The sequence below is a fragment of the Maniola hyperantus genome, chromosome 12, assembly GCF_902806685.2.
Source record: "Maniola hyperantus chromosome 12, iAphHyp1.2, whole genome shotgun sequence".
NCBI classification, from domain to species: domain Eukaryota; kingdom Metazoa; phylum Arthropoda; class Insecta; order Lepidoptera; family Nymphalidae; genus Maniola; species Maniola hyperantus.
The window spans coordinates 3,912,524-4,055,886 of NC_048547.1; the positions used below are offsets into that span (position 1 = coordinate 3,912,524).

Sequence of the window (143,363 nt, forward strand, 5' to 3'; positions counted from 1 at the left end):
CGGCACGCTATGATGGCCGGTTTGACGTTTGTCCGCTCATGAAGTTCCGTATTAATTGATAACGACTTTGAAGGAAATAATTGTATTACTTTATTGACGATAGTGATGTGCAGAGATTCATAAATTTTATCGAATGTAGTTTTAGGTTTAGGACTCAAAATTTATTTATTAAATTGATTTCTTAAATGTATACAAGTGTAGAAAAATCAGTTTGCACCATTTAAGGGGTGAATGTACTTGTGAATATGAACAATTTTCACTATGTGGACAAACCTCTGAAATCGCAAAAAAATATCAATAAATTTTTAAAAATGGAATCTAATACGATCGTCACATAGGATCGCTGGCTAGCACAACTACTACCTCCGGCAAACTCGCGTCAATGCTCAATGCAAAACAAAGCAGTTTCGAATTGACGTTGCTTCGAAAAGTATAAACTGTCAGTGCAATGCGATTGTGATATAGTTTTGACCTGGCTTTGGATTTCAAATATTGATACTGCATTACTGTTGACCCTTGCTCGTTAATTTGGACTCTGTTCAAGCCCTTTGTTGTGGATTTCGTCGATATGACCGAACGTACGCAGAGAACTGTTCTAAATAGTCAGACACGTGAGTTCCTAATACGCCTTCGTAACTATTTCGATCGTGAAGCTCAAAATGGAGGGCCAATTTTACCTATAACGTCAGTGGTTGAACGCGTAGCTGATGCGCTTAATATTGGACAACGAACTGTTAGACGGATAACTAAAAAAAAATATGGCGAGACTGGCACAGAAGAAAATAAACTTCACACACCAAAAAAGAGAAAACGAGCAAAACCAGTCGTAGGCATCGATAGCTTTGATGCCGATGCTATCCGAAGACATGTTTACGGCTACTATTTACAGAAGGAGTATCCAACAAGAAAAAAGTTGGTGCATTCACTGAAGGAAGCTGGATTATTCTTCGGTGGGGAAAGTTCTTTAACGAAGATTTTGAAGACCATTGGATTTCGATACAAAAAATGTAACAAACGCAAAATATTGATGGAAAGATTTGATATAGCGATGGCAAGGTATACTTTTTTACGGCAAGTGAAAGAAATCAAAAATTGGCAAAATGTTGTGTTCTTGGATGAAACATGGCTTAATGCTAACCATACTGTAGGCCGTTCTTGGAACGATGACACAGCAGCATCTACTTCCAAAGTTCCTGTAGGAAAAGGATCGCGACTTATAATTTGTCACGCCGGAACCATCAACGGGTTTGTCGAAGGTTCTCTCATGGCTTTTGCGTCAAAAACCACTGGAGACTATCATGAAGACATGAATGGAGAAAAGTTTACTGAATGGTTTACCTCAATGTTGTGTAGCCTCCCTGAACCATCTATTATAATTATGGACAACGCCCCATACCACTCGATGCAAATTGACAAGCCACCTGCCCAATCCCAAAAGAAAGCTGATATCGTCGCATGGCTTCGTAAAAATGGCGTAGATGCAAACATGAATATGTTAAAAGCGGAATTAGTACGTCTTTTAAAAGAAAACAAACCAACCAAGATCCGATACGTCATTGACGAAATAGCATTAGAACATGGGCACAGAGTTATACGGTTACCGCCTTACCATTGTGAGTATAATGCGATTGAGTTGGTGTGGGCTCAAATTAAGGGATATGCTGCAAGACACAATACAGAACCCCCATTTACCACAAAAAAAATGCTAAAATTATTAGAAGAAGCTTGTGAACATGTGACTAAAGGAGACTGGGAAAAGGTTGTGAATAGAACTGTTAAATTAATAAGGGAAGATTATGAAAGAGATGTGAAAATAGATAATATTATAGAAAACGAACATATAATTATTAATGTATGTGATGATAGCAGTGACGACAGTGAAAATAGTAGTATGGACGAATCTGATTAATTATGGCCTTTTGTGGCACCTTTTTCGGTATCTTTTGTATTCATATGTTTCTTGTGTGCATATAAAGTATGTATATTCATTTTCGTTCAAATATTCAGTTCGTTCAAATAAATTAAATAAACATATACATTTTTGTTTTATTAAACCTATTTAATCAGGTACAAAAACAAAACTTAATTGTTTTTTGTTCGAGAATAAATTGACATTCCACATCACTATTGTAATGTGTCAAACCGGCCATCATAGCGTGCCGCTAGTGTAGTTCACTCTGACATAAGCAATAGGTTGCTCTTAATCTTGTAAGCCACACTCACAAACTTAAAGAAAAATTTATTCCGCTACTATACTAATTCTTATCTACACCTTATGATGATCATTTAAATTATTACGTACATTTGCGTCGCACAGTCAGCTTAAAATTCGTTTTTTGTGGAGCTTTTGTAACGCGGCGTTGGTGAGGCTTGGCCTGCGTAATGTGCTATCAGTATTGTATAGGCACTGCCCTCTAATACAACTACGCTGGACTTGCGATTGCCGACGTGTTTTGGAAGCAACTTGATTTTCGCCATTTTGACGTTGATACTATAGCAGTACAGTGAGCGCACAGATCATTACGATCTGTGAGTTAGCGTCATGTGATTTACCTATAGAAGTGTGAGGGTTCAGTTTTGTTGTCTGTCGTTTTCTGAACTTCCCGCCTTCACTTCCTTGGGTAGAGCTGACTGAAAATAATAATAAAAAACTAACTTAAGTAATTTTAAATCTCCATTACCTTTCACGATTCCATCTTAAGAAAAGAAATGGTCATTTACAAGTAGGTCACCACACGGCCAGTGGCGTGCAGCTCATAGAGGCATAAAAGCACTGCTTACCCAAAAAATAGTTACCCTAGTTGAAATAGCATTAACGCTCATTATCCTTTATGACTTGCCAGTAAGTAGTTAGGCACCTACCTAACCACTGCTTACCCTGGTTTTAAACCCTGTGCACGTCACATGATGTGAGCATAGGTGGTAGGTACTCGATGAGACATCTGTCAACACAGTGCTAACACGCAGACCAATTGATCCAAAGTATCAATTTCCCGGTGGGGTGCTTCCAGTCGCGAGGCACAAAAAATAACTGTCATTTTGTATGGCATACCTTTTGCAGCGTACCTACTTGTACATAAGTCTATTTCAATAATTGAACGGCAGTTAATCAACGCGAGTGTGCGCGGCAGTTACTCTAATTAATTCCCTTAAATCAAAACAACATCGCTCGAAGCATCTACAAAAGTGGTCCTCTTTAAATTTAATTACTAAGGGACGGGCGGTAAGGGAATTGCAGACAGGATGGGAGTTAAAGGAATTTTTGGGTAAAGGAGAATCACAGTTCATTTGCAATCTGGGAATTTTTTTGACGGGGCGTCGCATCCCTCCGCCTCATATCCCGGTTGCCATCTCGACCTGTCGCGGACTATATACCTACCAAGTTTAGGTACCTACCTACTTAAATAAATAAATCTGAGGATTTTTATAACTTTGTTTTCGGTACCTACACTGTTCGTTCATTTTATTGGCTTTCATAATAGAATTTCTCAATATTTTTATAGCTCGATAAAAAAATACGTAGGTAGGTAAACCTACTTTGGTAAGTAGGACTTATCTACAGTAAATACTATGAGCATTTCAAAATGGCTGTTTGTTGTAACGAAGGTGTTGCTTCTACTGTGTTACTGTGTGTGTCAGAATCAAGATGAAAGGTTAGCAGGGTAACGCTGGGGTAACGTTAAGAAAGTAGAGAAAGAAATTGTTGTACTACTTAGATGATGCCCGCGACTACGTCCGCGTGGATTTAGGTTTTTAAAAAATCCCGTGGGAACTCTTTAATTTTCCTAGATAAAAAGTAGTATGTCCTTCCCCGGGATGTAAGCTAACTTTGTACCAGATTTCATCAAAATCGGTTAAACTGTTGGGCCGTGAAAAGCTATCAGACAGACAGACAAACAGACAGACAGACACATTTTTGCATTTATGATATTAGTATGGATATTCCCAATAATTCCCTCTTTTTGTTTAACTATGGTCATATCGAAGCTGTGATAGCCTAGTGGTTAGGACGTCCGCCTTCTAATCGGAGGTCGGGGGTTCGATCCCCGGCACGCACCTCTAACTTAATTAAATATCACTTGCTTTAACGGTGAAGGAAAACATCGTGAGGAAACCTGCATGCCTGAGAGTTCTCTATAATGTTCTCAAAGGTGTGTGAAGTCTACCAATCCGCACATGGCCAGCATGGTAGACTATGGCCAAACCCTTCTCACTCTGAGAGGAGACCCGTGCTCTGAAGTGAGCCGGTGATGGGTTGATCATGATCATGATGATTCCCAATCAGTAGGTAGGTAGGTATATTATGCCTACTGTCTGTGGTTTTCCCAATTTACTATGTACTTTAATTAATTAAGGTAGGTAGGGTATCTCGTAACGGACGTAATTATATCAACTATCATAGTTACCTTTACTATAACCAATGATATTAGAAGAAAAATAGGTAGATAGGTTACTTATATCAAATTCGATGTTTATTAATGGCACGCTGCGTCAGCGCCGAAAGACTCAACACACATAAACGCATAGATAGTATTTTAACCTCACACAACAGAGAGTAAAGGACGGTGAACTGATAACCTCAGCTTCAGTTGCGCACGAAAAAGAGACGGTTATATTTTGCACTACCTCGTCCTGCACAGAAGAGTGGAAGAAGGACGGATATATGCCTAATAATGCGAGCGTAAAAGAGACGGGACGAGACGGTAAACTAGAAACTCCAAAGAAAAAAAACAGTAAAGTCTTTTCGGCTAATGCCGATTTATGCCTACACTGTAGTTGTATAGTAAAATAAAAACCTTATACTGTGGTATTTAATATATTACGAACTAGCTTTTTCCCGCGGTTCCGCTCGTTTTTAGGGTTCCGTGCCCAAGGGGTGCCAACGGGACCCTATTACTAAGCCTCCGCTGTCTGTACGTCCATCTGTCAGCGGGCTGTATCTCGTAAGCCGTAATAGGTAGACAGTTGAAATTTTCACAGAATGTATTTCTATTGCCGCTATAATAAAAATAATAAAAATTAAATTAAATTAAATAAAGGGGGCTCCCATACATGGAAAAGAAGTCGAAATAAAATTACTAAATTTTACGCGGACGAAGCCGCGGGAAGGTAGGTAAAGGAATAAAATGTGAAATGAAAATATTTTTTATTTTTGAAAATATTTACTATTACACAATCTACATACCCATAGCCAAAATTCCCTCATTGTATGAAGAGACCCAGCAGTGGACCGTAAAAAGATGTTAGACCATAGTTAATTTATCCTTCCCTAAAACAGGAAATATGCACACTATTTGAATTGTCAATACTCAGAAGAGACCTATCTGTTTATTTTATATTCTTTGATCGGAAACTTTAAAATACGTACAACGATAACTTGATACGTACTTATGGCATGTGACATAAGGTACAAATTGCAATGAGTTGCATTTTACACGAACGTGCACGAGTTTGTTATTGTTAAATAAGTGAAAAATACGAATTATATAAAAGAAATAGTTTTACTTACGAATGAAATGTGATTCCTTGACTTTTGGAAACCTTGCTTGTGTAGTTTGTGCGGAATCTCATCACACACGACGGCATTTTCGGTTGTTTTGGGAGACGAAAACAAAATACACATTACTATCAACGACGTCATCGATAGCGCGACGCCAGCGGGCGACTGAGCTCAGGTTTGCTAATTAGCTTAGTTTTAACGTGCCACTTGCGGTCCGCGTATAACGTATCTACCTATTTTCTTCTAATATCATTGACTATAACTTGTATAACTTTTACCATCAGCAACTTGATTAAATTTATAAAGTACTGTTTTATTTTTAAGAAAACCAACATAAATGTGAATAGTCAAATAAATTTAAAATCTTTAAAAAAATACCACCGTAAAAATATGCAGTTTAAAGAGTTATCGAATTTAGTTAAGTAGGTACAATACAAGCATGCAATGGTGTCATTCTTGGTCACACAAATTACAATTAATTAATTACTTAGGTTGGTATACCACCAACCTAAGTAATTAATTAATTGTGATTAATTAATTGTTACCTAATAATGTTTACTTTACAATAGAATCACCGCTGCACTGAAAATAGCTACGGATGTGTATGGAAACTATAAACAGATGTTCACATCATGCCTAAAGACATCAATGTCTAATCAAAGGTGAAAAATATTAAGATAATATTATTACTTATTCGTCCAAAGATATTAACAATAATTTTTTACAGTTATAGAAATGCAGAAGTTTAGATAAAAATTGCAGTAAATAATTATCAGGCCCATCCGTTCAAAGCTTTTTTAAGGTTGCATCTATTTAGTATAATAGATTAGTCAATTTGGTGAATATCTTCAGTGATAGAAGAAGCAGTTCTCCTCATAAAATCACTTGCGACCAGTGCAATAGTTCTATATTACCCACAGGCCACAGTAAACTTTTCCACCATTAGTACGAAGTCTCTCTTTCTCTCCTTCCTTCTCTGCATCGTATTTGTCATTGCTGAAGGCTATGAACCCTTTACGTTAATAATAACGGAAACTCAGGTCCTCCTGCATCCGCAAAATATTGAATTGAATTGAATTTATTTCACGTACGACATCCTATGCCACCGATAAATGTGAAGACTTTACCACAGGTTTGGAAAACAGATTCTACTGAGAAAAGTCGGCAAGAAACCCAGCAGTTGCTCTTTTTTAAAATCAAAATATTACCCTATGAAAACAGCAATACATTAGAAATGGCTACTACCTACACTATCTTGTGGGTTGCTGAATGCAAAGCTGTTTCCATGCAACCTAATTGTATACCTAATAACCGCTAATAACTTAAGTTGTTTATAGGTAGTTGTGGTTTGTTGTTGTTAATAGCCTTTTGACCATGAAAATTTTGTTTTTAATATGATATTCTCATATTTGACCATCAGTAAGCGTAACATGTTACCTAGATTCTGGATAAATAATTTGACTTTATTCCAGATTCCTGGTAGACAACCTGCACAGTTATATCAATGCTTTTTCAAAGACGACAGTGGGTTACGCACCCCAGTTTACCGGCAATCGAAAATTCTTTGCGAACATGATCAACACGGCTACCTTCAAGAACGTGCTGGAAAAGGACGTTGCGACGTTACAAACAAATTTCGTAGAGAAAATGAAATTCTGTGACTCTTCCGTTATGGATACAGAGAGTTTAAGGCAGTATTACGATCGGGAAGTGGACCAGACTAAATTATAAACATTTTATTATGTATTTAATGCTTAGGTACTTATAAATTAAATTAAATAATGAACCTCCTCTGATAAACTACTGTGGCTGAAATTCTAAAGTTCCAGTTAAGCTTTTTTTTTCCATTAGCTACCTAGGTACCTTAATAGGTAGATACCTACTTAGATACTACTTAGCTTAGGTAACTAATATAATAATAATAATAATAAGTTACATTTTTGGTTCTGAAAAAAAGCGGGTAGGCACCTAGATAAGCTAGATACTAAACCAAAACAAGTTCTGGATACAATCGGTGATCTTTTGATGCGAACCAGACATTTCTTTATATTAGAATAGAAAAAAGAAAAAAATCAAATAAACTTGGACTAGGAAAGCTCTTCCGGCGTCAGTTTTCTCCTCCAAATTTATATAGGTCAAGTCAGGAGTGAATAGACATCCCCTAGGCAAGCGCGCTCCATTTTAGGCTGCATCATCATTTGCCAGCAAATCCGATTGCAGCTAAGCGTTAGCTCCATTCTTCACTTGCACCGGTTCAGTTCGGAATGCCCTTGTCTCTTTGAACTTTGAAGCGAGCCGATCGAGACATTTGAGTGATGCCAACATAGAGATGATGCCAGTACGAGAACGAGTTTCTTTCTACTTTGTCCCGATCGATCGGGCGGTTGTTCTTTTCATTTAAAATTCAAAAACAATAGAAATTCAAGTGTAAGTAGTACCATACCTACGCAATAACTGATTTGTACCTACTTAGATCAATAAGACATGACACATGAGGCACATTTAGGTATATCGCTGTATTTAATATAATATCTGGCTTAGTACCTCGTACGTTAACCAATATTACTTACCATAAAATTAACATACTTACCTAGTTTAAATACAAGTTAAGTACCTACCGCGAAAAAAAATACCTATAGGCATAAAGTAAAACACATCGTTTTTACGTGGTTTGTACCATGTTTGTACAGTACCTTTCTATACTTTTAGTTTTATTTAGGTAGTTTATAATATATGAAAAATCTTTAAAACCCGAATAAATTAAATCACAGTAGGTAGGTACGGGTTTGAGTATACAAGGTTAAACAATTCGCCCAGATTACCTTCATAACTGGGCATATGTGGTAAATAGGGATGAGTGCGTCATTTGTTACCTTTATACAAAGGCTCCAGAGTCCCGACGACCAACGTAGCGTTAAATGGAATGCAGGTCGACAATACAGTTTAGGCATAGTGGCCGTAATTTTCTCTAAATGTTTGTTTTATATGAACTTGAAACGAGTCGACTTTGCAATCTGAACTTTATAAACACGAAATACGCTCACTATCGTTACCATTATTTTAAACTAATATGTTGGTATGTAATTACTAATTAGTTAAATGGGGAGGGGACCTATACCTATGGCTAAGTTGCAATGTTGTCGGACTATGTTAATAACCTTATAGCTAGAACCCAGAGCCGTTAGGCGAGTAAAAAATGTTATTCTAATGTAAAAGTTTTTTTTGCTTATGTCAAATCAAATGATTGTGTTTTTTACCTATTATGTATATTAAGTTTAAAATAACCCACATGTAGCTTAATGTTGTTAGTTTATATTAAGTAATTGTTAGTTAGCTGTTAAGTATTAAGTATAACAATAAATTAATGTTACGTGTAGGTACCTATCGACTGTCGACGGCACTGGTGTACGGAAAAACTTATTTAAAGTTTATGAATGCACCAAACTTGTTGTCACCTGCAAATATTCTTCTTTAATAAATAAATAAATACAAAAAAAAAATATCATGTGTGGGTACGGTAAAGGAACTTTGTGAACTTTGTAAATTAATTAAATAAAACGAATAGAACCATCTCAATTGTGTATTTAATAACAGTATAGCAATATAAAAGCAATATAGTGTTTCGCGAAACGTTCAAATGTACAGTCATTCACGTTGGATAAGCAACGTTGACCGAAATCGATAACTGGATGGGTGACCGTTTTCGGAGGTGTTATTTGACCTTTGCGGTTCCTCCGTCCTTCCTCGGACATCATACTAAGCTGATCGATATTCCGTTTAGTGATAGTTGGAAAGAGCGACTTTTAAAGATTTCAGGTCGGCAGTCGGCACCCCGGTGTAATAAAATAAGAACTGTCGACCAAGGGCGTGTCACCACACTGTGGTCCAACGGTACTAATTCTTGATGGCATCCAAAACCCCGCTAGATCTCTCGCACTCGCTCGGCATTCGAAGTGGGATAGCGATAAGTAAATATTTGCTTCAAGTGAGTATTGGAATGGAACAGGAAAGTGAACTAACTCTCCATTATAAACAGTGATGTGGTTATATAAAATAAACTTCTACTGCATATCATTGCATCCTAAAAACCACCGCTACCACACCGCTACCGGCTACTATACCAATGTTATACCCGTTTACTGTATGCCATAAGTGTCAAAAGTCTGTCAAAGTTCTTACTCTATGGTCAAACCCAAAGCCGTGCAGAAAAAAAAGTACCTACCTAATTGGCGAATTTATTTTTATTTTTATTTTATACTTAATTATAAAATAGATTTAAGTTTATTAATAGTTTATTTGTAAATAAAAATTGATTAAAAGTTGAACTATTCCATTGGCGAATATCATGTTATAATAAATTATTCATCCAAGATCATGCGACATGCGACTACATGTTATTGGTCTGTGATGCGAACGCCCAAAACATATGTGAAAAAATGTGGCGAATAAGGACTAAAACAATCGTTTTGTCACGTTCTAATAAGAGCTTAAATGCATTTAGCTTTTAACTTACATGCATAAGGACTGGAATGTAAGATGGAATACTACCCAATTAAACATAGCTAAACACTATAGATATATCCAGCCCAATATTCCCCGCAAACCCTGGTTTTTCAAATCCAAAAAACTAAATAAAAGGACAATATCCGTTCTATGTAGGCTACGATTAGGCCACATATGCTCCCCAGTGTTTTTAAATAAAATCAGGGTGAGAGATAGCTCGCTTTGTGAATGTGGTCTGGACGAGGGAACAGTCGAGCACATATTTTTCAACTGTACTAACCACCCCATATCTTTGTACGAGTTTCTACCCCATAATATCCCTCGCCCAATTCATTTCCCTTATCTCCTCTCTTTTCCTAATCCTTCGATCCTAAGATGTCTATGCAATTATATTAATTTGTATGATATTAAATTATAATGTATCTCTAACATCAATGTTTAATGTTTTAACGGTCATGATATTATTAATTGTTATATTTCCTTTATGTTAAACTAAAATCATACTAATTGTCCAATGTATAAACTAACAACTTGTGTTGTCCTTGTGTTGTCTAGGTCTAACAAAGGTTTATATACACTGCAGTCTGTGGGATAGAAAGAAAAGTCTCTCATGAAAGGAATTCAAGAACCAAATTACAACGATGTTCTCTCCACTGAATTGACATTGGCGGAATTATTGCGGACAACAAAACCGCAGTACATAGAGCCATAGACAAGAAAAGAAGAAAGAAGAAACCCAAAGCCGTGCAGAAAAAAAAGTACCTACCTAATTGGCGAATTTATTTTTATTTTTATTTTATACTTAATTATAAAATAGATTTAAGTTTATTAATAGTTTATTTGTAAATAAAAATTGATTAAAAGTTGAACTATTCCATTGGCGAATATCATGTTATAATAAATTATTCATCCAAGATCATGCGACATGCGACTACATGTTATTGGTCTGTGATGCGAACGCCCAAAACATATGTGAAAAAATGTGGCGAATAAGGACTAAAACAATCGTTTTGTCACGTTCTAATAAGAGCTTAAATGCATTTAGCTATCTCTTTTTAACAGTGTCACATCCTTTAAAGGTATTTATACTGAGGCCCAAAAACGTCCCTTCAGGCTCAAAGGGGCTAGAATAGAACCCAGAGCCGTAAACCCAATTAAAAAATAACATCCCAAAAATGACCGCAACTTTCGAGCTTTAATTTTTATTTACTTTGTTCAGTGCAACATAAAAGAGTGCAACCAGGGTCTTTTCACTCAGTACATTTTACCCACAGTACAAAATCGCACAGGGTACATTGACTCAGACTTAGCTCGACAGGTGGCACTAGTAGTAAGTTTGTTGCCAACCACGCGCAACAGGTGGCACTACTTGTAAATTTTGTGGCCGGTCAGCAGTGTGACCGTTTGTGGCAGATTTCTGCCATTTGGGCAGATTTGGCTCCTAAATTTTAACTCTGGCAGAAAAAGCTGACGATTTAACAAAGTGGTAGATTGTGGCAGATTTCAAGGAAATCCTTATTATTTTTCTAATCTATCGCCCCACTTATCTAATCTTATTATTTTTCTAATCTATCGCCACACTCACACACACACAGTTAAAGTATCAATTATTAATCTTGGCAATCTATTTTCGTCCTTATTCAAGCAATTAGCAAGAAGTGAAATGTAAAAATTCTTAAATGTGATGGATTAATGCAATAAAAAAAATATATGAAAAGACATTGCTATGCTAGGAGGGTCAGACTCAGAATAATATTAATAATTAATTAAAAAGCAAATTCGTAACGTTTTTTTTCTTTTTAAAAATTACACGGTATTCTTTTAGCTCATCCACCGTAATTTAATCAAGAAACACCGTATTTTTAACCTTACAACACGGTAGTTCTTGATTTACATATGGAAACATTGGCACAGTCACAAATTGTCAAGTCTGTGGTCTGTGTTTATTAAAAATTATTTATTTTCAACCACTTTTTTCCGAGGTTTTCCATTATATCAAGGTGTTTATGTGATATTTTCCAACGACTTGACTTTGTTAGTTGGATTTTGGTGATTCTGTTATAGTGAAGTGACTTGTGCTTTATTTTGAACTCTGACAACTCTACCGAGCAACTTTCTTTATTTCTTTGTACCTCTTTAGCTATTCGAAACTGCAAAGTATGGATTTACAGTGCATTGTGCTGATCTGGATGTGATGGAAAAAGCCATAAAACAAGAAAAAAGAAGAGCTCTATAAGTACCTAACTAATATAACCCCGACTACGTTTCTCGGACTACGATTTGCTGTAATAACAGAAAAAAAGTGTGTGTCCAGTTATAAAAATAAATAAAAGATTATTACCTTATTTATGTGTTTTATTGAAATTAACCATAGAAAAATAGAAATAAAAGAAAATTTAAAACCTATATATAGGTACCTATCTAGGTAGCGTATATACTGTACCTATAGGGATTAGTATATATAGCAGATCCTGTAGTTGCAACTCAGCTCAATAGATGGCGTTACCAAAAAATAGGGACTGATGACTCTATACCCGTATATTCAATGTACTCTGTGAGTGCAACGGTGTGTAACGCGATAAAATAAGTGTAAATCATCGATGTATCTACCTATCAAACAAAATAAGTCTGCAGAGCAAATATTTTCCAACACTACTGTTTTTGTTGTTTTAAGGTTATGCAGCTGTTGCTTCCTTTACCATTTCTTGGTTTATAATAATCTACACAACACACCACACTATTCCGCTTGATAACTACCTAACTGATAATGAAACGACCTTGATTAGTAGCATTCGTCTTTACCCATGTATTCAGTGTTTACACTCCAGTATCAAGTGTGATAATAACTCATTTAGATCAAGAATCTAGACCAGACTTGGAAGGTAGAAAATTGTGCCCTATAGGTAGGTACGTACTTACCTAATGTTTTTATTTATTAAGTGCTATTTTGTTATCTCTAAAACTGTCATTTCTTTTAACAAGAAATCAAACGGTTTAAAGATTTATATTGATCAAGTTTCATATTATTAATTGTTGTGAAATTAAAAAACAAAATGACATTATCATTATGGGTCAGCTCTTCTCGTTTTAAAGAATAGATAATGGTTTTGGTTGAACACTTTCAGATAAATATCTGTAATCTAGGTTTTTATTTATTCAATTCTCTACATTCAGTATATTTGTATAGATTTTATTACATCAGTTTGTCGATAAGATACCTATTGTACCTATAGTATACTTGGGGATATGGATCCAGTGAAATGATAACACTGATAACATGCATGCATTATATTGATTTTAGCGTACCTCCTGTAATTATAATAAAAGAATGTGTAATTTTTAAATGCATTAAGCCAGTAGGTTTTTTTCGATTGCATATTGTGTCTACTTTATTCAAATGCTACATCAGCTACTAGATGCTTACAATATGACATTTTTTGCATAGGGTAATTAATATAAAATAATGTTTGTGATTATTATTTCTCAAGGTTCTCATGAGGTTAAGTAGAAGATTGAAGTCAAAATATTTAACACCAGATCCACCAATGAACTTGAATGTGCTATGGAGTCCAATTGACCTGTGATACCTCATGTGAGTAACAAAAATTGTTTTCTATCTACAGTTGACTATGATTTATTTGATTTTACTATTATGAGATACTTATATTTCTCTGTAATATTAATAATATCCTCCTGCCTGAATTTCTGCCATCATCTAGTACACATCACTACCCATATTATAAATGCAAAAGTGTGTTTGTTTGTTGGTTTATTGGTTTGTTGATTTGTCCTTCAATCACGTCGCAACGGTTCGACGTGATTTTATTCATGGGTATAGTTAAAGACCTGGAGAGTGACATAGGCTACTAAATCCATGTGGATGAAGTTGCGGGTATCAGCTAGTTTGTACATGAAGATATGCAGTCTCACACAAAATCTAATAAATATTGCCAATGGGTTTATACTTATAGTTTTACTACTTTAAACCTTCTACACTAGTGTATTTGTATTTTTACAAATAAAAGCCACTGAAAATCTACAGCATATCAATATATAAAATTACTGACTCACTGACTGACTCATCAACATCATCTTGTTTGGGCTCTAACAGAATAACAGTGTTGTGGTCACATCTTGTATCCACAACATATTATAGCTAAGTTGGGGCCTTTTCATTGGCACAACACATTTTAGACTCAAGGTATACTATATATTTAAGTTAAATTGACAAGCCCAAACTTGTATAAAATGTATAATATTGTGTTTAATATGTTGTGTCTGATCAATGAATAAAACATATTCTATTCTATTCGCCGGCCTTAGGCCTAGAAAGCGAAAATTTTGTACAGAGGTTACAAAGCCAGATTTTTCGAAATACACGAGAAGAATAAAGATTTATATTTTTGCCGAATAAAACCTCCGCCTATCACTAGGCCTTACATTAATTGAGGTAGTAATATATAATAAGTAACATTTAGTTGATCATTAAAAAATTATTCAGTAGATCCGTATGTAAACCACCAAGCTGGTGATTGGTATTTATTAGCTTTTTAATTTAAAATAGGTACCTGAAGTTATGCTGAAACCAACCAACCATACATGAAGCTATGCTAAAACCAACCAACCATACTAGTAGGTATAATATTTTTTTATCTTTTCATTTTAGCACAGAACATGCGCTTAGGGATAAAATGGATGACTTACCTGATGATTCCAAATCCATTGTAGAAATAAGCGAAGGACCCATATGTGGATACATAGACAGACATAATGAGGGTACCTTTTATAAATTTAAGAATATCCCTTATGCAAAGCCCCCACTCGGAAACCTTCGATTTATGGTAAGCAAGTTCTACTAAAATAATATAAGAACGTTCAGAATATTTTTAATAAATCACTACCCATATTATAGATCCGAAAGTGTGTTTCTTGGTTTATTGGTTTATCTTTCAATCACAGCAATGGATTGGCCTGATTTTTTCATGGTATAGTTAGAGACCTGGAGAGCCAGAATGAAAGAGTTCCCACAGGATTTTTGAAAATCTAAATCCATGCAGATGTTGCGGGCATCAGCTAGTACCAACCTAATTAATAAAATATTATATTAATAAGTGAAATCAAAATCATATTATATTATAATCATATATAAAAAGATATAATAAATATCAAAACAAAGGTATTTAGGAATCATAATATTATCTAGAAATAATGAGTTATACAAATAGGTATTGTAATAAAATAAATAAAATAAAAATAAATAGGTCCTTCAATTGCACCTTCACAATAACAAAACAGTTCCAAATATACAATACTTAAAAAAATTACTACTAGAATAATATTTTAATAGTTATGAAATTTATTTAGCCTCCAATTCCTGCAAAACCATGGACAAATGTATTCGATTGCACAATAAATGCACCCCCTCCTCTATGTATGAATGTGGGGAATACAATCATTGGATCTGAAGACTGCCTCTACATTGAAGTACACACACCAAATCTAAAGCCTGATAAATTAATGCCTGTCATGTTTTGGATCGGGAGTTACAATTATTTGTTTTATATTGATCATCTCTGTGATCCAACTCTCATTATTAACCAAGACATTGTATTTGTGCGATGTGGCTCCAGATTGGGACCATTTGGCTTTTTATCGATCAACGACATCACAGCACCCGGAAACGTTGGTTTAAAAGATATAGTTATGGCTCTCAAATGGGTTCAGAGGAATATAACAATATTTGGAGGAGATCCTGCGAATGTTACGCTTTTCGGGAGCGGTACAGGCGGTTCCACGGTGCATTTCATGATGCTGTCGCCCATGGCCACTGGGCTATTTCACAAGGCTATTATGCAAAGTTCCTCTGCACTCAACAGGTGGGCCCTGGCGAAAAATCCATCGCAAGCAGTTTTGGAATTGGCTAAGGAACTAGGTATAAATAAAACTAATAAGTACGATATAGTCGAGGAATTAAGATTAATACCAGCGATCGAGATAATGAAAGCGTACGTGCGATTATCTCTATGCGCATACGAATGCGACGAAGGCGACACGTTCGATGCGATGTTCAAGCCCTGTGTCGAGGAAGAGTTCGAGGGGCAGCCGGTATTTCTCAACAAAAGTCCCGCTGTGCTCATTAAAGCGGGAAATTTTAATAAAGTGCCAATTATAATCGGTAGCAATAATATCGAAGCTTCCGTACTGCAATACATGAGGGAAGATTTTTATGCCGATTTCGAAAAGTTCAACAAAGACGTATCGCTCCTCGTCCCGAAGTCACTCGCGTTGGACGATTGTTTTTCGAAAAAAATTGGGCAGCAACTGTTGAATTTTTATTTTAGAGGTACAGAAACCCTTAACGAGCACACGCGAACCCAATATTTGCAGTTGTTGAGCGACTATTACTTCCTATACTACGTAAACAAGACTGTTACATTCCATAGTCAATATGCTCCAGACCACCCTGTCTATTACTACATCGTGAACTACGCCGGCGAATGGTGTGTTCCCAAAGAACTAGACTTCTTCAATTCGATTGGACACTCTGCCGAAGTGTCGTTCCTGTTCCGTATAAAGCCGCCAGATTTGCCACACTGCAAAGGAAGTCGAGATTCTGTAACCACCAGAAACCGCGTCATCAAAATGTGGACCAACTTTGCTAGATATGGGTAAAACATTGTTTAATATTTATAGGTACATTAGAATACAACCGCTTACCTTTATTTTGCGATTAACTGACTCACGAGACAAAGCTGTATTATAGTAAACTAGATGATGCCCACGAGTTCGTCCGTGTGGATTTATTTAGGTTTACAACAATCCCGTGGAAACTGTTTGATTTCCCGGGATAAAAGTAGCCTATGTTTTTCCCTGGGATTAAAATTTCATGAACCCCGGCCTATTGGACAAGGCGCTCCGGGCGCGATGCGCGATACCCAGGAGAGAAGCGGGTTCGAATCCTGGCAGCTCCGAAATTTTTGATATAGATTAATTAAAATTATTTAAAGACAGTTGATAAAAAGTGTTAACTTCTTTGGATTATGAAGAGTTATCCTTCTCAAGTCATTGAGTTTTTAACTTTCTTTCAGAAACCCGACGCCAGACGAAAATGATCCATTACTACAAATAACATGGGACCCGATACACGATGAAAAAACATTGAATTACCTTAGTATAGGTTCAGAACTTACTAAAGGAAGAAATCCCTTCTATGAGAGAATGATGTTTTGGGAAAAATTACACGAAGAGCATTTATTCCTTAGAACTTTAGTGTATTTCAACGACATAGGAGTGCAATGGTAGAATAATCTAGACAAATAAAATCAAATATAATGAATTTACATCAAACTTTTGACAATCTGCTTAATACGGGTAAAAATATCACTATAATTTAAACGTGCTGTATACGCTAATAAGTAATTCTTTTTGACACAATGTTTTTATACCTAACAATTACTTCTGGATAAAGTAGCTTTCTAATGATGTAAGAATTATAAAAATCAGTTTAGTAGTTTCAGAGTTTATGTATTACAAACAAATTTTTCCTCTTTATAATATTAAGTAGTTGTATAGATTTTATATTTCTGTGCCATTTTATAATTATTCATCTGAGATTTATACTATGTCTATGTTTAAGTGTGTAAGTTTTAAAGCTATATTTAGATTTTGATACACAATATTTATTAAGTGTTCGACGCATATTATACCAACCACCACCAAGTATAGAGTAATGACCGCCTTCATTTCAAAGAGGGCGCGCGATGTTGATTATAAGAAAGAGGAGGCTGTTGTGGAAATAACTCAGGCTGAGATCTATAGAGCGCACTTTGACTTGGCTCAGACTTAAGATTGAGTTAAAATGAGACAAATTTATGAGAGAGATATAGCTCTGTCTTAAGTCTAAGCTAAGTCAGAGTGCGCTCTAATACTTACGCAATTTTCAGCGTTTCTCTTGCCTAGAGATGTGTCAACTCGGCTTACTAACCCGTGCTTGAGTTGTCCTAAGTTCGAGTTAACTCGAGTTGAATTCTCTAAAGGTACGCTTAAAAGAAATTCCGCGGTTTCAGGGAATTTAATCGTCGTTAAAAAAATGACGTCACAACCACTTGAAGCACTTTACTGTAATACCGAGAAATACCTGAAATTTCACATAATTGCTCCATATCGATCCATACGTGGTCGTGACGTCGTAATTGACCAACTTTCTTGGAATCGCGGAATTTTAATTGCCCGTGTAAGCGTACATATACTCCCCGGCCACACACTGCCTGTGTGGCATGGGAAGTATCAAGTAAGCAGAGGAATGCGAGGAAAGGAGGCAGAGACGTAGTGTAGCTGCGTTACTCGCATGCCGCACGCCATGCTCCTCGTTCAAGTATGAACGCGAGTAACGCAGCCACACTACGTCTGTGCCTCCTTTCCTCGCTACTTCCCATGCCACACGGGCAGTGTGTGGCCGGGGGGTACCAGATCGCCGCTAACTCGACATTGAGTTAGATCGACTGATACGCGTGTCAGAGTCAACCAGCGGACAATAAGCCGCACACTGGATTCTCTTGTACACAATCTCTAAACTAAACTAAATTAACAGGTCTAAATCTAGTGCTATCCTTTTCCACAAGCAACATTATGAAAGTTATAGCAATAGATTTAGACGTGCCATTTTAGTTTAGTTTAGAGATTGTGTACAACAAAATTAGCCACACTGTTCGCCTAATGGGGACACAGCAGGAACGGGACCAAATAACTTTGCCAGTAGGTACACTTGCCAAAGTCAAATTTTTAGTACACGTTTTAATTAAGTTTTAATTAGTATAATTCAATTGTTACCATTTTACTATGTTAAGATTTTGTATATTGAATCAATAAAGAAGTTTAAAGTAAGGATATTTCATTTTAAAACCTAAAGTGGCGAATTCACAAATAAACCTTGTAAGATTTACGGTAATTTGTTACTTGACCGATGTGGTATAAGTCCCGCAAATTGCTAATGCGCGTGACCGCCATTTTAGTGACGTCAGCACTAGACTGAAGTTTCGAATTGATGGTATATTTTTATTTCGGCCGACGTCATTTCGACATGATTCCCGCGCAATAGCAATTTGCGGGACTTATAGCGGCGATAGGCAACAGTAATCAAGAGAACACACAGATCAAAAATGATTCGCAGGGAACATTGTGAAAAGGTTAGCACTAATTTTATACCTATCAATTTGTTAGTAGGTTGTGTGTTACAGAATTAGCGCCATTCCTTATTATTTTAAAAAGTGAAAGAGTAGAGGCGTAGTAAGGGCATCTCGCGATCCCCCTCGCACGTCATTTTACAACAGGTACATTTTTCAGCTGGTCGATTCCGAAAAACCTGCGTCAGTCATTATTGCAATCGCAGTTGTGATTGGCTGAATTATTTGCTGTATTCTTGTTGCAACAATGCATTGTAGCCAATAGTGAGCGAGCGTGACATTGTAGCTGCATTCTACCGCAATCTAGCTCCAGATTTCAAAAGCTTCGTGGCTTGGCTTATGAATTCATTTAAATTTATTCTAGACTAGGTTATTCCTGCGACTTCATCCGCGTGGACTACACAAATTGCAAACCCCGGTTTTACCCTTTCGGGGTCGCATTTTCAAAAATCCTTTCTTAGCGGATGTCCAAGTCATAATAGCTATCTGCATGTAATCGAATGAAACAGAATTATTGACTTTTAATTCATTTATTTTTGTTGAATATATGTGACCCTTGATAAAGTGCAACCCTGAAAGGTGGTGAACAACAAGATATATCAACAAAAATTTTTTTTTCAATAATTTTAGTTTTTTTTTGAAGAATTAAGTTAATTCTGAGCGGATTCTACATACAATTGAATAAGACGAATCTAAAATTCGTTTAATGGGTTTCAAAGCGAAAGAAACGCAAAAATGTGTCTGTAGCAATATTTAATTCGAATATAATATAAAACGAATTAAAACTATTTATCACAAAAACATGAATTGTTTGTTTTAAACAAAGACATGAATGCCAAAAATATTTAAACAAAGTTAATGCCGATCATTATCTACAGTAGCGAGCGAAAAAAATAAGGCAAGGTTTCGTGTATAATTTGCGATATAAATTAATATAATCATCTAAACTACATAATAAGTGAAAATATATTTACTCTTGGAGTTCGTAGTTCACCTTGTGAAACACTGATGCTACTGTCGAGACCCAAATCTAGAACAATTTTTTTTTAAATTATCATCATTATAAAGTTTTTTTCAACTAAATACAAATAATAAAAATGCAGGATATACAGTTTATAAACAAAGGCCGGCCTTATCACTACAGTGATCTCTTCCAGGCAACCCGTACTTAAGGACTTATAGAACTGTAAGACTACATGGGACTTAATTACATTTAATCAGGTCAATTCAGCTTTGGTCCATAGAAAACACTAGTTCTGTTTGGAGATGTTTACGTATTCGTTCAGCTTTCGCGGCAAACAGGCATAAAATAAGGACAAGTGTGTTTTATCATGCGCATTCTAACGTCAGTGTTTAGCGCGGTTCCGCCACGTACAGCGCTAATCCGCCGCGTACAACACTGTTCCGTCGCGTACATCGCTAATCCGCCGCGTACAGCGCTGTACCGCCGCGTACAGCGCGGTTCCGCCACGTACAGCGCTAATCCGCCGCGTACAACACTGTTCCGTCGCGTACATCGCTAATCCGCCGCGTACAGCGCTGTTCCGCCGCGTACTACACTGTTCCGTCGCGTACAGCGCTAATCCGTCGCGTACAGCGCTAATCCGCCGCGTACAGCGCTGTACCGCCGCGTACAGCGCGGTTCCGCCACGTACAGCGCTAATCCGCCGCGTACAACACTGTTCCGTCGCGTACATCGCTAATCCGCCGCGTACAGCGCTGTTCCGCCGCGTACTACACTGTTCCGTCGCGTACAGCGCTAATCCGCCGCGTACAGCGCTGTACCGCCGCGTACAGCGCGGTTCCGCCACGTACAGCGCTAATCCGCTGCGTACAACATTGTTCCGTCGCGTACAGCGCTGTTCCGCCACGTACAACACTGTTCCGTCGCATGTTAGCCGTTAGCATGCTAGCAGCCGTAAAGTCCCGATTTTTTTAAGTCTCGCGGGGGACTCATTGATTTTCTCGTGCTCGTGGAACTCTGTCTATGTCTCTGCCTGTGCGATACTCACTGCACAGCGCGGCGGTCGCTCGTCGCTCAGAAGTTGTACCCTGTGGGCTCGGAGCTGGGCCCGAAGGTGAACTCTGTGGTGGAAGACACGTCGGGCAACACGCGCCCGTCCTCGCTCTCCGACCCGAAGTAGTTCTCGATGATCTCGAACGACTTCTGGTAGATGTCGAGGTTTTCGTGCGACTGGAGGAACTCTATTTTGTCTACGCCTGAAAAATCATTAAGTAATGTAAATTCCGCACTAGCCAGAGGACAATGTGGTAGAGTGGTAAACTATCAAACCCGTCATCCATAGAACCCAGAGTACCGACAAAATTGTGGCAGTCTCTACCAGGGGTATTACGGATATTCGCATCCGCATCAATTAATGCGGAGCTTTTGCGGATACGGATTCATATTTGCCACAAGTAACGACCAGAAAAGAAAGTGGGCGGCGCCAGAGTGGTGCGTGCCTCGCGCGTGTTAGCAAGTTGATATCTCCGTTCGCTAACTGACCAATCAAAAAGTATACAATGGTACCCAATAGGGTGTTACGGATATTCGCATCCGCTGATGTTAAATATTGGCATCCGCAACAACCCTGGTCTTTACATGCGGACACTAGATACTAAGTCTTGAACCCATATTAAAAATTCCACAGCCATGGTACTCTGCGAGCAAGTAATAAACGCAATAACTAGATGTCGCCACAATAATGGTCCTCAATCTCTCGCCATACATACTCAATCGCGCTAACGAAGTTTTCCCTACAAAGCACCATATATACAAATTCCAAGATACAGCAATTGCACCAGCTAGATCCCCAGATATAACAACAGTCTGAAGGGAGATCTTGCTATTGTAAGACCGCAGATACACCTGTATGTTTTACTCACTTAACGTAAGTAGCTTACGTGATTAACTTACGACAAATTTACTAATGTAAACACTCTTTAGTGTTGTCAATCAATTATGTAAGTTATTTACGTTAGTAAAACTTACGCCCTTACGGTTAAGCGCACATCACCTGATTCCATACAAAATGTTAACGGTCCTAAGGCAGTTACTTGAATGGCGACCTCTCGCCAGGAAGCAGTGTTGGCAGACCCTCCACTTACACTTGCTTGATCAGAGTGAGCAGGTCGCAAAGAAAAGGTATGCAGCCCTGTTAGAGGTGACTTACCAAAGCACTCTTCCAGTAGCACAGCATACGGATTGTCGCGCTGGTCGGCGTGCTGTCCCGCTTTCAGTATGTTGTCCAGTCCGTTGAGCGCCACTTGCACTGTCTTCGTGTCGGTCAGAGTGAGCAGGTCGCAGAGTGGCGGTATGCAGCCCTGTTGCACGAGGTAACTGGAAACAAACAACAGAATACAGTGTTCGTACAGGCATCAGGACATATTATGTCTCTTGTGGGAACACCAAACTACACGGCCTCGCGCCGCTTGAATCCAGTTTCTTCCTACGACTAGTTTGATGTCGTCTGTCCACCTTTTCGCCATACCAGTAGCTTGGGACTCCAAGCTATCACTTTTTCGAACTATGTGCCCTGCCCTTTGCCACTTCAGCTTCGCAACCCGCTGAGCTATGTCAGTTGCTCTGGTTCTCCTATGGATCTCTTCATTTCTGATTATATCCTACATTGGCTCCCCAGCAACACTCCCAGTAGTCCTAGCCGACATGGGTGCCTGCTTGGATTTTGGAGTGAGCTCGGCTGGCTGGAGTGATCCGGCGGAGACGCACCAGGGGTCTCACGTACAATGGACGGCTACATCTAAGAGCGGAAATGAAACCCAGGAAGAAAGTACAAGAATGATATATTTACCTAATTTGTTGATGTGTTCCTCCACTCGTCGCATTTGTTATCGCCCAGGCGGCCTCTTTCCTAGTTTTAAACTCTGCGTTTCTTAAAATGTCTATCAGCGTCGGGAATATGTTCGCGTCTATGACTGTCTGCAAATAAAATAAATAAAAATCTGTTTTAGAATGTACAGGTGACCTTTCATATGATGCCCCACTTGATATAGTCACTCACTTCGAAAGTTGAAAATACTAATTATTAGTTCATGACCACAATTTAATTTTTTTTTTGTGTGATCTAACCTTAAATTCGCGGTTTTCAGATTTTTCCCCAAATGTCAGCTATAAGATATACCTGCCTCCCAAATTTCATGATTCTAGGTCAACGGGAAGTACCCTGTAGGCTTCTTGATAGACAGACGGACAGACAGACAGACAACAAAGTGATCCTATAAGGGTTCCTTTTTTCCTTTTGAGGTACGGAACCCTAAAAAGATACTAATCTATTACATATTAGTCGAAACTGTCGAACTTAGTGCTGCAACAGCTGTTTTTGTGATCCCCGTATGTCTATTATAATAGTGTAGATATAGCGCATAACGGAGGCTCCTGCGGTAGTGGAGTGGTGCGGGAGGGTGACATTTGTTACCAGTTGACGAATCACTGAGCTCTCGCGTCACGTCATCACACCCCTCCCTACGTCATAATAGCTATCTGCATGCCAAATTTCAGCCCGATCCGTCCAATAGTTTGAGCTGTGCGTTGATAGATCAGTCAGTCAGCCAGTCACCTCTTCCTTTTATATATTATTTAAATCTAAACTAGATGATTCCTGCTACTTTGATGTAGATTTTATAGAAATCCCGTGGGAAGTATTTGATTTTCCGGGATATAATCGTGATCGTGCCGCACCTGTATCTGCGCCGCATTGCCGGCGGTGATGTTGGACAGCGTCCAGCACGCCTCCTTGCGCAGCGCCTCGGTGGCGGAGCGCAGCAGCGCGTGCAGGCTGGGCAGCGGGTTGCAGTTGAGCACGGCCTGCGTCTGCGCGTCGTTGCCCGTCACGATGTTGCCCACCGCGCGCAGCGCCGCCGACACCACTGTGTACTTGTTGTGCCTGCACACATTCATTATACTAAACTAATGAAGATACTTGACTATATTATAACTAATGATATCAACATGTGCTGCAATCTATGAGGGCCTATCAATATACCAGGGGTAGTTACGGATATTCGTATCCGCGTCCGCAAATGTGGAACATCCGCATTAGTTCAGACCTCCACATATTGATGTGGAATGCGGAGCTTTTACGAACTGCAAAGAAAGTGGATGGGACCAGAGTGGCACGTTTTGCTAGTTGAGATCTTCGTTCACTAACTGACTAATCAAAAAGTGGTACCCAACAGGGGTGTTACGGATATTGGCATCCGCATCCACAAATGCGGAACATTTACATAAATTCAGACATCCGCGTACGCGGATGTGAACTTCAGATAATCCGCATCCGCAACAACCCTGTATACGTCGATGATACTCACATAAGCAGCTCGACCAGACGCCTGCAGACGCCCGCGTCGATGACTGCTTGGATCTTCTCGTTGGGCCCGTCGGACAGGTAGGACAGCGCCCAGCACGCGTCGCTCAGTACGTCGGCGTCCATGTGGTGCAGCAGCCGCGCCAGCACCGGGATGCCTGCCACATCGGGCGGTAAAGTAGGGGTTTGCAATTTGTGTACTCCACACTGACGAAGTCGTGGGCATAAGCTAGTATAGATAAATCAGTCAGTCAGTTTTTCCTTTTATATATTTAGATTAAAAGATTAAATACCTGGTGCAACAGCTTCAAAGTTTGTGGGGGGATTTTTTCCTCTACAGAGATTTGACAGTGTCCATACTGCATTTTTCGTCATAGATAATCTTGAATACTTATTTAGGATACTGAAACAATGAAAGCTTATTAATTAGAATACTAAAACACGACGTCTATTAAAATACGTAAGCAAAAACATAATCGAGAAAAATTTACTGCGTGCCTAATTAATGCCGTATATAAATGTAATAATTAAAGCCATATGTCACTAGAAGAATGTTAAATATGCATGTGGAAAGGACGACGAAGAAAAAAATAGGAGAGGACGACCCAAGAAAAGGTGGATAGATCGCGTGAAAGAGGATATGCGTGTAAAAGAGGTGGATAATGCGTTGACGGATGACAAAAGTGAGTGGAAGAAAAAGACATGTTGTGCCGACCCCACGTAGCGTGGGATAAGGTACGGAAGAAGAAGAAGAAGCCTAAATAATGCCGTGCCAATTAGTTTTTCACTCAGTTACTGACACAGATACTGTGGTGCGCTGTACATACCGATATTCGATGGCGCTACAGAACATATCTTTAATCGCGCACTATATAGCCCATATACTAGCGGTGTGCAACGTCGCCGATGCGACGTTGCACACCGCTAGTATATGGGCTATAAGAACGACGTCGCACCTCAATGCGATTCCCAGAATTCCCACGAAGCGATATGAATCGTTGAATTTATGTCGTACCGCTAGTATGGAGTTTGAATCGCGGAAACAAAGTTTACAATATGGAGTATTATTCTTATACATAATAGTTTTCCATACTGAAAACTTTGTTCCAAGACAACAGTCAACCTCCCCCTCGTGGTCGCCTCGGTAGCTCGAAGGGAGATCTTCTTATTGTCCCGTCGTGCCTACATTACGTGCTTCCTTACAATACGACGTGCAAATTCACCCAGGTTGACTCGAAGAGGCTCTCTCCATCTCTGGAATAAGGATCAGCACTCACTCCAGCAGGGGCGGCAGCAGCCCCGCAGCTAGCACCGCGTCTCTGCAGCGCGGCGAGTCCCCGGCCACGTTGCCGAGCGCCCACACCGCCTGCTCGCGCACGTCGTCGCCCGCGCCCGCGCCCGCCAGCGCCACCAGCACGGGCACCGCTCCGCACTCCACTACAACGCGCGTTTGCTCCGACGACCCTGAGGCTATGTTAGTTAGCGCCCATGCCGCTTCGAACTGCAATGAAGACCACTAATGTATAAAATAATATGTTAACCTGAAAGGAAAAATAATTCAAGTTTCTAGGTCATAAAATAGAAGCTGTATGTAGATAGATAGAAAACTTTATTGCATACAAAACATGAAATAACCAAGACAAAACAAAGAAACTAAAAACTGAAAACAATTGTATGCAATGGCGGCCTTATTGCTCAGAGCAATCTCCACCAGGCAACCTTTGGTCAAAGGTGAAACTTGTAGGTGTGTTGGATAGTACTTGCAATGCACGGAATCTTATTCAGGTAGATATTAAGCAATATACAATGTAGAACTTTTTAAAATCGTACCTGTAATGTGGGATTCGAACTATTTGTTAGAAATTCAACAAATTTAGGAACAATTCCCGTCCTTATCACTTCGTCGATGGGAGGGTTGGGCTCCCGACTGAGCAGCTTGCGGAACTTCTGCGTGGCCGTCACCTGCTCCTGCACGTCGGCGCCATACAGCGCCGCCACCATGGCGGGCGAGATGTCGTCCGACGACGACACTGTCAAGTCTTCCTGCAAACAAATAATAACTAGCAGATTCCCGGCGTGTGCTATATGCTAAAAAAAATATCTAAAACTATCTTCGCATTATTGCCTTTCTATGAAACCGCTTTGGTGCACATCAACTGGATGGTTTCAAGTAGAAACATGTTTTGTGTTTTATACTTAAGATAAAAAAAATATCCTCCCCAATGAATTTCGGCCACGGCTGCCAATCTCCATGGAGATTAGTAGACTGCGCGCGAGATATTATAGAATAGAATAGAATGTTTTTTATTCATGTAAACTTTTTACAAGTGCTTATGAATAGTCAGGTAGTTTTAATTTACCACTGGTTCGGAATGCCATTCCTACCGAGCAACGTTCCTATAGTGCACAAGTGGCAGCAAATACAGGTGCATGCTCTATTCCTTCACTGACATAGCCCGCTATAACAGGAATCTGACCCGACCGGAGAGAGAGATCAGGCGCAGGACCAACTGCTTAACGTGCTCTCTGACCGATACCGACATCCGAACCGATATGCGTTCGTCCCGTCTTCCTCTTCTTCTTCTTCTTTGCTCTGGGCTGGTTTCCGCACTTAAACGTTTCCGTCTGTTGTTCGTCCCGTCACGACACGCTGTTATATTTCCGGCTTAACACTAATTCAACCTGTCAAACTTAACTGAATGTTATGTTTAACATGCAATTCCTCACCTGAACAGCAAGATCAGGTGTGTCCGGTGTTGGCAAGTTAACATTTCTCCGTTTGAACAGTTGCTGTTCCCGTTTCTGTTTCCGCAGCTGAACGCCCTCCTCTTCGCGCCGACGCCGCAACTCGTCGGCGCTGAGCCCCACGTTCTTGTAACGATGCTTGTGACCACCAGACATCTGTTGATAACAACACCTATGTTTGTAGAATTGTTTCTTTCTATATTCAGCAACTAGTGGTTACCCCAAGTGTAATTGTTTCATTCTATATTCAGCAACTAGTGGATACCCTGAGTGTAATTGTTTCATCCTATATTCAGCAACTAGTGGATACCCTGAGTGTAATTGTTTCATTCTATATTCAGCAACTAGTGGATACCCTGAGTGTAATTGTTTCATTCTATATTCAGCAACTAGTGGATACCCTGAGTGTAATTGTTTCATTCTTTATTCAGCAACTAGTGGATACCCTGAATGTAATTGTTTCATTCTATATTCAGCAACTAGTGGATACCCTGGGTGTACTACTACGCTAAAAAATAATGTGCCTAAACCATTGTTTTAGTGGTCTAAACCCCAGACCGGACATCTGTTGATAACAAGACCCATGCTGTAAGATTTTTCATTCTTTATTAAGCAACTGGCGGATACTGTGAGTGTTCTACTACGCTAAAGAAGAATGTGCCTAATGCATTGTTTTAGTGGTCCAAAACCAACTTTGCATTATTGCCTTTCTTATGAGCCCCAGTTTGGGGTACATTGGTTGGATTGTTTCAGTCTATAATGGACATAGGTAAAAACATTATTGTGTTTTATATATTAAAGATTTATTGTTATAGATATCCAACCACAGTACAACAATGTTTATGGAAATGATTTGATTTTGCAGATAATTTTGTATGCAACAGCAAACAATAAAAAACAATGCTCTTTTTGAACACAAAATCCACTGTCCACCATGCTGGTCAAGTGTACACTGACAGACTTTACACACCTTTGAGAATGAAGGCACTCTCAGTTATGCAGATTCTTACATTCTTATTTCACCGTTAAATCAAGTAATATCTAATTGCTTAAAAGTACACACATAACTGTGCGTGCCCAAAATCAAACTCTGCACCCCCAAATAGGCTATAAGGCTGAAATCTTATTGAATAGAATATCACCGCTTCATTCTAACTTAACATTACTATAATAGTTCTATGAAGATTTTCAGATGGAAGAATTGTTACTCAATTGCATAAACAGATGAAAGGTATGCAATGTATATGTGACAGATTGATATAAGGATACTGCAGGGGTTAATGCATCCCGATTTGTAATATTGCATTATTTTCTTATAATAACATTATTTGCTATAAGGTATTGTAATTTGCAAATCCACCTTTCATTTCACAATTTCAAGGTTACTGTTAACTCTAAAGAGCCTTCTTTCAGTACATAAGTAATAAGCAGTTTAAAATCTACATGATATACTTCAGAAAAAAATTGAACCAATGTAAAATGATATTATAGTCATATAGTCTGAAAGAAATGTTTCATATCTTGCATTAAATGTAGCCAATACATAGTAAATCTTGAAATTACAAAAGATAATTAGCCAAACAATACCACAAATGAAAATATAATCAAATAGGTAGGTACGTACGTACGTACGATTTAACATCACATAAGTGATTGATTACTTGCAATCTTATCAAGATAATAAACTGAATTAGAATATTTTACTTAATATTTAAAAAATTGAGATGTGGTCAACCAGAAGGTACACTCCAATGCCATATTGTTTTTTAAATAAAATTTTAAATACATACATAATTAGGTTGATAATATAGTCCAATAAATCTGTCTCAAAATGATTTTAAACCAAATATAGTCTGAATCATTACGTTGCTGAAACCTTATGAAAAATAAAACAAACAGTCTTGCTAGTGTCAACCTTAGACTATTCTGTAAAAAGACCAATACACAAGGAAAATGAGGTACAACGTTGTTTTCTGGTATCCGTATTTAGTAAAGAAAAGCTTCAAAAACGCTCGATAAAACCGATTCGCGAGAATAATATAAATTAAACTGTAGGTAAATCACACCGTTTGAAAGAACTAGTTTTATTTTTCGGCTATCTGGCTATTAGGTCTGTTTTATCTTATTTATTCGAGTAACAACTTTATACTTATTACTTACTGTGCTTAATAATAATATCAGAAAATTGAATGCACAATCGATCCACCATTTATTTTCTGCTCAAATTTTCTAAATTCTAATACCAATTATTCAAGTACTTGATTTTAATGACGTTTAATCGTTGACCACAAATGACTAATCTTGAAGACTGGACTGGCCACTGGGACTTGGGAGTTGGGACATATGTTATTGGTCTGTGGTACTTCTGTGGTTGTACTGCAGCCAGCACAAATATATATCTACAGATATGCAACTAGCGTGGCCCCTGTAGCCCCTCTCTCTCAAACAGAGGTACAAAGGTACTTACTTGTAAAATGTTATTCCTTCTATTTTACGTTCGCTTAGGCTATTGTAGCCTAGTTAGTATACTGCAACCCACCATTACACAGTAACTTAAAAAAGAAAATTAAAACTGTATTCAATTTTGAAAGCTTCGATGGGAGCTTCATACTCGTGCCTTTTGGTGTGGAGACTTTGGAGCCGTGGGGCCCGGGGGCTTGAGCTCTTTTTGAGGATATTTCAAAAAGGGTTATTGAGTCAACCGGGGACCCGAGAGCTAACTAGGCGAGGCCAAACTAATTCATCTACCTTGGTCGAAGAATTAGTTTGGCCATCCAAAAGGGTAGGTAATGCTGCCAGCATCTTGGGTACAATGCCTCGCTGCAGTGGTCTTCATGAGGTTTTAGATTTAGTTTAAATTATTTTAGTCTTATTTATTTTATTTTATACTTTTTATTTAGATTTAAGATTATTTTCAAAACAAATCCATTATTTCCTTAAAATACTTGAGTCAACATAACCTCAACTCACATCGTTGGTCAAGATCTCACGTTCAAAATACATCTTGACAAACAAAAAAAGTGGCTACGGTGATAAAGGACAAAAAATATCATTTGTCACGTTCTAATAAGAGCTTAAATGGATTTGACTATCTCGCTCTAACAGTAAGAGTTACAATGCTACTTCTTACTTCTACAGGTATTTAGTATTAGGCACATAGAGCAGAAACAAAGAGGAGATGTTGTATTAAGATTTCCCTATGAAATATCGAGTGACATTTTGCGGGGTGAGGGGTTGTGGAACGCCGCCCACTTCTCAATTTTCCATCTGCGGGTTAGTAGCAAAACTACTCGCTTAGCGACCTAACATCGATATATTGATGTCACTACATAGTTCAGCTATCTCACACTAGATGTCAATAAGTGTAGAAACAATTTAATAATTACGTATAAAATTACTTACAAATGAAATGTGATACCATTCATAGCATCAGAACGTCTGTCTGAATAACTTTGACACGATAAAACACAACACTTCATCCTTTTGTTCTTAAAAACGCGAAAACACGCCGATAATACGAGTCTCAATATATGTGAACCTGACGAACGCAGACAGCATACTAACTAAGGCCCCGCCCACAGTGATGACGTCAGGACCTAGTTGAAAATCACAGTGCACAGTTGCTTAGGCCAACTCCTCTTTGTTTCTGCTCTATGATTAGGCAGCTGGACTAAAGTTTGTGATAAACAGTGTTGCCAGTTGTAGTATATTGCTCTAGACTAGTATATAGTATATAATGATCTGTGATAAGCTGTGGGTCTGTCCGTGTGCAAAATTATACCAAGACCAAGGTTGTTTCAAGATCTTTTTTTTGCTACCCAATTGAAATTGTATCATTTTGAAACACGGGAATATTGGATGGTATCGTCGTAATTAGTGCAATGAATAACTTTTTAATTCGATCTTCACTATGTACACTGAGAAGACGGCATATGTGTACTCCTGGAGCACCCCAGTCCGCTAACCGTGCTTCAGCGGGCCCGAGATATAAACCTAGCGAGTTTCAGAAGTTTATTTTGGTGTGGACTAAGAAATTTAAGAGCAAAGCTGAAATACCCCAATTTGTGTCGTACGTACCTAGTTTTTTATGATATGTTATGCAATATTTAGATTTAGTAACATCATATTAAGTAGATTAGCTAATAATAAGCAAATTGTATTGTAAGTAGGCCCTACCTAATGAAAAAAAAAATATATTTTAGGCCTGAGTTAATAGAGAGGTCCAGGAGTCAAGCAAGGATTAAGATAGCAAACATTTTGATAATCCTCACTGGTCTCGCCAGCTTCGGAGCAGTTTTGTCTGGTAGAGCCGCAGCTAAGAGAGGTGAATCTGTCCATCAAATGAATTTAGACTGGCACAAAAAATATGAAGAAGACTATAAGAAAAAACAAGATGCTGATCAAGGCTAAATATTATTATTAAATATTTATGAAAATATTTTATGTAGAATGCTTTAACATTAATGTACCCTATGTACATATGTATGTAATATTTTAAGTACCCTAACTATTGAGATCAATGCTAAATATTTCTAATGTGTTATGTAGAATGATTTAACAATAAATGTACAAAACTTAATATTTTTAACTATTGAGAATAAAATATTTTAATTTATATAGCAATTTTCATTTACTTGATATCATAAATTTATTTTGCAATATTTTAATCATGAACGCCGCAAAATAGCAAATATTTTATTTTTAGATTATCATTTTGGTAAAAACCTTGTTTGTCACTTTGCTAAGTTGAAAAGTTTGAAGATAATCTTGATAACATATTGAGTAGTGATAAGAAGTGTGCATTAAAAAATTATGTCCACAATATATGTACTAGATCATGATGATAGAGGATAGTTAACTTCCCTTTAAATAAACAGAAAAGTTGAAAAGTCTATTGTTTGTAGTGATAATTAATTTTTGGACCATAAACAAGTCTGAATGACCATTAATAATATTGAGATTTTTTAGATGGAAATTAAAAGAAAACTGCAACTAACTATTCATATATTTATATACACAAACCCTACCACATTCAAATGCATGCTTATCAGTCTTCATAAGTTATTTGGTTTATAATATGTTCTACATTTTTCTTTAAACAGTTTTGTGGTCTTTTCTTTTATTACTTCTTCCACACTGAGCTCAGTTTGCAGGAGGCGTAACTGAAAAATATAAAATAATTAATTTTAAATAAAATTATTGTACATCAACTTTAAGAAAGCAGTTTCGTAAGCGATGTCTCTGTCGCTATTGAGACGACAAAACGTCACATAGGCATGAGTGATAGTGACAATGCTCTACAAAGCCGAAATCTCTTTCTAAAGGTTGATATAAAATATTTCCTGCCGGTTACTATACTAGTTTAATTATCATTCATATTGCCTCAGAAACAATACCAACACATTATCAAGTATGCTGAGTAGGTATTGGTGTCTTCTTATGATCCTACCAATAATAATAATAATAATCAATAAACTGGGTATTTTCAAATTTTTACACAAAAAGTTATTGATATATTGGCACCGATTCTCTAGTCTCTCTCTAAACTAAATTTAGAGTATCTGCATCCTTTTCTTTTTACTAATGCTAAAAAAGGAACGGAACATGACTTTCGCATTTAAAGACTAAATTTTAGTGCACAATACAAATTTAAAGAGTAGGTTCGCGAGTGTGTGCTAAAATCACGGGTTTTACCATCTAAAAATTAAATTTAGAAATGTCAAACTGCTTCTGTCCTTTTCATATTACAATAGTAAGAAGAGGGTGCGAATACTCTAAAATTAGGTTGTGCTTAGAATCGGTGCCATTATCTGGTTTTAGATTTTGAAATTGACTTCAAAATCCATTTCTATATATCAATTTTAGGAGTGCTCGTAACAAACTAAAAACTTTAATATTTACTTCCCAGCTCAGTTCTATGGTTCTGTGTTTCAATTGCAATTTTTTTCAAGTTTATTAATATGTTGCTGTTGTTGCAATGAAGCTTTATGCTACCACCCACTAGATGGGTTGTTCTGAATAAAAATGTTTGCAGGCAGCAGCCTGCTACTCACTTTTGCTTATAACTTAGAAGACTCCTGCCACTGTCATATTAATTTAAACAGCTTCACAGAATAATATTATCGACTCATCCAATGCATAGTGCACAGATCCTTTTGGATCACTGCAAGACCAAGATAGCTCAAGTGTGTACACTAAATCAAGGTACAGGAGGAATGTTGGACAGCATTTCTATTTATCATCATTATCACCTGAATTCAGCTGCTACCTGCGACTTGTTTCATGTTGTCTGCATCAGCATTTATTATTATTGTTGCATAATATGTGGGATAAGTTTGTCTATGTGAGATAAGATAAATATGTATTAATTACCTTCCTTTGTTCAGATTTAAGATTCCTCATCACATCGATGTCATCAGGTGTACTCTCCTTTGCCGCCTTTAATTTCTTTACAGATTCAGCAGTTGACACTATGCAGTTTTTTATAACATTTTCCCTCTCGCTGTGTCCTTTTTCTATCTGTTGGAATAGGTCTTGACAAACCAATGTTGGGTATATTTTACTTTTAAACGACTCTGTTGGTAAAGATGTATTTAAAGTGTAAACTATTTTGTCATCAAGTACGCGCATCTTTTTCAGGACATCCTAAACCAAAGAGAAATAAAAGTTGAAACAATGATGATACATGAAGATCCACATTAATGCTTCTATTATAGCGGATTCAACACATTTTGACACCACAGTGATTTATTTTGTTTTTATTTGATAAATTAAGTCCACTATACTTTATAGGTTATAATTGAACTACCGTATATTAAATATTTTAACATTTATGAAATACTGACTTCAAGTTGTGACGCTATGATCAAAACTTTAAACTATGCTATTAAATACATAATAAATTAATAAAAACAAACCTGAAATTCTAAAAAATCCGGACAAATCATTGAGCGTTTTTAAAGTTTTCACTTTTCTGTAAATAAAAAAAATTATAAGTGATTTTGGTCTGTGCCTCTGTGGTGATTATAATCTAATCATCTAGTCTTTATGATAATCCTACTCTATGTTCATGGCACAGAGTACATTGAATATCGTAGATAGAGTAATGAAGGTAGATTAAAGTACTATGTAACCGCGTATGAGATAGCGATAGCACGACGTAACGATGAATTAACACGACAATTATTATCATTGTTTAGTAGTCAATATTTGTATTAACCGATCAACAATATTTGTATTAAACGTTTTTCATGTGAAAACAAGTAAATAACTGATGAGAAATACAATTACGCCACGAATTGTTAGTTTGTTTTGCAACTTCTTGTATGTATTCTTGAAAAAACCAGTTACACGATAAGGGACAAAAAATAGATTAGCTGCGTCTCTGTTTATCACATTAGAAACTTTATCTGTGCTCTCTTTTTAGTGCGAATGAGAAAGCAAACGTTCCTGCATCTACCTTTATTACTCTATCTACGCCTCTAGGTTATACATCTGTGCACTAAGTTCTATCTTTTTTTGTCTATGAAAATCTTTCTTTCCTGACAAAAGTCAAAATGAAGTAGGTTTGTTTTGTATTTCAGTAAATCTTAATAATCTTACCATATTCTGTTGTGTTATTGCGTAAATATTGAAGTGGAGTGAGTTATATTTATCATGAGTGTTTTATTTGCAGGATTGGACTTTGTGCCTACAGTGGATTTAAAATATATCCTGGCCATGGAAAAACCATGGTTAAGGTTGATGGCAAGGTAATGTAGCAATTTTTTAAGTAAAATAAACTATAGTTTATATTCAGTCAACATTAAATTAAAGAACTGAAAGAATTAGGAACCGAATTACCTACTCCATTTAAATATTTGACGAATAGGTTATAAATTTATTGAGACACAATTTTGTTGCATAAAATCATCGATGTATAAAATAATTGCACAACTATTTATATTTAATGGTAATTCAATTGTACAAATGTACAGGATACGTAGTTCGTACAACAGTAGCTCTGTTATTCCCAGGCACATTTTAACAGTATTTCCTAATGCCCGATTTTATATTGTAATACATTGATGATTGTATTTGTGTTAATAACATTGTTTCATCAAATACTTATTAGGATTCAAGACTAACCATTAACTAACATGATTAAAAATTGTCTTTCTATTTCAGTCATTCACATTCTTAAATTCAAAATGTGAAGCCGCTCATTTGATGAGGAGGAATCCTCGCAAAGTGACATGGACTGTGCTCTACAGGTAAGTGTTATTTTTTATATTTTATTTTTTTATTAAACTTATAGTATGCGACAAGTCTAGATCGCAATCGGGGAGGGAACGCCCCGCGCTAACCCGGTGCGGGCGAGCGCGGGTGTCGTGCGGGGCGCCCCCCGCCTCTTACCCTGTTTGCCATCTCAACCTGTCTCTGACTATACTTTTGAGATAATCCTAACGGCAACTGTCTACTGGCCCGCTACTAAGCATGGGTCTCCTCTCAGTCTTGGCTTCACCAAACTTGCAAAGTGTGGTGAAGACCCAGACCACTGAAAACTTTATGGAGAACTTTCAGGCATAAGGTGTTTTTCTTCTCCGTTAAAGCAAACAAACATATCAAGCTTTTATTGATTTAAATTTTGATTTGCTGATTTTTCTATTTAATATTACAGACGCAAGTTCAAGAAGGGTCAAGAAGAAGAACAGGCAAAGAAACGTACCAGAAGGACCCAGAAATTCCAGAGAGCCATAGTTGGCGCTTCCCTCAGTGATATCATGGCCAAGCGTAACATGAAGCCAGAGGTCAGGAAAGCTCAGAGGGATCAAGCTATCAAGTAAGCACAGATTATTAAAAACCTCACATCTGGTGGGAGGCTTTAGCTGTGGCCGTTGAATATATTGAAAAAAATGCTTTGATTTGATAAAATGATTTACACTAAACATGAGCACATCAGTCAGTTCAGTGTGGTTGTAGCTTTAATACTAAATTAGAACTTTATATCGGAAGTATTCAAGCAACCAAACAAAACTTAGATTTAGGCTCTATCCGCACACCTCAGTGCCAGCATGTGACAGTCTGTGATCCGCTAGTGCACTATGGGTCTGTGTTATCTGCACTTCAGTGCCACCAGTGCTATGTGGTCAGTGATTTTGAGTACATTCGAGAGGTAAATCACGGTTACACATATCTGATGTGTGCGGTTAGGTCTTTCGCATCAAATAGTCTGAGTTTAGTGTGGGCTCTTCTTAGACATGGGCGCGTTTGGAACCCTCGTAGCTTTAGTTTTAAGTTCGCGTAATAATTATCACCACTATATCTTACAAATACAACAACAGACTTACAAAAAGAGTAATTTATTACCTATTTTGAATAAATTATTTGAATTTTTTGAATAAGTACTAAAGTGGTAATTCTTTGTTTCAAGGGCTGCAAAGGAACAGAAGAAATCAACTAAAGCTGCAAAGAAGACCACAGCACCTCCAACAAAAGCGAAGGCACCACCCAAAGCTAAAGCTGCTAAAGTGAGTCAGAAGGCAGCGCCGCGCGTTGGTGGAAAACGATGAGACCATTCTAATAAATAATCTTTAACAACCCAATGGTTTTATTTTAAAACTGAACTAGAGAAACAATTTGTGATAGTGATGGGCAAACATCTTGACCAAAGTATTGATTTATAGGTCTCATTGGCAAACTACAGGCCCAAGAGGATTTTGCCGCGCAGGAGCATGACTTGGTGTATAAGTTACCCCTTAGGTGATGCATCAAAATTCCCATTAAACCTTTGAAAATGATCATTCACTATAGTACAAACTTGTGAGGTTCAATGGTGTATCTCACCTCTACAATGGACGGGGAAAAGATTGCTGCAGCTGTCTTTTGCCCCTCCTACTGCTGAACATTCAGGAAAAGCAAGCTAAATGCATCACTACTACCAGCACACAACTCCAATGTGCATTGTAAGATCTGTATCACCTGAGGATGCTTTAGTGTTAATAGTATAGTTATATAGGTATATAGTATAGTATAGTTATATAGTTAATTTTTTTTTATTACCAACATAGAGAATGTTTAACAAATCCAATTTAGACAGCAAAAAACCACGAAGGTTTAAAAAGTGTGTCATTCCGTCTACTTAATATATAATAATAATATAGTGTTTCTATAAACAATATAAATTGTTTATAGAAACTTATTACATTACATTTCATACAAAAATGGGGATCATTACAATTTGTTAATATAATAGGATTTTAGCTTATATTTTAAATTAAATCTAGTTAGTTCATTTCTAAATTTATTTTCTAAAGTATTTATTAGACGAGGGATCATGTATGCACTGGTGCGCTCACCGTATTTGTTTTTTGAAGGTACGGTTATTAATTTGTTTTGCGTAACTGCGCGTCTGCATTTTGTTTTGGACTGCATTTTGGATGTCTAAATTAAAAAATTGTTCCTTCAGAAGTGTAAATTGGACCTTGTCATGAATATTAATAACCTTGCAAAATTTAAATATAAGATTTTCATTTGTTTTTGCTTTAAGTTTGATATTTAAAGGTACAATAGCTTTTAAAATCCTTAGTTGCTTATGTTATTATGTTAGTGTGTATGGTGGTGACGTGTCTTGATTGCTTTTCCTACTTGTTTAGCAGTGGGAGAGCAGCACTGCATATCGCTGCACGTAGCAGGTACCATATTGTGATACTATTTTTGAATAAATCTCGATTTTGACAATTCATTCTTCTCTAAAAAGACTAGATACTGTCCAATAGGTTCTGTAACATGTACATATCACTGGTTCCATGAAAATTTGATGGTTTCGGAGATGGAGGACAGAACTCTTCAACAGGTAAAAGCTAATTGCACATCAATGGCGACCAGTGTAATAATTTATTCATAGATTTTATTCACTTCCATTTCACTTCTGATTTGCATATTGCTAATTTTGGGTATACAGGATCCCAGAAAATATAAGGCATACTGCATTATTAGGTTATTAAAGGTGAAGCAGCACTCTGCAGTATTGATGGAATGATTGATGGTTATAAAATTAGCAGTAGTTATATAACATTACATAAGAAATTAAGAATAAATGGTCATGATGCATTGCCCATATTCTTATTTAGGCTGCCTGTCCACTGGTTGACGAGCTAGGTACGACGACGACAATTTCCCGCCGCCAGTAGCTCAAATTAATATCTACTGGCAGTGGGCAATTCGTTTAGTTCTACGCGAAATATTCGCTTATCTGCTCGCATTCTTTCAACTAGTTTGCAAATCCTTGTCCACTGAAGCAGAACGAGAGTTTTATGCAATTCATTCTATTGCTTAGCACAGCTCTGCTCCGCTCCAGTGGACAGACAGCTTTAGATCCTGTAGCTAAGTTTTAAGTTCAATAAATAAGTACTACTTACTCTATTATATCATTGATGTTACAAGAGGGTTCCATTATTTGAAATAATATCAGAAAAAAGATTTACATTCACTTTATTGGTATTGCACTGAAAATTATTATGTTGTTTTACATAATACTTCTTTCACTACAGATTGTTAATCCTACATTACAATAGTATAAATAACTGTTTTAGGTTACATGACTTTTGAGCTAATATCAGTTCACGTTTTTACATTTACGTACTCTTGGCTAGAGTTTCAGCCTTAGCTACCACTTCTTCAATGGGTCCAACCATGTAGAATGCAATTTCTGGTAAGTGATCGTATTCACCCTGCAGGATTTTAGAGAAGCCCTTGATGGTTTCCTCCAGTGGAACAAGTTTTCCAGCATGGCCAGTGAATACCTCAGCGACCTGGAAGGGCTGGGAGAGGAACCTCTGGATCTTGCGCGCGCGTGCCACGGTCAGCTTGTCCTCCTCTGACAACTCATCCATACCTAGGATGGCAATGATGTCCTGCAGGGACTTGTAGTCCTGCAGAATCTTCTGCACGCCGCGGGCCACGTTGTAGTGCTCGGCGCCGATGATGTTGGGGTCCATGATACGCGAGGTTGAGTCGAGCGGGTCTACCGCAGGGTAGATGCCCAGCTCGGCGATGGCTCGGGACAGCACCGTTGTGGCATCCAAGTGAGCAAAAGTGGTGGCGGGCGCAGGGTCGGTCAAGTCGTCGGCCGGCACGTAGATGGCCTGCACGGAAGTGATGGAGCCCTTCTTGGTGGTGGTGATGCGCTCCTGCATGGTACCCATGTCTGTGGCCAGTGTGGGCTGGTAGCCCACGGCGGAGGGGATGCGCCCCAGCAAGGCAGACACCTCCGAGCCTGCCTGTGTGAAGCGGAAGATGTTGTCGATGAACAGTAGCACGTCCTGGCCCTCCTGGTCGCGGAAGTACTCCGCCACGGTCAAGCCGGTGAGCGCGACGCGGGCGCGCGCGCCGGGCGGCTCATTCATCTGCCCATACACCAGAGCCACCTTGGAGGTCTTGTCCTTCAGGGAGATGACGCCGGACTCGATCATCTCGTGGTACAAGTCATTGCCCTCGCGCGTGCGCTCGCCGACGCCGGCGAACACGGAGTAACCGCCGTGAGCCTTGGCGACGTTGTTGATGAGCTCCATGATGAGCACGGTCTTGCCGACGCCAGCGCCACCGAACAGACCGATCTTACCGCCCTTGGCGTAGGGGGCGAGGAGGTCGACGACCTTGATGCCCGTGACCAGAATCTCTTGCTGCACAGACATGTCCACGAACTCTGGCGCTTCGGCGTGGATCGCGGCAGTTTTGTCTGTGGGGATAGGGCCGCGCTCGTCGATGGGCTCTCCGATCACGTTGATGATGCGGCCGAGAGTTTCAGCGCCGACGGGAATCCGGATAGGGGAGCCAGAGTCGAGAACCGGTTGGCCACGGACGAGACCTTCGGTACCGTCCATGGCAATGGTACGTACGGTGTTTTCACCCAAGTGCTGCGCAACCTCGAGGACGAGCCTAGGGGACCGGTTTTGAACTTCCAGGGCATTTAGGATAGGTGGAAGATTATCGTCAAATTGAACATCCACGACAGCACCGATGACTGCCACTACCTTACCAGATCCCTTTCCTGCTGCGGCTTTAGCTGCATAATCACGTTTGTTCACTAGGGCTCCAGCAACTAACGGTGTCTTCTCAGCCAAGGAGTTATTAACTACCGTTCTCGTGACCAATAAACTAGCTCTACCAACGGTAGAAAACATCTTCGTTCCTCAAGTATTCGTAGGAATGTACAGTAATGAATAAATTCTTCTTTTAAAAAATTCAATACTTGTCGGAAGTTTACGTAATGAAAGAAATGAAGTTGGAGTTGCTGTCGGTCGGTGATCGGAAATTCGTACCACATTTGTACTACTCTACTACTCTATGGAATTTGGAATATCCACAGAGTCTTTGGTAGCTGGCATCTCTTGATTCAAGCCATTCAAGCTTGATTCTCTAAAACGTAGTGATTACCTATACACCATAGGGGTGCAACCTTTGTGATTCTTTTCAAGATTTCTCTTCTCTTGTGACTTGACTCTTTGGCTGGCATAAAAAACGTGTAAAAAAAGATAGTGACACAGAGTACTTTTTACATGATAGTGAATAGCAGTGAACACAGACTACAGAGTGAATAGCAAATAGCAATTTGTCCCAATTTTTCACATGTTGAATTCAATAATTAAATAAGATTTCGAAATATCTGTACTTATCTGAACTTCTATTTAAAACAGGTCTATACCTAGTTTATAAACATGGAATATATGCCACCTGAAACTGATATGACACCCAACAGCGCACGAATGTAAGTAAACCATAGTTTTAGGTTAGCCAGCTCCTCAATAGTAACAACTGTTTTTAGGGTACCGTAGGTACCCGAAGGGCCTCAACTGGACCCTATTACTATGACTCCGTCCGTTTGTCTGTCAGGGGGCTGTATCTCGTGGACCGTAACAGTTAGAGAGTTGTAAATTTCACAGAATGCATATTGAATAAATCAATGAATTAACAATATTTGCTAAATACTACTACTTTTTTCTATTTTTCAGACTGTGCTGCCAATGTGCTGTTCCTATTGAGCCAAATCCATCTAATATGTGTGTTGCATGCTTGAGGGCCAATGTGGATATTACGGATGGTATTCCAAAACAAGCCACTTTATTTTTCTGCAGAGGATGTGAAAGGTATATATTTCAAATTCTTTCTGTGCAATATTTTCTTCTCTTCATATTTTATCTCTACATAGTATAAAATGAAGTTGCTCCCCGCTATGTCTGTATATATGAACGCGTAAATCTTTTAAACTATGCAACGGATTTTAATGCGGTTTTCACCAATAGATAAAGTGATTCAAGAGGAAGGTTTATAGGTAGAGTTTAATATTGTTTTGTGCTTTGTATTGTTGTATTTGTTGAAAAATGACAATAATTGTTCAAGATTTCAGAAGAAATCAAGCTGACTGAGAGCTTTTATCGAAAATGCTGTCTTATTGTTTTGAAATAATATAACAAAATAACCACAGTGACAACATTAGTAATCTACATTCCACCCCGTGCAAAGCTGGGGCGGGTCGCTAGTTCTATAATAAATTAAGGCTAGGGATGAATCTTGCTGCCAACAGAAAATCTCTCACTAAATAGAATTTTTTTTTTTTTTTTTTTTTTTTTTTTTTTTTTTTTTTTTTTTTTTTTTTTTTTTTTTTTTTTTTTTAAAAAGATTATTAGCCATTTTTTAAATGACTAATATTCCCCTTTCCTCTCCAATTAAGCGTCAAGCTTGTGCTAGGAGTAGGTACGACAATAGTGCAACGGGCGGGGTTTGAACCGTCGACCTTTCGGTTTTCAGTCCACTCCTATACCGGTTGAGCTATTGAGGCTCGAATTGAACAGTATTTTTTATTAAAATAAACTTTTACAAGTACCTAGTTACTTTTGAATCATCAAATGCATCTACCATTGCTTCAGAATGCCTTTCTTATTGAAAAGAACCAGCAAGAAACTTGGTGTTTGCTCTTTTCAATGATTCAATTTACATAATATTGTGCCATGTATAAAAGGGTTGCACGTATAAAAAATTGCAGTCCTGCGTATTCTGGAGCGAGTCATATCCATGCTATCTAAAAAAGTATGTAAAATTTTTAGGGTGTCACATCTATATATTTCATACAAGCTCCCATAATAAGCAAGCATTGTGACGTTTGATGAAACATTGCTGATTTGACTAGTAGGCACTATACCTATTCAACTTCATGTACTTTAAATAGATATAGTATTACCATCATTACACAGTTCTCAATGAAGTTAGCCAGGTGTATAATTAATAAATAAAATAAATAAATAAAATAAAATAAAATAGCCTTTATTCTCTAATACAATAGTTATACATCTTATATTACTAACTAACCATATTATTAATTTCTTATTTCCTATTATTTAATTATCCTATCCTACATAATTTATTCTAAAAAATTGGTAACACCAGCAATTTACAGATCAGGTTGTCCTCTTTGGAGAGGCATATGTCCAAAGAGGACAACCTGATCTGTAAATTGCTGGTGTATAATTAAAGGGTTATTGTTTTTATTAGTTGCAGAAGGAAATACAAACTCGATGACCATTAAACTTATTTCAGGTACTTGCAGCCTCCAGCAGAGTGGTTGGTATGTGCTTTAGAATCACGAGAGCTGCTAGCGCTTTGCCTCAAAAGGCTCAAAGGCTTGAATAGAGTGAAGTTAGTAGACGCTGGGTTTGCCTGGACTGAGCCACATTCTAAGAGAATTAAAGTAAGAATTTTATTGTTTAACTGTATAGTCATGCTAATTCCATTGTACACAATCACTAAACTAAACTAAAATGACATGTCTAAATCTATTGCTATCCCTTTCATAGTGTTGCTTGTGGAAAAGGATAGCACTAGATTTGGACCTGTTAATTTAGTTTAATTTAGAAATTGTGTACAAGAAAATCAGCCTCCATAAATGAAAATGAAAACAAATTACCAAAAGTGCAATTTTGTCAATTATAACATTGTCTGATGGTACCCAGACTAGGTAGTCCTGTGTCGTGGGTACCTTATTAGAATTAATAATTAACAGTGTAAAATGGCTGTGATAGCCTAGTGGTTAGGAAGTCCGTCTTCTAATCGGAGGTCGGAGGTTCGATCCCGGGCACGCACCTCTAACTTTTCGGAGTTATGTGCATTTTAAGTAATTAAATATCACTTGCTTTAACGGTGAAGGAAAACATCGTGAGGAAACCTGCCTGAGAGTTATCCATAATGTTCTCGAAGGTATGTGAAGTCTGCCAATCCGCACATGGCCAGCATGGTAAACTAAGGCCAAAACCCTTCTCATTCTGAGAGGAGACCCGTGCTCTATAGTGAGCCGGCGATGGGTTGATCATGATGATGATGATGATGACGAATGTAAAATTGACGCTTGGTTCACAAGACTAATAACTATGTTTTTTGTCGCCAGGTGAAACTGACAGTGCAAGGCGAGGTGATGGGCGGAGCGGTGCTGCAGCAGACCTTCATCGTGGAGTACGTGGTCCAGCACCAGATGTGCGACGCGTGCCACCGCTCCGAGGCGCAGGACTACTGGCGCGCGCTGGTGCAGGTGCGGCAGAGGGCCAAGAACAGGAAGACCTTCTACTATTTGGAGCAACTGATCCTGAAGCACAAGGCGCACGCCAATACACTCGGCATTAAACCTAACCATGGTAAGTGGTTTATACAGTGCGACAAGGCTCTCTTGGCACTTGAATGACATTGACAGGGGGGCGCTGTTGAAGAACAAAGGCTTAGAATATTCAAACAAGAACAAAGGGGACACTTGACGGCATCGTTAGTTCCGATTTTCGCCACGCACCAAGATAGCCTTGTCGCACTGTACTTTGACGTAATGTTTTTACACCTTTATTATCTGTTGTCTCCCAAAGCCACCATGATCCAGACTTCATAGTCGCTGATCGTTCCTCCCTGTATTGGGGACAATATGCAGAGAAACTTTCAGTTTTTATAAAATGACGAAGGTCTGGCATGCACTGGCTCTCTCTCTATAATCCACGTGTATGAAGTGGCGGGCATCATCCATACTAATTTAACCGATTTTGATGAAATTTGGAACAGAGATCGCTTGCATCCCGGGGAAGGACATAGGTTATTTTTTATCCCGAGAAATCAAAGAGTTCCCACAGGATTTTTAAAAACCGGATGATGAAACATGTGGATGAAATCACGGACATTATCTAGTGTAGTATAAATTAATTAATAATTTTGTTATGTTTACAGATGGATTAGACTTTTTCTATACAACAGAAAACCACGCACAGAAAATGGTCAACTTTATACAATCAGTTCTGCCTATAAAGTGCCAACATTCCAAGAAACTGATATCCCATGACATACACAGTAATGTTTACAACTATAAGTTCACATTTAGTGTGGAAATTGTACCATTATCCAAGGACAGTGTTGTATGCTTGCCTAAGAAGTTGACGCAAATTTTAGGCTCCATATCACCAATATGCTTAGTACAGAGAGTAACCAGTACTATACATTTAATTGACGCGTATACTGGACAAGGTATGTAAATAAATGGATTTTTTATTTAAAAAGTAGCTAGTATATTTCTAGTTAAAAAGTATCTAGTAGAAGGTAACTTTTTTAATGGTTAATTTTTTTCAGTCTGTGATGTGTCCTCTACTCAATATTGGAGATATCCATTCAGTGCAATCTGTAATCCAAAGCAGTTAGTGGAGTATGTTGTTATGGACATTGATATTTTGAAAGAGCATGTACGTATGATTCAAAAATTTGCATTTTGTTTTGTTACAATTTCATTTTCATAGAAAATGCAAACTCGCCCAAGTACAGTTGAAGACCTCGCTTCGCTTATTTACAATTTTATACATAACAATTAATGTTTTTCTGTCTGTCTGGTATGCTCGTTTGTGTTACGTTCTTCCATTTGACTTGAAATTGTACATTTGCTGTCGGCACTTGTAATAAATGTGCAATAGGTTATACGCGAGTCTTTCAAACAAAAGAGGCATTGCAACCATGTCGAACTAGTAATCTATATACTGACTTAATTTATGCATACCTACCTATAACATTTGTGAAATTTTTATGTATTTCCACATTTCAAATTATTAATTTTATCGTATTGTCCAGGAAAAGAAGTCATTCCCGGGTCAAGGCGCGGTATCTAGTAAGCACGTGTTAGCAGATGTGTGGGTGGTCAAAGCGAGCGAGCTCGGGCTAGACATCAGTCCCGTGCATACTAGGACGCACTTGGGGCATATACTGAAACCTGGCGACACTGTGTTAGGGTAAGATGGTTATTTGGTCTACTTATTAGCTCAGGAACAGAAGTCATTCCCGGATCAAGACGCAGTATCTAGTAAGCACGTATGTGTAGGTGGTCAAAGCGAGCGAGATCGGGCTAGACGTCAGTCCCGTGCATACTAGGACACACTTGAGGCATACACTGAAACCTGGCGACATTGTGTCAGGGTAAGATGCTCGTTTGGTCTACTTATTAGCTCAGGAACAGAAGTTATTCCCGGATCAAGGCGCAGTCTCTAGTAAGCATATAAACCTGGCGACACTATGTTAGGTCGTTTGGTCTGCTTAATCTAGGAACAGAAGTCATATGAATCCTGTGGATCCCTGAGACTCGTTTGATGGCGGAATGTCGAGCTAGTGAGGTGTTTGCCAACGCTGCGCTTTGCGGTGCGAAGTCGTCATTCTCGGGACCCCAATGTCTATTGGATTTTCGAACTATGTGCACCGCTCATTGTCACTTCAGCTTCGCAACGAGTTGAGCTATGTGGTCTGGTTCTCTTACAGATCTCCTCATTTGATTATGAGAAACTCCAAGCTCTCTCTATCATAGCCTTAATTATCTTATGTAACTTGGTGATACCGGCGGCTTCGTTCGCGTGGATTTCGTTTTTAAAAGTCCGTGGGAACTCTTTGGTTTTCTGGGATAAAAAGTAGTCTAATGTCACTGTCCGGTCTTTATAGTCCGTACAAAAGGACTCCTCACGTGCCGTTTTAACTCTATAGGTCAACTGTCATGTCAAAAGTACGGTTCACCTTTAAAATAAGGACTTTTAACATGAAATGTGACACCAAAAAGTTAAAATGGCGTGCGTGAGGAGTTAAATTTTACGCGTTATACCTATGACTATACAAAAATCACGTCGATGTATTGCTACGTGGTTGAAGGACAAATCAATAAACCAACGAACCAACCAACAAACACTCGCATTTATAATTTTAAGGTAGTAACTTATTTTAGATATAACTTGGGCGAGTCGAACGTGAACGACGTGAACTTGGACAAGTTGAGCCGCGACTCCATCCCCGACGTGTACCTCGTCAAGAAGCACTACGGGGAGCGCGCGGCGCGGCGACGCGCGCGCGCCTGGAAGCTGCGGCACATGCACGAGCAGCCCACTTCCACTACCGACGAGTGAGTTCCTCTTTCTGTCCTAAGGCGCAATTTATACAGAAAAGGCGTAAGGCAGAGGCGCGGCGCAAATATGCCGCTTCAAAACTTATTCGTACAAATAATTTTAAATACATAGCAAAAATTGCGGACCGGCAGGATTTTAACCTACATTTTCTGAGTTTTCCTTGATGTGTAGGTGTAAACACTATAAAAATTATCAACAAAATATTCATAAAAATTGTATGCACTTAAGTCATCCGAGTTGTATCCGTCATCCATGAGAATACTAGCGATTATCTACGACATATCTGATACACTAATAGAGGAGAATCTTTACCCATAAATCTCCTAGCTCCACTGTAGTTTTCAGATAATTTTTTTTTACTAATAAATCTTATCTTTGTAGTGACTACAACGAATTCCTGGATGACTTGGAGGAAGACCCGACACTGAGGCAAAACGTGAATATATTCAGGGACGGGAGCAAAGTCCCCGTGGACACGGACGAGATCGACCCCGGCCTGCCGCGCATCACGCTCGCCGAGATGCTGGACGACCTCAACATAGATGACGAGGAGATGACGGAAGTGTGACGACTGCTACATGCATTGTTAACCAATTATAAGAACACGTTATTGAGCTAAGTAGCAAACATAACAGTTCAGCAATAATCGTTTTTAATGTACCCACTTGTCTTTTGTTACAAAAAGGTAAGCAAATGATGTAGGTTTTCATATATGACACCAACCTAATGACCCGTGCAAACACATTACACTTTTTACCTACCTACGTCTACTAACGGGGCCAATTGGACACTTTCTGAACAATTTTCTTTGAAAACTACAAATTATAGTACATTACTGTCCAGGCTGGAGATAAAGCAATTTCATAAACATTGCTACCTGCCTTTCATGAATATAGGTCATCGGGAAGTACCCTTTAGGTTTTGATTCCCCCAAATTGACAGACAAGACAGATGATCAATCCGCAAATAAGGAATCTTTGATCCTATAGCTATATATTTCGATAGCTGCAAAGTGGCGCTACTAAAATGGTATTAACAGTCGCTTCAGTACTGAGTGAACATACATATCACCGTCACTGGCAGCAAGCGTGCCGTAGCTTAATAGTTAGAGCGTCGAGCGCGATCCCAGGAGACGCGGGTTCGATTCCTGCCGGTCCGCAATTTTTGATATGTATTTAGAATTATTTAAAATCCTTATAGGATTCCCTTTTTTCTTTGGGAACACGGAACCCCATAAAGGGACATACAGGATGTAGAAATGTGATGTGTTTGCACGGACCATTGGTAGACCACGGACAGTTGGAGGTTGTGATCGTCTAAACTAGGGTTGTTGCGGATGTTAATATTCAGACATCCGCTGATGCGGACGTTCCGCATTTCCGGATGCGAATATCCGTAACAACCCTGTTGCATACCATTGTACAATTTTTGATTACCCATTTAATGAACGAAGATATATCTACAAACACGCGTGAGGCACGCGCCACTCTGCCCCGACCACTTTCTTTGCAGGTCGTTACTTGCTGCAAAAATGAATCCGCATCCGCAAAAAAAACCGCATTAATTGATGCGAATTTCTGAATTAATGCGGATGTTCCGTATTTTCGGATGCGGATGCGAATATCCGCAACACTCCTGATCTAAACTGTTGTCCTTATACATATAATATATGGATTGATTCCATTAGATCCTAAGTTAAAATGTTACATTATCATATTGTATTTTGTAATACATGCTTTGGTCTTACTACGATAGTTTTATTTATTTGATTTGCCACATCTAGTTTGGTATTTAGATTCCAGAAAAGAGTAATTATTATTGTCTAGCTTGTTATAAAAGTATAGCTTGTACCGAATCATAATTTACAATTTTGAGAAAATTCTCTTTTGATCCGTTTCACACAGGGACTGTTTTAGGAAGGGAACACCTATACTCTATCTGTGGAAAGAAGTTCGTATAGCGCTGTCTCTGTTACGTAATCCCATACTAATGATAGAGACAAAAATCTCAGTGGGCGTTAACCATTTTGATCCACCAACCAATCACAAACATGTTTTCAAAACCGGCCAAGTGCGAGACAGGGATTACGTAACAGAGAGAGCGCTATACTAACTTCTTTCCACGGATAGAGTGTAGCGAAATTTTGCGAGTGGAAAAACGAGCGCGTAATTTCGCTCCAATGTGTTGTAGAAACATTATTTGTTGCGCGATTGCGGTAGAATGACCGCTACAATGTCACGATCGCAATCACCTCTGATTGGTTGACGCTCGCTCACTATTGGGAACAATGCATTGTTGCAACAAGAATAACACAAATTCAGCCAATCACAACAATTGAGATTGTAATAATGATTGATGCAGGTTTTACGAAATTGCCTTACGGGACTGGCAAGACGTCGCTCGTGTTGTCGCGACACTGCCTGGTTGACGCGTAGTTCCGCCAATTCTCAAGGCGAAAACAAACTATCGGACGTGTCTGTAATAGCCGCTAATACGGACACGTCCGATCTGGAAAGATAGCAACACTAAACCGCGGCAGGTAGGTTTGCACAGTCCTTTGGGACGCAGCTTGCGCGACATCTATCGGACGTCTGAGCGCTCAAGGTTACGTCCGATAGTTTGCGCAATTCAGTCTACATTTTATTGTCCAGATAAGACCTGTCACGAACTATACATATTATATTACTATTTTGTCCCTAGTCATGTATTCAACAATTATTATTACAATTTGATTTTGTAGCGCGGCGCGGCAGTAACATTTAAAAAATGAAACCTTGAATTATAATATTAGCATTCTCTTGGAAATAGGTACTAAAAATATGGTGTTATCTACGAATTCAAATATCTATGTAATGTAACTTTGTCTATTATATACTTGTTTTTAAGACACGATGATTGAACATGGAATTATCGGCGTAGATAAAATAATAGGTTTTTAAAATCACAATTTATCTGCTAACATGTCTCAGTAGGTGGGTATCGTTTAGACTTCATATGACTTTAGAATACAAATTAAAATAACATTAATTTCAAGTAGATTTACTTACTGTACAGACTTTTTTAAATCAGTTAATTTATAGAAATTCATCCACTCCCTAGGCTTCATACGCCGATTTACATGAAAATATTAGTTATTTTATACTTTTTTAACTAGTTCTCAAGTGCACTTATGTTTTAAAAACATGAAGTGACTGAAAGGTCTGATACAGTAGGATCATAATTTCATGTATTAGATAGGTACTTAAGTAGTTAGTTGAAAAGTGAATATGAAAGTGGTTTTAGTCGCCTTGTTGATATTGGGCTCGAGTGTAGCAACGCATTTGTTATCCTCAGGTAAGTGAGATATTTATTATTATACTGGCTTTTTAAAAATCCCGTGGGAACTCTTTAATTTTCCGACATAAAAAGTAGCATATGTCACTCTCCAGGTCTTTAACTATACCCATGCCAAAAATCACGTTAATCCGTTGCTCCGTTGCGACGTGATTGAAGAACAAATCAATAAAGTAAACCAACGAGCAAACACACTTTCGCGTTTATAATACTGACTAGATGATGCCCGCGACTTCATCCGCGGGGATTTGGTTTTTTTTTTATAAATAAAGTTTGAACTCTTTAATTTTCCGGGTTAAAAGTAGCCTATGTCCTTCCTCGGGATGTAAGCTAACTCTGTAAGAAATTTCATCAAAATCGGTTGAACTGTTGGGCCATGAAAAGCTAGCAGACAGACACACTTTCGCATTTATAATATTAAGTATGGATTTTATAAAATATGAATGACAGGCGGGGGCAAGCTAATAGTCTTAAATAGTTGGCTAAATATATATATTGTAGTTATCGCTTAAAAGTTTAATCATTTTAATAATCGAACGTTAAAGTGACGATAAATACTTGTATTTTTCGTTTTCTTTATAGAAGAGTTACATAAACTATTCCTGAGGGTTACCAGAAATGAGGGAACACAAGATGACTTAAGGAACCTTCAAGATGTGTTCCAAATCTACAGGTCTGCCTCCAATGCGATACGGAGCCGAAACGAAAGGAGAGAAGTAAGTGCCACTTATTCTAGCTATATACAGCTCGCTTCATGTAAAAACTTCCCGTTGACTAAGAATCATGTTTGGCAAGTATGGTCCGCGACAGGTCGAGATTGCAATCAGGGAGGGAACGCCCCGCACACCCGCACAGCCCCCGCGCTAACCCGGTGCGGGCGACCTTGGCTCGAATAAACCCCTCACTAGGATTCCGCGCGCGAGTGCTGTAACCCACTGTAACAGTGTAAAGTGTGGGCAATAAACGGGGTGTCTATCTAACTTGGTCTTTGTTTCTATGAGCATCGGACACCTAACATTGGACCTAACAGTGCGCAAGTGTTGATCTGCCTTTAGTGTCCATTTTATAAAGTAGGTATTAATACATTTTTTTTAGTGTTGTTTGGATTTGCATTTTGCAAGTATAGGTAACGAGTAAGGTACCTGCCAGTGATCTTTTATCTTCGATCAATAATACCGAAGACGGATTTATCTAACTTGTTAAAATCATTATTGTTGCATAAGTTGTGTTATCGGTCGTAGATAAGGGACTTAAATTCAAGGGTAAAAGAGCGTCGGAACATGTAAAGGGCAAGATACGGAAATCACTATTTTAAGGTATCTATGTACTATCTATCATCTATAATATAAAATGATTGACTGACATATTATATCAACGCACAGCCTATACCGCTGATCTTAGAGACGTGAAATTACAAGACGTGAAACCCACTAAGAAAGGATTTTTCGAAATTCCACCCCTAAGTTGGTTAAATGGGGCTTTGAAATTTATGTAGTCCACTGCTATGAAAGCCCCTTAAAGATAAAAAGGTATCATCTGATATGGAGTCGCGGGGCAAAGCAAGCATGAAATCTCGACGCACTCATTACTTTTTATGGATTCTGACCCGAAGGGTGCCAAGCCAACGGGACCCTATTACTAAGCCTCCACTGTCTGACTGCCCGTCCGTCTGTCCGTTCATCGGTCTGTCTGTCAGTGGGCTGTATATCGTTAACCGTAATAAATAGAGTTGAAATCACGGAATATGTATTTCTATTGCATCTATAAAAACATACGATAGAAAATGGCCACCATGAAAATTAATAGTAGATTATTAACCAAGGGGATAAAACAGTGTCTTCTGTCGCGGGTGACGATTTAAATCTCGAGGTTTACTCCCGAGCGTAGCGAGGGTGTTAAAAACTTAAATCGCGAGCGAAGCGAGGGATTTAAGACGAGTCCTGAGTGTAGCGAGGGATTTAAGTTCACCCAAGACTAAGACAGCTTTATCACCGAGGAAAATACTCTACTTTTCGTACCATTTGCAAAAAAATTAAGACAATAATAATATGAGATAAGCATTTATTAAACGTATTTATAGAACATTAACTTATTTATAAAAATAAATTAAAATAAACTTAACGTTTATGTATTTGAAGAAAACAAAAACGCGGCAAATTCCTAGACTAATATTTTTTTGTCGGAAAAGCAAAGGCATCAAGCTCATACGGCCTCGTCGGTTTTCGTAATTTTATTTAATAATCATAACTGCATAATAAATGCGTAATCCTTTTTCAAAAAGATGTATAATGCTTTATATACAAACTCAATGGTGTAAACACAGATGTAGTTCAGTATAAATTTCGGTAAGTATTCCAAATTTAAATCACATTCTCCCCCTAGAGGATGAATGAAATTCAGTACAATTTTCTTTCCCTGTTTTTAACAGATTAAAAATAACTATTGTTATTTTCGCTTTTTGTGGCATAGAATGTCACTTTTTGAGCAAGTGGTACGAAAAAAGTATTATTTCTTGTACGATTAACGATGTTACGGAACCATGCCTGTGCGAGTCCGGTTGACCGTTTTTTTTTAATTTGTTAAATTTCCAGAGTCTCACTTGCTTAATATGCCGAAGTGGCCTGGCAGCCTTCTTCGATATGGTGCGGGACGGGGCAACGGAAGAGACTATCATCACTTCCGCAGAGACAATATGCACTTCCATGGAGATCTTGAGGCCTGACTCTTGCCGCGGTATTCTCGAATTGAATGTTGTTAGTATCACCAACCATTCTATTGATATTTTTTATTCCCTCAAGTGAATATAGTACCTATGACGTAAAATGTAAGTATGTATACATAGACCAGCCATACACGGACAGCTTGAAGCAGTCAGGATGGACTGCTTCAAGCTGCGACTGCGTATTGAACTACAGACTTCTACGTACGTATATACACAAACCGCTCAAGTAGTTGCAACTGCTTCGGGCGGTTGGGCGGTCAAGCAGTCGCCAGGCATACACTGACTGCTCGAGCTGTCGACCGCTCTCGCGCAGTCACCTCCGCCCGCGCTCCTCATTCCATTCCGCATTGAAATTGCTTGAAGCTGCCATCGAGCAGTTAAGCTAACTGCTCGATGGCTGCTTCAAGCTGCAAGACTGCAAGAGGGGTCCGTGTATGTTGATCACTGGCTAACTGCTCGAGCAGTCCGTGTATGGCCGGCCTTACGCACTATGAAAACCAATATCTTAAGAAATGTGACTCTACCTACTTACAATTACGGCTTTGGCCATATACATACGCTGGCCAATTGGCAGACTTCACACATTGAGAACATTATGGAGAACTCTCAGGCTGAGATCTATAGAGCGTAATTTGACTTTGCTCAGACTTAAGATAAAGTTAAAACGAGACAGATTTATTTGAGAGATATAGCTGTCTCATTTTAACTCTGGTATAATTCCAAGCTAAGTCAGACTGCGCTCTATAGGTAGATCTCACCCTCCAGGCATGCAGGTTTCCTCACGATGTTTTCGTTCACCTTTAAAGCAGGTGATAATTAAATTGCTTAAAACGCACATAGTTTCGAAATTGAAGTTAGAGGTGCATGCCCGAGATAGAACCCTCGACTTCCCCAATTCGGAGGCCGACGGCTATCACCGCTCTTATGTACCTACCTGTAGTCCGCGACAGATTGAGATGGCAATCGAGGTATGAGGCGGGGGGACGCCCAGCACACCCGCACGTTACCAGCACCGAGTTAGCGCGGAGACTGTGCAGGTGTGCGGGGCGTTCCCGCCTCGATTGCCATTTTAACCTGTCGCGTACTATACCTATTAATAATTTCGAAGAAGTTAATCTTCTACAAGTTATTTATTTCCAGCCAATATTTACACACATCGTTAAAACGACGCCCGAAGCCGCAGCGAGGACGTTCTGTGCGCTAGTGTTACAGAAAAACGACGACCCTAACTACTGTGTGATTCATGATGCCAGGTTTAACTGGACAGTCAATTTACCGGAGCCTCCTAACATTGCAGGATTTAAAGTGAGTTTTGAACAGGCTCATTATTTTAGTACGTTTGAATGAGTAAAAAGTTTTAAGCTATAAATAAGTATAGCTAAACTCTCGTTAATTCACTGAAACTTAAGTTTAAATGCTAAAATGGTTGTTTCAGCCTTTAAACCATCGTGAGTGATTTCCATTATAAGTACCTATAGGTTACTAATACGTATGATAAGTAATAAAATGCATGGTTTCTAGCTAAATCAACAATTGTATGGTTGAAAATAGAAGAAGATACAGTACGCGGCCGAAAGTAATGTACATCGTACCTTTAGAACGAGATAGCAGATTTGTAGCTGTCACTGAAGTTGAGACCGACAAAACGTCATATAGGTAAGAGTGATAGAGACAACGCTCTACAAAGCCGAAATGTCACTCTAAAGGCCGATGGACATTACTTTCGGTCGCGTACCTACTGTACTTACATAGGTAAATTTTCAATACCTACTAAGAAGTATTCATGAACTTTTATTTTTTGATGAGGAATACAGGTAGAGATATTTTGAGACTTTAGCTTCTGTCCAGCTCTCATTGTCATATAGTCATTCAACATGATGATTTTTTGACTTCTTTAAAGGTTCCTCCATCAAAATTTAGTCCGCTTACAATAGCCCTCATAACAGATGCCCACATAGATCCACTCTACGAGCCAAACGGAGTGGCAGATTGTAACGAACCAACATGCTGCAGGAAAGGACAAGTATCACGTACGCAACCTTCATACGACGATTCCGATACCGAAGAATTCATCACTAAAGATTATGCTATGAAAGAAAGTGGAGACGACATGCTCGATTTGGATATTGTAGAGCATATTAAGTATAGGAAGAGAACAGCAAGAGAGAAAAGAGATACATCTCCGGCAGGGTTCTGGGGTGACTACAGGAACTGCGACACGCCAGTTTGGGCGTTCGACGATGTTATTAAGAGAATTTCTTCTACACATCGGGTCAGTATGGAGATGAGAAATTTCTTTATTTTCTCGGTTAATATAAATTGTGCATTACTTGTCATTACAATCTGTTAAATATATAGGAGACTGGCTGATGCCCGCGAATTAGGTTTTTAGTGGGAACTCTTTGATTTTCCGGGATAAAAGGTCTCCAGGTCTTTACCTATACCCATGCAAAAAATCACGTCAAAACGTTGTACCGTTGCGACGTGATTGAAGGACAAACGAACAAACAAACACACTTTTGCATTTATAATAAGGGTACCGATGAATGACTTGGGGGACATCTCGACCGAAAGAAACTTAATAAAAAGTACCATATCCTTTCCAGGCTTACCCCCTTCCATCTTAGACAACATCATCAGTTATCATATTGTGAGAATTGTGGTCAATGGCTAACTAACTTGTCATCGAACAAAAAAAAAGTGAGGCGCGGCGGTGTGTGTTCGATGCTTAAGGCCCGTAAATTGCTAATGCACGTGGCCGCCATTTAGTGACGTCAGCACTAGACTGAAGTTTCGAGCTGATGGTATATTTAAAAATATATAATTTCGGCTGATGTCATTTCGATGTTAATGAGACATGGTACCAGCGCTATAGCAATTTGCGGGACTTTTTATCTTAAACCCGCAATGGTAACCGCCCAATTTGCCAACTATTGTGCCACGTGACTTCTGTAAAGAATATTTTATAAACCCTATAGGATCAATTTTTGTCAACAGTAAGAGCCTAATGACCCAAAAGCAGTGGGACTTCTGGAATCCTATTTTCTATTTTGTCATTTTGTCAAAAAAGCTTATTTTTTTTCAGAATGTAGATCTGGTTTACTACATGGGAGACAGCATCGACCACCACGTGTGGGAGACGACTTATGATTTGATAAACGAAGTAAACGCTTATATAATTGACACCATGCGAAGAGAGTTTGGGGATAATGTACCAATCATACCTACAATCGGCAACCATGAATCTCAACCTACCAATCAGTAAGATTTTTCATAATACTTTTATGAATTCTTAAATGTTTAAAAAAAATTAAAACTTACACCGCGTCTATATTAAAAATATCAATTTATCCTTCTCTCCACTACTGTACCAGTTTTCACAGGAAACTCTTTCATACCATTGAAATTTTCTAAAATAGCCCGAAAATTATAAAAAATTAAAATATGCTTAAGTAGGTACCTATTTAACTAGCATAATATTTACCCCCTTAGAAGTTGAATTTTCAAAAATCATTTCTTAGATCTGCATACAAAATTTCGGCCGAATCTGTCCAGTAGTTTGAACTGTGCATTGGTAGATTAGTCACTCAGTCAGTCAGCTTTTCCTTTTGTATATTTGGATGTTATTTCAAAAATATCGACAAATTACAAAATATGAAGATTCATAAGAAGAAAGCTAAAATAATTGGATATTTTCGCAGATTTGCACCAACAACCGTCAAAGGGGACAAACTCAACACAACCTGGCTTTATGAAAGCTTGGCCAGAAAATGGGACTTTTACTTGACCGAGGAAGCGAAGTCCTCTTTACGTAAATTAGGAGCATTCTCGATGCTAATCCGGCCTGGCCTGCGAACCATCTCAGTTAATACTAACGTCGCGTACAAATTCAATTGGTATGTATTTAACATTCTGATTTGATCGCCGAGTGACTCTGAGCTTTCTTATGAGGCCCATAGTTAGCGGCCATGTCTCGGATCCATATGTTATCACTGGCAACACGCACTGTTCGAAGACTTTAGTCTTCAAGCACAAAAATTTCAAATTCCAAAAAGAAATAAGGAGATATGGGAGAACCAGAGTAACCGACATAGCTCAGCGGGTGGTGAAGCTGATGTGGCATTGGTCAAGGCACATAGTTCGAAAACCTGATAAACGTGCTCGAATGGCGACCCCGCATCGAAAAGCGCAGCATTGGAAGACCTCCACTAGGTGGACGGATGACATCAGTGATCAGGCGAGTCGCAGGGAGCTGCTGGATTTAGGCGGCGCAAGAGTCAAGACCGTGGTGTAAGGAAGTCCCTACAAGAGACCTATGCCCAGCCGGGGACGTCTATCGGTTGATGATGATGTAGACTATACGAACTGCAGATTTAGTCTACTTGTTACTTACCTACCTCTTATTTTCTTCTCTTCTTCTCTTTCTCTAAAAGGAAAATATGGATCTACTTGATACCCAATTATGTTTGACGCGGTGTTTCCTTTATAGTTTTCTAAAAAGGCATAGTTACCGACCTTAAGGCACATCCACACCTGCACACGCGCACGAACCGTGCACACAACGCGCCTGATAAAAACAATGCGTGAGTGTCCACGAGTAGTTTGCGAGCGGTTCGCGTACGTGTTGTACAAGTCACGGCGTGCACAACAAGTTCAGATTCAGTTTTTGGGAACACAGACATGATAATATACGCTTTCGCGACATTCACGTACCCACAGAGACCGTGACGCGTTCATATGTGTTCGATGCTTGTTGTGTGCACAGCGTAGGTGTGGATGCATCTTTAAGTGGCATCACATAAGGACGCATACAGGCTGATGGTTTGCATTGATTTGATACCTAATTTTACTGAAATTTTGTTGTAGGTGGGCTGTCTATGATCCCTTAGATGCCAAGCAGCATTTGGATTGGCTGGTCGAAGAATTGTATAAAGCAGAATTAGCCGGTGAAAAGGTTCACATACTCGCCCATATGCCCCCTGCAGTTGACCTTACACACACGTGGACACGCGAGTACAATAGAATAGTTAACAGGTATGTATCTATGAAGTTGCACACGAGTCATTTCTGAGGCTTTTAGAACAATAAATATCTCTTGAAAAATTCTGATTACAATATGTGGTCGTGATGCCTTTAGCGAATCTAAGGATCTATAGAGCGCATTCTGACTTAGACTTATGACAGAGTTAAAACGAGACAGAGCTATATCTCACATAAATCTTTGTGTCAAAGTGCGCTCTATAGATCTCAACCTAAGAGCGCTCGCGGTTTCTAATGATTTAGCTAACTCATTTTGCTTTTTAAATTTACACATGTTTACAACACAACAGCGAGCGAGCATCGCTGAATGAATATCGGTGAGCGAGTTTATTTTTTGAAAGCTCGTCGACAAGCGACAAAACTAGTAAAGCGAGTCGTCGCCGGCAGTGTGAACAGTCAGAGAGCATCTTTTGGCATATGCATCTCTTTCGCTTACACGGAATGTACATTTATTGTGCGTTTCTTGAGAGAGAAAATCGCCGATAGTTAGTCGTTTTCTTGCCGGCGGTCGGACCACTGCCTAAACCTCTTAAAACTTAAATTAATGGCCAGTACGCTTAGTATAAGATTTTATGTCTCACCAACGTTGATAGTATTCGAGTGTCGAAACACTTCCGCGTTATAGTAAACTGGATCTTAACTACCTTGGTTTAAAGCTCAAGTTTGTCTACACATCTACAGCAAACGCTCCAAGCGGAAACGTTGCGAAATTAAAATCAGTGACATTGAATTTTTGACTTCAATTCAAGGTGCTTCAGGTCCATTTTACTTTGACGTTATTGTGTTTCCAATCTTGAATTCTAGCAACGTTGGTGAGGCGTAAAATCTTATACTAAGCGTACGGGCCCATTCATGGATGTATCTACTCAGATTCTCTGGAACCATCGCTGGCGAGTTCAACGGGCACACTCACTCGGACGAGTTTAAGATATTCTACAGTACGGACGGCGCGCCCGCCAGCGTGGCGTGGGGCGCGGGCAGCGCAACCGCCTACACCAACTACAATCTCAATTACAAGATAGCCACCATCGACCCCGCCACATTTGTAAGTCGCACTTTTTACTCTATCATTTATTTTATTTATTTTTATTTTTCATGTACCAAAATTGTAGTTACAAAGTAATAATAAATTAAGTTACATTGGAAATGCTTATCTCTAAACAGATATTTCTTCCAGCTTCCCATTCAAGGTTGTGAGTAAGGCGTATCATGAAGTGGAATAGGTCTACGCTACTAGAATCTAATAAACTACATAAATATCTTATAATAAATACCCAAATCAACTTATATACAATAATAATATATGAAAAATATAAATACATATAATATATAAATACTCTATTGTAATGATAGGTTCACTCTGTATTTGAATGAGTGTACTGAGTGGCAGTTCTCTCTGACATCATCATCATGATCAACCTATCGCCGGCTCACGGGTACTGAGCACGGGTCTTCTCTCACAATGAAAAGGGGTTTGACCTTAGTCTACCACGCTGGCCAAACTGTGGAACATTATGGAGAACTCTAAGGCATGCAGGTTTCCTCGCGATGTCTCTACGCTGTTAAAGCAAGTGATATTTTTTTATTCCATTAAAAAGGTTTTCAAAAACATTCGAAATTCACTTAGAAAACATAGTTTCGTTTGTGATTGGTTGGTGCCTCAAAATGGTCATTAAATTGATTGCCAGTTTTTAATGAAATGGTCATCAGCCTAGTTTTGAGTTTATAGCTGACATATAAAAGGAAAAGGTGACTGACTGACTGATCTATCAACGCACAGCTCAAACTACTGGACGGATCGGGCTGAAATTTAGCATGCAGATAGCTATTATGACGTAGATAATATTACGTAATTAATATAAAATTCAAAGTCCTGACTGACTGACGTATATCATGACGCACAGCCTATACCGCTGGTCTTAGAGACGCGAAGTTTGGAGGGTGTGTTCTTTGTAATGAGTAGGTACCCGCTAAGAAAGCATTTTTGAAAATACAACCCCTAAGGGGGTAAAATAGGGGTTTGAAATTTGTGTAGTCCACGCGGACGAAAGCGCGGGAATAAGCTAGTAGCTGATACGACCATTTGGTGGCTATAACATTGATTGAGTTATATTACTTACAGAAACCACTCAACATTGCGAACTTTATTTACAATCTCACGGAAGCGAACCTCAGTCCGCACAGACGTCCACATTGGTTCCAGCTTCACGACATGAAAAACACTTTCGGCCTTTCGGACTTATCCCCTAAATCTATGGACGCATTGGTCAAAGGCATGGTGACTGACAAGCCACACTTGTTACAAATGTATGCGGCGTTCTTCTCAAAACTGAGTGATACTCGATGGCCTCAATGCGACGACGAATGCAAAATTGACACGATTTGCCGTACACTTGTAACTGTGTTGTGGGAAAGAGAAAAATGTGACGAACTGCGTCGATTACTCATTTCATAGCAAAATATGTAATTTCACGTATGTATTATGGGTTGGTTTTTCTATCGCAAAATAAATTTGAAGAGACGAATTTGACCGGTTTTTTTCAATATAAAATCTATAATCATATTGAAATAATCCTATCTGTAATTTGTCCCCCCCACCGCACGTCCGAGGGGACCCGACGCGGGGACCCAACGGGCGACAACTGCAGACAAACGGCGACGGCCCGGAGCTCCCGCCAAGGCGGCAGGTGACGGTCCCGCGCACGTCGCCCGCATAGCTTCGCTTCGTCCACTGTGCCCTTGACTGTGCCCTCTGCTAGTCAGAGGGGCACGCGGAGAAACCTCTCCCCCTGCCTGGTCATTAGCCACAGCCAACAATATCCCCGAAGAGAGATTATTAGCTGTGTTACCGGGGTGCACCGGCCCGAATACTACTCTTCTCCTCGGGGCCTCGGATGCATCCAAAAGGGACCAGCAGCACCCCTCCATATCCATCACTTACGGTAACAAATCCGTTATTGTAGATAGGGAACAAACAGATAATAATTAGTATTATAATAATAATTACAGATAACTAACTTATAGTACTTACGCAACAGGTCGAAATTGCAATCGTGGAGGGAACGATATATTTTATGTACTGAATACAGTAGAAACCGTGCAAGTACCAAAGTTCAGGGGCACCGAACGAACAGAAAGACAGATAAACATATTTTTTTTATAAGATAATTAAATTAGTTATCTCGAGATTTTATTATGATTGTGTTTTTAATTATTGTACTTAGGTAATTCATTAGTACGTTATTTTAGATACAATGCCCTGATTGATCTTAGATAACAGGGTTTTTGATTGTAAATCTGGTTAAGTGTGATTCGGGCTTTTGACAAGTGTTCAAGTTTTCTAATTCTATCACTACCCATATTATAAATGCGAAAGTGTGTTTGTTTGTTGGTTTGTCCTTCAATCACGTCGCAACGGAGCAATGGATCGACGTGATTTTTTGCATAGGTATAGTTTAAGACCTGGAGAGTGACATAGGCTACTTTTTATTACGGAAAATCAAATAGTTCCTACGGGATTTTTAAAACCGAAATCCACGCGTACGGAGTCGCGGGCACCAGCTAGTTCCAAATATAATGAATAATGAAATGAAAAATATAATTTATTAGGTACATGTAGGTCAACTTATGTCGTTTCAATGACAAGTTAAGACTAAACCACGTTCCAACAAGTTCAGAAAGCAGATTCTATTGAGAAGAGCCGCCGGTAATAAAAGTCAAATCGTATTACTAATAGGTCAATTTTTTGACATTGATTATATTATCAGCCAGAAATTTTAAAGATAATATATCGCTTTAGCTATTTCACCAACTAACCCTAATTAAATTGTCAATTTGATTATGACTCGCACTTTCCATGTCAACACACCTGCATTAGGATAAGTACCTTGCTTCAGCTACAAGTGGTTCTGGTCAATACTACTAGGTAACCTTCATAGTGGTGTTACAACCCTGATGCATTTGTGAACATATCTGGCATTCAGTCTGGACGCCTGGCAAGATGAAACTTCTTTTAGGAATCCTACTGATAGTAGGCTCAAGTGTTGCAACTCATTTTATATCGTCAGGTAAGAAAATAATAGTTTTTTTATTACTGCGTGTGTGACTACTTTAAGTGGTCTGAAGAATTAACTTTTCACTGGTTCGGAAAATTCTTTGCGATTATCAGACAGAGGGTTTAAGAATTGTTGTCACCATTAGAAGAAAATCTTTTTAAATACAATTGTATGAGCTTTGCCTATCTGAAGTTTATCTTTGTAAAAAATAGATAGGTACCTACTTTAGTACAACAATTAAATCATCTGTGATCCGTCTTAACTGCTGCAGTCTACGATAAAATCTGGCAAATACAATAAAGAATAGAATAATGAAGTTTATAGAGAAAAAGAATAACGTTCCTTGGATTTTCAGATGATCTCCAAAAAGTGTTTGTGAGATATATCAAGAACGAAGCATCTGAAAATGATTTGCAAATTGTCCAAGACGCCCTTGCCATCTATTGGCCAGTATCCAGCGCGCCGCAAAGTCAAAACAAAAGAAGACCTGGAGAAGTATTTCTTTTTAATTTCTATCTATCTAAATTCTTCGCATAAACAAGCGGTTAGGTAGGGGTGCCAGTTGTTACAAGCTGACGAATCAATGAGCTCTCGCGGCACGTCATCACACCCCTCCCGCACCGCAGGAACCTATTGTCATGCGTTAAGCCTGTAGCACTAATTATATCTGTAAGCAGGTTTAGATACCTAGTTAGCTCGTCACATTTCTTTTGAGCAGATCGGATCGCATATTACAAACCCAAGCAGGGCCTTTTTTCAGCCACAATTAGAAATGCGTGTTGATGCTATCATCCACATTTTCTTTGAAGCCTCCGAACTCAACCATACTCAACACGACAAATTCGTCAAAATCAATATCTTTATTTCATTTAGACCAACCTGTAGTAGTGCTACGTCTTATTTATTGTAAAAGTCTTTCTATTAATTTAGTACTAGATGGCGCTAGTAGAAACCTGAATAGCGCTTGTAGGTATTTCACAGCTTATGGAAACATTATCTTAACATGGTCCTCATACATTTAGAAGCATTTTACGTTCTTATTATTGGTAGATATAGATTAACATTGTGGCTAATTCCTTTGTACACAATTTCTAAACTAAACTAAAATATCACGTCTAAATCTATTGCTATCCCTTTCATAATCTTGCTTGCGGAAAAGGAAAGCACTAGATTTAGACCTGTTAATTTAGTTTAGTTTAGAGATTGTGTACTAGAGAATCGGCCCCACTATAAGGTTTAAAAATATGTAATACAATTTTTCCAGAGTGTCGACTGCCTAATATGCCGAAGCGCATTCGGGGCACTTTTCGACCTAGTTCGTGAAGGAGCATCCGACCAGACCCTGATCGGATCAGTATCGCAGTTATGCGCCTCTCTCGGGTTCGTTACCCCACGAGCTTGCCGCGGCATCATCGAATTGAATATCGTTAGTATAACATACTGTCTGTATAGTCTTATCAAGTACATCAAGGTGCTAGAATGGCGGCGTCGCACGGGAAAGCGAAGCGTTGGATGACCGCCACTAGGTGCGGGCAGATGACATTAAACAAGTCATAATCACGGTCAGCTTGAATTAGCCTGATCGCTACAAACATTTTCGCCATACATAAGACAGCTCGAGCAGTTACGACCACTCTGAGCGGTCAAGTAGTCGAGCAAAGCTTAACTTAACTGCAATAACGGAACCGTTATCCTCATCATCGTCAACACTATTATGAGGACATTCCTTATAAGCCACCTTTTCTGTAATTACCAAATTCGCCATGAGATTGGTAAAATGTAACCAGAACAGCTAATTTCTCACTACTTTTTAGCGAAGACTTATTTAATTTTTTTTTTCAACAAGATATCTATTTGTTTTATGGCCACATAAAAAAACTATCCAAAGATTAAAATGGTGTATTAGACTAACGTGATAATTCTCTTGCAGCCAATCCTTACACACATAATTAAAACGACACCACAGGCGTTACCGAGAACATTTTGCGGTTTGGTGTTGCAGCGTGGCGATGATCCTTCTTTCTGTCCTTACGATGATCCCAGATTTGAGTGGACCGTTAATTTACCCAGACGCTCTAACAGAAGAATGAAGAGAGTAAGTTGTGATGCTACTTTAAAAGTCAGATTAACAAATTATGGTCCAGTAAAATACTGGATAAATAAATGGTATTATTGGGCATTTTTCTTCTTAAAGTCTCGATGATCCATTTTAGAATGATCTTTCTTTGAGCAAAACATAAATCACTATAGAATTAGATTCATAACTTGAAGAACCGATGGGTTTTGGCGTCCTAAAATGGTTGAATGGCGGCTTCCAACCGGGAAAGACCCCCGAACTAGAGAGACTATATCAAGCGAGTAGCTGGTAGTCGCTGGACACAGGCGACACAAGACCTTGTTCTGTGGAGATTCTTACAAGGGATCTTCGTACACTTTCGTCTGCTTTTTTTCAAATCTGTAATCTGACCACTATTAACTAGGAAATTCTGCTTTTATTCGAGGCAAGTTTGACCGATCGCCTAACCTACTCAATTAAATTTCCTAATATCTTTGCAGGATTCCGAATCTAGGAACACACCTCTGACGATAGCTGTTATCTCAGAAGCACATATAGATCCACTGTACGAGGCGAACGGCGTAGCGGACTGTAACGAACCAACTTGCTGCAGAAAAGGCCAAACCCCACGCACGCAGACATACGAATTTACTGGAGAATCTTTAATCGAAGATGGCGTTACTAGAATAAATAACAAAGACATGCTCAACTTGGGTATTGCAACAGAAATTAGGAATAGGACGAAAGTAAAGCAAGTTGATAGAAGAAATTCGCCACCCGCAGGATTTTGGGGAGACTATAGGAATTGTGATACGCCACTTTGGGCGTACGATGACGCTGTACAGAGAGTTGCTTCAGCGCATAGGGTAAGTGTCGAAATGAGAACTGTCAAATAGCTTCTAACCTAACCACATTATAATATAGCCTCAATAGGAGCGAATTGAATTCCGAAAACTCGGCGGTTCAAACCCCACCCGTTGCACTATTATCTTACTTACTCTTACCTTCTCCTAGCACAAGCTTTACGCTTCGTTGGAGGAAAATATTAGTTATGATAAATATGGCTAATATTGTTTTTGAAAAAACTTACTTCGCGGCCCAGTGACCCTACAAATATCTTGGTCTACGACGTCCGATTTTGAAGTTCTTTTGTCGCCCCAAATTAGCCTGTCTCACTGCACTATTTTTCCCCCATCTTCTCATTCTTTCTAAGTGTATACCTAAGCCAGTAAAGTATAACCTTATTAATATGAAATTTAAATGAAAATGAAAAGGCGGACTACAATTATTTAAGGAATAATACCTACTTATCTAAAAATTTCAGAATGTAGATCTGGTTTACTACATGGGAGACAGCATCGACCACCACGTGTGGGAGACGACTTATGAACTAATTAACGATGTAAACGCGCACGTTATCGACAAAATGAGAAAAGAATTCGGAAATAATGTTCTAGTTTTACCGTCTATTGGAAACCACGAGTCACAACCAACGAACCAGTAAGTCCAAGATAATCTAATCGGAAGAAACAAGAAAAACCGTTCACATTTTTCCAATTTCTAGTCAATTATGAGCTGTAACCTGTAAGGCTCTTTCCGCACTGCATCGAATCCGATCTGTCGATAATTAATGATCTGAAATAACCGTAGTGCTAGGTATCTACTTATATGAGGGGTAGGGCAATATGAGCGGTAGATCCGAATTTTGCTTTCCGAAGCTGTAAGCTGTAAAACGAAATTCGGATCTAGTACGCAACACTCATACAACAAGTAGGTAATACGGCTACCTACTTCGGATTGAGAATTCGCGGATTCGGATCGGAAAGAGCCCAGTTTATTGCACATCAGGGTCAGTACATTTTATCTGAATAAAACCAATGTTAACAACTAAACAAGAATTTAAATCCGCTATAAACTTTTAGTACCTACTTTAGCACTTATATACCTAAGTCAACAGTGCTTACTAATTAGTGTAGGATTTAAATTAGAACAGCTTTTAATCGAATCAGTACCCTTATTATAAACGCGAAAGTGTGTTTGTTTGTTTGTCCTTAAGGCAATCACGTCGCAACGACGGTGCAACGGATTGACGTGTTTTTTTGCATGGGTATAGATAAAGACCTGCCCCCCAATTGTGTAAGAATAACCATTTCATGGCTATCGCAATCGTCAACAAATTCTGCCCTTTGATTGGTTGATTCGCTGTTTACATTTTTTCACAGCCAATCAAAGGGCAGAATTCTTGACGATTGCGATAGCCATGAAATGGTTATTCTTACACAATTGGGGGGCTGGAGAGTGACATAGGCTACTTTTTATCCCGGAAATACAAATAGTTCCTACGGGATTTTTAAAAAACCTAATTCCACGCGGACGAAGTCGCGGGCATCAGCCAGTTATTTAATAAGTCACGATTTCGACTTTTCAGATTTGCACCAAATACCGTCCGAGGCGAGAAACTGAACACAACTTGGCTCTACGAGGGTCTGGCGAGGAAGTGGGACTTCTATCTAAGCGCCGAAGCCAAAGCGTCGGTGCGCGAGAGGGGCGCTTTTGCCATGCGTGTTAGGCCTGGATTGCGCGTCATATCTATGAATAACAACGTTGCCTTCAAATCCAATTGGTGATCTATTATTGAATATTTAGGGATGGTATTAGGGAATCATTTTATTCAACGAAACAACTTTGCCCAAAAAAATATTTTCAAAATAGTATCAAAGAAATTTTTGAGAACGATTTAGCCGCTGTAGTATGGCTGTTGCAACTTGCACGTCTCTGAATTACGAGGTGCAAGGAGTAGACACGTGGTTTTACACAATCCTTAGGGCTTATTGAAAAAATCCTTCGCACTCATTAGAAGTGTAAGTTCCGGAAAAATTCTGTCAGTCCACGGCATATCTGCACTCTGCAGGATCTAGTCTAACATGTATGAGCAGTCGAGTGCCTTGCGGCGGCGGGTGTCAGAATTTTTTTCTATCATTTTCTGATAATATGCGGCCGGGCTTAAACTAACTAAATTGAAAGGTCTAAATGTAGTGTTTTTTTTTCCGCAGAGAACAATGAGAAAAGAGCAGAGCACTACACATTGTAGAGCTATCATTTTCGTTTAATAAAACTAAAATGATAGCTCTGAAAATAATAATCTTATTATTTATTTATTGTAGGTGGCTAGTCTACGATCCGTTGGACGCAAAGAGGCATTTGGAGTGGCTTGTCCGGGAGTTGCACAAAGCCGAGCTGGCGGACGACAAGGTGCACATTCTGGCGCACATACCGCCCGGGGTACACGACTTCACGTACACGTGGACTAGAGAGTACAACAGCATCGTTACGAGGTATGTACCTATTATACTTACAACGTTAGTTTTAGTATACGCAAAAACCGAAACACGTGTCGAATATTTTTACGCGGCTGTGAGCGAACAAGTTAACAAGGCTTCCAATTTATTTTTAAGGTTCCGTACCTCAAAAGGAAAAACGGAACCCTTATAGGATCACACTTTGTTGTCTGTCTGTCTGTCTGTCAAGAAACCTACAGGGTACTTCCCGTTGACCTAGAATCATGAGATTTGGCAGGTAGATAGATATTATAGCTGACATTTGGGGAAAAATCTGAAAACCGTGAATTTAGGGTTAGATCACACAAAAAATTAAATTGTGGTCATGAACTAATAATTTGTATTTTCAACTTTCAAAGTGAGTGACTATATCAAGTGGGACGTATCATATGAAAGGTCTTCACCTGTACATTCTAAAACAGATTTTTATTTATTTTTATGCATCATAGTTTTTGAATTATCGTGCAAAATGTTGAAAAAATACGACTAGTACGGAACCCTCATTGCGCGAGCCTGACTCGCACTTGGCCGTTTTTTAGATTCGCGTCGACAATCGCCGGCGAATTCACCGGCCACACGCACGGCGACGAATTTAAGATATTCTACAGCCTGGAGAACGGCCGCCCCGTCAGCGTGGCGTGGGGCGCGGGCAGCGTCACTGCCTACACCAACTACAATCTCAATTACAAGATAGCCACTATCGAACCCAGGAGCTTTGTAAGTATACACTTAGGTCTAATGTGGTGATTGAGGTTTTCTTGGGATAATAATGCGGTAGACTCGCAGATCTTGCTTTTAACGGTACATACGGTCACTATATTATTACGGTACACTAGGTACCTACATATAATACATACATCTTAATTTTTTCCCCTATTAGTAAGAGGTTTGATTTAGGTAAAAAATAATGGTATCTAAAAAAATCTGAAATTCAATAGGTTTCGTTATCATTCAGAATTTCACAAGGAAGGATTACATTTACATTTGTCCATAAGACCTCTCATATGAAGCTGGGGTAGGTCAACTAGTATTATAGAAGTTTTAGACTTTTAGTGTGCCATAATATAAGCACTTTATTTTCGGTTTATTTTGTTTCTAGGAACCAACAAACTTCGTCAGCTACATATACAACCTAACGGAAGCGAACCTGACCCCAAACGTCCGTCCACGTTGGTTCCAGCTGTACGACCTTAGATCCGCCTTCGGCCTACGAGACCTCTCCCCTGCATCCATGGACGCATTAGTACGTAGAATGGCCACGGAAAGAAATCGACATCTAATAGGTCTATATTCCAAGTTTCTCCTAAAAATGAGCGACAGAAGATGGCCGTATTGCAACGATTGGTGCAAAATTGATAACCTGTGCAGATCTGTTGTTACTGTTTTGTGGCGGCGTGAGAAGTGTGAGGAACTTCGACGGCTGTTCTGGTTTTAATAAATTGTGTGACGAAAGATTATATGTACAAGATATTAAATTAAATATCTCAGAATCTGTCACTTCCAATTCTATAGTTTAACTTTTATACTTTGCAGAATAAACTTTAACTTTTCCATAATTACTTAAAAATATTGCCTGTAAGGAGTAATTACTTGAATAAAATACAAAAAAAATTTGCTTAATTTATTAACAACTTTATCCTATCCTAACAAAAATAAATTAAATAATTAATTTGCAAAGTTTTTAAATATACATCAGTGATTGAGTATACTTAACCAGTCGATTTGGGGTTTCCATCTCAAGTCTTCACTGGGTATTTTGTCCAATACAGATAACTGAAAGGTAAAAAAATAATCTCAATTCTCAATGATTATAAAACCGGAACCCATACTATATATATAATATTATAAATGCGAAAGTGTGTCTGTTTGTCTGTCTGCTAACTTTTCACGGCCCATCCGTTTAACCGATTTTGACGAAATTTGGTACAAAGATAGCTTGCATCACAGGGACATAGGCAACTTTTTCCCGGAAAATCAAAGAAATCCCACGGGATTTTTAAAAACGTAAACCCACGCGGGCGAAGCCTAGCCATCCATCGTAGTAAATAATAGATCTGTATAGTGCTCTCGATAATGGCAATAGTTTTCGTTCTATCTACAGTAGTCGTTAGAAAATATTGTACTTTTACCTTTAGAGAGAGATAGCGGATTCATAGAGCATTGTCTCTGTCGTTGAGACTGACAAAACGTCACATAGGTATACAACGTAATTTCAACGTAAACGTCTTTGTAATAGTCGACAATATCTCGTGCCAGCTACTGTACATGTGCTAGACTTTTTTGGGATTTTGACAAGTGCGAGGCTGCAAGCTAAACTCACATTGAGAGTACACTAATACATACCTAGCAGTGACAAGTTTTTATAATTTCAACTTTAAACCTAAATAGTTCAATAAACCTAAATAGTTCAGGAATTATAAGCTGATAATACATCAACGTCATTTCATAAGCGCTGCGTTTTTAGGGTTCCGTACCTCAAAAGGAAAAACGGAACCATTATAGGATCACTTTGTTGTCTGTCTGTCAAGAAACCTACAGGGTACTTCCCGTTGACATAGAATCATGAAATTTGGCAGGTAGGTGGGTCTTATAGCTGGCTTTAGGGGAAAAATCTGAAAACCGTGAATTTAGGGTTAGATCACACAAAAAAAATTAAATTGTGGTCATGAACTAATAAGATAACTATATCAAGTGGGGTATCATATGAAAGGGCTTTACCTGTGCATTCTAAAACATATTTTTATTTATTTTTATGCATCATAGTTTTTGAATTATCTTGCTAAATGTCGAAAAAATACGACTGTAGTACGGAACCCTCAGTATGCGAGCCTGACTCGCACTTGGCTGGTTTTTTTTACATTTTGGTATGAAATATTATGGTGCAAGGATAAAGTAGTGAAATATTACCTGATGTCTAATAAAATGTACAATCTTTAACACATGTTCAGCTTTAACATCTTCTGCGAGAGAGTAGAATCTCCTCCAGACAGCTGCGGCTAACACTTTGTCGTCATTCAACCCTTCGTCGTATCCCACTAAGGAAGCTTGGAACTGCTCTGACAATTCCGACACTTGCTTTCTTGCTATGGCTGGATTTGCACCCTGGAAATATTATCAAATGAATTGTTTCACTACTTTACAACAGCACTTACATTTTATTTTATTTTAAAGCATTAGAGCGATCACGCACTCATCCGATCCGAATCCGTGAAAATACGGATGTATAAAATATCTACATCATAATAAAAAGTATTCTTATTTTTTTTTTAGTTAAGATCATAGTCAGGTAGAAAATTATAAAATATTTTATTAAAACTTCCCACTTCCATTTCCACCTTAAACTGCATTGTCACTACAATCAGACAAGATCGGCCGACTCGGAGAGCATTATACAAAAAATATCACAGAAGTTACCTCTAATAACTTGATCCTGTTTGCAACGTCAGCCCATAACGCCTCTATGATACAGTTCCTCACAAAATGTCCATCCCCTTTCACATACTTTTTCTTCTCTGTGCCTATTGAGGTGACATCCTCTGCCATATACCTCACCAGTAACAGCCATACATGCAACTCTGTCACCATAAACCATGAGGTAAATGTGTCTGGTAGTTCAAGCTCCTCGAACCACTCAGTATATGCCACTCTGTCTGGCACAGATTCATAGAGAAAATATCCTGTGAGCTTGAGGCGCTAAAATACAACATAATCAACATTTATCTTCAGTAACTGATACTGAAAGTAATGTACATCAACCTTTAGCAGATTTGTAGAGCATTGTGTCAGTTGTTGAGATCAACAAAACGTCATATAGGTATGAGTGAGAGAGACAACGCTTAGAAAGCCGAAATGTCATTCTAAAGGCTGATGTAGATTACTTTCTACCACATACTATTGTGCAAACATTATAAATGTGAAAGTGTACCTATCTGTTATCTTTTTAACTGATTTTGGTGAAATTCGGTACAGCAATAGGTTTTTGTACTATAAAATCAAAGAGTCCCCACAGGATTTTGAGAACCCAAATCTAAGTTGCAGGCATCATCTATTTGGTACAGAGATAGTTTGCGTCCTGTGGAGATGGATGTAAGCTAATTTTATCATGAAAGTTGAAGAGTTCTCATGGGATTAAAAAAAAAACTGAAATTTACGCAGTTGTCGCACAGACACAGTCTTTAATCTTCATACTAAGGTGTGTCTGTCTAATTAAAATACTAAAATTAAGTATTCTGTAACTTTATGATTTTTGCAACTTTAACATACAAGACTTAGGCTGACATCTATAGAGCACACTTTGACTTTGCTCAGACTTAAGATTGAGTTAAAACGAGGCAAGTTTATGTGAGAGATATAGCACTGTCTCATTTTAACTCAGTCTTAATTCTAAGCAAAGTCAGAGTGCACTCTATAGATCTCAAACTTAATATTGATATTTGATTGTGTGCATGGAATCAACACTGAAATTATGAGTTTAGTTAGGACAATGAAAGTTAGGTTGTAACTGGTTAGCTACCAATTTATAGTGTTTAGAGGGTGTGTACAAGAGAATTAGATTCAATAAGCAAACAATGAAAAATATAAAATTGATAACACACTGTTCGTTCTTGGTCCATCCATCCCACAGCTTTCATAAACTTCTTTATGTAGTTGTCCTTTAATGTTACCGTACACTGTTCTCTTATACATAAAAATTTTTTGCAAGGAGTGATGGAGCATGGTCTTGCATAATCAATCTTAACAAATGCCCTTTGACGCCGTAATAACTAAAAAATAAGATTTCACGTGAATAAAACCTACCATGAAAATTTTACTAATTAATTTTTAAGGAAACTCACTTGTGTGAAAATACGGCTTCGATTCATTTTTATTAATATTATTTTTGTAACCTTTTCTCAAAGTACCTACAATGTTTTTCTTACTTGAAACTCCTCAAGTTTCTATAGTATTTAATAGAGGTAAAGCGGATAAACAGGTCATTTTAAATATTAGATATAAGTTATTGTTGATAAATATGAGAGATGAGAGGCCTGCCTAAAAACACATTTGTCTTCGAAACAAATCTTTGAAAAAATCACCGGAAAAAATACACTATGTAGGTCATAGATTATCTACTATATACTAGAAATAGATGTGCGACTCTAGATTTCTTTTTCAAAGTTACGCGTGTACTCACATCAAGAGGGCACTAAAAGCGCGCTAGGCGTGCGAGAGCGCGAAAATTTAAATGCTATTTAAATGTACTTTACTAGAATATTTTATATTTTTGGAACACGTTTTAAATAAACATTAATAATTCCATTAACGTTTGTTTAAAACATGTTTAAAAATATATATTACAAGACTATGACTCTTTGAGCTACTTAATTATAACTATATTATAGAAAGAAAAAGGTTTTAAGGTTTTGTAAATATTTATTATCATAAATTCGTAACTAGGTAGATACATAAAATACAATAGAATAGAAAACAATACGAAGTGTATGTAAACACTATAAAATACATACCCAAATTCAGGACCCGCAAGATTGTGAAATAATTACTATTCAAATTTAACATTTTCGGTTATTTACTTTTAATAATTTTCAAATTATTACCACAATTGGTGTATTTGTGTAGTCAGAAAACAATAAAATAATTGTTATATGAGCCAAAGATAATTAACATAAAGCTAGCTTTAAGTATTATTGTAATATTAAAAATAAAAAAAATTAACATAAATTATATTAAATAAAATTCCCTGTAAATAAACTGTAAAATAATAAACATAAATTATACTAAATCAAGTAATCAATAAAACCAATCTACTAGATTGATTTTATTGATGGGAATTTATGTTTACTAGCTTATGCCCGCGATTTCGTTCGCGTGGACTACACAAATTTTGAACCCCTGTTTCACACACTTAGAGTTGATCTTTAACAATGAGATTTTAACATATGAGCTTAATAAAATATGTCATACTGCAAATTGCAAAAATATTAACTACAAAACTTTATAGACAATTCAAAACTGACAGAGTTTCATACAAACTTCAAACCCCTATTTTATCCCTTCAGGGGTTGAATTTTGAAAAATCCTTTCTTAGCGGACGCCTACGTTATAATAGCTATCTGCATGCCGAATTTCAGCGTGATCCGTCCAGTAGTTTGAGCTGTGCGTTGATAGATCAGTCAGTCAGTCAGTCAGTCAGTCACCTTTTCCTTTTATATATAGATTATATTATATTTGACTAGTGCCACAAAGGCAGTAATATTAAAAACATAATTACACAAATTAATCACACAGGATTGGCAAGAGTCTGTGATCAATCTACAATTAACAATTTAATCCCCCATATTTGTTAAAAGGAATACAAAACAATTTACTAAAGAAAACAATTTAGTAAAGACTGCCAAACGGATATAGCTTCTGTTAGATATTGATGCAGAAGATGACTTACGAATGTGCAATAGTTGACAGAAGCTTGAATGATTCCCCTTATCTAAATATATAAAAGGAAAGGGTGACTGACTGACTGACTGACCTATCAACGCACAGCTCAAATTACTGGACGGATCGGGCTGAAATTTGGCATGCAGATAGCTATTTTGAAGTAGGCATCCGCTAAGAAAGGGTTTTTGAAAATTCAACCCCTAAGGGGGTGAAATAGGGGGTTGAAACTTGTGAAGTCCACGCGGACAAAGTCGCGAGCATAAGCTAGTTTTATCAAACGAAGTCTGTAATTCAACTACTGATTTCATTAGATTGCATAAAATAGATTATTTACCTTTATGTGTTTGATAATATCTCAACGCCTGAATTTTTATGCTATCATTTTCAGTATCTGAATTTTTACCTTTTAAAATTTTATTTACATTATTGCACCAGCTGTGAATAATCAATTTGATCACAAAATTTATTATATAATTTTTCAAATTGACTTTGTGTGTATCACATGTTAAAAAATCAAAACTTGTACTCTGATCAACTAATAATTTTATCATTTGACTTTTGCCACTTTTCCCAGGATCATTTTTTAACATGCTTTTTACTATTTTTATTATATTTCTCACACAATTTGAAAAGTTACGCGAGGGTCGGTAAAGAGATCTCCTTGTGATATCGATAGAATGTATGTATTCATCTGCTTGAGGTGGGGTGGTGTCACACAATTCATTATTGCATTTTATACAAGATTTACACACATTCCTTTTTAGCTTTTTTATGACAAACCCTGTCACATACTTTTTAGTTTCAGAGATTATTAATTTGTCTCCAATTTCTGAACTACTATCTGCCAAATTTTCTATACTTAGATCTGTATCCATTGGCTCATTGCTCATCGGGGGCTCTTTGATGTCATTTTCTATCAAAAGACAATCTAAATTTTGTAACATTTTGTTAGGATCTTCCTCACAGTTAGCCCCTAATGAGTGACTTGAATTTAAATTATTTACAAGTAATGTTTTGTAAATACTTTCAAACTGCTGGCAGGTAGGGTTTGTGTTTCTAGCCCCGTGGCTCCTCACAGAGGAGAAAAAGTTTTCCACAGGATCTTGGTTAAAACAGCGCGTTAACAAACTAGTTACATTATGTTTTTCATTTAGATATAGCCACAATTCTTTCATAACTTTAATATTGTGGATCCAATTTTTAATTGATGGAACCTGTTCATAACGAATACTTACTGTTCCATCTTTTTTTTTTGTTTCCATCTTAAATCGCATTGATTTTAATATTGGCACACTTTCATCCCATAATTTAAAATGGTCAGAGTTCATTTTCAAACAATTTTTATATATTTTATGGGTCTTTTTATAAGACCCTCCATTAAAGGAGTCAAAAAGACGATCAAATAATAGCAGCAAGTCGGCTGTGTCAGCACACTCTTGTGGTAGTAAATTATTTTCTGAAAAAGAAAAAAGATTAAAAATTAAATACTTAAATAAATACTTAAATATATTTTTTTATACATAAATGTCAGGCCACATTTACATGGATTTGTAGCTGATGCTCGCGACTTCACCCGCGTGGATTTAGGTTTCTTAAAATCTATGAACTCTATGATTTTCAGAGAAAAAAGTAGTGTCCTTCCCTAAGAAGTTATTTGTATACCAAACGTCAAAATTGGGTGGGCTGTGGGTCGATTTCATAAAACCGGCATCAATCATTATTACAATCTCAGTTGTTGTGATTGGCTGAATTTGTGCGATTCTTGTTGCAACAATGCATTGTAGCCAATAGTGAGCTGGCGTCAACCATTTATAATATTAGTATGGAGTTGTGGATGTTTTAAAGTTGCACTATCATCACATTACAGATGAAAAATAGCGCCATATATGTTGCTAATAAATAATTATTGAGAATAAGATTAGTCCTTGCTAGTCAAGTAGTACCAAAGTCTGATGAATTAATTCTAAAGTGAAGAAGGTCTTCAAATATCAGGTCTTTAAAAGTTTCAGAACATTAACAGTACTTACTTGCACAAAATCGTAGCGCTCCTGATACACGCTGACTAAAAACTTGTGCAGCATGTTTTACTTTCATCTTCGGAATTTTCTCTATGAGTACATGAGCTTCTGTTAACTTGTTGCACATTCGTAAGTCATCTTCTCCTGCATCAATATCTAACAGAAGCTTTAAATGTATCCATTTAGCAGTCTTTACTTCGTCCTCCTGTGTGAATCTTAATTCTTTTGTCAGTAAATTGTTTCGTATTCCTTTTAACAAATGTGGGGGATCAAATAAGGGGAATATATTATTATTTTCTACAGCAAAACTACTATCCCTAGGCTCGTTGCCTAATCTAAGACAATCTACTTTAGTCTCTTTTATCAGCTCATTTATAACTTTGTTGTTAATTGTAGATTGATCACAGACAGTTGAGACGACAGCCAATCCTGTTTGATTAATTTGTGTAATTATGTTTTTAATACACCTTTTTAATATTACTGCCTTTGTGGCACTTTTGCAAAACAAATAGCAAATTGGCTGTTTGAACTTAGCTTTTAGCCCCTTTATCATGAATACCAAAACATGGTCAGCAATATTCTCTGTAATTTCATTTCCCCCAAAATCTTCAAATCCGATTACTTGATCGAATGCTGTATTGAAATGTAGGGATGGAGACAAAGACATTTCATCAAAGATTAATACACATAATCGTTGCTCCATCCCCAATTTGTCTGCCGCATTTTTCAAAAGTTTAATTATCGCAGGGTTTAAGCCTGGTTTAATTGTTATTTGTTTAAGGACATCCAGTAATGTTCGTTTTGATGGCAAAGTTAACATTTTTCTCAAAAAATTATAGCCTTTTGGACTTTTCTTATATATCGAGAGTGACATTAATTTTTCTGCATGATTAAATCTTCTTCCACGGCTTTTTTTGTTATGCTGTGTTAATTGCATTTTTACAAGTGTTTGAGCAGGCATAGGTAAGTATTTTAGAACCTTGTTAAATAATTTTGTTTTTGACATTTTTTTTGCTATCTTTACTTGGTTTCTTTGTTCGAATAATTTATTTTTCAAATTAACTATTTTCCTTAACAATTTCTGAACTTTGAGATTCACATGTCTTTGACCAGCTTTTCCTGAAAAAAAAAGGTGTTTTTATTAAGTATACATTAACTATTAGACAATTTTCAATACTCTATTCTTGTTAAAATCTTGTTAAACAGTAAAGATTTTTTATCTCTTATTTAATTAAATTAAATTAAATTTATTGGATATTATTACATATTAAATTACATATAAGGAACACAAAAAATACTTATAATACAGATAAAAACAAGTAATAACAATTAAGTAGACCTAGGTCTAGTGGGGTGCCAGCCAGGTAACCTCCCAGTGTGTATGTGTGTATGTGTATTATTTGTTGTTTATGGCCACAACTTACTAGTAATTATTTTTTTCTGAATCTGAGTTTGAGAATATCCTGCTTGGATGTTGTGAACCACAGATGGGGTACTTTGAGCGACCGATTGATTATGTGTAGAACTTTCTGGTTGATTTATTGTATTAGCATCTAGACTTGAATCAATGGCACCTGAAATATGTTAAAATTGAAAAGTGTTTATGTTATAATTATTAGTTATACATAGTTAGTTTCTGTCTGCAACTTCATTAGGAGATTTCAGTTTTGAAGATTCCATAGAAACATTTGTACTTATTACATTTGATACCAAGTGGGGTATCCCGTAGCGCTGCCAAGTCGATTTTTTTGATATTAACAATAAACCTCTACAGTTTTGCGGCTTGTTAAGAAAAGTGATCTGTTTTACTCTTGTGTATTACAGAACCCTATGTGCTGTGTCCAACTCGCACTTGGCCAGTTATTTTCTACATAGCAGTTCTTGATTTATCGTGCAAAACGTCGAAAAATACGACTGAAGTATGGGACCCTCTGTGCACAAGTCTGACCCACACTTGGCCAGTGTTTTCAAGCTTCTACAATCTGTGCTTTGACCTATTATTGACATGTCAATCAATGTAATTTCTCAAAATCCTCTCTACTGTAATAACTAATAAATAAAACTCACCAAGGTTAAGAGAAGGAAATGCTGTCTTTGCTAGTCTTTTACTGTGATGGTATAAAAAACGATCTTCAAAGTGGTGATTGCAAATTCGATAATTCGTATATATTTCATCATCAGTCTTGCTTTCTAAATCTTGTCCTACTATCTCTTTCCATTGTTGAAATCGTTTCAAAGAGGAGTGGCCAGGTTTTGGAAAGTGATGCAAAACATCTGAAAAAGTAGTAACATAAAATATGCTATATATTATTGTATTATCTATACTTATTGTACTTATTTACTTAATCTCTATAATATATATATAAAAATGAATCACTGAATGTGTTGCTAAGCGCAAATTTCGAGAACAGCTGAACCGATTTCGCTAATTCTTTTTTTATAATATTCCTTGAAGTACGAGGATGGTTTTTATGGAATTGCCCGAAATCGACTAGGCGGTAAGACGTTCGCTGGGGCAGCTAGTAAAATATAAAAAAACCATAGTCATTAAAGTTCAAAATAATATCTAATGTTGTACCTACGTACCTACACTTAATTACAAAACAAAAAATGTACAGAATTAGTAGTCAATAATCCTTACCAATATTATAAATGCAAAAGTATGTCAGGCTGTCTGTCTGCTAGCTTTTCACAGTCAATTTGTGTAACCGTTTATGATAAAAGTTAGAAGGTACAGAGAAGCTTGCATCCAGGTAAGGACATAGGCTACTTTTGCCTCGGAAAATCAAACAGTTCCCATGGGATTCTTTAAAACGCTAAACCAACGTAGACAAAGTGGCGGGCATCATCTATTTGGTGAAGAGATAGCTTGCATCGGAGACGGTTGTAGGCTACTTTTATCACGGAAAATTGGACTTCTCACGGGATTTCTAAAATGGTTTTTTGGATGATATCCACGTGGACGAAATCGCAGGAATTATTTAGTATCATGATAAAATACCTAATGTACTAATGGAGCATAGAGTTTGACTCGTTTAAGAGATTTGTGTTAGATTACAAGTGAGCTGATTTTAAACTTACCGAATTGCTCACATCCGAACACACATCGAGATCTCCGTGGCATTTTCCCTGCACAAATCTATCGACAGAAAATCTTTTCACAAAGCAAAAACAAGTCCGTAATCCGTAGCCGTGGTCAATCGTTCAGGCATGAATCGAGTCCGTAAATCAATCCTTAGGTAGTTATCGAGGTGGTTAAAGGAAACACAGAGTCCAGTAAACAAAGCAGGGTCAGATAAATTTATCAGAAATAGAAATATTTAGAACCGCACAAACAACAATACACGAAAACATGAAAAGTTTTGAACTTCAACGGTGACCAGGGTTGCCAGATATTTACCAATTGAATTCGCCCGTTTTTTTTTTTTTTTTAATAGATATAGCGAGCAAGCGAGCAGGCGGGTCACCTGATGTTAAGTGATTACCGCCGCCCATGAACATTTGCAGCACCAGAGGAGCCGCCGATGCGTTGCCGGCCTTTAGGAATTTGTTTTAGGATTTTGCCTGCTGAGTAGCCTAAAATCGCCCGTTTCTATCTTCCAGGGGCCCTACCGCGGTTGTTTGACAGCTACAATGTTACGATCACAATCATCTCTGATTGGTTAATGCTCGCTCACTATTGGCTACAATGCATTGTTGCAACAAGGATTGCACAAATTCAGCCAATCAGAACAATTGAGATTGTAATAATGATTGATACCGGTTTTAGACAATCGCCCTACTGGTAGCCTAAATGGTTACTGGTAGCCAATCGGGATTTTTGGGCGCCGATTGGCCCGCCGAGGTAGCCTAAATGGCGGTAATTCGCCTAATCTGGCACCACTGACGGTGACTGTGGCTGTCCAAATGTTTGTAATTTAAAATTACAACAATGTGCCCGCCATCTATTTACGTCTTTTATTAACTGTTATCTATTTGTTTAGCCGTACTCGCGCTTAGATGGCACCACAAGCGAATTTCAATTTGCGATTTTTTAATGTTCTGGAGTTGCACCCCTATGTAGATGTAGGTATTTTTTGTATGAAATGAATGACTGAAACACAGACCAATAACATAACAGTGGACACAGCAGCCACCGACCAGAAATAAAAGACAGCAGCAACCACAGATTAAAAACTCTGTTAACATAAAAGTCAGTCGGAAATCTATATCAAGGCCTGAATCCAGGGCCGTTAAGTAAATTTAAAAAATGTGACGTCAAATTGACATTTCATAATTTTCATATAAAATCTTTGAACAACTTTAGACTTTGAAGCATTTATTTAAGGTTAGATTGTCATCTGTGGGTTACATAATTTTGTCCGCCCTACCGAAAAACTGAGTAAATCATAAAATGTTGGGGGCTGTTAGCAGGGTTGGTAGCGGCTTTCTAGCCGCTAAGACAGTAGCTGAAAAAGCTCTGGCAGAATGTGGCAAAATCGCAGCTGTCGCTGGGAACAAGCGAGATTATGCTACCCCAGGCAAAGGGCAAGGTAAGGTGGTAGCAGTAATTGGTGCCGTAGTGGATGTTCAATTCGACGATAACCTTCCACCCATTCTAAATGCTCTCGAAGTACAAAACCGTTCGCCACGTCTGGTCCTCGAGGTCGCGCAGCACTTGGGTGAAAACACCGTACGTACCATTGCCATGGACGGTACCGAAGGTCTCGTCCGCGGTCAACCGGTTCTCGACTCCGGCTCCCCTATCCGGATTCCCGTCGGCGCTGAAACTCTCGGCCGCATCATCAACGTGATCGGTGAGCCCATCGACGAGCGCGGCCCTATCCCCACAGACAAAACTGCCGCGATCCACGCCGAAGCGCCAGAGTTCGTGGACATGTCTGTGCAGCAAGAGATTTTGGTCACGGGCATCAAGGTCGTCGACCTCCTCGCCCCCTACGCCAAGGGTGGCAAGATCGGTCTGTTCGGTGGCGCTGGCGTCGGCAAGACCGTGCTCATCATGGAGCTCATCAACAACGTCGCCAAGGCTCACGGCGGTTACTCCGTGTTCGCTGGCGTCGGCGAGCGCACGCGCGAGGGCAACGACTTGTACCACGAGATGATCGAGTCCGGCGTCATCTCCCTGAAGGACAAGACCTCAAAGGTGGCTCTGGTGTATGGGCAGATGAACGAGCCGCCAGGCGCGCGCGCCCGCGTTGCGCTCACCGGCTTGACCGTGGCGGAGTATTTCCGTGACCAGGAGGGTCAGGACGTGCTGCTCTTCATCGACAACATCTTCCGCTTCACACAGGCCGGCTCTGAGGTATCTGCCTTGTTGGGGCGCATCCCCTCCGCCGTAGGCTACCAGCCCACACTGGCCACAGACATGGGTACCATGCAGGAGCGCATCACCACCACCAAGAAGGGCTCCATCACCTCCGTGCAGGCCATCTACGTGCCGGCCGACGACTTGACTGACCCTGCGCCCGCCACCACCTTTGCTCACTTGGACGCCACAACAGTGCTGTCCCGAGCCATCGCAGAGCTGGGCATCTACCCTGCGGTGGATCCGCTTGACTCAACCTCGCGTATCATGGACCCCAACATTATCGGCGCCGAGCACTACAACGTGGCCCGCGGCGTGCAGAAGATTCTGCAGGACTACAAGTCCCTGCAGGACATCATTGCCATCCTGGGTATGGATGAGTTGTCAGAGGAGGACAAGCTGACCGTGGCACGTGCGCGCAAGATCCAGAGGTTCCTCTCCCAGCCCTTCCAGGTCGCTGAGGTGTTCACTGGCCATGCTGGAAAACTTGTTCCACTGGAGGAAACCATCAAGGGTTTCTCTAAAATCTTACAAGGTGAATATGATCATCTCCCAGAGATAGCTTTTTACATGGTTGGACCAATTGAAGAGGTGGTAGCTAAGGCAGAAACTTTAGCTAAGAGTACGTAAATATTGTTAAGTCATAACTCAGATGGCAATGTAACCTTATTTGATAATAAATTTAGTTATAAATAATGTGGCATTTTACTTATTTTTATCTATAATATAGTAGCTTATGCCCACGACTGTCTGCGTGGACTACATAAATGTCAAACCCCTATTTTGATTTTGATTTTTTTTTACCCCTTTGAGGTTGAATTTTCAAAAATCCTTTCTTAGCAGATGTCTATGTCATAAATAGCTATCTTATAATAAGACAATAGTATAGTAGTACATAGTAGTAATAGTAGACAACGAGGGGTTTGAACTTTCAATCCACTCCTTTAACCGTTGACAGCTGTTGAGCTATTGAGGTTGAGTTATACTTATTACAGTACGCGGCTGAAAAGAATGTACATCGACCTTTAGGAGATAGCGGATTTGTAGTAAGCATTAGACAGACAAAATCGTCATACAGGTATGAGTGACAGAGACAACGCTCTACAAAGCCGAAATATTGTCATTCTAAAGACCGATGCACAGAAACAGAATACATCATGTACATTATTTTCTGCCGCCTACTGTACTGTATTTTTAACTATACCTATAATTGTATATCCCATATCCTATCCGCGAAAAGAAGTTAGTATAGCGCTCTCTGTTACGTAATCCCATACAAATGATAGAGCCAAAAATCTCAGTGGGCGTTAACCATTTTCCGTTTCGTAAATTCTTAAGTGGGCGTTGAGTCGCCAACTAATCCATACTAATATTATAAATGCGAAAGTGTGTCTGTCTGTCTGCTAGCTTTTCACGGCCCATCCGTTCAACCGATTTTGATGAAATTTGGTACAGAGATAGCTCGCATCCCGGGGAAGGACATAGGCTACTCCTTATCCCGGAAAATTTAAGAGTTCCCACGGGATTTTCAAAAACCAATATCCACGCGGACGAAGTCGCGGGCATCGTCTAGTCACAAATGTTTCAAAAACATTCAAAATTCGTTCCTTTTTGGTTAGTCCATAGAATAAGTGACTCAAAATTTGTTTAGCGCCCACAGATTTTTGCCTATATCATTTGTACGGCAAGAAACTTATTTCCGCGGATAGGGTAGTCAGAGATAATAAGTAGGTATGTAATAAGTTATCTCTGGGCATAGTTAACAATATAGCAATATTTTGCCTCGCATACAAATTCCCGAGCTTTTACCCGTAACTTTGTCCCGTAATTTATAGCCTATATTACTTCTGGATAAAATAGCTATCTAAGGTGAAAGAATTATTACCTACTAGACGATGCCCGCGACTTCGTACGCGTGGGTTTAGGTTTTTAAAAATCCCTTGGGAACTCTTTGATTTTCTGGGATAAAAAGTAGCCTATCTGCCGCACTCAGAGACGCTTAATCGTTACTTAAGTTTAGTTAAAACGAGACAGCTATATCTCTCACATAAATCTGTCTCGATTTAACTGAATCTTAAGCAGTGGCGGATTTGCCCTAAGGCCCAGTAGGCCCGGGCCTAGGGCGGCTAGATATTAGAGGCGGCCAATCATGACAAAAATCACTTTTTTTTAGTAACAAAAAAAATTGCGCCTGCTGCGCTCGAGCTCCTATTTGTCATTGGATTGTATTTTACTGACAAATCAAAAGGTAAATTTTTAATCCCCCCCCCCCTCTCAACTCATGGCTACGACCATGATTAATGGGTGTTGAGAAAGGGGCGGCTGGTACTTACGAAATCCTGGGGCCTAGGGCGGCCAAGACTGAAAATCCGCCACTGATCTTAAGTAATGATTAGCGACTCTGAGTACGGGGGTTAGTCACTCAAAACCAACAAACACACACTTTCGAATTTATAATAGGGGTAGTGATTTAATCTCAAACAGAAAATTGTGGTGACAACTTTAAGTAATTTTAGATTGAAAAAATGATAACACTTTAGGTATATTAAATTTTAATTTCTAAAGAAATGTTAACAACTGTACAAAAAGAAACTTAAAATATCTTTATAATTATGGCAAAGAAATATGGTTACTTTGCAAAAGCTCTTTTAGCTGTCTTGGCTAACAATTTTATTTGTCTCCACTAACACTTCATTGATTTCATTAATAGTTTCACTAGTAACATGATCAGATTCAGAGTTCATTTGATCCTTCTGAGCAAGTTTTTGTTCAGTACCATTTTCTATTATGTTATCACCTATACTTTCTAAAGGTTTTTCATCACTGTTAAGTGTTTTCTCATCACTTTTAGGTGTTGTTTCACTATCGTCAATTGCTTTTTTATCGCTGTCAAGTGTTTTTTCGTTGTTATTAAGTATATTTTCATCACAAATAGGTGTTTGCTCTGTAACAACCTTTCCGGATTTTTCATTTTCTGCTATAGATGGTGAATCAGTTGTCGCCGGCAATATTCTATCATTTACAATACTGGTCGATACTGGCCTAGTTAGTCCGCGATCAACTTGAGGTACCTTAACAACTACAATTTGATCTGACTTTTTTTTTTGATCCTTGGCACTACTTTTGCTTGGATCTTTTAATTTAATAGTTTGAAACTTGAGAGGTGCATTTAAATTTTGGATACCATCTGCATTTCTGTTAATAGGCTTGATTACTAGTATTTTAGTTTTCATACCAGCTTTAGTAAAATTAGTTATATTTCTCTTTATTATGGGATTCTTCATAACTTCTAAGCTCTGTCGGCCTAATTTTATAGGAACTTTGCATATATTTGGTTTAGTGGTGTCTGAATTAGATTCTGGTTTAGAGAGCGATAAAAGCTTTTCACTCACTTTTTCCGTCTCCGTTACCAACCTTGTGTTAGTTTCATCATTTTTCAACTTTAACTTTTTTTCATCATCTAAACTTTGTCTTAACTTTTTTTCATCCTCTGAAATCGAAACTGATTTACTAAAATCATTTAAAATTGTATCATCTGTTTTAACTTTATTATTGTCTTTGGGCTTTTCAATTACATTTGTAATTGGTTGTGTGGAAGTTTCACATTTCTCTGGTTCAGGTTCACTTTCTGGGTTATTATTAAGAGTTAGATCTGTAAGATTACGTGTCAAGCTGGAAGAAGGCTCATAAATTTTTCCGAGATTAGAAGTATTTTTAATTTCTTCAGTTTCAACTTTCTTAGGTGAAATTTTGTCTGTTCTCGCAATTCTGGGTATCATCGGTCTCGCGAAAATACTTGATATTCGCGACTCCTTTGACGTTTTGAATACTGGAAAACTGGCAGTTTTCATGTGGCCTTGAGCGTTTTCTACCGACTTTCTAGATAATGTTGTCATTGCACCACAGCAGTCTTTATTGATAATATCGTAATTGTTCAGTAGTTCCTGCTGTGCTTTCTTTTTAGTTTGAATCACTTTAGTACTGTTTGCATTCGTAGATTGTGAATCTCTATAACCCTGTGCTTCCATTTTTAACAAATTAGATAAATCATATTCAAAGTCTGCGTTTTTGGGCGTAGTTCTTTTACGGACAGGTCTCCGGGACGCTACCGAGGAAGTGGTTTCAATGTTTTGACGCTTAGAACTTTTTTCTTCAACATCATCTAAATCTGAAGAATTTTCTTCAAATATTTTACTATTAAGATTCGTATCATTTTCTCCAAGTAAAATATTATCATCTTCTTTCTGGTTGTTGTCATCTGAAAAATAAAAATAGTATGAGAAAAGAATTTTAACTTTAACATATTTTACAATATTTACTCTTTTATAACCTATACATTATCCATACTTAAAACCATTATGCGAAAGTCTGCTACCTTTCCGTGGCCCACCCGTACAACCAATTTTGACGAAATTTTGTTCAAAGATAGGTTGCATCCCGGGGAAAGACACTACTTTTTATCCTGGAAAATCAAGAGTTCCCACGGGATTTATAGTAACCGAAACTTACGGAGACGAAGTAGCGGGCATCACCTAGTAACTTATAACATGAGAAGAGTATATTTAAAATAAAATGCAGAACTCTTTTCAATAATTCAAAATGCCGTTATAATCTAAATACCATCTCTAATGCACCTACCTGTAACTAAAGCCTCCCTTTTCTTCTTTGCATTACTTCTGTAAATGTTGCTCTTCCGTTTCCTGGAGCCCGTTTCCGGCCTCGTGCTGCTGCTGCTGCTGTCGTCGGACAAGCGGCTGGAGTCGCTGGAGCATCTGCTCGGTCGCCGCGAGTTTGGACTAGTCTCGTTCGCTTCATTCGGCTCATCGACAGATTCCGATAATTCCAAAGCTTCCGTTCCATCGATAGCTTTCACAGTGCTATAGTAGAACTCAGTGTTGCCTTTGAGTTTGTGAACAACTTTAACATGTTCCGGCAGTTTGTCGAAACTAAAATGTTTGAAGTTGCAGAGCTTACACGCGTAACGGACCCATTTGTAATGGCCGGACATGTGGTCTAAAAAGTCGCTAAATTTGTCGTGTTTGAGATTGCATTTTTTACATAGAAGCTTGAATAAATCGACATCCGATTGGATTTTTTGCCTAAAGGCATTCAAGTTGTTCTTTTCTATCTGCTGAGCGAACGGAAGTTTGTTGATCATTGAGGTGTCGTAGATTTTGGGCTTGTTTTGTATGACAGGCTCATCTGTGTCCATTTCAACGGTTTGTTGTTTGTCATCCGGAGCGGGCAGTTCTGCTTCTGGGGGTTCTTCGTCATCTTTATCATTATCTTCCTTCACATCCTTGTCTTCTTGTACTTTTTCCGCCATTTGTACGTCTTCAGTATTCGACTTAGTATCTGCAAGATAATTGATAGTTTCAAATTGATATGTGATTTGGAATAGATATGTAAAGTCGATACTATGAAATCTATAGCTAGGATTTGACTGTATTGCACTACCGACTTTTATTTCACATAGTTTTTGATAGGGATTCTGACTGTTGTCGTGCAGAAAGTCTATATCGAATTTAGTTTTTGGAAACTAATAAAATACGATAAAGTCAGTGGAACCAGACTAATAAGTCTAAGGACTAATTGAAAGTGCAAACATGCCATAATTGTTGAGGAGTATCGAAAAACAATTTTACAATATTTTAGCGTTCATGAATACTTCTAGCGCTATCTATCGGCAGTTCTCATCAAGAGCAGTCACCTGTAGGCATGTGGGCGCTGAGGTAGGGGTTGTTGGGCTCCTTGTTGTAGTCCTTGCGGATCTGAATCTGGATGCGGCGGCGGTGGCGGCGCGCGCACGTGTGGGCGTGCGCGGCCAGCGCGGCGCGGCGCTCGAAGGTGCGGCCGCAGCCGCCGCAGCGCCGGCCTTCGCCCTCGCCGTCCAGCTCCTCCAGCCACGCCTGTCACCCACCGACCACACATCACGAATCACGTAAACACCCATTCATTACTATCTTGATCTGCGAGGTAATTCGCGAACTCAGTGATCCACACTATACCCTATCCGTGGAAAGAAATTAGTATAGCGCTCTCTCTGTTACATAATCCCATACAAATGATAGAGCCAAAAATCTCAGTGGGCGTTAACCATTTTGAGTCGTCAACCACTGACAAATGAAACTAGTATGTTTTTTAATTGAATTTCGAAATGAAATTCGATTTTCGAATTAAAAATATTTTGAAAACATTTTCGAATTGAATTGCGAATGTTTATTAATTAAAAACATGTTTGTGATTGGTTGGTGTCTCAAAATGGTTAACGTCCACTGAGATTTTTGGCTCTATCATTTGTATGGCATTACGTAACAGAGAGAGCGCTATACTATAACTTTTTCCCGCGGATGGGGTGTTAACACATGAATCCATAGTCAAAATAGGGGCTTCTTTCATAATAGTCATATTCAACCTTAATGCATTGCATAACGGTTGAATATGACGCATGTCGCCTGAATGGTCCCAAGTACTTTTGAATCGTCAAATGCATCCTACCACTGGTTCGGAATGCCTTTTTTATAATTAGCTAGATGGTATTTCTGAAAATCCTAGTGGGGGGTCTAGAAAACAGGTAAAATGTACACATAAAATCCCAATTTCATTTCAGTTAATCAATTTCTTCTTTTACATATAAAGATATTCTTAATAATGTTCTTTCTGACCGAATTTCAGCCACGGCAGCTAATATCAACGGAGACTAGGTAACTACACAGAAGATTGACATAGTGTAAGCTGGAACGTACCTACGCTACGCAAACACAGATGGACCAGATTATATTCCTCGGTGAGATGGGGCGCTTCTTCTTCTCATAGGCGGACGGGTTGTTCATGCGGAACGAGCCTGGATCGACTCCCGCAGCCTGCCGATCTGAGCGACAGGGTTACCTGATTCTCCTTATAGAGCCTCTCTTCCTCAGTGAGAGGGGGCGCGGGCGCGGCTTTGGGCGCCGTCTTCCTCTTCTCGTAGAAGGCGGGCGGGTTGTTCATGCGGAACGAGCCTGGATCGACTCCCGCAGCCTGCGGATCTGAGCTACAGGGTTACCTGATTCTCCTTATAGAGCCTCTCTTCCTCAGTAAGAGGGGGCGCGGGCGCGGCTTTGGGCGCCGTCTTCCTCTTCTCGTAGAAGGCGGGCGGGTTGTTCATGCGGAACGAGCCTGGATCGACTCCCGCAGCCTGCGGATCTGAGCTACAGGGTTACCTGATTCTCCTTATAGAGCCTCTCTTCCTCAGTAAGAGGGGGCGCGGGCGCGGCTTTGGGCGCCGTCTTCCTCTTCTCGTAGAAGGCGGGCGGGTTGTTCATGCGGAACGCCTTCGCTTGTATCGACTCGCGCAGCCTGCGGATCTGAGCTGCAGTTTTTCTATAAACAAATAATTGTTCTCATGACCAAATGTCAATCACAGCAGCCAATCTCAACGGAGAACCAACTATACAAGACATGCACAAGTGAGCTAACACAGCATTCTTTTACAATCTACTATGCAGAATATCACTTCGAACTATTAGAATTATTATGCTGTGGATACCAAAGTATCCAAGACAGAAAAAATAAGCATTCTGCTTAGATATTTTAGAAACTCTTGATAAGCTGGATTTTAGTATGAACCTACTTATATAAGTTATCCTACTATAGAACAACAATGTTATTATTATAGTGATAAGGTCCTCCTTTGTATTTAAGCCTATCCTGTATTGTTTAGGGTTCTGTACCTCAGAAAGAAAAAACCGGCCAAGTGCAAGTCAGGTTCGCGCAACGAGGGTTAGCTAAAGAAGCTTTCTTTCACATTAGAGCAAATCATTCCTAAGCTTATTGTCATTCAAATAAGCTTTTACGTTGTGATAGGATTATCTTAACAAGACTTTACCTATGGACTTTGAAGAGATGACGATAGACACTCCAAGATGTCGAGAATGTTTCCAAGCAGTCCGGGCAAGGGTACACCAAACGGTTCTCCAAGTGTTTGTACTTTATGTGGAACTTTACCTATGGACTTTGAAGAGATGACGATAGACACTCCAAGATGTCGAGAATGTTTCCAAGCAGTCCGGGCAGGGGTACACCAAACGGTTCTCCAAGTGTTTGTACTTTATGTGGAACTTTACCTATGGACTTTGAAGAGATGACGATAGACACTCCAAGAAGTCGAGAATGTTTCCAAGCAGTCCGGGCAAGGGTACACCAAACGGTTCTCCAAGTGTTTGTACTTTATGTGGAACTTTAACGTCTTCTGAGTCGAGAACTGTAGGTCACCTGTGAAAGAATAGGCAATCATGTATGATGTAAAATATCTCTATACACTGGTTTATCTGTTTCTAAGATAATGGTTTCTTACGTAACAAAAACTCTAGTAGGTACCCTTATTATAAATGCGAAAGTGAGTTTGTTTGTTGGTTTGTCCTTCAATCACGTCGCAACAGTGCAACGGATTGACGTGATTTTTTGCGTGGGTATAGATAAAGACCTGGAGAATGACATAGGCTACTTTTTACGCCGGAAAAATCAAAGAGTTTTTACTAGGTGAAATGGGGATTTTTTTTTTTTTTTTTTAAAAGATCATTAGCCATGTTAAATGACTAATATTCCCCTTTTTCCTCTCCAACTAAGCGTGAAGCTTGTGCTAGGAGTAGGTACGACAATAGTGCAACGGGCGGGGTTTGAACCGTCGACCTTTCGGTTTCCACTCCTTTACCAGTTGAGCTATTGAGGCTCTTGAAAGTTATGTAGTCCACGCGGACGAAGTCGCGAGCATAAGCTAGTGTAGGTATACGTACAGATTTTGCATTTCAGTATATCAGACTCCTCATTATCGTCGTCGTCGCTGATTTGTATGACGTTATCAGTGTTGAGTGTCGCACTGTCAGTTGCCTTGTCAATGTCTCTGTTCCCTTCAGTTGCCTTGTGCTTGTCACTGCTCACTGTGTCACTACTCTGCACTTTGAACGATCCATCGCTTTGCAGCACTGCATTTTCTTGAGACAAAATATCATTTAGTTCTTCCACCTGAAAAAAATAAGTATAAAATAAATATATTTTTTTGAAACAAAGGCTCTTCTTTCCTTTTTTTTGGTAGTTCTTACACTGGAATTCATAGTCAAGATACGGGCTTCTTTAAAGGACCATTCAGACGACATGTGTCATATTTTGCCATCTCGACCTGTCGCGTACTATACCTACCCGTTATCTACAATTGATATGTCGTTAAACCACGAAATAAGCTTAAATTCATTTGTCTTAAAACATTTCTTACCTGTGCTTTCATAGTGTCACTACTAGTATCATCACCCTCAACATTCTGGAATACAGCAACCGAACTCTTCGGAATCTTCTGGAACATCAACTGATTGTTCTCAAGCTCATTCTGCTGCACTCCCTTGTTCTTAGTGATCTTCTCTATGATGGAGGTTAGGTCTTTCATGATAGGTATACGTGAATCATCCTCGTCTTCTACATCAATTTGTTCACGCAATGACTCTTGATAACTCTCTTCTAGTTTTTTGATTTTTAATACTTCCTTGAACTGTAACGATTTATTTAAAGTACTAGCTGATGCCCGCGACTTCGTCCGCGTGGATTTACGTTTTTCAAAATCCCGCGGGAACTCTTTGATTTTTCGGGATCAAAAGTAGCCTATGTGTTAATTCGGGGTATAATCTATCTCCATTCCAAATTTCAGCCAAATCCGTCCAGTAGTTTTGCGTGATTGAGTAACAAACATCCAAACATCCACACTTTCACATTTATAATATTAGTAGGATTAGTAGGATGATTTAAGCTTCCGGCCTTGTTGCGAAGCTGAGGCGCCATCTCGTGTGACAAAATTCGATACAAACTATGGCCGTGATAGTAGGTACCTATCGCCACAGTTCACGACAGTTAGGGTACATCTAACAAACTCTGTTTCTAGAGAGCAGTCTCTGTTCTCGATGTAACTGGCAGGCGTCAAATCACTACCCATATAATAAATGCGAAAGTGTGTTTGTTTGTTGGTTTGTCCTTCAATCACGTCACAACGGATCGACGTGATTAATGCACGGATATAGTTCAAGAGTATATAATTATATATAAGACCTGGAGAATGACACTGAGTTTGTTGTGGGCTCTTCTCAGACCTGGGCGCGTTTGGAACCCTCGTAGCTTTAGTTTTAAGTTTGCGTTATAATTATCACAACTATATCTTACAAATCTAACACCATACCAGACCATCAATAAGCGTAATTTATTACCTATTTTGAATAAATCATTTGACTTTGACTTGACATTTTATCCCGGAAAATCAAAGAGTCCCCATGGGATTTAAAAACCTAAATCCACGCGGACTAAGTCGCGGGCATCAGCTAGTGTTAGTATATTTGACGCAGATAGCCCTAGGTAGCAGGTAGGCATGGCGTTACACAGATCCCTTTTCTCGAGCGTCACGCTTCACTTGATACCTACATATTTATTATCATTTTTCGCTACCCCTATTCTAAAAGCGAAACTGTATCAGTTTGTGGCTGTAGTGGTTTGTCCTTCAATCATTTGCAACGGAGCAACAGATTGTCATGATTTATTGTATGGATATAGTTAAAAACCTAAAGAGTGACATAGGTTACTTTATATCTTGAGTTCCCATGGGATTCCCAAGTCGCAGACATCAGGTAGTCAAATATAATCAATAAAGCACCAATATCATCGTAAGTATTGACCCAAATCACTTTTTCAAATCTAAAATACCTACTTAAGTAATTAAGAGAAATAATTATCAAAATCAAAATATTTGCTCACTTAAAAGACTAATATTTTAATTTCTCAAATTATAATAACTAAAACATGACTTACTAAGGACACTTTTTTAAATTCAGATACAATTTAGCCCTTGACTGCAATCTCACGTGGTGGTAAGTGATAAGGCAGTCTAAGATGGAAGCCAGCTAACCTAATTAATTACCATCTTTGCCAATCCGCACTTGGCCAGCGTGGTGGACTATGGCCTAAGCCCTTCTCATTCTGAGAGGAGACCTGTCAGTAGTGAGCCAGCTATGGGTTGATCATGATGATACTATTCATTGCAAACTAATGTTGCAAAGTAGCTGTGTCATTTCTTCAAGATTGTGTTCACTATGGGCAGGAACGGATAAAGCATATGAACAGCTAAATTGATGGTTAGGCATAGAAATCTAGATTTCAATTACTAAAGTTCATAAAGTAGGTATATTATAACTCACACTCTACTACTATTTCGGATTAATATCTTTAACACCTAAAGCAAACCATATAAATTTAACCCATCTCTGACTTAAGTTATCTTAAAAATTAACCTATAAGATGAAACATGTAAAAATCAATACTCACAACAGAGGTTTCTTTCACAAAATGTCCGTGCACTGAGGAATTGAACTTCTCTTTACAGTAAACCCTTTTGTGAGATAAGAAGTTGGCCAAACTTCTAAACATATTACGGCACACCTTACATTCATACAGCAAGTCACATTCATCACTCAGCAAACCTTTGAGCTGAAAATTGGTATGGTATTTAAAATGTAGCACAAAAACTATTTAATTTATCAAGAAAGGTAAATATAATTTTTTGAAAAATGCTAAGCCCATTTTGATGAAACTAAAAATTCATTATTAAATTGATGAAAATAGGTTGCACCTACTAAAGTAAGGAAATTAATGTTCAAATAACATAATTTTATTTTAAAATAAAACAGGTAATTTAATTGCCCTAAAATGTATACCTACCTACCTATGTTTAAAATCAGTCATACATGTAGGTAGGTAGATACCTAACAAAATAGCAATTATTTCAGTTTACACAATAAATTAATAGTAAGTAATTTAAATTCACCTGTACCTACCTAAACATGCATTAAAAAACGTAAGATAAGAAAAACCTTACAAAGTTCACAGTAAAAGAATAGGTAGGCACTTAGGTAGGTAGGTAGGTATATGATTAAGTAGGTTCCTATTAAAATCTTAAAAGCTTGTTAATTTGTATCACTTACTTCTTCAGTAGCCAGATCAAAAATCTTTCTTGCCTGTGCAAATCCAGTTATACTAGTTAGTATAGGTTTCCTTAGTAAGGAAAAGTCAACATCCTCAGATTCTTCCATGGCTGAATCAGTATTTCTACTTGATTTGCTCTTTTCATCTTTCTTTTTTGTGTTTATTTTATTACCAGCCATTTTTGACATCTACAAACCATTAAATTGTTACAAAACTACGATTGATTGCCTCACACCCACACAAATTAATTACACACAGATTGACAGATAATATTATGTGACACTACAAAGTATCTGTATCTATAAATATGTATAAGTACGAAATATTCCTTTAGTTTGCACATTTTTAAGGTGCGTATTAGGATTTGCGTTGGAATACGGTAATACACACGAATCACGATACGGTGATACGAAGTGGCACAGTTTCGAATAACACCGACCATCCAAGGCAACTCAAAAGACCTATGTATTGTTATCTAATCACCATGAAAAGTCTCGCGATTTGTTCATATTAAAAGTCGAACCTCCTAACGCTTTATATTATGACGAACTTAACAAATCCTGATCAAGCATGGTTTTATATCACGAGGATAGGTACCTACCAAGATGTTCACAGTCTGTCAGTCTCTCCCTCAAATTTCAACGATAACGTTAATTTTAGCTCAACACAAATATAACGATCTTGCTTATTATTTATAGCCGAAAACTAAGCAACAATTTAAATGTTCAGACTTACTAGAAATTCTTAAAAACCGCAAACTTGAAAATCCTTGTGCTACGACAAATGCACCACCATTACGCCATTTTAACAAATGAATAGGTAGGTACGACGATTCTATTCTAGCCAGTCTAGCTCACTTTTATATTTTGAGCAATTATATATTTATACATAATTATTTTGCAGGATGTATATCAATAATTTAAATTAATATTTTTCAAAAGAAACAAATAATCTAAAATATTATTTTATTTAAAAACAAATAGTGCTTTTTTCTAAACTAAACTATATTTTTAAACGTTTTAAGATGACATCATATGTAAAAAGTACCTACCTACTCTGTGGATGACATTTTTATTAATTTTGACATTTCTTCATGTTCATGATATAGGTATTATTGGTCTGTGTTCATGATTTCAAAATTTCAACCTTGAACATGATTTCAAGTCTTGTTTTTTTGTGCAACTTCTTCAAAGTTCAAACTTCAACAACTTCATGTCAGATGCATCATGCATAGAATAGAGTAGATGTTATAATATTCCTTTCCTTGCTTTGTTGCTTTATCTATATCTAAGCACTCAACAGTCGTCCGGCGCGCGTCCTGGTCCCAGAGAAAAATAAGGTTAAGTTTCAACGAAACAAGTCCTAGTTTAACGACCGGCAAAAAGGCATTGAATTTTAGAAATGGCAGAAGTCGAGACTCCTATGCCCGAGTACCAGCAGAGGCGATGGCATAATATAAGGAAACTCTTAGAACGGTCTGGCCCATTCTGCCACCCAGATTTCGAACCTTCGGCAGAGATATTGGATTTTTTAATGAATAGTTGCAAAGTCCTCATTGTTGGGGCTGGCGGGCTGGGCTGTGAGCTGCTTAAAGACTTAGCTCTGATGGGTTTCAAGAAATTACACGTAGTGGACATGGATACTATAGAACTGTCTAACCTTAATAGGCAGTTCCTTTTCAGGAGGAATGACATTGGACTGTCCAAAGCAAAATGTGCAGTGGAGTTTGTGAATAGGAGGTAAAACATAAAACTTGTATGTAGAGGGAGTTTTATTCGTCTTGGTTAAATAAATAAATTAGCTAGTGTGATGAACTTATATAGGTAATTTTAAACTTAGTGAATGTGTTTTAAATAAAACATTTTTTACATTATCTGCATTATAATCTATTTGGAAGCTTAGTGAATATGTAGAAAAATAAGTGCTGTAACTTTGTTTATAAGTAGGTACTCTATAGAGATAATTCATAAATTCATATTTTTAGGGTCCCTGGCTGTGAGGCAGTAGCTCATCACTGTTCTATCCAAGACCTGGATGAAGGCTTCTACCGGCAGTTTCACATAGTAGTCTGTGGGCTAGACTCCATCGTTGCCAGACGTTGGTTGAATGGCATGCTTATGTCACTGCTGCAGTATAATGATGATAGTAATGTATTATTATACTCCATTTATGCTTACTAATCTTAAAAACAAAAGTCAGGCTATTTGTGTATACCATGTAGAAACTGACCAGGAGTATGGGCTTTAATTAACCTGCCATACCCCTTCCAGTCCAGGTAAGCCTGCTAACATCTTAGACAACATAGAGCCTCGATAGCTCAACAGTTAAAGGAGCAGATTGAAAACAAAGGTTGCTGGTTTAAATGCCACCTGTTGCACTATTGTCGTATCTACTCCTAGCACAAGCTTTACGCTTAATTGGAGGGGAAAGGAGTATATTAGTCAGCAATTAAATTGGCTAATATTCTTTAAAAAAAAAACATCTTCAGTTACCACCAGGTGAGATTGCAACCAAGGACTTACTTGTATAGGATACTTGTATAAAATAAATGTATAAATCTTTTCACTGCCTGTCCAGTTAATTAATTTTGATGAAATTCGGTAGAGATAGCTTGCATTTCGGAGTCGAACTCTGGACTTGAAAGATACCTACATCTATTTCTCAAGTGCATCACAATAGAATGAATAATAGAATGAAAATGAAAACTGAAGTTTTCATTTGAACTCCTAGGTGGGCCAGGCTGCATACTAAAATATTCAAACCCCTTTGTAATGCTGTCACTTTTTGTCAAGAGCATGATTATTATACTGTAAATAAAAAGTCAGTCAGTTTAACTGTCCTCTTGCAAGTGGGAATTAATTACCAAATCACCATTAACAAATCTATTTTTTTTTCAGGAAGCTTGGATCAAAGCAGTGTAATACCGCTAGTGGATGGTGGCACAGAGGGGTTCAAGGGAAACGCGCGGGTTATTCTGCCGGGCATGAGCGCTTGTATTGAATGCACACTAGACTTGTATCCTCCTCAGAAAACCTTCCCTCTTTGCACCATTGCTAATACTCCCAGGTAAACTTTGGTTTTGTAAATCTAAATAGAAAAAGGTGACTGACTGACTGACTGATCTATCAACGCACAGCTCAAGCTACTGGTCGGATCGGGCTGAAATTTGGCATGTAGATAGCTATTATGATGTAGGCATCCTCTAAGAGAGGATTTTTGAAAATTTAACCCATAAGGGGGTGAAATAGGGGTTTGCAATTTGTGTAGTCCACGCGGACGAAGTTGCGAGCATAAGCTAGCCATATGTAATATTTGAACATTTTCTTCTATACTCAGATTTTTAAAACCATCACATGTTGTTTTCTTTTTTAATATTTTTACAATACAATCAGTAGATATACAGTAATTTTACTAGTAAGTAATAATCTGAACAAATCGCAAGCTCCGCCAGAGTTTTGGATGGCTAACAAACTGTGAAAGACACCAACTTGCAATCTATTCAAATGCTTATATTCAATCAAACTGGCTCAATCTGTTTGAAATCATGCCACAATGATGCCACAGGAATTTTTGGTTTTCCTCACAGTATTAGGGCGCCAATCCAGTAAAGAATCTCGCGCGAAATTCTCTTGAGTTTGTCTGCATAGATTTAGTGCTTCTTTGATATTGCAATATATTTAACTAGATGATGCCCGCGACTTCGTCTGTGTGGATTTACGTTTTTTAAAATCCCGTGGGAACTCTTTAATTTTCCCGAATAAAAAGTAGCCTATGTCCTTCCCCGGGGGATATAAGCTAACTCAGTACCAAATTTTATCAAAATCGGTTGAACGGTTGAGCCGTGAAAAGCTAGCAGACAGACAGACAGACACACTTTCTCATCAGTACTCTTATTATAAATGTGAAAGTGTGTTTGTTTGTTGGTTTATTGGTTTGTTGGTTTGTCCTTCAATCACGTCGCAACGGTGCAACGGATTGACGTGATTTTTTACATGGGTATAGATAAAGACCTGGAGAGTGACATAGGCTACTTTTTATCCCGGAAAATCAAAGAGTTCCCACGAGACTTTTAAAAAACCTTATTCCACGCGGACAAAGTCGCGGGCATCAGCTAGTTTATAATATTAGTATGGATATGGATAGGGGCGGTATTCGGCTTTTGTGCCTGATCTTACATACTAATGGCCTAGACTTAGTGGTAGCTTGACGGTTAATTAAACTAACAGGCAATTTCTTTTACGTAGATTGCCAGAACACTGTGTAGAGTATGTCAAGGTATTACAATGGGAGAAAGAGAATCCATGGGGCAGTGGTACGCCGCTGGACGGTGACGACCCTCAACACGTGGCCTGGGTGTATGAGAAAGCACAGGAGAGAGCCATGAAGTATGGCATCACTTCGGTCACATACAGACTGACACAAGGGGTCCTGAAGAATATCATACCGGCAGTCGCTAGCACTAATGCGGCTATAGCAGCTACTTGTGCTACTGAGGTGAGCTACTGTGATGAGTTTGATTTTATCAGAGTCAATCTACTTGAGGAATAAGAACCAATATTTGTACATGATTAGGCCCATTCAGTGGCTAATTCCGTTGTACATAATCTCTAAACTAAACTAAAATAGCACGTCTAAATATATTGCTATCCCTTTCATAATGTTGCTTGCGGAAAAGGATAGCACTAGATGTAGACCTGTTAATTTAGTTTAGTTAAGAGATTGTGTATAAGAGAATCGGCCCCTCAGTTGTATCTCTTAGTTCTAAGTAGGTTAACCTTTCTTAACTATTATCCTCAAATTCTGATATTACAATTAAACAAATTATTATTATCCTGATATTAGCAATTTATCCACATGTCGAGAGTAGTCATTTCTAAGACCCAACCTTCTCTTGTCCCAACACAGCTCACTACAATCTCACTTCTCAATAATTTGGTAGCATGCAATGCGACTCGCGCACTACCTATAATTGTACGTTGATCTTACTGTGCAAGAAACTTTAACGGAAGCCCCAACAATAGCTAAACAATGTATCAGTGTGACCATAAAGGACAGGTAATGAATAGATAGACAAATATAAATTTTTATTATATAAGAATTCTACTTTATTTCAGGTGTTCAAACTTGCATCATCATGCTGCGTAAACATGAATAACTACATGGTACTGAACATGGCGGATGGAGTGTACACATACACGTTCAACGCGGAGCGCCGCGCAGACTGCGTGGCTTGCAGCAACACCACCAGAGTCATGGAGGTCGAACACGACGCCACTCTACAAACCATATACGACAAGCTGTGTGAAGATACTACTTATTTGATGAAGAGACCAGGTCAGTGGCGGGCACTGCAACGGCTAGGCTGTAGGCAGAGAGGGGATTGGAGGTTCAAACTCCCCTCGAAAACCCAGACACAAAAAAATATTTTTAAAAATATACTCATTTTTTAATTTCCCAATTTTTTTATAATATCGAAAACAATGTGGCGGCTTGCGCAAGTCAAAGACTAAAAATTGATTAATACTTGTAGACAAGCCCAGCTGAGATCTATTTTGTAAAAAGGGTACGAGATCTATTTTGTAAAAAGGGTGTGTACGCGTCGTATTGGAATACTTGTTTACATGAATACAAAATGACTTTCTGAGACTAAGCCGTATGAGTAGTATGGGTATGTCTTTCCCCAGGATGGAAACTATCTCTATCTAAATCAGTTAAATAGATGGGCCTTGAAAAGTTAGCGGACAGACACACTTTTGCATTTATAATATTAGTATGGAAGTGAGGATGTCAATTCGTCAGCTACTTAATGAAGAATAATATATTTTCTTGTCTATCTTGACTAAAATTTTATCAATTATTTTCTAGGTATCACTACAGTCATAAACGGCCGCAATAAAACTCTCTACATGGCATCTATAAAGAGCATCGAAGAGAAGACCAGAGACAATTTGAAAAAGAAAATCACAGAATTGGGCTTATACAATGGAGCGGAGATACTGGTTGCGGACGTAACAACTCCTAATACTGTGACGATTAAATTGAAAGTTTCTGAAAGAATTGATGTAGACATGTTATATAAATGAGCAAAATATGAAGTTAAAAGTAAATCAACTGTGTATAAATATGTATAGCTAATATAGGCTGGACGTAATGTGGTTAGTTAAAGTAAGCCCGACTAGTTTCAAACCCATATGGAGTCTGTTTTCACAGGGCTCCCGTGAGTCCAACCGGTATTAGTTATATTTATAATAGATATCACTCTTAATAATATATATAGGATAATTTAAACCCTAAAACTATATAAATTATTATTGGCTATCTACTTGAATATTTCAGTGCAATAGTCTCGCCTAGTATTTAAAAAAATACCTACCCATTTTATAACATATATTTCTGTAAAAAAGGGAAATAAATTGTGAAAAATTACAAAGAACTTTTAATTTGTAAAAAACCCAACTGAAATCAATTATTAGCATGATTTGGGTTGAAGACTTAGTTTTAGTGCTTTTAGTAAGTAGGTACATGTACTTGTATCATGAAAATGCAATTAGATATCTATAGTTATATTATCTGACTGATCTATCAACGCACAGCTCAAACTATTGGACGGGTCGGGCCATGCAGATAGCTATTATGACGTAGGCATCCGCTAAAAAAGGATTTTTGAAAATTCAAGCCCTAAAGTCGTGGGCACAAGCTAGTTCAATTTTATATTCTGTGTGTTTATTTATGTATGTACCTACCTCGCTACATAATAAATAACATAAGTTAAAGATCTAAGAAGAAGCCAGGGAACGCTGGCGTCTGGACTCTGGAGCTGGACCATGGATCGAAATCAAGAATACTAAGGACCGAGTGTTGTGCGACCTGACGTTCACTTTATTGCGCTGTATCAAGATTCTCTATTTATTTAAACATCAGGGAGCGAGTCTTCTGTACTTGTCAATGTAATATTACCCCACTATTAACCCTAGATAGCTCACGTTCGGGCTTACCCCATTAAAGCTGATCATCCGTCGAAACGACGGGTATTTGAAAAAGTATTTTTTGCTTAAAAATAAAATGCTTGATTGGTCTATCGGTAATTAAGGATTTCAACAAAAAGAGCGGGAAAATAAAGATGCTTTGCTTTTTAATGGGTTTACACATCATTCCAGTTTAATTCCTTTGGAACCGGAGTACTGTATACTTAATACAAAGTAGCCGGGCTCGTAACGGACAGTGTGATAACATCATTGTGTTTTGATTGAGTTTTTACTGTTTGTTTGTGGTTGTTTTAACCATTACTGGTCTGTGGAGTATCAAAAAGACTAGAAGTAAGAGCCGTAAAATCAGTTAAAAAAAAAAATCTGCGGTTTTGTTGACGTTTGATTTGATTTTGAAGTTTTGGTCTGACGTGGTGTTGTTGAGCTGTCGAAAAATACCTTTCTTTTTACAACTCGGAGTGTTTAACCAATAATTTTATTATTCTCTTAGAATTAAAACAAATCAATCAAAATGTTTGACATTTTATTCGACGATGTAAAGCGCATGAACAAGAGACAGGTAGTTTTCATTGATCATTGTTAAAATTAAGGTGACTTGAATACAATGTTTCGCACCGGGTTGTTTTCTAACGTTTACAATATTATAATTTACAGTTTATTTATCAAGTCCTCAGTTTTGGTATGATAGTATCATCAGCACTGATGATATGGAAGGGCTTGATGGTTGTAACAGGCAGCGAGAGTCCGATAGTAGTGGTGCTTTCCGGTAGCATGGAGCCCGCGTTTCACAGAGGAGACTTGTTGTTCCTTACCAACTACCCCGACGAGCCCGTGCGCGTCGGAGAGATTGTGGTCTTCAAGGTTGAGGGGCGCGACATTCCAATCGTTCACAGAGTTCTGAAGCTGCATGAAAAGTAAGCAAATTAATATAACCGCTATTATTTTACTTATTTCTTTTTATTTCTGATAAAATAGCTAGTAGCTAGTTTACTAGTAAAATTTTTCTGTATCTGCTTATCAGTCTGCATATTTGGATGCATGCGATATTGTGCTTGCCCCTTATTGAATCTTTGATTTTTTAAATATACAGGCCTACTTACAATGTCTTGCATTATTGCAGAGATAGAAAACTATCTTTTAGCTAGGAGATGTGTTTCTACTTGTTGAAAACTTGGGGTGCCTACTCCAAGAAGTACGACTTACTATCTATGAGTTACTCTTTAATAAGCAAAAGTTACAATATGTAGAATAGAATACAATATATTTTTATTCAAATAAACTTACAAGTGCTTTTGTCATCAGAATAATTTATGACTGGTTCCTACTGAGAAGAATAGCTGATTGGTACCTACCTCTGATTGGCTAGCACTCCCTTGCAAATGACCAGAGTGCATAGTTGCATCTAGAAATTCAGCCCATATGATGATCACAACTGCCATGTTAGCCCCCTAGGGTAATATTGAGATGTTTTTATATACACTTTTGTAAAGGCATATTGCTTGTTATTTTCAGAAACAATGGGACAGTGAAATTTCTAACCAAAGGAGACAATAATAGTGTGGACGATAGAGGGTTATATGCTCAAGGACAACTATGGCTTACCAAAAAAGATGTAGTGGGACGGACTAGAGGTTTCTTGCCTTATGTTGGAATGGTCACAATTTACATGAATGAATATCCTAAGTTTAAGGTAAATGAACTTTAATTAATAAAGCGTACTTGTCAGTTTGATATTGAAACATTTTATGATTTTGGCATGGTGCTAAGTGATTAGTCTAGCATGGAAGTAGACTTGATTGGATGAAGCAATTTTAACTAAATCCATATCACTTATCGGCACATTTTTGCGGTAAGGTGATACTGGTAACTAATCACTACCAAAGTCTACCTTTAGACAATTTAAAAATTATAAGTTTGCTCCTAAATTGCCTTCTACTAGAATTCGAACCTGGGAAGCATTTATCACTGCTAGAGAGATCATCGAAATCGATCGCTATGAACTGATTGACACTATTACTCTAACTTACTCCAAATAAGTCTACTAAGAGGAGGATGGAACATTCACCTTAATGTCACCAAAGTAAAGATGAAGGCAAAAACTAGAAAAATATTATCTCAATCCATTGCTAGCCCATTAATGAGTATGAGTCTCCTCTCAAAATGAGAGGGATTTAGGTCATTTTCCACCATGCCGGGCCAATATGGATTGGTGGAAGATTTCACACACCTTTGAGAACATGAACTCTCAGGCAAGCAGGTTACCACACGATGTTTTCTTTCACCGTTAGAGCAAGTGATATTTAATTATTTACTTAAAATGCACATAACTCCAGGAAGTTAGAGGTGCGTGTCCGGGATCAAACCCCTGACCTCTGATTAGGAGGGGACATCCTAAATAGGCTTTCACAGCTTCAAAGGTATGTGAAGTCTGCCGGTCCGCACTTGGCCTGCTTAATCGCGAATCATTAAAGTAAAAATAACTGGATTTTTCACAATTTTGTTTCAGTTTGCTGTGCTGGGATGCTTAGCAATCTACGTACTAGTCCATAGAGAATAAAGATTATGATCTGATGAGAAAGATGGAGTCCAGATGTCTGTCAGAGTAATGGAATGGACTGGCCGGTGTAATTCCTTTTAAGGACTTCTCTAGAGTGAATATAATATTTATTTTGATGGACTTACATTTTATTTCATTTAAAAGATTATTATCTTTTGGATACTCTAAATATTGTTTACTTAAAGAATGTAAAATTTAAAAAAAAATGTATAGATGTCACTTTTATTAAATTACACTTAAGGAAACAGTAAAAAAGTCTTTTATTTGAATATTAATTTACAAGAAACACGTCATGCTGAGGTTTAAAAATTTTCTATTCAGAAAAATGACATATATACCCCATGCTCTACCCTACTAGGAGATAGTAAAGTATGTAAAAGTAATTAGGCAGGTATACATTTAGGTATAGTACGCGACAGGTTGAAATAGCAATCGGGGAGGGAGCGACCCGCACACCTCCCGCGCAAACCCGGTTCCCGGCCGAGCGTGGTTGACGTGCGGATGTGCGAGACGTCCTCCTCCCAGTTGGAGGGGAAAGGGGAATATTAAACAATTATTAACATGGCTAATATTCTTAAAACAATATATTTTAAAATCTGATGTTTGCAATAAAGAATTCTATAACTAGAAAGTGACTAAACTTAGTTCTCGTACCTAGCATTCTTTTTCAGAAAAGTCACTTTTTAGGGTTCCATAGTAAACAAGGAACCCTTATAGTTTCGCCATGTCCGTCCGTCCGTCCGTCCTCGGTTAATCTCAGAGACTATTAGTGCTAGAAATCTGTAATTTGGCAAGGCTATAAATATTAATCACGCTGACAAAGTGGTGAAATAAAATTGTGATAAATATTTTTTTCTAGGGTAGCTCCCCTACATGTAAAGTGGGGATGAATTTTTTTCTCCTCTATCCTATAGTGTGGGGTATCGTTGAATAGGTATTTTAAAAATACTGGGAACATAATTTTTCTATTTCTAGATCCTTTTTTAAATTATGATGTTTTAAAGTGCTAATTTTTATTAGAGTCAAGTGTCCTCAACCCTTTATCAGCCAAATGGTAGTAGGTATATAGGAACGTGAATTTTTTTTAAAGGAATACTATCATAGCTTTTTTGTGACTACGGAACCCTATACAGCGCGTGGCCCGCCACACACTTGGCCGGTTTTGAAAAACTCTTACGTCTTTTGGCGATAACTCAAAAACTGCTTTTTGCTGTTAATCGCTTTTTAGAAAATATTGGACGGCAAAATAGGTCTCTACGAAGTTTTACCCATATTCTACTAAGATTGATTGCTATTAAAGCCGAAATCGACACGTTCTAGATCCGGGGTAGCCATAATGATACGGATCATTGATCTGGCTTGATGTTTAAAAGGAATACGCTTCGTCATTACTTAGACCTTTGAGGTGGTAGGTATCATAAAGGATGATGCTTAATATGAACTTAGAGCATTATAATAAGTAGGTATTCCTAATAGCGTCCAAATATGGGCAGCATTTTTAGGGTTCTGTAGTATTCTGTACCCGAAGGGTGCCAACGGGACCCTATTACTAAGACTCTGTCTGTCTATCCGTCCGTCCGTCTGTCAGCAGGATTTATCTCGTGAACGGTAGATAGTTGGCATCACAGAATGTGTATTTCTATTGCCGCAATAACAACAAATAGTAAATGGGCGTCATGAAAATTTATAAAATTAAAAAGTTATTTCTTTTACGATGGTACGGAACCCTTCGTGTGCGTGTCCGACTCGCACTTGACAGTTTTTTTAAAGAATTTTACATGAAAATGAGACACCTGTCCTCAGGTAACTCATGCAGAGCCAGAGGTTGCACCAAACCGTTTCAAATGAATAGATCGGAGACTGGCTTTAGCTTTGGCATAAAAACGATAAAAATGATCTACGGCATCCGATACAAAGGATAAACGAACTAGCAGAGGACATTAAACGCGTCTGCCAAAAGTAAAAATGCCTAGCTAAGCGTAACAGTGACTGGCAGCTCGTTCCGATGGACTCGTAAATTGTATCCGCCATCGTGACGTTCTGATAGTTGCACTACGAACGACTGTATTGGTGGAATTGTTGTATAAAATGCGTAATATTCACGTACCTAGATATTAGTTAAAGTTGTTGAGTACTAACTAGGTACCTATCTACATAGGTATACACTTCCTTGTATTTATGTACCGCTTACCTTAGGTGTATCCGTATATTAGGTACAGAATCCTAGAATGTCCTAATTGTAAAAGTCGGATTTGTTCCACGATAATCGTTAATAAATAATTTCGGACTTTTACCAGCATTCACTCGATAAATCCAAAAAATGAGGAGATCCGTAGGAGAACTAGAGTTCAACGGGTTGCGAAGCTGAAGGGGCAATGGGCAGGATACATAGTTCGTAAAACCGATAGACGTAGGGATCCCAAAGTGCTGGAATGGCGACCTCGCAGCGGAAGACGCAGTGTTGGAAGACCCCAACAGGTGGACGGACGGCTCACTGCAGAGCACGGGTCTCCTCTCAGAGTGAGAAGGCTTTTGGCCGCCACGCTGGCCCAGTGCGGATTAGCAGGTTTCACACACCTTTGAGAACATTATGGAGAACCCTCAGACATGCAGGTTTCCTCACGATGTTTTCCTTCACCGTTAAAGCAAGTTATTTTTAATTTACTTAAAACGGACATAAGTAACTCCGAATAGTTAGAGGTGCGTGCCCGGGATCGAACCCTCGACCTCCGAGGGACGCGGAGGCGGACGTCCTAACCACTAGGCTTTGGAATGGTCTTTTGAATTTACACTCAAAACTAGAAAGTATTTTAAAATAATCCGGTAGGTATCAATAGAACTTGTATTAGTTTATTTGTTAATGTTATTGTAATAAAAGTGGTAGCTGACTTTATATGACTCCACTTCAGACTTCGTGTTTTACTGCCTCGAGCTGAGTTCAGTACAACTAAAGTGTTTTTATTATTCCGTGAATCGCCTCTACTGTGGTTTGTACTCGTATTTTGGGTAAGATAAGACTGGCTGACTCGCCCCAACCCCGCTTATTAAACTTCGCCGAGACAGGTTTGTCTCTTGTTGTTCTCTCGAGATGTGTTGTTTTTTTTAATTTATAGACTAGCGCTTGGCTGCAATTTGACCTGGTGGCGAGTGATGATGCAGCCTAAGATGGAGCGCGCTTGCCTAGAAGATGCCAATTCACTATCGACTTGAAGGTACCCATATTATAATTGGAGGAGAAAACTGATGCTGGAATGGAAGAGTGTTCCAAATCCAAATGATAGTAGAAGGGTGAAGGAGGAACCAGGTGTTGGAACGCCGGAGAGTGTGTCCAAGTCGATTAATGAACGAGCACGTAGGTATAATCTTTTCATTAATGCTTTCATACAGACAGACGTAGTGCCTACCACCCGGCGCGGTACCTACCTAGTAGGAGGACCTAATGTCGATTAAGTAGGTTACCTAATAATAACAGGTATGCCTTCCAAACTAGCTCAGAGTCACCCAGCGGGCGATGGAGAGAGCATATAGCTCTCTCCATCTTCAAGCTTGGAGTTTCTCTACGTGATCAAATCAGAAATGAGGAGATCCGTAGGAGACCTAGAGTAACCGACATAGCTTCACGGGTAGTGAAGCTGAAGTGGCAATGGGCAGGGGCGCAGGGCACATAGTTCGGAAAACCGATAAACGTTGGGGTCCCAAGGTACTGGAATGGCAACGTCGCACCGGAAAACGCAGTGTTCGAAGACCCCCCACTAGGTGGACGGACGACATCAGACGAGTCGCAGGGAGCCGCTGGATTCAGGTGGTGCAAGACCGTGGCGTGTGGAATTCCCTACAAGAAACCTATGCCTAGCAGTGGACGTCTATCGGTTGATGATGATGATGATGACGATGACTCTCAAAGTTACGAAAATCTATTATACTCGAAATTATATGTTAATCATATTGAGAATCTGAAATCCGAGAGTTCGCATAAGGTAAGCAAATATACCTACTCGGAGATTCAAAACTGACAGATTCCATTTTTAGCACAAGCCCACGCTACGCTTGCTTGATGAATAGGCAGCCTTACTGACGTGTAAATAACGAATTTTTATTATATGTAGATGCAACGTGGCATGTTAAACTATAAACGCGTATATATGGGTGCTTAAAAGTTATGCAGCTTTGACTAGGAGCACTTATTTCCCTGTATTATGACTTTATGTTTAGCGCAGTTGAAACACGTCCATGCCCCATGGCTGCAGCCAACTACTCGCGTGGGAAACTTTTTATATGCTTGCTTTACGTGCAGCAGTAAAGAAGTTCGTTTGATGAGCTTATTTAAAGTTTTAATACCAACATTCCATCGGAATATCGGGCTAGTAAATCCTTGGGAATAAAATTGAGGCCGAATTTTAAATCAAGTACCTACCTAAGTATTTTATTTCTGTTTATGTTTTTCAGTATTCTAAAGTTTTTGAAATTAAATATGCTAGTATATACCTACATACAGAAAAAACTTATCAACAAAAAAATTAATATTTACAAAAAATATACGCCGTCCAAATGGTCATTTATGGGCATTGTGCCCAAAACACTGGCGCTAGTACCTCGCTGAACGGCAAAGCTCAACCGTTGAGCGAAATAAGCACAACCTAAGTACCTCTTTCCAAATCATAAAAGTTAAAATGTGTTTGTTACATATACCTATATTAAACCATCTTGTGGGCAACTGAAAGCTCAACTGGTTGCTTCCATATTGTTGTTACATATTGTAATGTATGTCAACGTCGTCGTCACACGTCCCTACTCCAACAATAGAAACTGTATCACCAAGTAGGCACTGGCAAATCCAACGAGTAGGTACAAAATAATAGGTGGCCCTACATCAGTGGCGTGCACAGGTTTGAAGCCAGGGTAGGCATTAGTTAGCTAGGAACCTGTTTATTGGCAGGTCATAATGAAAAATATGCATTGAGCTATTAAAACTGGGGTAAGCAGTGCATTTATGCCTCTATGATGTGCACGCCCCTGCCCTACATTTAATAGGGCTGAGATGCTGTAAGCAACTTCCTGATCCACTATGAGACCCTGATGGTCAATTTCTCAATGCCAACTACACATCTCTAGACCAAATGAATGAGCCCAAACACGATATAATATATTGTAAGTTGTCTCATATGAAAAACTAGCTTATGCTCGTGACTTCGTCCGCATGGACTACACAAATTTCACATCCCTATTTCACCCCATTAGGGGTTGAAATTTCAAAAATCCATTCTTAGTGGATGCTTACGTTATAATAACTTTCAGCCTGATCCATTCAGTAGTTTAACCTGTGCTTTGATAGATCAATCAGTCAGTCAGTCACATTTTCCTTTAAAATAATAATTAGAGATTAAGTCGATTTTACAAGTCAGTGTAGGGATTTGCCATACAATATGACAAATCCCTACACTGGCTGAGAAAAGAGCTGATAATCCTCAAGCAGCGGAACAAATTTTCATCATACATTGCTGAAAACTATCTCGAACATAGAATTTGAGCGTTAGGATACCACAAACAGACATTCACACAGACAAATCGTTCAAAATAACAACTGCTGAGACAAGGCTGCAACGTTTTGCGACTGATACAATTTTTCGTAGAACCGTAGCTTGGCGTAGCACATCTACACCGTAGACATTAGCATATTATTATTATTTATGTAAATGAGCACGTTAGATTAATTAACTAACCTCAACCCGTTGCACTATTGTTATACTCTTACTTTTAGCAAGCTTCAGAGCTCTTGTAATTACTATCAAAATGAAATCTACGAAATTATATTATGCCTATTCTACACGTAGACGGCAGGTTTTTCACTATCGTCGTCAAGTGATACATGTCCACTGATTGATATACTTAGATGTTGGCATTTCCACTTTAAATCTAAACAACCACAAGGAGTTTGCTAACACTGCGTTTTCCGGTGCGAGGACGCCATTTCATCACCTGGGGACCCCAAGTTTACTGGTTCTTCTTCTACAGATCTCCTAATTTCTGATTTGATCATGTAGAGAAACTCTAAATAGGTAGGTATGGTATGCGACAGATCGAGATTGCAATCGGGGTATGAGGAAGGGGGAAGACCCACACCCCCGCACGTCACCCGCGCTTGCACGCACCGGGTTAGGGTGCGGGGCGTTCCCTCCCCGATTGCCATCTCGACTTGTCTCGGCGTACTATATAGGTATAGGCTTTTAAATAAAGCAATTCATTAAATATTTACAACTGAACAAATGAGGGCATTTAAGCTCTTTTTCCTAAATAGGGAATACGTAGACGCACGGCCGCAATAATTTGTTTAACGCCTGAGACGTACTTGTAGTTAATGGGCAGTGAAACGTTAACCGCGGACCGCCTCCCAGCGAACGATTGCCTCTCGCCGTGTCCCGTTAATTACCCAACTACGGGAGAGTATTTATATACTGCTAAGCTTTATGAAGCTCAGGCAGTTATATAAGTACGTATCGGTTCATCAGTTCTCTACATAACTGACAAACTATGTAGTAATTCAATTTTTATAAATAGGTACGCTTATATAAACTTATAGGTAGTAGGTAGGCTTTACATTAGCGAGTGTGTCGTCTATACTAATTCTATAAAGAGGAAGGATTTCATTGTTTGTCCTTAGTCGATAAAATCTAAAACCGTGAGCCGAGATTTTTATTGGGCCTGCTAAATCTTTTACTCTTATGTCTTAAACCTTACTTATACAGAAGCAGAGAATACCCATTTAGGTCACAAAGTGTGGTTTTCATTTTAAATATTAATCGTCGCTTTTCCAAATTTATTTCCCAAGTTCCAGCTTGTTAACTTTGTAAAAGGGCACTAGGGAAATATACTTTCTTGTAGTGATTTTTTTTTTGACCAGCCATGCGAGAGTTTAAGCTTTCATATTCTTTGATAATCCTCAAACGGCCGTGTTCGGTCGTTTGAGGATTATCAAATTCAATTATTATATCAATTATTATATAAACTTATAGGTAGTAGGTAGGCTTTACATTAGCGAGTGTGTCTATACTAATTCTATAAAGAGGAAGGATTTCATTGTTTGTCCTTAGTCGATAAAATCTAAAACCGTGAGCCGAGATTTTTATTGGGCCTGCTAAATCTTTTACTCTTATGTCTTAAACCTTACTTATACAGAAGCAGAGAATACCCATTTAGGTCACAAAGTGTGGTTCTCATTTTAAATATTAATCGTCGCTTTTCCAAATTTATTTCCCAAGTTCCAGCTTGTTAACTTTGTAAAAGGGCACTAGGGAAATATACTTTCTTGTAGTGATTTTTTTTTGACCAGCCATGCGAGAGTTTAAGCTTTCATATTCTTTGATAATCCTCAAACGACCGAACACGGCCGTTTGAGGATTATCAGCTCTTTTCTCAGCTGGTGTTAGGGTCATCATACGATTGCTATTTATATACTACGGTAGTAATAATACGTTTATGCTTTCACTTGCCAAATCGAATTGGAATAAAATGGTAACCTTGACCTGATGCTACAAACAGAACAGTCTGTACAGTGTACATTATCCAACTTCTCGTGATTGGTTTCATTGATTTTGTTTCGATGAGCTAAGCTGATTCCAAGCTCCATGTTACAGATAGATCAGGACATGAAGATGTGACAGGAAGTTCTCACAGGAACTCAAAGTTCTATTTAACGTAGATCCACCCAGTTTGTGCTCCTTGGTTCTGTCTTGACGAGTAGGTTTTAGACACTATAGTGATCAAACTCTAATGTTGGGGTAGGAATATTGACACTTAGTTATATTAAATTTGATTTGAATTTGAATTTACATATTATTATGTTTGTTAGATAATAAACAGAATCTTACACTCCTTTAACTTAGTTACAATTTATAGATACCTCGTTCATGTCTAGCATTCATACAATTTTTGCAGAATTTCTATTTTTGGCATCGAGAGCACTGCAAAAACTGGCAATTCGAATGCGAGTGCGAGTTTTGGCATACAATAGCCAAACTATGTGAAATTCGCGTTATTGGCTATTGCACCTATGAATTATGGCTAAGAACAAAACGGTATGGTTACAGAGATTGGAAACAAATTGCTAAATTCGGAACCTAAAAGCGGTATGAGTGCCAAGTTCTAAATCAAATCGTATCGTAATGTCATTGTTTAAAATTTCAAGCCTCTAGCGTACCGGGAAGTTGCTCAACGAATTAAAATCAAGATTTACAGATCCTCCTAATAGGTATTCTTGAGTTTTTTTTCAAACTTATACCCTCCGAGTTCAGTGATAGAAGTGTTGGGACACCTTGCCTAGATTCGGCAGGCAACTTATTAAGCAAGGTGGGATATATAGTTAGTCTATCACTAACATTTACTCCCGAATACGCTCACTGCTGCCACTTGCTACCACCAAAATGGCGAAAATCAGGTTGCTCCACAAACAGGTAGACCCGTCCAGCGTGTAAATATTAGTAGAGGTCACTGCGTAAACGCCTATTTATAAAAGTTAACCAAAATTCACATAGAAAGATAAAGATATAATATTTTGTACCCCTCTGGCCGCCATAAATATAGAAATACTTTCACGACAAACTTTTGCTGCACTTGTTTATGAATATGACTCCCACCGCGGGACCTAGCATGCATGATGAAGTGCCTTATTTTCGTGGTGGAACTTTTTAATAAATCAATTTAAAATCATAGTGTTCTCATCATAGTTTTTTTAACATTTTATTGTGAATTTTATTAGGCAAATACTCTTTGGGGATATTGTTGGCTATACCTGGCAGGGGGGAGGGTTCTCCGTGTGTCCCTCAGACGGATGGCCTAACATAATAATGTTAAAAGACTGCGTAGGTACGTTAGTTGAAATAAATATGAAACTTAAATACACTATAGGTAAGTACACGGTATTACTATAAGGTTTAACGGTACATACCTAAATTAGGTATATATCCTTTGTGATACTAGGGGAAGTAAGTAAACAATTATTAACCTGTAGGTAAGTAGTTCTTTACAGAATTATTATATAACAATAGAGCTTGCAAAGGCTCGCGGCAAACAACGTCGATGCTAACATGAGTGCTTTGGAATAACAAAGCATCTACTTGTATCGAGTATAATGATATGCTACTGTTGCTTAAAACTGCAACGTCTGGTGAATTGGTCGAGGCTACGGCACTTTGCTTTTCTTGAGCAATCATCAAAGGAGTTGAAAGCAACAGTTCTATTTAGTTTCACTTTCGTACATTTATTACCAAATCTTGCTACAGATTTTGCAATTACCTACCTACCTACTTTGAATGTATTGAATCGATCTATCGGTCAATGTTTGTAAATCCGCACTGGGCCAGCGTGGCAGACTATGGCCTCAGCCCTTGTCATTCTGAGGAGACCCGTTGATAATGATGATCGTTGAACCGATTCATAAGAAACTTCGCACATGAATTTTATTCCTATTTCGGTATTTTAAAAAAATTAACCCTGATTCTATAGGGATACTATCAAACCGCAAGGGCGGAAGATCTGTCGTTTGTAAATTGATATTACTTACCTATTGGTAAAATTAACTGTTCTACTACATTTTTGTACTAGCTGATGCCCGTGACATCGTACGCGTGTCGTAGTTTTCTAAAAAATCCCGTGGGAACTCTTTGATTTCCTGGGATAAAAGGTAGCCTATGTCACTCTCCAGGTCTTTAACTATACCTACCCATGCAAAACGCACGTCTATCCGTTGCTCCGTTGCGACGTGATTGAAGGACAAACCAACAAACCAAAAAACAAACACACTTTCGCATTTTATAATAATATGGTTTCTTGTGTTTTTGATTCTACAGAATAGGTGCAAGTTGTTTTCATGTACAAGCCCCGTGTGTAGTGCACTTCAAACGCATGTTATTATGCCCCGCGGCTGCACTCTGCAGCGGGAACTGTTGGCGTGAGAAACTTTTTATGTTTGCTTTATGTGCTGCAGTAAAGGAGTTTTATTTAATAGCATAAGTTATTATTAAACTTTTAGTACCTTTCAGGGCCTACTTGCGGTCGCGTATCAATCGATTGCGCGACGCGCGTGTTGCGATCACATAGGCGTAGGCCTATACGAGTACGTCCCTGAAAACACGCTCTAATGTACAGGGTGTAACCAGAACGCTGCCAAAAACGAAGACGGGTGATAGTACTGATGATTACTGATATTATGATACCACAAAACCCCCAAAAAATATATAAAGAAATTCTATACTTTTGTAAAGGTTTACGATATATTGCAATTAAAACATTTTTCACGATAATTCAAAAACTATGATGCATAAAAATACAGAAAAATCTGTTTTAGAATGTACAAGTGCCCTTTCATATGATATCCCACTTGATATAGTTATCTTACTTCGAAAATTGAAGTTAGTTAGTTCATGACCACAAATTTTTTTTGTGTGATGTAACCACAAATTCACGGTTTTCAGATTTTTCCCCTAATGTCTGTTATAAGACCTAACTATTTGCCGAATTTAATGATTCTAGGACAACGGGAAGTACCCTTTAGTTTTCTTGGCAGACCGACAGACAGACAGACAACAAAGTGATCCTATAAGGGTTTGTAATATGTACGAATTGACAGTTTAAACGTAGCATGTTCATATTAGCTGTAACATAAAAATGCAACTCCTCAATATATCAAAGTAGGTTGCCTGCACATCGGATTGAAAGAGAGGTGATGCAAAATTATGTAGGTTAGGTAGTTAAGCAATAAGATTTAAACAATAGTATGTAAGATTTATTTATTGTTATTGTTAGTCCATAAGCGGGAGAGTAGATCATAAGCCGGCTCTCAATAAACATCTTCCACCGTTGCCGCATTTAATTATTACCATACGGCCACAACATATCTCATGGCGACCCTTGCCAGTCGGTGCATGCCTAATCTAAGTGCGTGCACCGGCTGGGCACCGATCAAGATGAAGACTACACAATTTTCAAAAGAATATTATCAAGATTCAAGACTCAATTAGAACAAAAAGAAGAAAATAATTCCACGTCCTATATTAAAAATCAAGAAACACTAACATCAAGAAATAAGCCAAAAAAAATGAATCGCTTATGAACAGAAGACATCTCAAGCTTCATTGATCGGCCCAGCATCATCGTGCGTCCAGGGTTATCCCGGCCAAAACTAGGAGGTGTCCAGGGTATTCCCGGCCCAGTTCGAGGAGTCCAGGGTTTTCCCGGCCCATTAAGATGCAGTAAAGAAGAGGCGCAGACTCCAGACCTCCGGACCTGATGAGCGAAATCACCCCTGACGACGACGGCGATTACACGGCGGTCACGAAATTGATTAATAAAATGTGTCGCTAACAGTTAAAGTAAGTGCAATTTATCTCTCGTAATGGGCAAATAGGTAGAATGTGTAGGTATTGTAATTTTTTTTTGGGTAGATAATTTAATTTTGTACGTATAGGATAGGAGAATATTGGTAATTTTTTTAAATAATAAATAATACTTGCTCCACTATCTACTCATAAGTTCCCTTCGTGCTTCATTTGTAAGATTTTATATAGTGTGTAGGATAGTTTAAAATAATAATAGATAATTAATAAATGAATAAGTAGGTACTTACTTCTTTCGTAAATATTCGGTGTTAAAATCGAAATATAATAATTCAGAGAATTATAACGGTGTCATCGCGTGGTCAACGACACACGCGTACCCGAACATTTTGTATTGTTATACGAGACAATGGTTTTGCTCGAGTTGCAATTTGCAAATACAAGGAAATGAATATGAAATAAGGAGAATTTTTTCCCCTACAGACGTTTTTCGTCTAGTTTCGTGCAAGTTTTGACGATGTAAGACTATACCCGGCTTTGACAAATTAGGACTCTGCAAACCAAAGGCTTGATCACCCTTCGGCTGTAGAAGTGCTATAGGTATAAAATATACAATATTTATTTTGGGATTGAGACATACTGACGTAGGAAGATGATTATTATTTATTTATTTGGACGCGATGTTTTGCGCATATTTAGTACCTCCTCATTCAACTATATATTTGTCTAGACTCTTGATCATTATCTACCGCGCTGGTGTTAGTGAAAGACCTAGAATTTTTATGAAAAGTTGAATGTTATTGAAATACTTATTAAAAGAAATAAGTTTGATGAAGATTATAAGTGTTATGAAAAATGCTCGCAAGCATGTTATGTTAAATATTGATTAGGAGAGTACGCGCCGCGTTTGTGATTTGTTTATTTATTTGTATTATGTGAAGAAGTAACTTGAAAGGAAGATGGAGACTAGGAGAGATTTATTTTGACTGCCCAGGAAATATTATAAATACCTGAGATGTTTACTCAATAATAGGTATTATTATGGGTTATAGAATAGAAACCTTATATTTACCGCCTTACGACGATGCTATACGACAGCTGTATACTTATGATGACGACTATTTGATAGGGCAAAGAATCTTTTGAGACAACTAAGTCGATTAGTGAAATCGATACCTCAGCTTATACATATCTAATACCTATGATGCTATTTTGAGATTATTTTATTACCTATGATGAGATTTTTCGAAACTTTTGTAAAAGTTAAATCCTTGACTGCACTTAATAGATTACGATTTTCTAGTTATAAGTAAGGTTGAAAGTATGCCCATACGAAGTAAGAGATAAGATAAATTGCACTTTAAGCACAGGAAGTAACTAAAAAAAATGTTTCCTTACATAATTTAATTTTATTTAGCATTAGATTTTATTTTTGTGATTGTCATCATCTTTTCTTCTGATTCGATGTAGCGTCTAACATTTTTTTTTCTTTTAAGGGGAGGGGTAACCGCATACATTTTCAGGGGAGTTGTAATATGTACGAATTGACAGTTTAAACGTAGCATGTTCATATTAGCTGTAACATAAAAATGCAACTCCTCAATATATCAAAGTAGGTTGCCTGCACATCGGATTGAAAGAGAGGTGATGCAAAATTATGTAGGTTAGGTAGTTAAGCAATAAGATTTAAACAATAGTATGTAAGATTTATTTATTGTTATTGTTAGTCCATAAGCGGGAGAGTAGATCATAAGCCGGCTCTCAATAAACATCTTCCACCGTTGCCGCATTTAATTATTACCATACGGCCACAACATATCTCAGGTTCCGTTTTTCCTTTTGAGGTACGGAACCCTAAAAAGAAGAAAACCTGCAGCTGGTTATCCCGGCACCTAGACTAACACTTGAGCATTAAAGCCAAAACGCCTTGTGAGCATAAGAAGTGCCGGAATAAACGATGTCATATTGTGTGCCACAACCCGAAAAAAAGGTCTCAACTCAGCATAATGCTGTACGCCTTGCACAATATACACAAAAGCATAAAGCGCTGGTTTTCAGCCGATTCGGGTGGCGCCACGAAATTTTCCCTACCTTGAACTTGCCTTAAACTTAATTAAATTTCACTTCAAAGCAGGCGCTGGTTAAATACCTGGAAGACTATGATGAATCATTAGAATATATACGTCATGTCTACTTCAAGCCTCAAAGTGCCCATGTATGGCCGTCCTTAGAGAAATATTAAGTTCCGACTCCCGCTCTTTACCGCTACGAATCGCAGCGGCACGATTGCGATTCGTAGCGGTTTGAGAGTCAAGTCAAGAGTGGGCATAAAATAAACAAACAGGTATTGCGTCTACGTGGGTGAATCTTGAAATTCAGTTCTATTTGTTTGTATCACCTACTAAATAAAGGCCAAGGAAATTAGAGGGACGCGTCGAACTCGAAGGGCAAATGTTTCTTTGAGGGCGCTCCGTGGGCAACGTTTCACTGCCCCATTAACTATGTCCCAGGCGTTAAACAAATTATTGCGGCCGAGTGTTTACGTACCCACTTACCTACTCTCTGTTTATAAACGAGAGCTTAAACTGCCTTCATTTGTTTCTGCGTAAATATTTAATTAATTGCTTTGTTGTTTTCATCTTAATGTCTTAGGCATAACGCACACAGGTAGAATAGAGCACAGCCGAGGCGTGCCTTTCTTGATAATAACTAAAACTAATCTTTATTTATTTTAGCATAAGAGAAGCAATGCGCGGCTCGCACGCACTTTTGAGCCTCCTCCATATTTTGTATTCAGTATATGTATACTGTATAGCTATTTCAATTGAAGTTAGGAAGTTAGTTTTAGGTTAGTTAAGTTAGGATAGAAGTAGGTAAAACTACCGAATTAAATTAAATTAGCCCGTTCAAACAGACAGACAGACACTTCAATTTTATTTATTAGTATAGATAGTATATAGATTATTGTAAGTATACCTAGATTATAATCTCTATTATAAAAGAAAATCGTTTGCATTCTATTTATATTTAAACATCTTTGCTATATTTAACAAAAGGAGAAACTACAACTACCTTTATCAACGCACACTTAAATAGCGGGGTCTAGAAACCTGAGGTTTTGTACCTAGGTCTTCTTTACAACGTAAACTTCCACAAAGAAAGGAATAGAAATTCTATACGAAAGAAGCCGGAGCGGTTAGCATCATCATTTCACGACGAAAGTTTATTTACTTGCTTATAAAACAAGTGCAAATCAAACTCGCGCACTGAGGGTTCCGTAGTACAATCGTATTTTATCGACATTTTGCACGATAAATCAAAAACTACTTACTAGATCTCGTTCAAACCAATTTTCGGTGGATTGTAATGTACATCATATATTGTTTTTTAGTTTTATCATTCTCTTATTTTAGAAGTTACAGGGGGGGGGGAGACATTTTACCACTTTGGAAGTGTCACTCGCGCAAACTATTCAGTTTAGGAAAAAATGTTATTAGAAACCTCAATATCATTTTTGAAGACCTATCCATAGTTACCCCACACGTATGGGTTTGATGAAAAATTTTGAGTTTCAGTTCTAAGTATGGGGAACCCCAAATTTATTGTTTTTTTTTCTATTTTTGTGTAAAAATCTTAATGCGGTTCACATAATACATCTACTTACCAAGTTTCAACAGTATAGCTCTTATAGTTTCGGAAAAAAGTGGCTGTGACATACGGACGGACAGACAGACAGACATGACGAATCTGTAAGGGTTCCGTTTTTTGCCATTCGGCTGCGGAACCCTAAAACATATTCAACGCTGTCAAAGTCTCTGCTGCCACAGAGAAAACCTCAAGAGTACGCATATACAAGGTTTTGCATGAAAACAAAATCGTAAAATGTTGGCGGGGGACAAGGAAGAATGCTTTGTTGTGATTGGTGGATTCAAAAGTTACGTAATCAAGACAATATGCGGAACGAGGGTATCGAACGGGCGTGGGCTGACTTTTATGCTAAGCAACTGCCTAAGCTAGGCGATCGGGGGTGTCCGGCTATTAGGCGTCTATAGATGGTGGGGTGGTCTATGACTGCAGCATAAACAATATTTTTCTACGCCTATTAAAACGCCTACACTATGTTGAACCTTGTATTTTACCTCATATCCCTACGTTTAAAATATCAAGACACTCTATTCTCGGTAATAATTGCTTTCCAGCATTTGTAAACCTATTACCTATACGTAATTTGGTACGTAGCTTTTACAGAATTCGTGATTTTTTGAAAATGGCCGTCGGATCATTAAGTTAAGCTCCGAGACTGTATGAAGGGGGATCAAAGCGATGCTCATGAGAAGTCCACTCATCTCAAGGACCGTTAGCCTCTCAGCAAGCCCTTGGCTTTGACTCTTATCCTCTGTACTCAGGAAAAGCTAAATTCGATTAGACGGTAATGTTGTTGATTTACAAAATCACAAAATCCTTTTCACTTTCAACCTTCTTTTTTTACATACGCTAAACTACCTATACGATTATGCTAATTGGACTTACTCATTTTTAATGACAAGATGCTGTATTGTAAGCTTAAGTACTTAATATCTAAATTTTTATTATATACGTTATGTAAAATGCGCATACCGAGTGCATACAGTTAGTTTACTCTTAAATTAAGGCGAGTCACCGAAGCTAAGCGGAAAAAACTGGTTTGCTAGATCAAATGTCTTAGGTATTTACTATTAAATAATGGCCTCGCTAAAAATATACAATATACGTAAAGACATTGTCTAAAGAATGTGCTTCTTTGATACACAATAGAAAGTACTTCACTCGATCAAATAAAATCTTGAAATAAGCCGAAATAAAAGTCTAAAACGAATTATTTAATACTAAAATTTCTGACTTGGCAAATAATTTTTATATGGAAATATTTGTCTTTAAGTACTACAGAGAACCTGCTAAATTTTGGTTTTCAACAACTTCTATAATTTATTAAATTCAAATTTAACGTTTGAAACACAGAATTTGAACGTTGCCAAGCGGTTTACTTCAAAGCCGCGCTGCCCGCCTCGGTGACTCGCCTTAAGAAGCAAAACGTGGTTACTAAGTTAGTGTTCTCCTTCTCGCTCTGAGAGGAGATCCGTGCTCTGCAGTGAGCCGGCGATGGGTTGATCATGATGATAATGACTTTGAAAAAACCTTTGTAAGTGATAGAGTCATGTACTAGATATCTGTAAACTATCTGAAAAGTACTTGATAACAAAGTGAAGCTTACATTTTTTTTCACTAATAGGTAGATACCTATACATATAATATATTGTTAAAAGAAAATTGTCTCGTGCGGAACTCCTTTGCCGTGGCCTCTTTATTTTAACGAGCACATTTTAATACTATGCAATTTACTGCAGGACTTTAAATAGGGATTTTTCAAGAAATAGTGGAGAATGTCTAATGGATACGTCATACGTGTAAACTGCAAAAGGATTTATGTTTTAAAAACTAAACATTGGGATATGGATACTTTCTTATTCGATAAAAAGTTAACCCTTAACTGCGAACTCACCTTAAAGTAAGGGACATATCTATGCTACGAATAATAACATTATCTAGTTATTCGTAGGACGTATGACATCCTAATATTGATAGGGGTAAGTACCTATGCTATCATAATATGGAAATCCTGAGAACATCTTCTATAATATAAAAATGAATCACTAAATGTGTTGGTCATTGCAAATCTCGAGAACAGCTGAACCGATTTCGCTAATTCTTTTTTTATAATATTCCTTGAAGTATGAGGATGGTTCTTACGGAGAGAAAAAATTAATTCAACCTCCCCCTCAATTTTCTAAACTCCACCCGAGCGAAGCCGGGGCAGGTCAGCTAGTTTTTAATAAATTCCATCAAAAAAAACCTCCTACAATGCTACGTAATGGATAACGATCAGAGATCACACATCAATTACATATTTTGATATTGGGTACCTTATGCCTTTCAATCGAGAAGAACAAGATAACAATGGAGGAGCTCTCCTCAGTTACAATGCTCGGTACTATAAACCGAAAAAGTTGCAAAATAGGGAGAGTAGGTAGGTATTATTCATTTCAGTGCCCGTCACGGGTTGTTTGAAATTTCCTCAGGAAAAAATTGTTCTTACTTTTTCCCCAATTCATAGGAATCACGAGCCATAAAAAAACGTTAACAAGCGTAAATAATATCTCTTTGTCTCGTCGTAAAGCTTATGTCATCGTGCCAGTTTTTAAACGTTACGAAATTGCTAATGCCCCGAGCGTTGTGCGGTGGCGGTATAGCAAAGGCAGTAAAAATGTAAAATTCGTGTCGCCTTCAGGCTATAGGAAATAATTCACGCGATCGCTTTGGCAGTAGTTCCGAATATGTCTTTGATTTTTTTTGTTTAGGTATATTTTGTCCAAGCAATTTGGCGATTTTTAAACAAAGTTATTCAAAGATTGGTTTATAAAGTCCGCGACAGGTCAAATTGGCTATCGGGGAGGGAACGTCCCGCACACCCACACAGCCCCCGCGCTAACTCGGTGCGAGCGCGGGTGACGTGTGGGTGTGCAGGGCGTCCCCCGCCTCATACCTCGATTGCCATCTCGACCTGTAGCGGACTTATAAAAGCGAAGTTTGGTACATTAATACTGTAAATGAAAAATTCTTACCACCTTTTTATTACATACAAATAAAACTACCTATAAGTTCAGTGCAATAAAGTTTTTACTACGGGTAAAGTCTATTTACTATGGGACTAGGGACTAAGAATAGTTGTAGAACAAAAGGAGTTCTTATCCGCACCATGACATAGAAATAAGAAGATAAGTTTTTTAATCAAATGAACTTTACCTAACAAAGTGCTTCTGAATCGCCAAGTTTATCTACCTCTGTTTGACGAGCTGCTGGAATGGCCACCTCGCATCGGAAGGCGCAGCGTTGGAAGATCCCCCACTAGGTGGAAGGACGACATCAGACGAGTCGTAGGAAGCCGCTGGATCCAGGCGGGGCACGATCGTGTCGTGTGGGAGTCTCTACGAGAGACCTATGTCCAGCAGTGGACGTATCTCATGATGATGATTGACGATGATGTTGTTTAAGGAGTCTAAGGCTGACGTCCTTGTCTGAATGCAGAAGAACACCGAGTTAATTAGAACCATCAAGCAACGTAAGATGCTAGGCCATATTTTACCACAAGATAGGTACCGCCTGCCGAAGACGATCACGATAGGTGAAATCGCAGAAAAAAAAGAGAGAGAGAGCAGGAAGAAAAAAACAGTCATGGCTATGAAAACATAAGGGAGTGGTCTGGAATAAAAACAGTCGGGGAACTTAGCCATAGATAAGGAGAAGTTTAGGAAAATGACTACTGACCTTCAGGAATGAAGATCCAGATGAAGAACAAGAAGAAGAGACGAGTGAGTCCAGGTTTGAAGTAATTATTTCCCCTGTGATTCCGTATTACCTACGAGAACGTAGTAAACTTGCCTTTTCCATTCTCGGTTTGTTAGTTCATCTGTTCGTTAGAAATTCAAAATATCTTTGATCCTGAATTTCTGGTTGATCTGTGTTGTTTATTGTGTTTGTTGGTAGGTACGTAAGAGTTTATTTGTAAGTTGGCCATGTACGCGAAGGTTGTATCGCGCGGGGGAGTCGTAAACAGAGATTGGCTCAATTGGCGCCGGTTTATTGGCTTATTAAATCGATCTCTGCACGGTTGTTTTCTCCGGGTGAATATTTTCGTTGGATTACACTACAATAGCGAAATATTTGTTTGATGCCCATGTTTTTAAGGTCTCCTTTTTCCGAAGACTGATGTTTAAAGGTCTCGGATTCCTCATCGCATATTTGACGCAACTTTTTATAATTTCTAAGTTAGAGGTTCCAGTAGAGAGTCGAAATATTATGCCTATATCATGTACTTTGTATTTTAAATGTTTGTTATTCAAACTACAGCTATCTGCACTTACCTACTCCAATTGCGTAATGTGCAAAGCCTCATTTTAGTTTGTATCAAATCCCCTAACTACGTACTTGTAGTTTCTTCAAACGATGAAAAGATGGTGTTTCATCCTACTTTTTCCATTGTTTTTAACGTAGAATTTTCGTTAGTTATTGTTTATGCGAACCGGCAAAATAAATGATTTATTATATTAGGTATGTACCTAGATAATCTCCTCTGTTAAATTAATCATCGAGCGGCATCGATTTATACCCTTCCAAAACCACCACTACCTGTTCTAAAACTGCTAGAGATGTTCATACACGGGCTGCTTTTCCAGCAATTTCTTTCAATTGTTTTGACAACAAGTTACCGTCTTTAGTTAGTGCGTAGCTACTTAATGAAAAGCTTTAAAGTTTAAAGCAAGTATTACAGCAATTTTGCTAGCCCGTTTGCAAGCTACTTAACATAATTTTAAGCTGGCTCCCGGGCACTTGATCCTGCAATTTTTTCGCTACATCCAACCAGCGCGTAGATGAGAGCGCATTATTAATTACCCTCCGCCCAACCATTTAATATTTCACCTAACTGGATCGTCCATGGCCGCCCGAGCCTTAATCCCTTTTAATTTCTCATATTTCGTGCTCTAAAGCAACTGCTTTTTAGATTTTCGTATCGTTAGATCTAAACTAAACCCAAAACAACCTTAATTTTCTTCCATTTATATATAGTTCCCGGCCAAATAAAGAATTTCTTACTGAGAGTTGCGTGGAGCTTTTACCATACAACAGAGATTTTAAAAGATTATTTTAGTATTATATTAGTAAGGAAGTGTGTTAGTGGTTGAGTTTTATATACCTACGGGTAACATTTAGTGGAATATCTCAAGCATTATATCTGTGTAATGATCTAATCTAAGCTTTAGTGAGTGCAAATACCTAGTTACGTTTAAATTTGACCAAGTGGTTTTTAAAATTCACAAAAGATCAGCTGAAACATTTAATTGTGTACGTATAGAGGTACCTGTATACGTTGTTATCAGGTATACTCTCTCAGTTCCGTGCACTGCTTTAATGCACAGACGAACCGCCGACCGGTCATTAAAGATTAATATGCGAGCAAAGTTCGCATGCACCCCGAAACATTGACCTTATCAGTGGCATATATCACATACTATGCAGTACAATGAGTAAAGCCACACGGTGCGTTGCGTTGGCGGTGCGGCGTCTGAGCGGTGCCGCTGCTTCAACCTATAGTTCGCGACAGGTCGACATAGCAATCGGGGTGGGGACGCCCGCACACCCACACAGCCCCTCGCGCTAACCCGGTGCGGACGAGCGTGGGTGACGTGCGGGTGTGCAGGCGTCCCCCCGCCTCATACCCCGATCGCCATCTGGACTTGTCGCGTACTATACATAGAAATCGCTGTACTGTGCTATACCTACACGGAACAGACTTTCTGTTCCGTGTATACCTAATATGAATTGTGCGGCGTGGCACCGCACGACCAATGGACTTGGAACCAGAGGCAGAGAGACGAGGCGGAGGGAGTTGGTGCGGTACAACGCCATACTTTCTGCCGGAGCGGCAACTCAGTGTCCGTGTGGCATCCAATACTCAAACTCACGCGGTGCGGCACCGCACACGCCGCAACTTTTTTTTCTGGTCGGTGGCCGCAACGCACCAGAAACGCATCGTGTGGCTTAGGCCAAATTCAGTACCATTAGACTGTTCTAATGATACTGAATTTGGCCTAAGCTTAACAAATTCTCATTGATTTTAATTTTAACACCGTCACTATTCGAAGAGCCAGTTCGTAGGAGCACAAGTTATGTGACCATACAATACTAGAAAAGTTAACCAAGTACCTATTTCCCTGGACACTTCCCAGAGAAAGGTGTCCTTAACATTGTTACAAAGTTACAAGATCTTGAGATCGTGGTTCATCGCTCAGGGTGAAATTTTTACAATAGAAGTTATGACACATAACTTACCTTTCACATTGTAGCAAGGTGGTTTTAGTAAAGTTTTTATTATAGTTTATTAAATCAGAAAGTTTGTTATATTTTATTCAAGAAACGTGCCTTACGTTTTTTGGCGTTAATAGAAGTTCCTGGACTTAAATTAGAAAGTTTACTTCTGAGTTTTTTTCTAAATTAAATGAAATGGAACTAAATTTTGAGTGTCTTCGAAATGATCAAAAATTATTTCTTCAATAACATTCAAGTATTTCTTTTTGGTGCTGGAATGGCGACCTCGCACCGGAAGGCGCAGCGTTGGTAGACCCCCCCACCAGGTGGACGGACGACATCTGACGAGTCACAAGGAGGCGCTGGATTCAGGCGGCGCCGGGGCCGCGGCGTGTGGAAGTCCCTACAAGAGACCTATGTCCAGCAGTGGATGTCTATCGGTTGATGATGATGATTTCATCTTGGTAAATTTTATGAAGGTTAAAATGTTGTAAAACCTATATCCCTGCAATTTATTTGTGTGCCATAAAGAATAAATAAATTAATAAATTAATAAATCTGTGAAATCAACTAAAATACCATTTAAGTAATACGCATGAAGTAAAAGTTAGGTATACACTATACACGTAGGATCGATCTAACAGCAACGCTCTCGAATCAGTCTCGAATGCAATATCCGTTTTTAAACGAGTTTCGCTCCAAAAACTATTTCTCTCCACTTCAGGTTATTTTTACACGCAGGCACACTGCAATTTTAAGATTTACAGGTACTCGTTACGATATGCTAAACGAACAGACCGTTACTTTAGCTGCACTATAAGTCTAGAGCGGTGATAACTGAGAGCCTATAGTGGTTAAGACGTTTACCTCCGTATGTTACGGGGGTCGGGGGTTCGATCCCGGGCATGCGTCTCTAACTTTTGAAGTGTTTCGAAGTTATGTGCGTTTTAAATCCATTAAATCGAATGATATAGTGTTTCGATACTCGTTTAGCATCGTTGCGTCGAGATATTTGACGACCTCACTAGCGCAATAATTGTGAGTGCTATCTATTATCTGTGGGAGGTCCCGGGTTCAATTCGCGGCAAGGAAAATTTGGAAATTTAAAATTTCTACATTTCATCTGGTCTAGTCTGGTGGTAGGTTACCACCCTGGCTGGTTACCACCCCACCGGCAAATTCATACCGCCAAGCGATTTAGCATTCCAGTACGATGCCGTGTAGAAACCAAAGGGGTATGGGTTAATAAAACCCGGTCAAGTACGAGTCAGGCTCGCGCAATGAGGGTTCCGTACTGCAGTCTTATTTTTTCGGCATTTTGAAACTATGATGCATAAAAATAAATAAAAATCTGTTTTAGAATGCACAGGTGAAGCCATTTTATATGGTACCCCACTTGATATAGTTATTTTACTACGAAAATTGAAAATACTAATTATTATAGTTTAAGACCACAATTTAATTTTTTTTTGTGTGATGTAACCACAAATTCACGGTTTTCAGATTTTTCCCCTAATACCAGCTATAAGACCCACCTACCTACCAAATTTCATGGTTCTAAGTCAACAAGAAGTACCCTGTAGGTTTCTTGACAGACCGACAGACAAACAGAGTGATCCTATAAGGGTTCCGTTTTTCCTTTTGAGGTACGGAACCCTAAAAACTGCCATACCCCTTCCAGGATTTTTCCTTTTGAGGTACGGAATCCTAAAAATGTACTAATTCGTACTAAGCCTACAGTTAGCCAGAGGTTGATAAATTTGGAATTCACGGACTCTCTTGCCAAAGGAGCTCTGGTAGGCTGTTTAGGCATGGCTCTCTTAACGATACAATAAAAAAGAGCTCTTGCCACCATAAATATTCCTGCGCTCATTGAGCCGGCAGGGATTAGTCGGGATGATGGCAAGAGACCTGATGGATTGACGCTGGTTCCCTGGGAACGGGGACGGGCGCTAATGTGGGACGCAACTTGCGTTGACACATTGGCCCCGTGTCATATCAGGAAGACAGCATCAAGACCGGGAGCCGCAGCAGAAACAGCTGAAAACGGCAAGCGGCGCAAGTATGCCTCTCTTATAGAGAGTTACATTTTTGTGCCGTTTGCCGTGGAGACCCTGGGGCCATGGAGTCTTAGTGCTAAAAATTTTTTACGAGACATTTCACCGCGATTAATAGCCTCATCTGGTGACAGAAGGGCTGGCTACTTTTTTGCGCAACGGATCAGCCTGGCTGTCCAGCGCGGAAATGCAGCCAGTATTCTTGGCACCATTCCACGCGGTCATGATTTATATAGTAATTAGATAAGGCTAGCTTTAAGTTTTATTGTAATATTTAAAAAAAAAAAGTTAGCCAGATACTAGTATAATACAGTTTGTATTGCTACGATGATGTAGCAGCGGCGTAGCGAAGTTGCAATAATCCGCTAGTCCGAAATAATCACCTACAGTCGTATTTCCACCAATCCCGAGTGCTAATGAACTTAACAAGTACTCTAGCATCGGAGGTTTTGTTTATTGCCTCATCGGTGTTTCCTTTGACGCATGCTCGTAAATTTTTTACGCCACGATCGAATAGTCCGCCCTAAGCTAAAACAGGTTATAAACTTTCATGATTCCACTTTACGGCACCATTCGTGTTCATTTTATAAATGATTCGCTCCAACTGAGCTTTGTATTGTTGTCTATTTTCCCGTTTTGGCTCTGATAATTTACTTTAGGTAGAGTTAATATTGTTATGGGGCAAATATTTAGACCATTGATTGCGCTCGTTATATTTTCCCATAAAATATATAAAATAACGAGCTACATTTGTTACTGATTACCTTCCCATAGTCTGCGATATGGTGAGACTCGAGATGGCAGTCGGGGTATGGGACAATTTAGCAAAGTTTATCCATCGATTAAAAAAAGATACGCAAATCGGTTCAGAAACCTCGGAGGTTTCGGTGTATATATATGTAGGTAGAAAAATACAACTTCCAATTGTTAATTCTCTACTTGTCTCTGAAAGACCCGTAAAAATAGATTAAGCCGATCCGAAGATTAGCCCGTTCAAACAGACAGACAGACTGACAGACAAAAATTTAAAAAACGTGTGATAGAGTTCAAATAACCATACGAGCTTAATTTGTGGTAGTTATTTCGGAATTACTTATTAATTAGATATATTAATTATAATTATTTAAGCTACAGTCACACCTGCGCGTCATGAACGCGGGATGCGGGACGCGATGCGGGAAGGTTGGCAACGCAATTATACGTGCACGTGCGTGTGGGTATCCCGCTTCTTGGTCGCTTTGAACGCGCAAATTTGGATCATGCTTTTAATATTGTTAACTCAGTGAATGTTGTAACACTCTAAATAAGTACCTTCAAGTCAAGAGTGAATAGGCATCTTCTAGGCAAGCGCGCTCCATCTTAGGCTGCATTATCACTTGCCACCAGGTCTGATGTCAGTCAAGCGCTAGTCTATAAATTAAATAAAAAATAGTTGTAGATACATCTGATTTTGATTTTAAACTAATTTGTACCAAGTGCTGCAACTAATTTTGGATGACATAATAAAAAAGTGGTTTAGAGAATAGGGTTTATGCGCGTAAGTTTTACGTGCATCTGTGTTCATACGTACCAAGGAACCTTTAGTGTCCTTATTATTCTTTTCCGGTCAAATGTTTCCAGACGGTCTCTATCAATTACGGCCATCGGTTGTAGGGAAGATAAAATAGGACTAAATCTGATGTCACGTAGCAGGTTTATTGCACGTTCGTTTCTGACTCCGTGACTCGCTGTTCAATGTACCTATGTATGCGACTGACCGTGTAACTGTAGTGACTGCCCAGTGCCCAGTGCCCAGTGCCCAGTGCCCAGTGCCCAGCCATCGAGGCAACTTTGTAAAAAGTTGTACATTTTGGTTACCTAGTCCTATGCTTCAAATTGGTACAATATAGACCTGGTCTGACTGCATAGTGTCAGTTATAAATCCCGCAAATTGCTACTGCGCGTGGTCGCCATTTTAGTGACGTCAGCACTAGACTGAAGTTTCGAGCTGATGGTATATTTTTATTTCGGCTGACGTCAAAATGACGTCATTTCGATGTTAATGAGACATGGTTAGCGCAATAGCAATTTGCGGGACTTATATAAGCTATCAGGTTATCCTCGAAATTTCATCATTCTTACATCATGTAAGTATAACTGTAAAAAGGTATTTAACAAACAGATTAGACCCGTAAACGATTATAATATAAATTGACAAGCATTACGTATGAATACATAGGGGATTACCTAAAAAGCTATCCCTAAGAAGGAATACTGAATAACTTTTTATTCAGTATCCTTCTTAGATATTTTTAAGGAAATAGTTAACCCGAAGCTTTTTATTTTTCCACTTCGGCGAAAGCTTAGCTTCACTGAGGCATGAAAGCTATTTTAAAAATATTGCGAGTGGATTCACTCTACTAAATCCTTCAGTCATTTATAATTGTATATATTTTAACATGAGTGTATCATCATGATCAGCCCATTACCGGTTCACTACAGAGAACGGTGTATAAATATAAATAATAAGTCAAGTTAAAGAAACAGTATGTGAAACTTTAAAACTAGGTACATATTGTGGAGCCGTTAAAATAGGTTTCTTTTTGACATACTTACTTAAGTAGCTATTACAGGACTCGGTTTATCTTCATCTAGCCGCTAAATATTAGTCAGTGGTATACCTAAACGTCACGGATTAGCAACTTGGAGATTGGTAGATGTCAATCGATCGATCACTAATGATCTTCGTGCAAGGAGTGCAAGTATTATACTTTTGTCTTTCTCTCTAAGTAACATTTTCACGGCTCAACACTTGAACTGATTTTGACGATAGATACTAATGATTATTATTTCTAAAGAACTGAATTGATCAAAGTCAGATCATAGTGTAAGCTATTAACTACTAATTAGTACCATCAATAATAGAAGCTTAAATGATTTAAGACGGACAGTTTCAAATGATCTCATTAGGATGTGAGTCCCTAATACATGTAACTAATGGTCGGATAGCGGACGCCAATGAGCCGTGCAGGCTCCATCAATTATGTGGTACAAACAATTAATATGACAATATGACGTTACTAGCTGATGCCTGTGACTTCGTCTGTGTGTGGTGCCAAACTTGGAGAAAGATCTTTGTGACAACAATCTACAACCAGAGGATGAAATGAGATGTTGAAACCTAATCCCTACGTGGTATTTTGACGGACTTATAAGGGATGATTTATGCTAACACAGGCACGAGCCGCACGATTCAAAACATCACGAACATTTTATATGCTTCACAGTGTGGCGTCCGTGCACCGTGCTTCGTCCGCGCCTCGTACGTGGCACGGCTCGTGCCCGTCACGTGTTAGCATAAGTCTCAACATGCGGCGTGGCTCTAAAGCTAGCATTCTAAATAACAACAGTTAATTCAAATCATACTGAAGATTTTTTAAATATGCTTTAGAACATGCTGCAATAGTAGGCAAAGGATACACTGAAAAAGTCTCGGTGTAGAGCTAGTATAATTATATTTGCTCACAGACGTAAGCCATATTGAAGTAACTTTGAAAACCCGGGAGGCTTATGAGTATTTTCGTTCAACAAAATTAATATCACGCTAACTACAAATTGAACTTGCGCCTCATCTCCACAGTGTTGTTCGAGTTATGTGCATGCAGTTCGAGTGTAGTTTCAGAGGGCGCTTGTTTGTGGTTTGGGTGAGTTGAGTGAAATCCAATTATCTAGATTATCGCCGCATTCAACAACTCATTTTATTACCTTTATTATAACTTTTGACGACCTCCCTGGCGCTGTGGTCTTATAAGTGGAAGGCTCCGGAGTCGATTCCGGGCAGGGGAAAGTTCGAAGTTTTATAATTTTTAAATTTATTCTGGTCTGGTCCGGTTGGAGGCTTCGGCCGTGGCTAGTTACCAACCTACCGGTGAAGCCGTGCTGCTAAGCGATTCAGCGTTCTGTAACTATGACGTGTATAAACCAAAGAGTATATGTGTTTAATAAAAAACCGGCCAAGTGCGAGTCAGGCTCGCGCAATGAGGGTTCCGTACTACAGTCGTATTTTTTCGACATTTTGCACGATAATTCAAAAACTATGATGCATAAAAATAAATAAAAATCTGTTTTAGAATGTAAAGGTGAAGACCTTTCATATGATACCCCACTTGATATAGTCACTCACTTTGAAAATTGAAAATACTAATTATTAGTTCATGACCACAATTTTTTTTTGTGTGATCTAACCCTAAATTCACGGTTTTCAGATTTTTCCCCAAATGTCAGCTATAAGATCTACCTACCTGCCAAATTTCATGATTCTAGGTCAACGGGAAGTACCCTGTAGGTTTCTTGACAGACTGACAGACAGACAGACAGACAGACATACAGATAGACAACAAAGTGATCCTATAAGGGTTCCGTTTTTCCTTTTGAGGTACGGAACCCTAAAAACTGTCATACCCCTTCCAGGTTAGCACGCTTCCATCTTAGACTGCATCATCACGTCAAAAGCTAATCTGCATGAAAAGCGAGCGAGCGAAATCCAACTATCTAGATTATCGCCGCATTCAAGAACCCACTTTATAACTATCATCATCATTATCAGCAAAGCAGTAAAGCCCTGGGTGAGCCTTGGCTTGGTCAAGCAAGCTCCACCATCGGGGCCGGTTAGGTGAAGCTTCCTTCCAGCTCCGAACCCCCAGAACCCTCATATCCATCAACCCGACCTAGGTCCTCTTCGGCCTCTACGGCCCTCTGGTTTGCGGTCCAACAACTTTTTCGGGGCTCGTGTGTCGTCCATGCGTTGCACATATCCTGCCCATCGCATTCTTGATAATTTAATAGTTTTGACAACATTCTATTCTGTAAATAGTTCGTACAGTCGATTGTAACGAATATGTCAAAAACCATTATCCTGAATATATCACTTTATAACCCGTGTTCGTTAATCAAGGAATTAACCTACCGATAAACCGGTCTTTCTGATAATTGTCTCGGAAACTGATTGCAATTGCGCTGCGGCTTTGAGAATTTAAATCGGTTAATCCAATTGTTATAATGAAATGTTAACTTAAATATCACGATTCCCGATTTCCCTTTTCTCGTTATTGAGCTTTCCTGTTTTTCGTGAAATATTACGAAGCATTACTTCCAGTAAGTCAGTTAGTATTATCATAAGCGATTCAGTTTCAATTGTTTTTAATAATAATAGCGAACAAAAGAGCAGGCGGGTCACCTGATGTTAAGTGATTACCGCCGCCCATGAACATCTGCAGCACCAGAGGAACCGCCATTGTGTTGCTAGCGTTTCAGCGTCCGCCCCTTGAAAAGCCCCATGTTGTAATTTAGTGGGAACTAGAACCGAAGGGAGTTGGTTCCACAGTTTGCATGAAAGTGGAAAAAAAGATCTGGTACAACGGGCGCTCGAAAAATGCAATCCAATTTTGATATTTACCTGTATATTATACTAATTTCAATTAGCGAGTTTATTTTGCTGTTATTTTATCCTCACCCTCAGACTCACTGTCACTAAAAATATTATAAATGAAAAAAATATTTCTACCTTTTTGTCTTTATTAACGATAAAAAAAATCTCACGCAGACAATTTCGTAGGCTAAGCAGCATTTTCAATAAAATAATAATAAAAAGAACCTATATTAGTTACTTGAATTAATAATTCAACGGTTTTTAAAGCATTTCAATTTATTATGATAGACCTCACCAAACAATTTACGCAAACATCTCGAAAAAAGGTTCGACGGGCCCGGTAAGACTCATTCACACTCGCAAGATGTAAAACCCTCGTCAGAATGCAAGACTAATTCAATCTAGACGGCTCCATCAATCTGGCAACTCTCACAAGGTTCTCACGCATATATTTCTGTTGATTTGACAAATGAGAAGGGTGAGCCGTTTACAGAGCAAAGATAAGATTTGGACTGTGGACTACATCTATACCTTTCCATGCAAATAAATAAGATCGAAGTGATCTACCTGATGGTACTGAAAATTTCGTCATCATCATCATCATCATCATCAGTTCACTACTGAGCACGGGTCTCCTCTCAGAATGAGAGGGGTTTGCCACAGTCTACCTCGCTAGCCAAGTGCGGATTGACATCATTGAAAATATTATAGAAAATTTTAGAGTTTCCTAATTTTTTTTCTTCACCGGTAAGCAAGTGATATTTAGATATACTTAAATTCTTAAAATACACATAACAATATTATAACTATAAGTGAGAGGTATGTTCCTGGGATCGAACCCCCGACCCCTGACGTCTTAACCACCTAGTATCTTAAAAGTAAAAAGAAAGTGAGTTAATAGAAACGTGGTCAAAAGTTCTGAAGCACTGAACTTTGATCTAAAATAATAAAACCACTTCAGGAAATTACGGAAAATGAAGTAAAACTTTTGCACCAAACAAGCAAAACTTTAGAACCGTCAGAGAAACCTATTATTTTAATGGCCGAATACGTTATTAGAGCATACCTATTGTTCTAGAACAATCTGAGGGAGTAATTAATTTCTACCGTTACATTTCATTGATACACCCTTATCGAGATTGCCTTCTTACATCCTGATATTCCAGCTTTAGGGTTCCGTACCCAAAGAGTGCCAACGGGACCGTATTACTAAGACTCCGCTGTTGTTCTGTAATAATGTTACTGTTCTGTCAAAATGTGACATCTCAAAAACATCAGGTGGTCATAATGTTTAAAAGATTCATCCAAAGAGTAAAAGTAAGGAAAATTGCGATATATATATTCATTCACCATTTACTACCAAACAGAAGTAACAGTGTACTCTCTGGCATGCAAATTCTGTTATCTCAGCTGTGTGTGGTTAAACCGTTAACTTTTCTCGTAAACAACATCCAGGCAAGCTGATCTGCGAAACTCTGATGTTTGTTTGTTTTCTTAAAAAGGAAACAAAGCGAAACGTCCTAATTGCTGGCGTTATTTGACTTTTCAAATTCGAGGCTGTATTCATGATTCGGATATTCTGATACTGCAGATAGAATGATGAAAAGTGTGTTTGTATATTCCATATCCATACTTTCATAGTCTTCTAAATATATAAAAGGAAAAGGTGTCTGACTGATCTATCATCGCATTTGGCATGCAGATAGCTATTATGACGTAGGCATCTCTAGGATAGGATTTTTTAAAAAATTCAACCCCTAAGGAGGTGAAATAGGGGTTCGAAATTTGTGTAGTCCACGCGGACTAAGTCGCGAACATAAGTCAAAGTCAAAGTCAAAGTCAAAGTCAAAGTCAAAACGTTTATTCAAAATAGGTAAAAAATTACGCTTTTTGATAGTCGGTTTGCATTTGTAAGATGATGATAATATAGTGGTAATAATTTTTACGCGAACTTAAAACTAAAGCTACGAGGGTTCCAAACGCGCCCAGGTCTGAGAAGAGCCCACAATAAACTCACCCGGGTATTCTTTTTATTATCACCACTTTACAAAATCACTTTAACTTATTAGAACTATCACAAGGCTGTGAAGCAACTCATTCCCAAGCTTTTTTATCATTTAAATAATCCTTACATTGTAATATGATTTGTCAATAAGTTTACCTACGTTTTATGAAAACTTCAGACATCTCCAATATGTCTTCTGGAAGCTTATTATAATAACTTATAGAGCTATAAGCTAGAATAATATATTTCTTCTCCTCAACCAGCATAAATACTGCGTAATTTATTACTATTACAGCTGCTAATTTGCTTTTATTAGATAGTAAATACAGCTTGTAGGAGTTCTCGTCGTTAAAGTGGAATATGAAACGCAGAAAACAACAGGGCAACTCGTTGTTGAGTCTAATAAATATTTTTTAACAAAGGCTATATATAATAAAGGCATAATAAAGACTTGAAAATTATGAAAAACTAGCTGATGGCAGCAACTTCGTCCGCGTAGGTTTAGGTTTCGAAAAATCCCGTGGGAACTCTGATTTTCCAGGATGAAAAGTAGGCTATGTGACTCTAGAGGTCTTTTACTATGCCAGTGCAAAAAAACACGTAGATCCGTAGCTTACGTGATTGAAAGACAAACTAATAAACCAACAAACAAACACACTTTTGCATTTATTACCTATATGGGTAGTTAGAAAAATAACTTTTTACTCAGACTCATATTTAGAAATATCATACTTATCCACAAATAGCTGCTACTTGCGACCTTTTATGAATTATTTACAAAACTGTTTTTTTCAGAATACTTCTGCTAAGTAAAATCTATACCATGTTAGAGAACCTTATAGCTATTTGTGTTGTATTTTATATTTATTTTACCAAAACTTGATATAGGTTTCCGACATAATCCATTTCTTTGGATTTTACAAGATTTAATACCTAGTCAAAATATATTCTGCAAATAGCTTAGGTACATTTTCACAAAGGAAAATGGTTAGAAAAATTAAAAAGGAAAGTAGTTTACCCTTTGTTTACCCTATATTAACTTATGATTGACATAACTGTTCAATTTATTCACAGAAACACTTATGTTTAGTAGCTTTATTATTTCACATAATTTATATTTCACCATCAGAGTGAATATAAAGCTTTATTGTAAGTTTGCATTATATTTGTGCTTCTGAAGAGTACCTATAACTTTTTTTCTAAAACATTTTCAGTATTGAAAGTCCTTGCGGGTCTTGGCATTCTTGTGATAATGTGCGATCACCTTTAGATTGCTAATGGGTCCAGCTATCAATTTTAGTTAGAGGAAAAATTACAACATATACTTGATAACTCAGTTCCAAAGTGTAACAATTCTGAAATTCAGTGAGTTTGAGATAAGTATGAGAAATGGTTCCTTATGTGACATTTTAGGTATCCAGACATCCATACTAATATTATAAATGCGAAAGTGTGTCTTTCTTGCTGTCTGTCTGTCTGTCTGCTAGCTATTCACGGCCCAACGGTTCAACCGATTTTGATGAAAGGTAGGTACAGAGTTAGCTTACATCCCGGGGAAGGAGATAGGCTACTTTTTATCCCGGAAAATTAAAGAGTTCCCACGAGATTTTTAAAAAACCTAAATCCACGCGGACGAAGTCGCGGGCATCATCTAGTATTATATACATATAATACCCCATAGATATGTCAAAAAGAGAAAAAAGTCGATAAGTGAATGTAGTGTAGAAACGAAAATACTGTAGACTTATTATATAAATATTGTGTGTTATCCATACTTAATATTATAAATGCGAAAGTGTCTGTCTCCCTGCCTGCTTGTCTGTCGGTCTGTCTGTCTGTCTGCTAGCTTTTCACGGTTCAACCGTTCAACCGATTTTGACGAAATTTGGTACAGAGATAGCTTGCATCCCGGGGAAGGACATCAGCTACTTTTCATTCCGGAAAATTGAAGAGTTCCCACAGGACTTTAAAAACCTAAATCCACGCGGACGAAGTCAAAGGCATCATCTAGTATACAATATTTTTCCTAAGTAAGTATACACATACAGTATTTTCGTCTCAAACAGTAACAACTCAAGATGTTTCCTTTTGTATCTGTGAATATTTTACTCCGGCTTAAGGCAAAATGCCTAATAAGTCCGGCTTCTGTATTTCTAAGGACTTGGCTAGTGACAACCCGGCTAATTCTGCGTGCAAAATATTGCAAAGAAAACTACAGGAGTCTTCCGATTGCTATCAAGTAGTCTATACAAATAATGTGTTCAAAGATATTTACCTACCAACCTCCTCGAAGTTTGTGTTTGAACTAAGTAGCAAATAAGAGCTCCAGGGATTACTTTTCCGACGTATGCGCGAAATAAATCGCGAGTTCCGTGATATAATACCACCAAAAGCAATAAACCAGTAAGTTAGAGTATGCTCCGAGGCAATATTATAGAGGTATACCAAAGTTTGTAGGCGATATCATAAAATGGTGAACGATCCCAAATATTTCAAGCCTCCTTTCGAGATTTGCTATCCATCTGCGATTTTACTTACATTTAAAATACGTCTTAACAATGTTCAGAATTTACTAATGCAAAACCTACGGTCTAATGAACATTTATTAGGTATGTTGTTTCTGTTATTTTATTTTTTGTTATTTCTGTTATGTTGATTTTGTAAACATTTGTTAAAATCTAACAGTAGCGTAACTAAGTACAAATTAGAGGCCCGTGGCAAATTCATCGGATGCCCCCCCCCCCCCCCCCCCCAATCTAAAAACTGGAAAGTGATAATTCTAAAGAAACTTAAACGTTGTTGACAAATAGCCACGTCCAACCGATATTCGAGTCTAGGAAAGATTGGTGATAAGCGACCAATTTGAGGAGGCGCCACGACGGGGTACGGAAGTCGTTATTACAGTAGGCGGCGCGACGAAGCAAATTGCATCCGAACACGCCATCTGAACGTGACACTGCTGTCGAACATATTCTTATTTGAAATGTCTTACTGTGACATTCGAACTGTTTTGGTAGGCTGTGGTATTTTCGTACCATGAATCAATATTGAGGTATAAAATTACGCGGCTTTGATGACTTTATTATTAAGTCATCAAGACTTTATTATTAGCTGCAACCTAAGTGCTCGGTGGCTAAAACTATCTTTAATTTTATTCCGATATACGTTAGCCATTTCAATCACTCTTAGTTGACTAATAATGCAGTTCATCTATGAATACTATGCTTATAAAAAGACTTTCTGACTGCCTAACTGATCCTAACACAGCCTCAATGGCTGGGGTTAGTTTATGGCATAGAGAAAGAATAGTACTGACGAGATTACAATAAGAGCTTGAATGAAAAACAAATAAATTTGAAATAGGTATACGAACCGTAATAGGGATACGGTGCTTGGATTACAATACAAAAAGCACATAGCAGCGTGCATGAAGCATGCCGAACAGCGCAGTTTCTGTTCAAAGTGGTTCAAAGCCAGCATTGTGTATTGTGTGGGAACACCGACTAACTAAGCTAGGTACTCGTCAAAAGCGGTATCAAGGAAAGTTCGGACAAACATCACTACATACATTGAGTTAGAGCACCGAGCAGCAGATCTCATACATCAGATATACCATACCCCTACCAAGTTAGCTCGTTTCTATCCTACACTGCATCGTTACTTACCACCAGGTGAGATCGCAGTCAAGGGCTAACTTGTATTGGCATAAGAAAAAACTCAGAAATTGACAAAGCACAAGCGAAGCAGGCGCGAAGTTTTTTACAATATTGCCCATGGGAGGCGCATCCTTTTCGTCACCCCCCGAAATCAAATCCAGGTAGGGCTAAACTTTTTACTAGAAATGGAATAGCCACTTCTGCCTTCTTCTTCTGTTCTGACTTCAATGTCTGTCTGTCTGTCGTGTCTGTCAAGAAACCTATACGGTACTCTCCGTTTTTATTTATTTTTATTGATAAAGGTTTTTGATTTATCGTGCAAAATGCCGAAAAATTACGACTATATGACGGAACTCTCGGTGAGCGAGTCTGACTTGCACTTGGCCGGTTTTTAACAATGGCTTCAATTGGCTGTTGATTTTAATCATAGTATTATGTAATACCTTAGAAGGTATTTATTTACTTAAATTACACAGTTCGCAAAACCCATAACTCTCAAGATAATTATTTCAAAAGTTCCCGCTATGTCATTAACTGCTTGTAATTTAGGAAACGACGTCATGTTTCCGTTGCGTTTCAAATTTTATTGCAACCGTTAATAGTCGAAGAGTTAGTAAACGGACTTTAGGTATGTTTTTTTCATTATATTTATTAAAGTATGGAGGTATCTACTGTAAAACATTCTTCTTTTTCCTCCTCTTTGTTATACACTGTTTTTATGGCTGTAGATTATTTTAAAGTATTCTCCTACAAATGAAAAGTAAACAATATTTTTATTGCACACAAAATAATACATAAAAAATACAATATAAATTAAAATATAATCACTTATAATGGGCAAAACAGAAACATTTATTAGGAATTGTAAGTAGGCACAAATAAACTTAAAAATGCAATTTCAAAAAAAATAGAACCATTATTTCCCTGCCAAGTATAATGAATGTTTCAACGGAAATTTATAAAACACTTTTAATATTTATTCTTCAGCTTTCGACCTATATGGAACCCTGTAATCTGTATTTAACAGTCAATAAAAAGAAATTAGCAGCAGTAAAAGTACATATAATTATACTATGCTTATTCACAATCAAACAAACTAAAAGAGAAATTGTTCCTTGTGTAGGTATAATTGCTATATTTTGTTACTGCTCTATTTAGGTGTACCTAATTGAAATCGTTTTTTTCTTCAGAAGAAATAAACTCACGCAAAAAATGTATCAATATAACTAATTATAAAAATAATAATCTTAATTTCTTTATGCCGGCCACACATCGGCCACACGATTAAATAGAAAAACAAACGACGAAAACTTTAACTTTCTTGACATTAGCACTTTGGCAAATAACATGTAGGCAATAGTATTCATGTCTAATCATATAAATAAAATCATAGATATTAGATACAAGATCACCTTGTTAATTATAGTTAAACTATTTAAAAAAGTATTAGTAAATTACGATTCAAAAGTCAAGTCCGATTTCACCCTGTAGAGAAATTATTTCAAATAGCAAACGCGCAATCGTACCTATCGTATTTATTAATTAAAGCTTGCGACCCACGCTTCACTGATAAGGTAATTCGAGCGATAAGTGTATAAGGAGCCAGTTAAGGTCGGGGCTGGCGCGGTTTATTTCACATAATAACATATTAGGAGAGGGCCACCGGCACGCGGTCGCCGCGCATTTCACCGAGTAAATAAAAGTTACCCACATCAGACATGGAAACCCGAGATAAATACTCGTACATTGCTTTTTAAATCTTTTTTTTAGCCGGGGCTTTATCACTTCCCGATTATGTCGCCCCCATAAACAAATCAAGTTATATTAAAACTTAATTACGAATTAAATATTCTAAAGACCAAACTTACTAGACGGCAAATAGTAACGCGCACAGCATCCTCGCCTGCTCCGATAAGATGCAGGCGAGGATGCTGTTACTACTAGACATCCCGATATCCAAATGTCGAGAGAGAACACGTCGACGCTGGGGCGGCGGCGTTCAGCTCTACTCGTAAAAATATAAATCCACGGGGACTAAGTCGCGGGCATCAGCTAATTCTAACTTACCTACTTATTATTGAATATCACTATTTTAAATACTAACTGCGTGGTTTACGCGTCTCGTCGTACAACTTTTTCCTCATAATAATATTGTAAAATCCACGAAAACACGAGATAAAGCTCACATTCTAACGTATTGTGGAGTGTAGTCACACGAGTAGATATCCCTAGTGGTGTAGTCGCAGTGGAGTCGGTGTCGAGTCTGTGTAATGTGCGAAGACCTTTGTATTTTGACTAGACGGTGGTATTAAATCGGCAAAGTTATACATTGGAGTGCAAACAGCAATAGCTCCGGGCGGCCTGCCAGGCAAAGGCTACAATAATAATTATTATGCGGACTATGAAACGCTAGCTTAACTCTGTATATTCTAGAGCTATATCTCACTAGGATGCCACTGTGACCTCGCTAGCAGCCTTATCGAGGTGATCCAGTGGGGCAATTAGGGTAGAATATCTAATGATCGCAATCATTTCTGATTGGGTAACATACTTTTGATATTGGTCCAATAGTATTATTGGTAGCAGGAAGAATACCATAGTCAATTACATAAATTGAGATTGTTGCAATGATTGATGCAGCTTTTCCATTATCGACTTTTAGAAATCAGTGGTTAAATAGTTTCTGTTTGAAATGTGAAATCGGCATGAGTGGCAGCGGTCAACGGAATATAGGTCTACATAATTGGGAAGGCTTACTGGTGAAAAAACAAAACGAGAGTTCCGTACTATAACATATTTTACATAATATTGTATGTAAACACGGAACTTGTCGTTTCCATGAAAATTGCAGAAAATCCACTTGCCTTTGCAATTTTGGATTGTCAGGTTTACATCGCCTGAGGATGCTCCGCGGTATCGGGGCGAAACGTGCGTCTAGTATTTTGGGATTTGTGTGGTACTGCGTGGTTGTGGTGCGTGTTGCTTGCTTGGTGGCTGGCTTTTCCTGCATGGAAGGGCGGGCGGGGCATATCGCATGCTGCAAGTTGCACCATTGCAAATTAAACTTCTGGTACATTGTCTATCATCTTCATTCTCCTCGGTAGGAAAGGCATTCCGAACCAGTGGTAGATGCATCCGACTATTCGAAAGTACTTGTAAAAGTTTATTCGAATAAAAAAGATTTTTATTTATTTATTTATTTATCGATTTCTTGCTTCTATACAACATTTAAAAATTGATACACGAACCTACGGACAGGCAGCCTGACATGTAGATTAAAAGGCGAACTCTTTTCCGTTATTAGCCAGATGCTTACATCATCATGTATCATTTGGAGACGTGCAGGCTAGCAACATTGCTTTGGCCTCCAAGTGTGATATAATCCTAAGGGATACCCACAATAAGCCCTTATTACGAACCTGAGCCAGAGTGAACTACCTGAGCGCTCTAATAATGGAACGATTGCGATGCAGAAGGGAAACTGCTGATTATGCAGACGCATTGAATGCGGAGTCACAGTAATGTTATCTATGCAGTATTCCAACCTCATACAAACGGGCGAAACGCGAGCTATACCTACCTACGCGCCTAGATCTCGCGGTGCGCTCGCGGTGCAGCCAGTCGCGACTGTGCCACAGTGACGAACGGACGGTGTTTTGTTTTTTTAATAACCGCGTGATTTTTTCACTAAAAATAAGTTCAAGAACATATTTAATATGACAAGTACATATTTAAACACGAAGTAGGCAAATGACAAGTACATATATAAACACAAAGTAAGCAAATGTAATTAAAATGCCGGAGGCGGGCAGCCCTATCGCATGTTTATGTACCGCGCTGCTGTAGGTATTTATTTCAAAGATACGGCCAAGTTACAATACTGTATAGATAACATTACCGTGGCGGAGTGTTTGTAGATGTCCGCAAACGCAAGCTGCAGTTTAGTGCACAGGCCTCTGAGTCGCCCTGATTAATACCTTTTCATCCAATATTGGAAGAATGATTAAGCAATCTATGTTTGTCTGTGTGTTCTCTCATAACTCCCAAATTATTTATTAGATTTTGTTACATCAGGTGTCAACTGTTTTTCTTATCTTCAACCGCCTTCCAAAAAGGAGGTGGTTCTCAATTCGGCCCGTTTGTTTAAATCTATAATATTTTAATATTATTATAAGTGCAAAAGTGTGTCTGTCTGTCTGCTAGCTTTTCACGGCCTATTCGTTTAACCGATTTTGACGAAACTTGATACAGAGATAGCTTGCATCCCGGGCATGGACGCTGACTAGCTTTTGACCCGTAAAATCTAAGATCCCGTGGCGTTTTTAAAAACCTAAATCTACGCGGACGAAGTTGCTGTGAATTATTTTATTGAATATTTTATTTTATTAGGCAGGTAAGTACTAAGTTCCTATGTCAAAGTCAAAGTCAAAGTCAAATGATTTATTCAAAATAGGTAATTAATAACTCTTTTTGATGGTCAAATGTTGGATTTCTAAGATATAGTGGTGATAATTATTACGCAAACTTAAAACTAAAGCTACTAAAGCTATGGTACCTACTTGTATTGGAAAAAATCAAAATAGTAAACGCCATAAGTAATCATTAGCCTAGTCAATAGATATATTTAAGTAAAATCCTAAAATTGCATTGCTTTTATATTTATTAAGTTTGGCGACCCACGGTTTAGTAATTGATAAGGTAATTTTAGCGATAAGCATATAAAGAGGCAATTAGGTCGGGTTTGTGCGGTTTATTTCACATAATAACATATTAGGGAAGGGCCGGAGGCGCGCGGTTTCCACTGTGACCCTTTGCCGAGTAAATAAAACTCCCTTCTGTCATGAAAATCCGAGGTAACATACTGTTTACTGATTTCTAGTAATTTTTTTTCAGGGCAGAAAAAATCCGGTATTTGAAAACTAGATTCTATGAGAGTGAGGGAATAGAGAGTGTTTGTGCACACACTTGTGCCTCCTGTACATCAGTACCCTTATTATAAATGCGAAAGTGTGTTTGTTTGTTGGTTTATTGGTTTGTTGGTTTGTCCTTCAATCACGTCGCAACGGTGCAATGGATTAACGTGGTTTTTTGCATGGGTATAGATAAAGACCTGGAGAGTGACATAGGCTACTTTTTATCCCGGAAAAACAAAGAGTTCCTACGGGATTTTTAAAAACTTAATTCCACGTGGTCGAAGTTGCGGGCATCAGCTAGTAATATAATATTTGAGATTGGCTGCCGAGGGCAATATTCGGTCGGGAGGAACAATGTATAATTATCTGTTTAATAAACAAAGCTATTGTAAAGAGTTTCCTCGTCTTTATTAGAATGTTAGAAATATGATCCAATGAGTCAGTTGTTGTTAATTAGGTTCTTTAAATATGAGCACAAAAGAAAGTATCAAATACTTGCTTTGTAACTTTCACAAAAAATAGCCAAATAATGGTAATAATATTTTAAATGCCTGTAGATAAATAAAGACTTCGAAACGTTCCGTACCATCATACAAGATAATACATATATAGTACGCGATAGGTCAAGATGACAATCGGGTTGGTTACGCCCCGCACAACCGCCCAGTATCCGCGTAACCCGGTGCGGTATAACGCGGGTGAATGCGGTGCGGGTGTATGGGGCGTCCCCTCCTTGTACCCCGATTGTGAAAATATCAACGGTTCACGCTGATCTGACAGACGGCTGAAGGCTTCGTAATAGGGTCCTCTTGGCACCCTTAGGTTACGGGACCTTTAAAAGGAAAAAGGTATCTTGAAGAATATCCCCAGTGAGTGAATCATTTAGTATAGGGGATGCAGAGTACAGAGTGCAGCAAATAGCAAAATTACCGTAATGTCAATGGGGGAAAGCTAAGTATGTTTACGTATTGTGCTCTCAGTGTTTGTGAATAGGTATATATGCAGTGGGCCAGCTCGCAGGGGCCCTATATCATCTACGGCTGGGCGCGCGCCGTAATGAGGCCAGTTGCGTACCGCACTAGTGTTGACAACTTACTAGAATAGAAAACACTCCAATAAAGTTCTATCTGTGATCTTTCTCCTTTTCTATAAGGAACATCGATATAAATGAACAAAATATGGTCAAGCGAACAAAATTTTTCACGGTTTTAGAACCAAATAAATCAGCGCCACCTCTTAGTACTATACTTACTTATACAATTGAACGACCACGTTTAAAAACCAGACGTCACTGAGGTTGCATTGGTGCTAAAGCACCATTGAGTCGGTCCCATTTTGTTTGTTCAATAGCCCTGATGTCCATACGAAGTAATATATAAGTCAACGATAAGGAGCCTTTTCTTCGTTTTGGTACCATTAAAGCTATGTAGATCTTCGATGCAACCGCTCGGAATAATGATATATTTTGCTCGCATGCCGTAGGTGTTCTATTAGAGATTCCTGAGAGTTTTCTGAGCAAAAAATTAAAAATTTATAACTACCTGTATTATAAATGTGAAAGAGTGTTTGTGTGTTGGTTTGTCA

The 143,363-nt window shown here is 38.4% G+C and overlaps 13 protein-coding genes and 1 long non-coding RNA gene across 21 annotated transcripts; 8 read left to right on the forward strand and 6 right to left on the reverse strand.

The window, feature by feature from the left end:
• Positions 1 to 5,129: 5,129 nt before the first annotated feature.
• LOC138403101 (uncharacterized) lies at positions 5,130 to 115,544 on the reverse strand. The gene is made up of 2 exons (XR_011237390.1): positions 115,350 to 115,544; positions 5,130 to 5,762 (listed from the first exon to the last, which is right to left on the reverse strand). It is a non-coding gene; the product is annotated as an uncharacterized lncRNA (long non-coding RNA).
• On the forward strand, positions 12,549 to 18,880 carry LOC117986852 (esterase FE4-like). 7 transcript variants are annotated; one of them, XM_069502202.1, is made up of 5 exons: positions 12,549 to 12,910; positions 13,492 to 13,599; positions 14,670 to 14,844; positions 15,368 to 16,671; positions 17,092 to 18,880. In XM_069502202.1, exons 2-5 carry the CDS (start codon positions 13,559 to 13,561, stop codon positions 17,303 to 17,305), a joined length of 1,734 nt encoding a protein of 577 aa, XP_069358303.1. In that variant the 5' UTR covers positions 12,549 to 12,910; positions 13,492 to 13,558; the 3' UTR covers positions 17,306 to 18,880. The 7 variants fall into 7 exon arrangements, with proteins under 7 accessions (XP_069358303.1, XP_034829665.1, XP_069358304.1 ...); XM_034973774.2 differs by having other exon boundaries at positions 13,492 to 13,595; XM_069502203.1 differs by having other exon boundaries at positions 12,549 to 12,906.
• Kap-alpha1 (karyopherin alpha1) lies at positions 19,922 to 29,571 on the reverse strand. Of its 2 annotated transcripts, none has more exons than XM_069502012.1 (11): positions 29,415 to 29,571; positions 27,237 to 27,410; positions 26,340 to 26,552; positions 25,787 to 26,010; positions 24,803 to 24,912; positions 24,514 to 24,667; positions 23,885 to 24,089; positions 22,998 to 23,125; positions 22,359 to 22,525; positions 21,203 to 21,405; positions 19,922 to 20,215 (listed from the first exon to the last, which is right to left on the reverse strand). In XM_069502012.1, the coding sequence occupies exons 2-10, from the start codon at positions 27,408 to 27,410 to the stop codon at positions 21,224 to 21,226; spliced, it is 1,557 nt and encodes a 518-aa protein (XP_069358113.1). In that variant the 5' UTR covers positions 29,415 to 29,571; the 3' UTR covers positions 19,922 to 20,215; positions 21,203 to 21,223. The 2 variants fall into 2 exon arrangements, with proteins under 2 accessions (XP_069358113.1, XP_034830125.1); XM_034974234.2 differs by having other exon boundaries at positions 21,198 to 21,405.
• On the forward strand, positions 31,001 to 31,869 carry LOC117987279 (UPF0389 protein CG9231). The gene is made up of 2 exons (XM_034974238.2): positions 31,001 to 31,323; positions 31,457 to 31,869. The coding sequence occupies exons 1-2, from the start codon at positions 31,136 to 31,138 to the stop codon at positions 31,662 to 31,664; spliced, it is 396 nt and encodes a 131-aa protein (XP_034830129.1). The 5' UTR covers positions 31,001 to 31,135; the 3' UTR covers positions 31,665 to 31,869.
• Positions 32,248 to 34,311, reverse strand: Ccdc58 (Coiled-coil domain-containing 58). Its single transcript, XM_034974237.2, has 3 exons — positions 34,172 to 34,311; positions 33,627 to 33,899; positions 32,248 to 32,416 (listed from the first exon to the last, which is right to left on the reverse strand). The coding sequence occupies exons 1-3, from the start codon at positions 34,199 to 34,201 to the stop codon at positions 32,309 to 32,311; spliced, it is 411 nt and encodes a 136-aa protein (XP_034830128.1). The 5' UTR covers positions 34,202 to 34,311; the 3' UTR covers positions 32,248 to 32,308.
• Positions 34,721 to 36,833, forward strand: RpL24 (ribosomal protein L24). Its single transcript, XM_034974236.2, has 5 exons — positions 34,721 to 34,815; positions 34,930 to 35,005; positions 35,421 to 35,506; positions 35,914 to 36,075; positions 36,667 to 36,833. The coding sequence occupies exons 1-5, from the start codon at positions 34,811 to 34,813 to the stop codon at positions 36,803 to 36,805; spliced, it is 468 nt and encodes a 155-aa protein (XP_034830127.1). The 5' UTR covers positions 34,721 to 34,810; the 3' UTR covers positions 36,806 to 36,833.
• On the reverse strand, positions 38,711 to 40,535 carry LOC117987275 (ATP synthase subunit beta, mitochondrial). Its single transcript, XM_034974235.2, has one exon. The coding sequence runs from the start codon at positions 40,415 to 40,417 to the stop codon at positions 38,870 to 38,872; it is 1,548 nt and encodes a 515-aa protein (XP_034830126.1). The 5' UTR covers positions 40,418 to 40,535; the 3' UTR covers positions 38,711 to 38,869.
• On the forward strand, positions 40,768 to 60,246 carry Nmd3 (60S ribosomal export protein NMD3). The gene is made up of 19 exons (XM_034974166.2): positions 40,768 to 41,001; positions 41,246 to 41,380; positions 42,828 to 42,978; positions 43,672 to 43,915; positions 44,487 to 44,780; positions 44,883 to 44,992; positions 45,372 to 45,529; positions 46,504 to 46,677; positions 47,063 to 47,247; positions 49,964 to 50,014; positions 50,597 to 50,730; positions 52,606 to 52,767; positions 53,877 to 54,041; positions 54,637 to 55,008; positions 55,822 to 55,997; positions 56,438 to 56,632; positions 57,603 to 57,770; positions 58,647 to 58,821; positions 59,899 to 60,246. Exons 1-19 carry the CDS (start codon positions 40,952 to 40,954, stop codon positions 60,229 to 60,231), a joined length of 3,432 nt encoding a protein of 1,143 aa, XP_034830057.2. The 5' UTR covers positions 40,768 to 40,951; the 3' UTR covers positions 60,232 to 60,246.
• Positions 61,757 to 68,782, forward strand: LOC117987208 (sphingomyelin phosphodiesterase-like). The gene is made up of 10 exons (XM_034974165.2): positions 61,757 to 61,843; positions 62,187 to 62,326; positions 63,096 to 63,257; positions 63,762 to 63,926; positions 64,388 to 64,753; positions 65,212 to 65,387; positions 66,316 to 66,510; positions 67,052 to 67,222; positions 67,765 to 67,942; positions 68,325 to 68,782. Exons 1-10 carry the CDS (start codon positions 61,777 to 61,779, stop codon positions 68,658 to 68,660), a joined length of 1,956 nt encoding a protein of 651 aa, XP_034830056.1. The 5' UTR covers positions 61,757 to 61,776; the 3' UTR covers positions 68,661 to 68,782.
• Uqcc1 (Ubiquinol-cytochrome c reductase complex assembly factor 1) lies at positions 68,832 to 72,309 on the reverse strand. The gene is made up of 5 exons (XM_034974169.2): positions 72,061 to 72,309; positions 71,821 to 71,988; positions 70,640 to 70,918; positions 70,133 to 70,327; positions 68,832 to 68,998 (listed from the first exon to the last, which is right to left on the reverse strand). The coding sequence occupies exons 1-5, from the start codon at positions 72,085 to 72,087 to the stop codon at positions 68,918 to 68,920; spliced, it is 750 nt and encodes a 249-aa protein (XP_034830060.2). The 5' UTR covers positions 72,088 to 72,309; the 3' UTR covers positions 68,832 to 68,917.
• On the forward strand, positions 79,972 to 81,676 carry LOC117987210 (ATP synthase subunit beta, mitochondrial-like). The gene has a single exon (XM_034974167.2). It carries the CDS (start codon positions 80,069 to 80,071, stop codon positions 81,608 to 81,610), a length of 1,542 nt encoding a protein of 513 aa, XP_034830058.1. The 5' UTR covers positions 79,972 to 80,068; the 3' UTR covers positions 81,611 to 81,676.
• Positions 83,516 to 93,816, reverse strand: LOC117987214 (myb-like protein X). Its single transcript, XM_069502251.1, has 10 exons — positions 93,707 to 93,816; positions 92,971 to 93,159; positions 92,315 to 92,476; positions 90,231 to 90,500; positions 89,755 to 89,983; positions 89,086 to 89,233; positions 88,183 to 88,342; positions 86,691 to 86,889; positions 85,619 to 86,335; positions 83,516 to 85,238 (listed from the first exon to the last, which is right to left on the reverse strand). The coding sequence occupies exons 2-10, from the start codon at positions 93,157 to 93,159 to the stop codon at positions 83,629 to 83,631; spliced, it is 3,684 nt and encodes a 1,227-aa protein (XP_069358352.1). The 5' UTR covers positions 93,707 to 93,816; the 3' UTR covers positions 83,516 to 83,628.
• On the forward strand, positions 94,076 to 99,386 carry Uba3 (Ubiquitin-like activating enzyme 3). The gene is made up of 6 exons (XM_034973787.2): positions 94,076 to 94,710; positions 94,956 to 95,116; positions 95,869 to 96,037; positions 97,216 to 97,465; positions 98,086 to 98,305; positions 98,837 to 99,386. Exons 1-6 carry the CDS (start codon positions 94,373 to 94,375, stop codon positions 99,052 to 99,054), a joined length of 1,356 nt encoding a protein of 451 aa, XP_034829678.1. The 5' UTR covers positions 94,076 to 94,372; the 3' UTR covers positions 99,055 to 99,386.
• On the forward strand, positions 100,348 to 102,769 carry twr (signal peptidase complex catalytic subunit SEC11 homolog C twr). Its single transcript, XM_034973788.2, has 4 exons — positions 100,348 to 100,516; positions 100,612 to 100,871; positions 101,470 to 101,647; positions 102,464 to 102,769. Exons 1-4 carry the CDS (start codon positions 100,469 to 100,471, stop codon positions 102,512 to 102,514), a joined length of 537 nt encoding a protein of 178 aa, XP_034829679.1. The 5' UTR covers positions 100,348 to 100,468; the 3' UTR covers positions 102,515 to 102,769.
• Positions 115,545 to 143,363: the final 27,819 nt, after the last annotated feature.

Coding starts and splice junctions, on each gene's coding strand:
- LOC117986852 (XM_069502202.1), top strand. CDS start 13,559: ATGTGCTATGGAGTCCAATTGACCTGTGATACCTCATGTGA. Junction 13,600..14,669: donor ACCTGTGATACCTCATGTGA/GTAACAAAAATT, acceptor TTTTCATTTTAG/CACAGAACATGCGCTTAGGG. Junction 16,672..17,091: donor ACCAACTTTGCTAGATATGG/GTAAAACATTGT, acceptor ACTTTCTTTCAG/AAACCCGACGCCAGACGAAA.
- Kap-alpha1 (XM_069502012.1), bottom strand. CDS start 27,410: ATGTCTGGTGGTCACAAGCATCGTTACAAGAACGTGGGGCTCAGCGCC. Junction 23,126..23,884: donor GCAATGCGGCGCAGATACAG/GTGCGGCACGAT, acceptor TTTTATTTGCAG/ACAGTCATAGACGCGAACAT. Junction 22,526..22,997: donor GGAACACATCAACAAATTAG/GTAAATATATCA, acceptor GTTTGTTTCCAG/TTACCTCGTGCAACAGGGCT.
- LOC117987279 (XM_034974238.2), top strand. CDS start 31,136: ATGAATAACTTTTTAATTCGATCTTCACTATGTACACTGAGAAGACGG. Junction 31,324..31,456: donor GAAATACCCCAATTTGTGTC/GTACGTACCTAG, acceptor AATATATTTTAG/GCCTGAGTTAATAGAGAGGT.
- Ccdc58 (XM_034974237.2), bottom strand. CDS start 34,201: ATGATTTGTCCGGATTTTTTAGAATTTCAG. Junction 33,900..34,171: donor CGGATTTTTTAGAATTTCAG/GTTTGTTTTTAT, acceptor TCTTTGGTTTAG/GATGTCCTGAAAAAGATGCG. Junction 32,417..33,626: donor TTAAATCTGAACAAAGGAAG/GTAATTAATACA, acceptor TATATTTTTCAG/TTACGCCTCCTGCAAACTGA.
- RpL24 (XM_034974236.2), top strand. Junction 35,507..35,913: donor ACATGGACTGTGCTCTACAG/GTAAGTGTTATT, acceptor TTAATATTACAG/ACGCAAGTTCAAGAAGGGTC. Junction 36,076..36,666: donor CAGAGGGATCAAGCTATCAA/GTAAGCACAGAT, acceptor CTTTGTTTCAAG/GGCTGCAAAGGAACAGAAGA.
- LOC117987275 (XM_034974235.2), bottom strand. CDS start 40,417: ATGTTTTCTACCGTTGGTAGAGCTAGTTTATTGGTCACGAGAACGGTA.
- Nmd3 (XM_034974166.2), top strand. CDS start 40,952: ATGGAATATATGCCACCTGAAACTGATATGACACCCAACAGCGCACGA. Junction 44,993..45,371: donor TTGATATTTTGAAAGAGCAT/GTACGTATGATT, acceptor CGTATTGTCCAG/GAAAAGAAGTCATTCCCGGG. Junction 50,015..50,596: donor AACGCATTTGTTATCCTCAG/GTAAGTGAGATA, acceptor TTTTCTTTATAG/AAGAGTTACATAAACTATTC.
- LOC117987208 (XM_034974165.2), top strand. CDS start 61,777: ATGAAACTTCTTTTAGGAATCCTACTGATAGTAGGCTCAAGTGTTGCA. Junction 63,927..64,387: donor CTAACAGAAGAATGAAGAGA/GTAAGTTGTGAT, acceptor ATATCTTTGCAG/GATTCCGAATCTAGGAACAC. Junction 65,388..66,315: donor GAGTCACAACCAACGAACCA/GTAAGTCCAAGA, acceptor TCGACTTTTCAG/ATTTGCACCAAATACCGTCC.
- Uqcc1 (XM_034974169.2), bottom strand. CDS start 72,087: ATGAATCGAAGCCGTATTTTCACACAA. Junction 71,989..72,060: donor GAAGCCGTATTTTCACACAA/GTGAGTTTCCTT, acceptor CTTATTTTTTAG/TTATTACGGCGTCAAAGGGC. Junction 68,999..70,132: donor TACATTTTATTAGACATCAG/GTAATATTTCAC, acceptor TTTACCTTTCAG/TTATCTGTATTGGACAAAAT.
- LOC117987210 (XM_034974167.2), top strand. CDS start 80,069: ATGTTGGGGGCTGTTAGCAGGGTTGGTAGCGGCTTTCTAGCCGCTAAG.
- LOC117987214 (XM_069502251.1), bottom strand. CDS start 93,159: ATGTCAAAAATGGCTGGTAATAAAATAAACACAAAAAAGAAAGATGAA. Junction 88,343..89,085: donor CATCTCTTCAAAGTCCATAG/GTAAAGTTCCAC, acceptor ATTTGTTTATAG/AAAAACTGCAGCTCAGATCC. Junction 86,890..88,182: donor GGCTCTATAAGGAGAATCAG/GTAACCCTGTAG, acceptor GGTGGGTGACAG/GCGTGGCTGGAGGAGCTGGA.
- Uba3 (XM_034973787.2), top strand. CDS start 94,373: ATGGCAGAAGTCGAGACTCCTATGCCCGAGTACCAGCAGAGGCGATGG. Junction 96,038..97,215: donor ACCATTGCTAATACTCCCAG/GTAAACTTTGGT, acceptor TCTTTTACGTAG/ATTGCCAGAACACTGTGTAG. Junction 98,306..98,836: donor TTATTTGATGAAGAGACCAG/GTCAGTGGCGGG, acceptor ATTATTTTCTAG/GTATCACTACAGTCATAAAC.
- twr (XM_034973788.2), top strand. CDS start 100,469: ATGTTTGACATTTTATTCGACGATGTAAAGCGCATGAACAAGAGACAG. Junction 100,517..100,611: donor AGCGCATGAACAAGAGACAG/GTAGTTTTCATT, acceptor TATAATTTACAG/TTTATTTATCAAGTCCTCAG. Junction 100,872..101,469: donor GTTCTGAAGCTGCATGAAAA/GTAAGCAAATTA, acceptor TGTTATTTTCAG/AAACAATGGGACAGTGAAAT.